A 134,259-nucleotide genomic window follows, 5' to 3' on the forward strand; every position below is an offset into this window, starting at 1 on the left:
TATTTAATGTAAGAAACATGTAATGAAAATTAAGATAAATGAAATAAATGGAACTGAAAAAAAGCAGAAAAGTTGACATTTTATTGCTGAATTAAAGTACAATAAATGAAAGGCAAAGTTCATAAAAAGTGCAAACATTAAACACAGGATAAAGTGCATTTTGCTGTTGACAGTTCCAGCATTCAGTCCCAGGCGATTGACAACTGATTGAATCGGTCTTGCTGATTGCCCAGCAAAGTGCAAAACTAATTTTCCATTCAGTGACTCCATTATAACGAGAAAAGGGGCAACCAGAGAGTCACTTGGGCACACCTTTGTGTGTGTGTGCAAACTCCAACAAAAGAATATCCCGAACAAATAGGAAAACAAACGCAGGTGAGCATCGTCAGCTCTGGTTGATTGAAATTTACTCAACAGCTGCATGTGGTTGTCTCTCTGTTGTTGTCCAAAAATGCTCAATATTTTGGGTAACCGCAAAGTTTAATTAAAAATTGTCGAAGCTGCTGCTGCTTCACGTTGTCACCTGCTCAATCGTGTTCGTGCTCTGCGGCTTGGGGGCAACACGAAAACTAAACTGGCAATTGGCAGCAATAATATGGTGCGCCATTGGGATTGGTTTCGCTGATTGGATAAGCATACCGGGCCGTGGCAAATCGCTGGGCAAATATTTGGTATGCCCGCTTGCCGTATTGCCGAATCATATCTAAATCAACTTTCACACCTCAGCTGGCAATTCAATTATTTTTTCCAATTAGCTGGCATCAGCAGGAAATGAGCAAAAGTGCGCAAAAGTGAGCGAAAGTGACCGCTGCCTCAGCCTGAAGTTCTCTCGGAGTTCTGTCCCAAGCGTAGCATACTTTTCAGGGCACTTTAAATGCGGCTCTGGCAAGAAACGCAACTTAAGCAAGCAAGTAGATCCCCTGCAGAAACGGCAAATATAATTAATTAGTCGCATCAAGCAGCAAACATTCCATGCTGGAAGCCAATAAGCCAGCCCGGCTTTAGGCCCAACACGATGTTTCCTCTGTTTCCTTTGACTCTTGACTCCGCACCCTGGACTGGGGCCATTCAAAACGTGTCGCTGACATTATGAGTGAAATATTAGCTCGTCGCCCGTTAGTCATTTCTCAGAGCATCTTTTAAAGCGTCGCATGTGCCGCTGGACGGACACTTGTGTGGGTGCGTACGAAAGTTTCGCCATTTGGCAAAAGTTTTTCTGGCACACATGCAATCAGTTTTCACTTGAGTTCGGGTCCAGGTCTGAGTCCGAGTAAATGGAAAAAGTTTGAGAGCCCGCAAAGCGTATTGATTGCCAGGAATCTAGATAGACTTCGAGACGTAGTATTAATAGAGAAGACAAGGGGGCAGCGAAGGGAGGGTGGAAGAGGGCAGCCACCTGTCGCCCTTCCTTGTAGGGTTATATGCCGCACCGTTTCAATTTAAATTCATTCGCCAGTCTAATGACTTTTAATGTTGTTTGCTTTACAGGCGAGTGCACAATTTTTGGGCCTGCTTATCAGCCATGTGCCGCCGCAGCAGGGGCACAAGCGCCGCCAGACGACAGCATTAATAACGCATTGACACAAGGGCGAAGGGAGTGGGAGTGGGAGTGGGAGTAGGAGTTGGAATTGGAGCTGCCACACCCCACAATTAATTGAGCAGCGACTCCGCTAGCATGTTGCAAGGCAACGACACCAACGATGATGGCCTCAATCAATCATTCATGGCTCATGTGCCCGCACCCCCCCATCAGAGCCCTGCCGCCGCCGCCATGCTGCAGAATGACAAATTCCTAACACATGTCGCCCATCTGCTCAACATAACGACGGAGAATCTCTCGAACTTGCTCAGCTCCGACAAGGGCAGCAATGGCAGCGGCCTCTCGGCCGACACGCCCGCGGACAATTCCCTGGCGCTGCTCACCATCCTCACCGTCTGCTATGCGCTCATCTTTGTCGCCGGAGTGCTGGGCAATCTCATCACCTGCATTGTGATCTCTCGCAACAACTTTATGCACACGGCTACGAATTTCTATTTGTTCAATTTGGCTGTGTCCGATCTGATTCTGCTGGTCTCAGGTAAGCGCTGGTCTGCCCCTTGCGCTGGTCGCTGCGTATGCGTAACATTCAATTTCTTCCCCTAGGCATTCCGCAGGAGCTGTACAATCTGTGGTACCCCGACATGTATCCCTTCACCGATGTCATGTGCATCATGGAGAGCGTGCTCTCGGAGATGGCGGCCAATGCCACGGTCCTCACCATCACCGCCTTCACCGTGGAGCGTTACATTGCCATCTGTCATCCATTTCGGTGAGTTTTGGCCATGACAATGATGGTCGGACATCAATTACAGTCCAAACAATCATACGTACACCATGCATTAAGTTTTAGTTCATTAACAAAGGGAATCTAGAACATAAAAGAGATCGATAGCCACAGACTGAATGCCATAAATACATTTGCGATAAGACAGGAATCAAAATGATAGCCATAATAACTATAATTATAATTATTTATTGTGTTCAACTGACAAGTTATGAAAGGACAATAAACGGTCTAATATTAGGTGTCATTTTGGTATAGCAAAATTAAGTAATAATATTGATAGACAGCGATTACAATTAATAAGTCTCCGTGTACTTTTCCATGGGATAGGAGAATCATTTTCAATCAGTAAGCAAAGCCACAGCTTTTCCCTAATATTTACAACAATTCATAAAGCAAAAGCTTTGTTTATTACCTACCAACATGGCTTTAACATTACTCAAAAGTTCGTGAATTATTTAGAGCTCTTTCGGCCATTCCAAAAATAAAATATGAAACCTTTTCAAGTGTCATTCGGGGGAAATGACTTGGACTTCACTTTGAAAATATAAACACGAGTACAGCGGCACTTGGGAATTTCCAGGAACATCCCCATGGCCATGAAAACGTTTCAAGGAATTCCTAAAGTTGCTGGTCAAGCGGCGGGGCAGAGACCTGCACCTTGTGTGGGTCTCGGGGCGGAGGGTTGGCTTTCAGTTGGTATCTCGGGGAGAGGCCTTTAAGTTGATGTCTTCGCCTTACCATAAACATTTACATTCAATTCGCTTTTAATATTCTTTACATTCCAATCTTTACATACACTCCATCAACATTTTGGGGCCTTGTTTTTTGCAGGCAGCACACCATGTCGAAGCTGTCGCGGGCCATTAAGTTTATATTTGCCATTTGGCTGGCGGCCTTTTTGCTGGCCCTGCCCCAGGCTATGCAATTCTCGGTGGTCTACCAGAACAATGGCTACTCCTGCACGGTGGGTTCACACACAGACAGACAGCGATGTGCGGACTCAACTGACTTTATGTTTTGGCACTCTCCCCCCACAGATGGAGAACGACTTCTATGCCCACGTGTTTGCCGTGTCCGGCTTCATCTTCTTCTGTGGACCCATGACGGCCATTTGTGTGCTCTACGTCCTCATTGGTGTGAAGCTGAAGCGGAGTCGCCTGCTGCAATCGCTGCCGAGACGCGCCTACGATGCCAATCGCGGCCTCAACGCCCAGGGACGAGTCATCAGAATGTTGGGTAGGTGAGTTGTGTGTTTGGAGGAGAGCCCGGAGACGGGAGAGCCTGTCAAAATGTTTTTATAGCATTTCCAAACGTAAATTGAAAATTTACTGTCAACATATTTGCGTTGGCGACATCAAACAGGAGCAAGTCCCACACGCCTTTGCAGCTCTTTTCATTTAGCACTTGCGATGTGTGTGTGTGCCCCTTGGTGTGGCAGCTCCTGCGGTGTCGTTAATTTTTTTGGCATGCATCCATTAAGCCGCCCATCCGCTGACTGTGCACAAATGTTGGTGGTGTTAGGTGGGCAGGTGGCACCTCAAAGTAATCAGCTGGGGGCGCACTTAAAGCGAGTCTCAAGGGTCGTCAAGTGTGGGCCAATAAATCTCGTTGGGGTGCCCTAGGCCTAGGCCTAATGGGTGTTAGTAGAGCAGCTCGCAGGCGCCTTTTTGGCAAATCAATCACGGCGGAGAGACTTTGATAAGAGTAAAAAATAAGTGCAAACAATAAGTATGTAAAAATTATTTTGTGAGCATTTTGTGGTGGATTTTAGGCAACTTTTTTTATACTTTTTGCAAGTGCAAAGTCATTTAATGCGACGCGTAGGCATAGAAAAATGTTTTTAAAATATAAAAGAGACTCATCAATATTTATTTTTAATCTAAATCTAGATTGAAGCTTAGAGATGATTATTTATTGCATTTTTCTCAGTCTCTAAATGTTTTTTAAGCTTTAATTAAATGATTTTCCAATCACTTTAAATCCCTTTGCACACCTAAAACTTGCCAGTAAACTTTTTGGCTATTTTATTTGATTCAAATGTAAAGCAGCTTTAAACAATTTTCATTGAAATCAATCGATAAACGTGCAGAAAACGCAACAGTCCAAAGGCTTTCTTTTAATTCAATTAAATTGAAATAAATTAATTGAATTACCCACCAACTGGTGGCCTTGTAGCACGTCCAGAGAAACCAATTTTGGTCACGGGTGGGTAAGAGCCTTCATTGGGTAGCCACGAAGCTTGTCTCTGGTCTACGGTAATTACTGTCATGCCAGGCAGGGATAAGTTCAAGCCAAAACTCCGAGCTGTCCCTGGCTAGAAACATTTGTTGAATGATTACCCAAAAGGGGAGGGACTTCCTTCTGCCTTCTTGTCTTTCCCGAAAGTATGTTTAACATTTCCTTATTTATATTTCTTTGCAGTAGCTGTAGCCGTCGCCTTCTTCCTCTGCTGGGCGCCCTTTCACGCGCAGCGTCTGATGGCCGTGTATGGCTTGTCGCTGATTAACATTGGGATCAGTCGGGATGCCTTCAACGATTACTTCCGCATACTTGATTACACATCCGGTGTGCTCTACTTCCTCTCCACCTGCATCAACCCGCTGCTCTACAACATTATGAGTCACAAGTTTCGTGAGGCCTTCAAGGTGAGTGCCTTCGTCCGCCTGCTGCCCCCTAGTTTCCCCTCAAATTTGTTTGGTTTAACGCAGATCACGCTGACGCGGCAGTTTGGGCTGGCCAGGAACCATCACCACCAGCAGAGCCAGCATCATCAGCACAACTACAGTGCGCTGCTGCGGCAGAACGGTTCGATGCGGCTGCAGCCGGCTGCCAGTTGCAACAACAACGCCCTGGAGCCGTACGGCTCGTACCGCGTGGTGCAGTTTCGCTGCCGTGATGCCAGCCACCAGCTGTCGCTGCAGGACAGCATACGCACCACCACCACGACGACGACTATTAACAGCAGCAGCATGGGCGGAGGCACAGCCAACGGGCCGGGCAGACGCATCCGCAAACAGGACTTCTACGGCACAGGGAGTGCCGTGCCCCACCGCATGCTGGCGGCTCAGGTCTCGCAATTGTCCTCGCTGGGCGATGCCAACTCCCTGCTGGAGTCCGATGTGGTGGATGTGGGTCGCCACTATGCTTCGGGGCGTGCCAAGCGCGCTCTGCTGGCCACCAAAAGCGGCGCCATGCTCGTGACGCCCGCGACAACGGAGCAGCCCGAGAACAGCCAGCCGGCCACACGCCTCAAGCTATCCCGTGTTATCAGTCGTCGCGATGAGGCAGTGGCAGCAGCCACAGCTGCAACAGCGCCCTACAGCAGCGGCAGCCACAGCCTGCCCGACCCGGAGACCCTGCAGGTGGGCGGCACGTTGCGCGAATCGCGAAAGTTTCCCTGGCGAAAGCGGCGACAGAAGCAGGACGATGCGCCCTCCTCCCAGTGAGCATGTCGACAGATAGCCAGGGCTATGCATAGTTTAGGCATTGTTTAGTTAGCACAATAAAACTTTCTGATCTGAGCAAACTTTCTCCGGCTCGAAATCGTGAGCTCCGGCGATTTGCATGCAAATTTCGTGTTTTTTTTTTGCCAATTGGCCATAAAAATAAAATCCACAACATGGAAGGAGACGCTGGTGACTGGCCAGACGATTTATGAGTGGGATTTATAAGCGCGGCTAATGAGGCAACAAAGTGACGTGACGAACGAAGTGGCCAGCCGCCCCGCGAGGCATCCTTCACCTCCTCCTCTACTGCAGCGTCGTAAATTAAGTGTTAAGTGTTGAGCTGCGAGTAAATAACACGCATTCAAAAACTAAATAAGAAACTGAATAAAAAACTGAATAAAAACTTGTTGCAACAGAAAAAACAACTCTTTTCTTGCCTGCACACAATGCGTGCCAAAAACATTCGCAACATTCAGCTGCAGCTTCAGTTGAGCCGCTTGAGAGGCGAAGGAAAAACAGAGGAAAACAGTAAGAAAACAGTAAGAAAAGGTAAGCAAAAGTAAGAGCCAAAGCAGTGGAGCAAATCGACTAAAGGTTACCCACTAACAGTTCGCAGGAAGCAAACCAAGAGCTACTCCACAAGCAGGCAAAATACTCTTAACTTTGATAGGAAAAAGAATTATTGATTGCCGCTCGCTTGATGCAGAAATCCCAAGCTCCTTCTGTGTATAAAAAACAACTTCCCACCTGTGTACTCCGGTTGGCCCCTGGCATTGTGCCTGGCAGGGATTGGCAGGCATTTAGCCTGCCTTGCGCCTTGACTTCTAAAGGCATTCTCGCAGCCTTCGCAACCTGCAGCCTGCAGCTGCCAGCTTTTAGCCAGCTTCAGTCTGCACTCGACCCCATTACTCAAGGAGTGGGCTTAGAGCAAAAAGTCTCTGCTGAAGTGGATGTGAGTGCAGTGTCAGGGAATGGGATTGTAAGCCAAAGTATTGGCACGTGTTGGATATGCCGGCCAAAATCAGTTCATAAATCAAGTTAAGTCTTGAACGAATGGCTGAGAATTATAGCCAGCAGACTTTTTGGGCATTAAAGAGTAAGATTTTTGGATATTTAAATGGGTACAGGATGTTCCAAAAGTGTTCCTTTGTGCATCTGTGAATAGATTTTCGAACCTGGAAGTGTGCTCCATGCTCGTCCATCAACGCAATGGAGTGCTGCTCTTTCGTCAATAAATTGTGTGGCCTGCCGCCTAGTCAATCATAATATGACACAATGAAGATATTAATCAGAGTCATAAATTTACTCCATGGTCTAGACAAGGCAGTTTAATGGCCAACAAGGCGGACAAGCACAAAGCGCCCAACGACGAAGATGAAGAGTTCTCTGTTTCCTTCAAGCAGGACTTTAATAAGCTCGGTAGTCCCTCCTCCATATTGTGCCGGTCATTACTCACAGACATTTCAGATTACTCTTCCAGTTTATGAGCGAACAAACTTTCACTTTTCCAAAGCGGCAGATTCATTTTTCCTTGTGTGGTACAACAAATAACCATGACTCAGAGTGACAGTGGCAGTGGCAGACTGTCTGTCTGTCTGTCTGTTCATAAGTCAAGTCCAAGTCCATGTCTATGTCCATGTCCATGTCCAGATTTTAAAGCCAGCGCCCACACATGCATGCCGCTCGGTCATCCCGTCTGCCTGCACCTAACGAGCCCGCAAAAGAGATTGAACATAAGCCTTCGACCTTTCCTTACCCATTGTTAGCCAAGCCAAACTCTGGCAAGCAAATTAGAAGCTGCTCTCAACTAGCTCAACTTCAATTAAAAATTTACACTGCGGTCCAACAAGAATTCTCTTCGAATTTCTCCGGCTACGAGTGTTCGATTCAAGCAGTGCAAAACGGAACCCAGTCACCCCCTGGCACTGCTTGCTGCTTCTGCAAATATTTTGATGAACTCAATTGATTCTTTTGTTGTCGTTAGCCACGAGGTCAACCCTGATTCCAAATAAATGTGTGTGTGTGTGTGTGTGTGTGTGTGTGTGTGTGTGTGTGGGAGGAGTTCTGATTTTGGGTTAGCCATTCGATTTCGGGGTACGGTGCTCCAGGGCATTTCGGCACTCGAGAGTGCACATTCATATTTTCGGAACGTATTCCGAATCCGATTTCGAATTTTAATTAAATAAAAAATGTGCATGCCACAAAGGCAACAACAATTGGCGGTAGCCCTGCGCAGTGCAAACGGTAAATATCGAAGGGGCGTAGGAGGCCAGCGGCCGTCCATGGCCACAGAACAATACTGCAAATTAAAATGAAACGTGGGCAAGGGGAGCAGAAAATGTTTAAATCCGAGCAGCAGGCAGCAGCCAACAGCTGGCACTGGCAGCCAAGCATTTGACAACAAATTAGACGGGCGGTGTCCTGCTCTGTGCTCTGTGCTCTGTGCGCTCTGCCCTCCGACCCGGTCACAGTTCAACAAACGAAAAGTGCTTGCTTTATGGCCTCGGCTTCGATGTACTCGACGACGCACTTGAGGAACGGGCTTCCCGAGCCGAAACAAAAGTCGCAATTCCCCCCCGCCACGAAAAAGCAGACAACTCGAGATTAGCTGCAGCTCCAGGACCAGGCCACAAGTCGAGAGCCAAAAATAACTCGGGAATACCAGTATTTGCCGCAATTGCAGCCAGCAAAACAATAAAGTGTCTTAGTACGGACGGTCCTTGGACATGGAGCATTGAGCATTGAGCAGCCACACAGATACCCACACACAGACTCAAAGACAGTCCCAGACTTGAGGTCTGTCTATGTTTTGTTTGCCGTTGCCCCGAGTCGCTTGCTTAAAGCGCACAACCAAACACTTTAAGGATTCGCCAGATATGTTTCCACAACTACAGTTTAATCGCATTTGCCCTTGGGTGTGTGCGAGTCCCCTGCGGTACGTGTCCGGGCTAATTTGTTTGGGATTTAGCGGCATTGTCATCGTTCTGCTGGAGTTACGGCTGACGTCAGTGGAGCCTAAACTATAGTGACGGAAAAATGTAATTGTTAAATAAACTGTTTTTAAATATTAGCAAATACCAAAGCAGATCATTCTCCAGCAGATCATTTACCAATAACATTCAATCGATTTGGGGACAGATCCAACAAAGCAAATAACAGTGATATATGTATGAGCTGTTGTACTTTTGCGTTGTTTATGTGCATGCAAGGCGTGCAAGCGAAATGTGGATAACCGTTATTTCGAACATTCTATCCCGCTCGCACTCGTAGTCGCATAACAAGCGACACCCTGCAGGTGGTGGGTCGTCGTCAGAGACAAAGCATAGGTGAAAGAAGAGAATACAAAACTCATCAAATTGGCTGTGAGAGCAAGGCAGTCTGTTGCTGTCCCGCTCCTACTCGTACTCGGGCAAAGCTGTGCAGGTAGCCGTCCGCATTCTGAGTCAAAGCATAGATGAAAAGAGAATGCAAAACACATCAAACTGGCTGCGAGAGCCCGTCGATCTGTTGCTCTGCTCTTCAGCTGCATTTGCAAGCCAGCGCACAGTGGGCTCTCCAGCCGAAATACATGGGCAAATATGCACCGAAATCACAGCTCATGTTTGCCAATGTATTGTATAGCTTCTAGATAACGTAAGTAGTACTCGTTCACTTATCCAAAGTGTGTAATATTTCCAATTCAAACACAGTTTATTTCACTATCGGATCATTATTATTACAGCCAAAAGGAGCAATTGAAAAGAAGCCAATTTGCATAGATTTCATTAAATTAGACGCCACTCGTGCAAGATAACGGCAGCTCAGCGTCTCAGCGACAGTTGAGAATTCTCCGCAAGTTGGAAACAAAAACAAAGTTTATTAATTAGCATTCGCCTGGGAACCAGACAAAGTGCGTACTTCTCCCGGACACTTTCCAACTGGCCAACAAGTCAACAAAAATGCTTTATGTAAAAGTGTTCTTGTCTGCCTATTGAATTAAATAATTGCAATGATTTTCAGTCGGAGACGCTTTTTGCAATGATTTTTCAGTCAGTGGCACTTTTTTCAATAATAATTCACTCGTTTGCCTTTTTTTTTTTTAATTTTCCAATTGCATTTCCCATTGAATTTTGGTTTTATTTATAATTGAATGAAATGAATTTAACTGCTGTCACTATAAATAGATTACTACCTCCAAAGAAACGGCAATTGGCATTTCACTAATTTAAAAATGAGCTTTGGAACTTATTTAATTAATTATTCCAATTATTGGCTATTGACCAGCAATCAGACTGTCAGCTGCAGTTAAAGAGTTTCCGGACCTTTGGTTAATATTCTACAGAAAGCCACTAAACTATTTATATATTGCAGTTTCTAATTAGTGAACAAGTTTTGGATTTGCTGGGGCATGCCACTATAATTGTCATGCATCAGGGATTTTTATTTCATCAAGCAAATGCAAAAAAAAAAAACACAAACTTTTATTTAATTAATGGGAAATGCTAAATTTCACAACAATTAATTGGCTTCAATATATGTATATTTTTGTAAGGGGATATGTATCATGGGATTAGTAGAATCGTTTAAAATTAAAACGAAATTAGTCTGGCTGCTGTATCCCCTTTTCCAATAAAAGCAAAAAAGGCAAAATTGGAGCAAACAAACATACAGCAGATACATAGATTAATGGAAAAACTTTTATTTAAATCATAAACCATGGGCTTTTTTCGTGGCCATTGACTCTAAAGTAAGAGTTCATCTTCGCATTCCACTCATTGCTTTTAATTCAATTGAATGCTTGGGCGAACCCCAAAAAGTAATATACGAAATGAGCAATAATTTCGCCAAAAAAGTAAATTTAGAATTATTTTATTTACTTTTTGTGGCTGCTAGAATTTTCAGTCAAAGTTAAACAAACAGAAACAAAAGCGCAGAGTATCCTGCACATACATATGTTAATAAAAAAGTGTGGTATTGTTCTTCTCACCATTTAACAACTCTTTTTCGTTGTACAAAAAAAATCTAGTAGCCGCGCACATGCAATGAAATTCGTGTAAAAGGCAACACCCACACTTCAATTTTCTTTGTTACTTTTCTTGGAAAAACACACACAATCCGTTTCTGTACGAATTTGCGATGCTGTTACTTTAAGTGCAGCGATAAAACAGAACTAACTTTTAGCCAAAACAAACACCAAATTTGTTTGTATTAGTTTGATAATTTATTCGAAAAGGCCTGTAAAGTGTTTGGCTTATGTTTATTACATTTGCAATGCCACATATTTGATTTATGAAATTAATTATCTCTACCACAATTTTTCGAGGACCTTTTATTGCATATCCTTTACGCAAAATGAGCTGAACCGCATTGTTGGGATACAAAATAATTACCTTTTGACTTTCCACCAAATGTAGTTGATGCTGCTCTTCTAAATAATATTTAAGCTTAGTTTATAATCAATATTTAATGAGTATTTTACATACATAGAAATCAAATTTATCATAAATTTGAGTAGGCAATTCGAAGGAAACTCTTAACTGTGCCTGGAATCTAGTTTCATCTCTAGTCTTCTCCACAAGGATTGTATACAAGTGGCTTTATCACACTCATGTAGCTAATCAATGCGGTTTTATACACTCACAGGTAATTAAGGCAGCAGGATTCTCAGAAGCAGACAAGCAGCAGCAGCAAATTCAATGGAATTTATGCCCCAAACGTCTTTCAATGACGGACAACCGGCAACGTTGCCACCAGCGCCCCAGGCGTACCACACGGAAAATGAACATGCTGAAAGACGTCCACAAATGGTATTGAAAATTCAAGATAAAATAACCCTGAGAGCTGCCTGAGCTTCAAATAAAAATAGTTGTGGCAATATTGTGGCCATAAATGTTAAATTAAATGTTTCAAATAGTTTTGGGTGCATGGAAAATAAAGGATAATTTCGCTTGATTTTAGTTAGAATTATGCAGTGGTAACATAAATAAATATTTAATGTTAAATCGTAGTTTTAAGTTAACTTTTTTAAGCACTTAAAGACAAAACTTGTATTCCCTTGTAAGGACTCCTCCCTCATCCTGTAACTATAAAGTAAATTGTTCTCCAACGATGACAACACTTATTCCAACATCCATTATGTGTGTGCTTGAGTGGTACAGTTTTTGTGGAATTTTAATGAGTTTTGTCATTGGCCCCACGCACCACCCACATGTGTGAACCACGAGCCAGAGACTCATCCTCGAGGCAGCAACTGGTGATGATTTCGAGTCACGTTCCCCTGATTCCCAGTATGAATAAATTACATTCCTTTTTGGGTGCATGCCCATGCAGGAGCCATTATCTAGGAATGATTCCATTTGCAATCGTACAACGAGCAAATTGCAGTCGAAATGAATTCAATTACATCTAAACTAAAAATTAAACTAAATGGCAAACAATTGCGACGGAGAGAAACACAAAAGGAATTTCAACTACACATTTCGGAAGGAGTTGAAGGGCTCGTTAGGAAGGAAGTGCAGTGGGACATTTGGTGGGACAAGTTGGCAACATCCGTTCCACAACAAATCACACAAAGGAGCCAAGTGGAGCCGAGCCAAGCCGCCGCACACGCGACTGGAGCACAGCTGGTGGTGCCGCCTCCATGTGGGAGTTCCTGCGAGTCTCTGGAATGGGTCATGGGAGCCTTTGTCTGGCACGTAGCTTACGGTCTGCTGGAGCAAACACGCGTCCACATGGCAGTGGCAATCTCGCTCCTCACTCGTCTCCAGCTGCTTGACATTGAGGCGATGCGTCTGTGCCGCTTTAAGCGGCATTAAATCGTTGATTTCTTACAGCCTGGCATGTGGTCCAGCCTGAACTTGCCCTAATTGAAATGGCTTACTGGGCGTTCTGTGAAGTTAAGTTTTGGTCTGTGCAGATTAGACAAACGCCTTCCAAAGACATCGGCCATTTGTTATGCTGATGAGAAAATCAGCAGCCAAGTGCAACAGCAAACACAAACACAAACAGCAAAAAGCAAACACCTAAGGTACAGGACAACAGAGGAGCGCACAAATGAGCTGCAAATCTCATCAAATGTATCACAAATTCCTGGGACACAAATCTGAGCTGACAGACAGACGGACAGACAGGAGAACCATAATATTCAGAGTGATTTTCTCACTGCTGACACAGCAGCCAGGGCCAGATATGCAAACTAGCCACAAGCCAAGAAGCTGGGGCAGCCCATACATCAAGTGACCTTTCGTCAGGACACGAATTGTCCGGGGGTACAGGCCACAAATCAAGTGCAGGCCACAAAAAATAAAGAAAGAACGAACATCAGTCTGGACACATAAATAGCACGCCCACATTTAAAACACTCAATGCATAAATCAATGCTAAATAAACAATAGGGCGAGACTCGGACTTGGACACTCGAACGGTAGCTGGGGGCTACACTTTCTCCGTTTTCACTCATTATTATGTAACATTTTGCAGTACAGGACAGGCACAGCGAAATAATAATGAGAATTTTTAAAGACAAACAGCGCTTCAGAGCGAAACAAAGGGCGAGAATACATTATAACGCGGCCAACAACAAACAAGCCAGCGAACTGAATTAAATGCGAATGAAAACAGCAATAAGTCAACAGTAAATCAATTGGAACGGCAGCACTTTAACGCGATTTCCGACTGGTTTATGCGCAGCAAAGAGGAGTCCTCACTTCAAATTTATAACTGCCATGCGATGACTGAAGCAGTGCGAGACTCTCTACTGTATATAGTCCTTCAACGACTTGTCTGTCTGTTTTCATGCAGACAGGTCTGTCAGGCAGCATTGCAGCATATGAAGCCTATATGATCGGCTTACAGCTTAATTATAAGCTCCACGGCAAGGCCGACCATCAATTAACGGTTTTACAGGACAATATTTCAGACATACTCAAATTTCATGCGAACAATGCGAATGTCAATAAGAATAATCTCAGCTAGAGTTAAAGCTGCATTTATTCTTCACCTTTTCCATGAATTTTTAAAGATTTGTATTTTGATTTTTTCATTGGAATTAATATAAACTTTTCTGGACTGTAATTGTAGGTCCCATAGAGCTTCTGAAACTGGCAAGTGCCAGCCACCGAGTTAATTGCAAGTTTCAGAGAGGCGCCTCGAGTGGAAGTGGCCACAGACCGAAACTCTGCCATCTTTAAGATACAACTTGGCGCCATTTCGCAGCCATAGAGGTGGCATGTGGCATGCTCACCAACCATTTTAACACCCAGGAAAGCGGAGAGATTTAATTGTTTCTTGGTCGGTGCTGAGCTGCCGCCGTTCGTGTGTCTTCTGTCGTCTGTTCCGGAGTGCCACTTGCCGCACACGACAGTGGCAAAGACACAGCCAGCCCCCGGGCAAACAATGCATCATTTGTGCGCTGCACAATGCATAAATTAAGCGGCTAAGTAAGCGTAACGAGACAGCGCCACGCGCTCTGCCAGGACAAAGCGAAGTGGGAAAGAGAGGGTCGCGCCCCCCCACAGGTGAATGCAGCAGATGTGCGCTGAACGTGTCGCTAGTTTCATGCTTGCCCAAATGAATCAGCTCTACGAGCAGGAGCCATGTGTATGCTCAGGAATTTAACGCTTCAGGTAACTAATGAGAGGACACCTAAATGCAATAACTTAAATGAGAGTACCACAAAGGGGATAATTATTTGATAAATAAATAATTACCAAATCTAATTGTACGCCAAATAGTCGTGTAAATTTGCAACAGGGGTCGCCCTGCAGTTACTCACGTGTTGTTGTGCACAGACGACAGTCATAAAACGTTTTTTGCTTCATTCGTTTTAGTGCGTTTTTGTATGCACAGACGACAGACACGAAGTCACAAAACGTTTCTTGCTTCTCTGCCGCTGCGGCAGCCGATCAATTGTGCATGGGCTTGTTGTTGTTGTTGTTTCTCTGCCGCTGCGGCCACTGCACTGTGCATAGACCGAAGCCACACGAAGCTTTTGCACTGTGCATAGGCTGAAGCTCTGCGTGTGCCGACTGCGCTGCCCAAAATTGTTTCCGCGGCCGATCTCTGTTTTACTTTACTTTCTTAAGCACTCGCAGGCCTCAAATGTCAATCGCTCTAATTTATGACTATCAATTATAAAACACTGTCAAACTGAATAAACTTTGTCAAGCAATATTGATGGCCCATCAGCAAGACCGCTACATAAGCGGTCACCTCCCTTCGCCTTGCGGTAGGTCGTAATTCTTACAATATTTCGGCAGAGCCTTGGGCCACAACGTTAATGGCCCCCAAAAATCTATGCCAACGCCCTTTGTCTTATCTCTAGCTAAGCAACTCCTATGGCTCCGGCTTTGGCAGCCACTCAATTTGCATAATTTTGTGTTAATTGAAAAAGTTTCGCCGGCCAGCGAATTTATTGCCCAGCAGAACCAGAACTTGAGTCAAGCTCTCTGCTAGAGGGGGGAGCTGCAAACTGCTTAAAATAAGAACTGCGAGTGATGTGATTAATAATGTAATTGAAACACTGGAGACGGGGTAAGGACGCTTGCCTATTTACGCTAAGCATGACCAGAAGGCAGCCAAGGAGACACGCGCCCACATCGAGAGTACTCGCCATCAAAGTTATGGCTCTGACTTTGCTAACAATTCGAGCAGAAGTGTCTCTCTTAGTGTGTGTGTGTGTGTGCGTTTGCGTGTGGCCACGTGTTTGGGTGGGGGGTCATGTCATGCTGTGGTTTTGTATTTCATGGCAGCAGCAGCAGCAGCCACAGAACTGAAACAGCAACAAATTGCTTACACTTACACTTTTTGGGCCGCACATTTTATTTAATTTGATGATTTCATTAAACAAATTGCCCAGCGACCGGGCTGTACTCCTCTTCTTTCAGGTTACTTCTTAATTTTAACTCTGACATCCTATATGTGTGAGCGGGTGTGTGTGTGTGTGTGTGTGTGTGTGTGTCTGCTTTGTGTGTGTTTGGGCTTGTGTTCAGTGCTGTCTGTTCCCGGAGAAGGGACCGGCTCTGACAAAGAAATAATTAAAATTAGTCAAAGCTAATGTAGGGGTCGGGCCGGCAGCAACTACAACTGATTGCAGCTAATGTCGAGTGACCTTCATCTTCATCGGGCCCGCGACTGTCTGCGCATACCAACAGGCAGAACCCACAGCCATGACTGTGCTTGTAGTTCCGCGTGGAAGAAGAAACAAAACCATTCCCCGACCCATACACTAATTCTGCCTGCCTGTGTCTTTTGCCATTTTGGCTTTTCAAGTAATCTGCTTTAATGCCTTCCATTATCATTCGCTGTGGTTTCCCTTTTGCTTCCTTCCAGCTCTCTCTCTCTCTCTCTCTGTGTGTGTGTGGGTCTAAGCGTGTGCCGTCTCTTGTTTGTTTTTGCCTTTGCTATTCTGTTTCCGTTTTGCCGACACATGAAAATTACAACACGCGACTCTCCTCCATTTCAGACAGTTCATACATTTTTCGGCCACCTGTGTGAGTGTCGTTTATGGTGTGCATACACTGAGAGAAATCACAAGTGAAACCTTAAGGAGTAGCTCGTGTCGGGCAAACACTTCCCCAACTTTTCTCTCTCTGTACGTCAAAGTACCTCCGCGAGGGCGTAACATTCTGCGGTTTGCTTTGTTTATGTTTATGTTTATGTTTGTGTGTTGATATTCGCCCACTGTCGGCTGCCCTGCCCACTCTGTATCTGAGCTGTCGCCGCCCATTGTGCAAAGGGCCTGGAAAGTGTGTGCAAATTTACTGCAGCGCCAAAGTTTTCAGCAAAATTACGGCCATAAAGTAGGTGTCGGGGCGCCAGCACCGCAGGACCGAAACACAATTAAAGGTACAAACGAGCGAGTTGCCTGTTGTTGGATACATAATTCGGGCAGCATTCTGGCCAGACCAAAATGCTTATCAAATGCAAGACTCGCTGCTCGAGTCCTTCGTGGCTCCATAAACCCTATATAAGTGGCTGCTTTATTAAGACGGCGACTCGGGACTGGGCTGTGTTTAGTATGCCACGCAGGAAGCGCACACAGCGGACACGAGCTGCCCGATAAGCCCAGCATTTGTCAAATAAAGATCAGATCGAGGCCACTACGTGACGGTAAGTACAGATTTTTGGGGGGGCAACTTTTGACAACCTTCGAGCTGTATTTAAGCTGCCATCAGGGTCAAGCTACTTATTGGCTAAAGGTTAGCTGTATTAATTAATTGATTGGGCAGACAATTGTGTAAATAAAAACTATAAGTTTAACTATTATTTTCAGCTCCAAGAATGAGCAACTTCTGGGGAGACTTGTGGTAAAAACTGCAACCAAGAAAAAGCGAAAACATTTAGAAATATTCAACTATAAAATTTATATATTTTTCTATATTTTCCCGTGCATCGGACACCGCTTAAAGCTGTCTGATGCCAATCTGTGCTAAAATGTAAATTCCAATTCCAAGGAGGCTCTCGAAATGCCCTTTGTTACAGCTGAATGGCGCGCTGCCTCGTTAGTTATCCGCTGCAACTGAGACACTGGCCACGTGTTGCTGCTTCAGATATGCACATACATATATATAGTATATATTGTGTGCCCGGGACAATGCTCAATGGTCAGGCGAGCCCTGGTCATAGCCAAGGCCACGGCCGAAGGCATCTTTATGACAGCCGGCCAAGCCATAAAAAGTGTTTCTGCAAATAAAGCAAACGACCAGACCGGACCGTACCGGACCGTACCGAAGAGCGCCGTCTAGGGAATAGAAGATTTTTATGCAATTTGCTGGTAACGAGCCATCAATATCGTATCTTTCTATGTTATCCTCGGACACTTTTATGGCCAGGAAACGTCCATGTCTGACTGTGCATATCGAAATTGGTAATTGTTGGGCCCGTCCGCGTTCGTGTTACAGCCTTGAGTTGAGTTTGGAGGCGCCCCCTAAAAGATTGTCACACCATTAGGTTGAGTTTTCAATTTGCTTTGTGATGCGTTGCGTAGGTGCGATTGGGAGCCATGGAGCACTCAGCTGAGGCTTTGAGTCCGCCCACCCAAGATCCAACCAACCGCATAATCGTGGCACAGCCAACACATTTGAGTCGCGGCTCGAATAACCAAAAAGCAACACGCGAGGCAAGGATAACACTAGAAGAGGCAGCTCAAGGCTGTGCGCCAAATGCTGTGTATACGCCGCGTAATCAATTTGAATGCCTTTGCGTTTTATCTGGCACTTCTGCGGCTCTATATCCTGGTGGCAAGTCACAATGCGTTTATTGCATCTATAAATTTGTTGGCGGCTAATGAAAGCAGCCGATTATCAACCAGAAATTGCGGCAGCATTTCCACCGCCAAACGACAGATTTAAAATAAATCCGCTTAAAACGCGCCGCATGTGAATCCCAATGCCCCGCTCTACCCGCGAATATTTTGCGCACCAGTGCCCGAGCCGGCATGCTGCGGCATTTGAGGGAAAATTATTAAATTCGTTAGCGACCATTTTGCTAAAATGTATCTTTAATTGCTTTCCCGGAAGCGGAACGAGAAGCGCCACCTAACGGGGAGGAAGCCATGTCGAAAATGCCAAAGCCAGGAGGAAAAGTTTTTGTCGGGCAGAGCGGGTTGTGGTGGTGTGGAGGGGGTGCCAAACGAGCACAAAGGACAAACCTCTAAACAGTTGACAATTTTCCTTTTTCTTTTTGCGCGGCACACGACGAAAATGTTCGTTCATATTGAATTAGTGAAAATTGCATGCATTTTCCTTGTGTTTTTCCCCATCTCGCTCCGTCGAGCCAAATTAAATTAAACTAAACCGACAAAGCCGAACAGCGCATAAAAAAAACTGCACATTGAGAGAATTTTGCGACAAATTTTTGATTGCAAATATTTGAGGAATAAAAGTTGAATTTCCAGGAAAGAGTTAAAAAATGTTTGAAACAATCAAAATATAAAATATTTACAAATCAGCAACTTTCTGCACACCAAAAAACTACAACAAAATCAACTTTTAGCTTCATGTTTATTAAATAATTTAATGTATATTTTATTTATCCTTTCTTAATGCATTTATTCACAACTAACAAAGGAAAACATGCATAACCAGCATGCAAATAATACCCGTGGCAAAGTGAAGAAGTTTAAGTGGCAGGGAAGTGGTTTGGCTTTTAGCCACTTATATATAGATTTATGCTGCTTATCTTGTCTCGGAAACAACTCGGGGAACAACTTGTCTTAGAGTTTTGACTGCCAGACATTCATGATGCCACGGGATGCTGTTGAGCTTTAAAGCCCTGGGTATCTGAAGTGTGTGCGGTAGTTAAATAAATATTACACACACGCCATGTGCGGCGTGGCAACAACAAAAAAGAGATGTGGGGACGCCACAAAAAAGATGATGGGCTGTCGATAACACAGCGGCAACGACAAAGTGGCGATGAAAATCGAAAGATATGGCGCCATATCAGCTGGCAAAGCCAAAGGAAAGGACCTTCAAAAATTGATGCCCCCTTTTTACGGTTGAGAAGGGTGAAGCTCCCCAGCTGAGAATATCGCCTGATGTCTAGGCTGAGACTGAGGCTGACGTGGTAGATGTGCTCTGCCTGGTCATTGTACTCCTCGTAATGCCGGCACCCCCAATTTCCCAGGCCGGACCCCACTAATACGACGTTATTATCATTGATGAAAGGGACGGTGGTGCCGGCGAGCCGACTTTATGTTTATGACGTTCCCTATACGAATAAATTATGGGATGTGCACAATTTTTACGCCCAGTCGCTGTTGCTATTGTCAGCAGGGTAAGCCCCCAGACATCTACATATTCCTGTACGCGTATGTGTGTCCCTGTCTCGTTTTTAGGCAGCTGCAAGCGCTCCGCCTGTGGCCTGTTCATTTCCGGCGGTGCCCGCTCTGCAACCAAAAATTGCCATAAGCCGGGGAAAGGCTCAAAGCAACATCCTTTCGTACGAGTATTTCATGTTTTGTTGCCCAGTCATTACACTCACTTCCCGCATGTTGCTGCTGATGCGACTAAGGACAAACCGGCAATTGGATTTGGCCCCCCCCCCCAACCAACCTGAAAGCTGAATACTTCTGTGCTTCCGCTGCCACAGAAAACAGACTTTCGGCAGCACACATTTTGCGATTGGTTGACACTATTGGTTGTGGTGTCCTCGCGGATAACTTCCAATAAGAAACCCTTAGCGCTCTGGTGCACAAAAGCATTTGCGTAATTAATGAATTCATCTGTGGGGTTTTGTTTAAAGGCAATATTTTCGCGTATGCCAAGCAGCAATGCAATTCCCGCTTTACGCATGGCCAAACCAGAATTCGTGGGGGGAACTTCGATACAAAATTAATGAAAACCAAATTGTGGCTCCAAGGAAGCCATTGAAGGCCACAAGTAAGTGTTCGAAAATGCTGACATTTGCGGAGTTGCTTGAATGGGCAAAGTTCCCAGGCAGCCACGAGACGATTTTGGGTGTTTCTAGAATCTCCTTAAGGAGTTTTTTTTTGCTTCCAGAACATATCGCATGACCATTTAAATGGATTGCACATTAATCAAGTTCAAAAGATTAACTCTAGCTTTACTTTTTTAGACAACAAAAATATCACATTTCCAGCGGATGGAATAACTTTTGACAATTAACAAAAGTGAAGGAACGTTTGGGGCGGCGAAACTCAATCCACTACAAAAAGTATTGCAGATAAAAATAAATCTTAGCCAGAGCGGAGTCTTTGGCATCCTTTTGTGCACACTTGAAGCGCAGTTAATCAACTTATTTTTTCTGCGTGGTTTGATAAGATTCAATTGCCTGTTTGCTGTATTGTTTTTATGGCCGGCGACGTGCTTTACCATATTGGGGCGAGGCTCGAAACTTTGCTGGCGCTGAACTTTACTTTTGGGGGGCGTTTTGACGTTGGGTCCGGCTGCTGTAAAGTCATTTATACTCGTCCTTTATTGATCGTGACCAGACATAAATTCATCATTATTCCCTCATCAATGTGAGGGGCTGGTGACGTCAACAGATGCCACCAGATAGCACAAGGACAAAAGCAATTACAACGAGCGAAAAGGAAAAGAACAGACAGCCAGACATTGACGAGAGGGCGTATGCCGATGGCTGATTGAAACTTTGTCTGCGGATCTCAGAATATACAAAAAAATGGCTTTATTAAAATTCATACAAATAATCATATCCAAATGGGGAGCATGGCGCGAACCACTTCTAGACTTTCACGCCAACCTCGCCGGGGGTAAACACCTTGACATTGCGATCGTTGACCTTGTAGAGCACCTCCTTGCGTGCCTCCTCGCACGCGTAGCTGCCCTCGTCGAGGACCCGCTCAATCAGCAGCTTGCCATCGACCTCGCGGAACACGCCGCTCTTGAGTCGCACCACCTGAATGCGCAGCTGGCCCAGCTTGGCCACATTGTTGTCAGTGGGCTGGTAGATGTCGCTGTTGCTCAGCTTCGTGATGACCGTCAGATTGTCGCGCTCCTTGGCAAGGGAGGCGAGGTCCTGGCAGAACTGCTGCACCTGCAGCTTGCTCGCACCGAGATTGAACAGGATGGACAGGTTGTCGATGAGTATGGTGTAGCTGTTGCGATTGGCATAGTTGCTCTCCACCTGGGCGCGAATGTCCTCCACCAGCTGCTCGGTGAGCGACAGCCCGTCCGGTGTGCGCAGCCACTTGCAGGCGAGTCCCTCGCTGGCCATATCGCTCAGCACATCGATCACGTTGAGCGTCTTGCCCTGGAAGATGTTCGTGTTGTAGCCCAGACGCATGCCCGCGTTGAAGTAGTGCTGGTAGTGATGCTGCAGGCAGACGAGCAGGGTGCCCGCGTTGGAGATGCGCAGCCGCTGGCCCAGGATGCAGCTGATCAGGAAGCTGCCGTCCACATTCGACTCCTCGCTGATGTGCACGAATCCCGGCAGCTTCTGCTCGTTCAGGCCGCAAGCCAACAGCACTGAGGTGGCCATCACGTTGAAAGATCTGCAATGGAGAGCGAGGGAAAGTCAATTTATGAATGCCATCAAAAGAGTTCAATTAATTAAGCGGCGGCGGCGGGTCACGTGTCTGTCTGGGCCAAGGAGGTTAAAACACTTGACCTGACCGGAGCAACAGTAATTTATTGAGCAGGATAAATAGAACAGGAGGGTAAATAGAGGAATCTACATTTTGTCACTTTATCATGGCTGTCAGCGGCACTCGTGGACAATTACTAACAGGTACAGTGGGGTGGGAAAGTATATGTCAAGCTGCAACAATAAATTATTAAGCATTTATAACAGCAATAAAAGTGAAAACGATATTGCAAAAAAGGAAGAAATGCAAAAAAAGTAAAGTCTGGCCCATGAGGGGATCGAACCCGCGACCTTCGCGTTATTAGCACGACGCTCTAACCAACTGAGCTAATGGGCCGTTGAACATGGCAGCGACAAACTCAAACAAGAAACCCAAAGCTCCTGCAAGAAAGCTTTTTGCAGTGCTTTATTCTGGATTATATTATTCCTACAGCTAAGTTGCAAACACTTTGGTCGTAGCGCCTACTAAATAAATCCCCGCCCAAAGTTCTATTTAAACAGAACTTAGCACTTGGTCAAACGTCGGCACCTACTGAGAGTGTTAATGGGACGACATGTACTGAAAACGTGCGAGGAAATATTTAAATTTGCTTTAAACAGGCACATAATAATAGCTGATGAAAATATTTGCCAATTCATTGGGGAAACAGACCTTATCTGAGTATACTTAGTAGCTCCATATCTTCGGGTATCCGAGCAAAGCAGATTGCAGGCTTAGTAGCAGATTTTGTGTGTTGGAAGCGCTGTCTGGCTGTTTACAGTGCCGTGCCAGAAAGTCGCAGGCAAACAAGAACGTTCTAATTAAACCTTGACTCCGAAATGCATTAAAAAACCAGCCATGAGTTTTGCTGCTTATGCACATACTCGAATTGCTACACTAGTGCAAACAACTGCGGTCAAAATAATAGAGCTGCAGAGCAAAATTAATGCACGATCTTTTCTCTTTTTGTAAATTTTGTAAAGGGAAATTCTCGCTTTAGCGGAAGGCAGCGCTTTATGAATGCGGCCAGGGACTTTCCGTTTCAGGTAGAAGTTCCTTGGCAAATTGAACTCCTCTAATTAATTACATTTTTCGAGCAATTGAGCTAATGTCCGTCACATGATTAATGCCCTTTACCCTGGGCGGTATTTTGGGATGGCACATGCCTGGATTTCCTCCGATGACGTAAAGCAGATGTACTCGCCACTGGGCGTGGAAAAGTTTATACATATATTTCCCCATAGCTCATGTATGACGAAGTGAGGATGTGGGTGGATTTGATAATGAATTGAATCGAACTCGAAATAATGGAACGCTCTGTTGGCACTGGAATGGCACTGGTTGGTGGCCATCAAAAAGTTTACACTTCTGAGCGCGAGGGAGGTGCAACAAATTCGTTTCCATTCTTGAGCAATTACACAGAATGTCTGTCTATATGTTTGTATTCTCTTATTGTACAATCATAATGCACGCACACACACACACACACACACACACACGAAGCTTGGAGAGCAAGCAAGCGCGCGGTAATAAAAAGCTCTCACCAGTTCTTGTTTTCTTGCCTGACGCTCCCGCGCTCTCTGTTCTCACGTTCTCACGTTCTCCACCGCTTGCTTAGCTTTCTCTCTGCCCAGTCGCCTCTATCGCGCTCACTCTCTATTTCTACGTGCCACTCTCTGTGTTGGCGTTTCCACTTCTGCTTCTGACTGGTGAACCAGCAGTCTGAAAACTAACTAACTAAGCTGATCACGATCCCGATCCCGAACCCCGATCCCAGCACACTTCCCAAGTGTCGCCCGCCATGACCGCGCTGCCACCTCGTCGTCGGGCGATAAAACCAAATCCAGAGTCGCAGCGAGAGCGCATGTGTAGGGTCTGGTCTGCTGGCAGCCGGCTGATGTGTGTGGACTCCGCTGGCGATGATCAGTACGATTTCTGTGCTCGACCGTTACGTTACGTCTACGTCCGCGCCTAGCCTCCAGCAGCAGCAGCAGCAGTCGGAGCAGTAGCAGCCCTCACCAACCCCAGAACCCAGACCCCAGACCAGTTTTCGTGGACAGCAATGACGTACTGAGGTCGTCGCTCGCTCCCTCCCTCCCGGTTCTCGCTCTCGCGCTGCGCTCTCTCTTCGGCGTGTACTCTTGTGTCGGTGTGGTGTTGCCAAAATATAAAACTTCATAAAAAAGTCTTCTTAACGGAAAGCGGCAGCAACAGCAGCAAAACCAAGAACGGCAGTGAAACACACGGCAGCATTTTTCGTTCAAGGTAAATTTCTGATCAGCTGTGACCGGGGGAGAGACCCGACAACTGCAGTCGTTTTAAAATGCAAATTTTCGCCAGTTTATTATTCAATTTAGCGCTGCGGCGAGAGTGCAGGGCAAACAGAAGGCTCGAAAAGCAACAGACAAATAGATAATCTCCCTAGGAAAATCATTGAATTATCACGCGATGCTGCGTGCCAGATTCAATGATCTAATCTAGGCTAGGCGACGCGTGCGAGGCCCCAAAATCAGCTGTTTCCAAGTGGAAGAAACTGTATCAACTGTTGAAATATTTTTGGGGGCTCGATTCGGGCAAAACAACAATTTTTATATGGCAGCGGATCATGTGATACTTGCGACTCGTTATTGATTCGACTTTGACCAGCATTCAGTTTTATATTCAGATAAAATTCAGCCAGCCAGAGACGAGAATAAACCAAAGCGCACAAAAATAACAAAACAGTTTGGCGAAAAGTCTTCTGCTGTCTGCATTCAATTTATGAAGCAATCGACGCACGTGGAGGATGTTATCCCCCGTACATAGTAATTGAATAAATAAATAGAGGGCCGGGAAAACGAACACATGCTAACAATAATGTTGCCGGCTGGGATTTCGAGCAATGGTAAACACGGTATCAATCCATAAACACGGCTACCCAACAACAAATCGAATGATAAGTGATAAGTGCAGGAAGGTCTATAAAGATTTGGTGGCCGCGGACCCGCCTCCCAGTCCCGTGTCTATTTATGGCAACCAAGCAATCGCCAGAGAGCGGTCCGCCAAAGGCAAAAATCGAACATTATGGATGGATACCACCAACTGTGGCCTCATCGATTTATTGGGCTAATTCTTTTAGAATATGTAGTCGAGTCCCTTTGAATTTGACTTTAGAATCCAAAGGTGGCATTAAGTAATTAAACGATAGAACTGCTGGTAAAATAATGCCTCGGGAGACAACGTATGAAATAATTCAAGAAAATCCACATGCCTAGGTACAAACTTGCAAAACTGAGGACCGGCACGCTTTTTGATTGCGTACATGATACTCGGATCCATTAACTATCTACTCCTTCAGCCAAATAGCATTCGAACTGGAGAAAAGTTTAGTCTAGTTTCTGTTATAACTTTACTCTGCACGTTTAGCTCTTCGCAACATTTTTCACTCTCCTATTTGCTTTAGATATTTCTGGTCGGGATTGACTCTGAGCACTAACTATACAGTTTGGTATTAGCTCTGAGCTTAGCTGTATGAGAACATGTGCTAGAAACGTGATCAGTGTGGGTCAGCCCATTATGTGTTAGGAACCGAAATCCAAACACTCTTCTACGAAGCGGGATGGAGGCAGAAATTACCAAAATCGAAATATCTTGATCACTGATAAATATATAAGTCAAACATGCACCTTGTACACATATAAAAGAATGATAAACAATGTTATCACTGTTGTTCGATCTACTCGATAACATTACAGGTATTTATGTACATGCATGTACAAATGTATGTACGTACAAAAAAGGTATGCATGAATGTACGCACATATATGTACCTACTCATAGCTACACCTTTAACGTACATAATCTGTACATAATCTTTGCACAAGTCTTTGCACGAGAGTAGCACAAACAGCATTAACAATGCGAAAAACTCTATCACTCTCTCTCCATCTCGCTCTGTTTCTCTGCGCATATGAATTCTGCTGTGGCTTTTCTTATGACCAAGGTGCCCCGTAAATAGGAGTCCCCTGTGGCACCCAATGTTAGGGCCAAGTCAGATGCAATTGCAAAAACAGCAGCGTAGACTTAAAACCGAAACTGGAGACGCTCGACCGAAAACCGTGCAGACTTTGTGGGAAAGGGCAGTGACGACCGGCAATGGCGACTTGTTGCGCAAGTTCACGGACAGCACACACTCTCAGCAGGCACTTACCAGTGGTATAGGCGGGCACGCGAAATTCGGGAAGAGTTCAAAGACTGGGAAGATGCACTTTTAGAGTTTAGTTATTTAAAAAATTGCAAAAAAAAACATGTTTATGAGCGTAGAATCCAGTGTGACCGCGGATCTATCGGTTAAATATACCGAAATGAGCGTGCTTAACCCACTTGGCCCCCTTGCAATTAAATACATGAACAAGTTGCGTAAAGCCGCGAAAAATCAAACTTTTAGTAAAATATTCTTGCAGAGGAAGTAGATCCTCTTATTTTACAACAATAATGACCACAGCATCTTTCACGTAAGATGCACTACAATTTTCTAAGTTTGATTATTTACTTAGCATTATTTCAATACCCTGCAGGTTGACAACGGATTAATCGTTTCTAATCGGAAGTCATGTTCCTCGTCTTTGATATTCGTTGAAATATTACTAGCATGCAAAGACTATCAGCCCCAAAACTATAATTTTATGAGATTGATTCATCAATATTCTACACGATTGACTAGTTTGGGACTTCCGATTTACTGAATTGTTTATAAAATAGGCTATAGAAAACGGTTAACAAAGGCCTAAGGTGTGCAGAATGTTGCCAACACTGCGGCCATGTTGCGGAACAGTGCTGTAGATTCATTAGTGCTACATGTGAACGCTGAAAATGTGCTGTTGAGTGCCAACAGTGTGCTGTTAAGTGCAAAACGGCATCCTCTTTGGCGGCAGTTTAAAGTACGCGCGCGCACAACGCGGAAGCTTAAAGCTAAGCCTTCCAGTCGGTTGCCGCTGACATCACGGGTCAGCTGTTACTGCTGAAGCCTGACTTCCAGTCAGTTCCTGCGTGTGCTTCGTGCTGTGCTCCATCATGACATAACACCCCCGCCGCTAAATATACCTAAAATGCCGTCCCGCAATAGGATATAGTCGCTCCTCATGCCATTAGGAATCGTTTTTCATAGGTAAAACGAGGCTCCAAGTGATTGGTGCGGTATTTAATGGTTGGTTCTCCATGATTGCTCCATTCCAGCTAACACTTTTGACGTCCACACTCTGACGAAATGACCACCAAACAGAAGCAGTCTCGATGGTACTTCGGGGGATTGGCCAGCGCTGGCGCTGCCTGCTGCACCCACCCACTGGACCTCATCAAGGTCACGCTGCAGACGCAACAGGGCAAGCTGTCGGTGCTGCAGCTGGTGCCCAAGATCATCAAGGAGCAGGGCGTGCTCGCCTTCTACAGCGGTCTCTCCGCCTCCATGCTGCGGCAGCTGACGTACTCCACGACGCGCTTCGGTGTGTACGAGGTGGGCAAGGAGTACATCAACACGGACACATTTGGCGGCAAGATTGCTCTGGCTGGTCTCTCAGGACTGGCTGGCGGCATTATTGGCACACCCGCGGACATGGTCAACGTGCGCATGCAGAACGATGTGAAGCTGCCAGCTGAGCAGCGAAGAAAGTGAGTGAAGCTCAAGGAGATTAACCCGAGATACTCATCTACAATTTCTGTTCCCTACAGCTACAAGAACGCCATCGATGGCCTGTTCAAGGTGTATCGGCAGGAGGGCTTTGCGCGCCTCTTCTCGGGCGCCACCACCGCCACGGGTCGCGGCATACTCATGACCATCGGCCAGATTGCGTTCTACGATCAGACGAAGGTGTACCTGCTGGCCACGCCCTACTTCCAGGACAACCTAATGACGCACTTTACCGCCTCGCTGGTGGCGGGCGCCATAGCCACCACGCTAACCCAGCCGCTGGATGTGCTGAAGACGCGCTCGATGAACGCCAAGCCGGGCGAGTACACCGGCCTCTGGGACATTGTGCGGCACACGGCCAAGCTGGGTCCCATGGGCTTCTTCAAGGGCTACATTCCGGCGTTTGTGCGTCTGGGACCGCACACGGTGATCACTTTCGTGTTCCTCGAGCAGCTGCGCCTGAACTTTGGCTATGAGAAGTCCAGCTAGCCGGGGCTGGGCCCAGCCCGAATGGTTTCCTATTAGGCAATAAGCTGGCCGGCAGGCTGTTCCCCAATCCCCCGGTCGCAAAGCCAACATTCCAGCTGCAATTACTTAAACAACTCAAACGACACTTTGCTACACACACAACACAAAAAGAATAATTTAGTTTTTAGGCGAATGTTAAACCGTTGATAGATGCTTTTATTGTTGTAGAGTTTTAGCTTATACTTCATCATTGCCGTGCTATTAGTAATTAAAATATAATTTGTTTATAAATGGGCTTCTGGCTGTTGTTGCTTTTGCTGTGTAAAGACTGTCTGTCATGCAATAATTAAAAATAAAAAAGCAAAAACCGAACTTAATTATCACTAATCTAGCGACACTACGAACAAGCTCTGCTTCCGGTACAATCCTTATAAGACCCCAGCCAGCAGGCTGGCACTGCACAGTGAAATGACTTCATCGGGGGTATCCGTACGCCAATTGCTGGCTCTGGGCCTAGTCCTGCTGGTCCTGCACGTGCAGGCCAAGCACACGCTGAAGCTGCACAGCCTGGAGAAGCTGCACGAGGATGGCGACGATCTGCAGAGCGTCCTGCGCATAGCCGAGGATGAGGAGAATCTGCTCAAAGTCAGCGGTGAGCTGAAGCAGCACGTGACCATCGACAACGAATGGCAGGTAGGGCAGTCAGCTCTTCATTATTCCCACAATCAATCCTGGCCACAACCCCTTGCAGATCCACTTTCTTATCCACCGCGCAAAAGCGCTCGACGGGGAGTTTGAAGAGTTCCTAAATCTGCCGCGCCTCGGCGTTTGCGACGCCATGAAGACCTACTACAAGGAGTTTCTGTACGAAAAGCTAAAGGAGCACTCGAATGCACCCGAGCCGAACGCCTGTCCCCTGCCGCCGGAGCACTACCACCTCAAGGACTATCCGCTGGACGTGCATCTGCTGAAGAAGCTGCTGACGCCCGGCTTCTATCGCATCGAGAGCGAGCTGCTCAAGGAGGACCACCTCAAGCTCTCCTACCGTGCCGTCATTCAAGTGGAGTGATTGGAGCTCAATTTATTATGCAAATCAATAAAGTTATTCGTGAGAACGCATCTGCTTCAAGACCTCATCGTACACGTACTTCTTGGCCTCGGTGCCCCAAATGAAATCCAAATGTGCCCACTTGGCAAAGGGCACGAGATAGTCCAGCGCCATGTTGGGCAGCTGGTCGCGCAGCTGTCGCACATCGCCCACATCGCACATCCAGTCGTTGGCGCCGTAGTACAGCATGACGGGTGCCTTGGCATTCTTTAGCTTGTAGTCGGGTGGGAAGTACGAGCCATACTCGATGGGATTGCGCACAACGCTGTAGTCGAACTTGCGGAACTTGCCCGAGTTGTGCTCCTGGCAGAAGTGCAGATTTTGATTGACGGAAGCGCCTGCGGGAGAGGTGGCCTTGATGTGCTCCAGCAGTTCCTGAAAGAAAGGGTTTAGAATTTAAAATTTAGCTGCTAAGCCACACTGGGAGAGGGAGCACGCTGGAACAAAGCCACACTGGGAGAGAGCGTGGGCAATTGAGAGTGGCACGAGCGTGTCTATGGTGTCGCACGCTTCAAAAAAGATCCAATCGCAACAATTCTATCTTATCTGATAGATAAGATCGTTGTTTATTATTCTGTGTTGTCGATTTTGCGATCATTGGCATCATTTTGGACTGACTTTTATCAGTATAAAATTACAGAAATCTACACATTAAATCAGGGAACTCTGATATCTGTTCATCTGAGATAATAACGGACAAACGGACATGCCTAAAACGTTACTAATTATCATCTCAGTTGAGTTCACTTCAGAATTTCATTTACCAACTTCACTACAGGGAAAAAATCTACTCACATAATCCAGTTGATCAGAGTCATAGCCGCCGATAAGGAAGATCTCATTGGCGCACATTTCCGCGTACGGGGACGTCGCCTGGCACATCTCAATGCCCAAATCCTGCTTGAACTTGTTGCTGGGCATAAACTCCATGGAACCGACGAGCTCCACCATGGCATTGGGCTGGCCGAGAATGGGTGCAAAGGCGCGAGTCATGGGACTCTTCATGTTGCCCATGTAAGCGGCTGGGCCCAGCAGATGGGCGGACTTGATTTTGTTGTTGTACTCGGGCTTCTCGGAGACCATCACCAGGTACACGGTGGTGCCCTGGGAGTGGCCCACATACTGCACCTGCTTCTGTCCAGTGATCGCCAGAGTGTAGTCGATCATGGCGGGCACGTCGTAGATGCCGATCTCGTTCCAGCTGAAGTTCCAGTAGAGCTGCCAGAAGGTGGGCCAGTACTTGTGCTCCTTGGAGTAGGTGTTGCCGCGCGCATTGCCCATCCAGACATCGTAGCCAGCATCGGCGAGGATGTAGGCCAGCGCCTTGCCGGGACCCATGAGCACCCAATCGGAGGAGGAGCTCAGCATGCCGTGCATCAGAAAGGCCACCGGTCGGTTGGGTGTGTTGCCCGTCTTCGGGGAGTATGGGATGCGATGCATCGTCAGGATGTAGCTGTCGCTGGTCGTCACCTTATGGCGCTCCATCGGGTAGCCATCGTCCTGAATGCGCTCGCCCTGGAATTAAAACTGAGATAGGAACTGGGCCACTCACACTTCGCTCTTTCCCTTACGCAATCGGAGATGGGCCGGCTGCCAGCCAGGACCAGCCCCAGGCCGATCAGCACTATGGATAATTGTAGGATTCCTCTCATCGCTCAACTGTGGTTGGAGCACCTTCGGCTGCCTCCTTTTATAGCATTCCGCTGAGCATTATCTGTCCAGATAGGAGTAGTTCTGGTAGCCATCAGATTTATTGTCTGCTGATATAGAGTGGAGCGCCAACTGAAGCGTGTTCGCATACGCAGTGACCCCCCCGGAATCAGTGATATATAATATGTTATGCAGAGAGATAGATTGTCTCGGGTCCTCTAATCAGTTTCTTGTTCTGATTGAAATCATTGGTTTGGTTTTCAATTTACGATCGTAGACCAGGGACCCCCCACCACCCCAAACACCTGATTTTATTATCATTTTTCAATTATTTTGATACCCTGCAGACATGAGGAGTTGAAGGGGGAGTCTTACAGTTTTCATGGCAGGATGCAACAGGTACAAACTTATGATTTTGTGATGTATTAGAAAGGGGCAAGAAATTTAGCCAAAAATTACTGTCAGATGAAAAAGTTAACTTAGGAAATATTGAGAATTAAGACAAATATTAAAGATATTTTAAATGTTTTATATTGAGTCCCATTATTCACATACTAGGCTAGAAAAGTGGCTAGTAAATGGGGTAAGATTTTCTGGCTGATGGCTGATGGCTGATTATTTATTGAAGGAAGTTTTGGTGCAATGAAAGCGGTGACAAATGTTCCTTTTAGAGTAGATCAATCTTCATAAAGGAATACGCAAAATTGTACACAGAATCCATTACAAACTATCAAAGAAATATCCCTGATTTATTGGGTAATTAAAAACAATAAGTGAAAGAATCTTGAAGAGTTTAAGGTATAATAACTCCTAAAACTCCTTCAACATTTCAAATAAAATTGTTTCCTCCAAGGTATCCTCCAGTCTAATACTCAAACCAACCCCAAATACTATTTTGACTGGCTTTTGTTTTTCTACAAAATCATTTATGCAGCGATAATTGTTATAAATAGAAAGTGCGATTACAAAAGACGACACTTTCACAGGAATTTCTGTGCGCACTTCATTAGCACCTCTGCTGATGCTGATTCAGATGAGTGGCCACATGTTGATGTAGGGCTTGAGCCACATTTTTGTGTGCATTTTTCACGGTCGTTAACTGAATCAGAGCAAATTGTTTATTGATTTCTGGCAACCACACATGATGGGGTGCATGGTGGGTGGTCTACTGTCCACGTATGCCTCGGACTGGCTGCCCATGACGACGCTCTTGACACTTGACCACAACATTCTCTCGTGTGTGGAAAGTGGACACGTCCGTACGACCACATATGACAGTCGCAGGAACATTTTTGACGCGTTTGGTGTGCAACTAGCCCAAAATTTAAACCCCGAAAATGAAGAATCAGCAAGTTTTGGTGGACTATTGGACGATGCTGAAGACCTCAGGGCTGTGCCTGCTGCTGGCATTCTGTGGCTTTGTGTTGATCAAGTAGGTGCAAGGGCTCACTGCTAAAGTCTTCTTTTAACTCCATTTCTATACCAGAATGGTGCAGACTGTGTTCTGGTTGCCGGGACACCTGAAGCAGAACCAGCAGCGTCTGGAGGAAATGGCCCAGCAGTATGCCAAGGAGCTGGGAGACGATGAACGGGCCGAGATTGAGAAGCTCTTCAACAGCAACGAACCGCTGTCGGAGGAGCGCATCAACCAGTTGCTGGACAAGCCGGAAAAGTCAGCGGAGCCCAAGAAGGAGCAATAGAACAATCGAATTTTATATTTATATTTGTATTTTAGATGTATAATCGATATTACTTGATACATTTTCTCTAGTTCTTACATGTTTTTTGCATATCGTATATGTAACACACAACAAAACAATCAATCGGTTAGCCAATCCATTAATAATGCACAAATGTTCAATTACTGCGTGGGGGAGCGGGGGGAACGTCTAATAAGTGTTATTATTGTGTCTGCTGTTTGCTCTACTGATATATGCGGACTCAGAGCCCATTCCTGCTTCATTTTCCACTAAAAACCAAAAGCGAAGATTCACCGCTCCAACCTCAATGTTCCTAACTAACTCATATCAAATATAAGCAATCAATTTCAATGCAGTAAATATTCTAAAGCTCAAACTTGGGCAAGTCTCTCGCTGCTGTGTGTGTACGTAGGAGAAAACTATATATCACGATAATCTTTTGCTATATTACATTAAAATCAACTTGGAAGTGCCAATCGATCTACACACACACACACACACAATACGTAACATAGGAGGGGGGCAATTCCGAGAGAGCGCATCTTCAATTCTGTTTGCTGTTTAGCTGTTAGCTGATGTGGATTATGCATGTTTACATTTATATAATTTGATTTGTAGATAGATAGATTTATATATTATATATTCTGATAACTTGTTGCTCTACTGGCTACTGGGAGTATGCATTGGAAGCCTGTAAAACGGATTGGCCAGATTAACGCGCGCTGCCGGCAGCAGTTCCGGATGCTCGGTCAATGTGTCCGACAAGGCGCTGAGCAGCACTCCTACAAGTTCAGAGATTCATTAATTGAACTTTGTTTTATCTGTGTCGAACACTCACTTAACACTTTCTTCTGCAAGTCGATGGGTATGACGCCTAGGTTGCCCTCGTGCTCTAGGAATTCGGTTAGCTTTTGCAGCTCCATTTGTGCCTCATCGGAGCCATGGGCCAGGGACTGGGCAAACATTACCTAAATAACAGAAGCATAATCAATGGATTGCAGTGCTATCAAGTGTGTTGTGGTACCTTTGCTAGCTTGTAGAGTATCTCCTCCAGGGAGTACTCGTTGTACAGATACTCCACAATCTTGGCACGACCCTCGTCATAGTCCGTGAGCTCTAGGAAATTAGGGGAACAATAAGTAAAGACTCATATTTCAGCTTTCTGGGTGCCCACCTTGTTGCGCCTCATTGTCCATGTCCTTTAGCTTGTTCCAGAAGTTGAAGCTATCAAAGGTTTTCACTGGCCCAGCACCTGCCAGCGGGGCATGCACATCGGGGAAGGGTTTCTCCGTAGTTGTGCTCGTGGTACTGGTAGTCGTTGTGGACGTTGTGGATGTTGTGGAGGGAACTGTGGGGATGGGAGGACTATGCCGCTTCAGCTGATTCTGGCGCACCTCTTCGGGGAAGATGCGATTGGCATACGAACGCTGCAGGAACTCAATGCCCAGACGAATGTCCTGCAAGAACTTCAGAGCATTCTCTCGAGTGATCTGCGTAGACAGAGAGAAATGATAAGCAGAAGTTTAAGCAGATACCCGACAAATACCAACCACTCTTCCGCTGACTAGTTCCTCCACGGCCTTGACCACAGCCGTCTCATCGCCCGTCCAGAATATATACTGAGCCATGTCGAAGGAGGAGTACTGACCATTGGGACTGCGCAGTAGACCCTGAACCGTCTGGAAAACAAATTCCCAAAGAGATACGATTAGCAAGAAGCGAAAGTAGGGTGAAACTTTATCAAAATGATAGCATTGAGTAGAAATTTGCGGTGAATGCTGCCAATTGTATTGCCAATCGGTCAATGGTCTGTGATCTGTGATCGAATATCGGTTCATCGTTTATCGATTTGTCATAAAAACCTTGGCCGTTATCTTCGGCGCGCTCGATCTCCGCTCCGTGGTGCGGGCCACCACATCGAAGATGATGTCCCCAATGGTCTCCTTGTTGACGTCGTGCTCGTGGCTCTGTGGTCCTTGGACCACCTTGGGTGGTGTCAGGGCGCTCAGTTCGGTTTCCGCGGCGGCTGCCTCGATATTTTCTGGCTCAGGCTCGGCTTCGGGTTTGTGTTCAGCTTCAGCTCCAGTTTCAGCCTCCGCCTCTGGTTCGGGCTGCGGTTCGGGCTGCGGTTCGGGCTGTGGTTCCTCAGGTGGTGCTGGAGTGGTCGTGGTTGTCGTTGTCGTTGTGGTTGTTGTCGAGGATGTTGGCAACACCTCCGGGTTTTGGCCGAAGGCTAGACGAGCTGCACCGTAAAATGCCTGTTGGTTTTTGGGTGGTTTCGTGGATATACACTTGGATTTTCAAAAGACACATTTGGGTGTTTACAAGGCGTAAGAGAGAGAGGAGGAGGAAGAGCCAGACTACCGACTGGGAGTAGGGCTGGGGCGCTGGGGTGCTGGGTCTGGGGCTTACCTTGGCATGCACCGTCGGCTCGACCACCGTCTTGATGGCCGTTTTCGGCTCCTCCAGCTGCGACCGTTCGCTCTCCTCCTTCGATGTGGCCGTTGTGGTTGTGGTAGAGGTACTTGTGGTGGTTGTGGTCGATATCAGCGGCGTGGCCACCTCCAGCTGTCGCTCCAGATCCGGCAGAATGTTCACGTTCGCACTTTGTTGGGGCTCGGGGGCGGCACCATCCTCAACGCTCTCCTTGGTGGTGGTGGTGCTGGTGTGGGCAGTGCCGTCGTGGTTCCGCTTGCTCACACCCATCTGCTCCTTCCGCAACTGATCCAATTCGCCGACATCGTCCTCGATTTGGGGGAAGACCGCATCGCTGCGCTTAACGGCGTGTGCTTGATGCGAGGGATCTATGGGTGGGGGAGGGAGCTTGATTAGCACAAAGTTCACGCCGGTGCCGGATCTCTATGCTCACTGTAGATGTAGGGCAGCAGGGCCGGGTAGGCCTGCGCTAGGCCAAAGCACGCCAGCAGGAAGATGGCCACCAAGTTGCTTGTAAACATGCCGCCGAGTATTCCAGATCTGAAAGTCGCATTAGACGTAATTTATTCGATTGCCAGTGAAGACTCACACTAACGGAAAGATGAAACGGCCCCAAAAAGGAAACACAAACACAAACACACACACACAAACATATGCAAATCACGCTAAAAATAACACAAGAAATCGATAAAAAAGCAAAACAAGAAAATGGCCAAAGTAAAGCAGTAAAAGAATATAAAGCAAGTAAGAGCAAAGTAAGCGGCAACTCGACTAAAAGATACTCTCTACTAGGCAGTGCCACTTGGAAATCAACAGGCGCAAGCCTGCACAATAATAACTGTAATTTGTAACTGCTTAACCGACGTGTAATCAGCAGTGGAGAAGAATATCAATAATAAGTTACTGTGTCAAGGGCTCTCCCTCCTCTTGCTACAATTGCACATCTGACGAGCGCATATGCCCATTGCTCCACAAATAACGGGTATAGAAAGAGGCGAAGCAAGGAGACGGACAACAACAAAGCCACAAACATGCCAACTTTTGCTCCCACTGCGCCATCAAATTCACACACACACAGCACACACACCAGAGAGAAAGCTTTTCTTTTGGCGTGAATTGAGTAAATTGGCCGCATAAGCGAATTATCGATGTCATTGGAGCAGCGGAACACTTAAGCACGTTTTGGAATCCCCCTTGTGGGGCGATATAAAACGGCCGCCCCAGAGACAGAGACAAGTGCTTGCAGCGCTGCTGCAATTGCACCATAAACACATACACAACACAAGCGCACACAGGCACACACAAGTACAAACAAGAACGCGCACGCTTTGGCCGCAAAGCACTTTATCGAACAAATAAGTTTGCATTCTAGAATATCTCGGAAAAGTATGCTACAAATGAGCCTTTAGTTAACAAAATTTACAAATATTTGGCAATTGGCAAAACTTTTTCAAGCCAATGGAATTTTTACCTCGCAGACTTAATAGAAAGAAAACACGTCCGTTGCGTTCGAAGGGAGAAAATGTATAAAGCCAGCAGCAGTACCGTTAGCACTGTTAGTCCGACAAGGTATAAGAAACAAGAGTGTGATGGGCCTTAGGACGCTCTCTTTAAGGGACCAAAATGTTCTCTTTCATGCTCTTTACCTAATATTCATATGTGCAAGTTATATTAAGCATGCCGCTAATTAGCCCAACCAATCATTGCTTTGGCATACCGAAAACAGTTGCACAGAATTAAAACACTGCTTAAATAGCCTTTAAGTCATAATAATATGTGTATCTGAGATAACTTGCATAGATTGAAATCAATAAATATATGTAGAACGATTAAAATGTTACAATTAGCAGCCCCAAACCTACACACAAACACTAATTTACGCTCTCCACAGCATACCCTGAAACACCTTTCGTCCACCCAGTTCACCTGCGACCAGGTGCACTTTTTGTTTTGGCTTCTTTGCGAAAGCTTTGGAAGCTTTTAAAAGAAAATTGTGCCAGACGAGGCGCTGATTCCATCTGATTGTTTGAATGCTCTTGCACAAAACAATTAAAAGAGGAAGCATTTAAAAATAAGGCGTAACAAGCATACTAAAAATATATCGAGTTCGACTACATTCCTTGCTGGTTCAAAGTAACCATTGTTTACATTATCCATTTACCAACAAGTTTTCTTAGATTTATTACATTAAGAACTCTACGAGAGGGAACATAACTAACTGCAGCCAGGGAATGGTTCCACCCGGTTCTTGCGGAGCACAAACTGTATTTTGCGGTTCATGTCTTCATTGTAGATGGCTTTGCACTTCTCAAAGTTGACACGGCGACGCACCTAAAATAGATCAATCAGAATTATCCATGGTTCGCTTGGACATGTTTGGGCGCAAGGCACTCCACCCACCTGGTAGGGCTTCTCGTAGAAACGCGTGCGGCGAAACTGGTCTAGAATCTCCTCCTTTCCCAGCACGCGATTGAGCATGCGACAGGCCTCTTCCACATTGTTATTTTGCACGAGCACTGTGCGAGCCAGGAACTGGACGTGCCTCATGGTGTCCGGATCCAAGTTTTATTTCAGTTTTCAAAGAATAAATGAAAACAAATGTTTATTAAGTAATCAGGCGGCAGTGGTTCGATGTTGCTTCGCGATAATCATCGATAGTGATTCATTTGAGCCGTGTGGGTTCAGGAACCATTTTCACTTATCGCCCAAAAGTATCGACTTATTTTTACCCTAACCTTGCGTACATTTACTTGTCTGGGCCGCCTGACCTGTTGTAAGAACCCCTTTTTCACTCCAAATTCCAGATTGGTAGAATTCATCGATAAGTCCTCGGTCACACTTTGACCGTTTAGGCGCAGAGAGTATTACCCTGACCATCAAATGAAAAATTCGAATACAAATTTGTACCAATAAAAATTAGTATGTATAATACGAAAAATGGATTCTTCAATCGGATTTAGGTATTGTTTCAGTGTTAAAAGTCTTTACAAGCTAGTAAAATCAAATAGAACATCAAAAACGTGAATGGCATTTAAGACTACAGAATATTTTGAAAATGCAATGGTATATTTTATCGATAATTCGGATTTCACACTTAGGGCTGTCAAATATTTAAAAAATATCATATCTGTGATATATTTTCCTTGCAAAAAGTATCAAAATAATATAAAAAATATATCACTGCAAACATATGAATATATTGATATTTTGGGAAAAAAAAATCACGATATAAATATTTTTATTTTAAAAAAGATATCGAAATATTGATATTTTAATATATATTTGACAACCCTAGTTTCTTTCCAAGCGTGGCGGCCATAGAAAAAGTAGTCAAAAGATAAAAATTGTTGTAAAACTGTAGTCATAGAAGAAATTATTAACAGCAAAAGTTCGTTTTGCTAGACACTCGAATACACTGCAGCGGTTGATTTCAAAGGTGAGTGGCGATGCGCCGAATAATTCCATTCGTCTGCACTGGCAGACTTCGTTTTGCATTCTCATTGTGTGTGTATTTGGTAGACTTCCCTTACCTTTCCACTTTTGTTAAGTAATCAGCGGTAATTAAATTTTCCTTTGCCAGCAAGCTGGGCTAGAAAAAACGCATTTTATACATTATTTGGTAAAATCGATTGAACTTGTTCTTTTCGTCCTCCTCTGTGCCTCGTTCGTGTTCGTGCAAATTATTCTGACGCAGCGTCTTGCGCGGCACATGTTTGTACCTAGCACACACACAAAGGCATTTTTCTTCCAATGGGTGTGCGTGTGTGTGTGCATGTACTTAACTTTATTTAGCGAAATTTTATTGGCATGGTTCTCAAAAACCAGGAAGGCCAATCAATAGAAAATCCACAAAGTAGTTTTTGCATTGCCCTTTATTCTGCTTTTCACCTTTGTCAAAGTTCTGCTGGTGATTTTTTTCTTTCTTTCATTATCGTGCTCTTCTTTGCGGTCGCCGTTCGCAACGGCGCTGTTGACCAGGGCTGCTGAACGCTGACGAAATTTTCTAGAAACTCTCGTATTTGTGTGTGTGTGTGTGTGTGCCCGTGTCAGCGTTCGTTGAGCAGAGGGGCAGGGATGTGAGGCAGCGGCGTCAGCTGCTCGTGGGTCGCTGACGGGCATATTGAAATAGAAAAACTTCTAGAAAACGTGGACTGCGTCGCATTTTTCGCGTACTACAGCTCGGCGTTGACCTTGAACCGGGCCTACCGGAAGTAGCACAACTGAAATGTAGATCAAAGCAGAATAAAAATCGCCGCCCGAGGGCGAGGGCATAGTTTAACCCCATAGTAATCACCCATTTTACCTCTGCTTCCAGCTAAACAGGTTCGATCTATTGGTACAAGATGGTCAAGGAAACTGGGTACTACGATTTGCTGGGCGTGAAGCCGAACGCAACTCCCGAAGAGCTGAAGAAGGCCTACAGGAAGCTGGCCCTCAAGTACCATCCCGACAAGAACCCCAATGAGGGAGAGAAATTCAAAGCCATCTCGCAAGCGTACGAAGTGCTGTCGGACGTGGACAAGCGTCAGGTGTACGACGATGGTGGCGAGGCGGCCATCAAGAAGGGCGGTGCCGACTCTGGCGACTTCCGTAACCCCATGGACTTCTTTGAGAAGTTCTTCGGTGCCGGATTCGGTGGTGGCGGCGGTGGTGGACGACGTCGCGAGCGACGCGGCAAGGATGTGGTGCACCAGATGTCGGTGCAGCTGGACGAGCTGTATAACGGCGCCACGCGAAAGCTGCAGCTGCAGAAGAACGTGATTTGTGACAAGTGCGAGGGCCGCGGTGGCAAGAAGGGCAGCATCGAGAAGTGCGGCAACTGCCGGGGCAATGGCGTGGAGGCGCGCGTCCAACAGATTGCACCTGGCATCATGCAACACATCGAGCAGGTGTGCCGGAAGTGCTCTGGCACCGGCGAGGTCATACAGGAGAAGGATCGCTGCAAAAACTGCACCGGCCGGAAGACGGTGCGCGAGCGCAAGGTGCTGGAGGTGCACATCGAGAAGGGAATGCGGGATGGTCAGAAGATAGTATTCACAGGCGAGGGCGATCACGAACCCGACTCACAGCCGGGCGATATCATTATACTGTTAGACGAGAAGGAGCATTCAATCTTCGCACATGCCGGCCAGGATCTTATGATGAAGATGCCGCTGCAGCTGGTGGAGGCGCTGTGCGGCTTCCAGCGCGTGGTCAAGACACTGGACGGTCGTGATCTGGTCGTGGCCACGCAGCCCGGCGAAGTCATTCGCCACGAGATGACCAAATGCATCTCGGAAGAGGGCATGCCCATCTTCAAGAACCCAATGGAGAAGGGAATGCTGATCATTCAGTTCGAGGTGATCTTCCCCGATGTGATCAACCCATCAGTGGTACCGACGCTCAAGCAATGCCTGCCACCGGCCCCAGAGGTCGACATTCCATTCGAAGCAGAGCAAACGGTTTTGGTAAGTAGATAATGCAGATAGGTTTAATCTCCGTTTGGCCATTTTGCTGATACCAATTGTTTCTTTTTTAATCATTTGCCCCCAAAACAGGAGGACTTTGATCCCAAGCAGCGCCGCCAGCAACACCAGCGCATGGCATATGACGAGGACGATGGCGGCTATCAGGATGGCCCCCGCGTCCAGCAGTGCACATCAAGCTAAGCGGTTATACATACTTACATACTTAGTAACCCCCAGAAACACCCCAAAAGCCCAATCAACCCATATGTAAACGGCGTGCAAGCGCTTTACCCCACCACCCCTAGATCCCGAACACCAACCACACTGTAACTAAAGCTTGCGATGGCCGAAGAACACCCGACACAGACCCATGTTGCATGTTGCATTGTACTACTCCACAAACACTACACTACAATACAACAATATACACAACACAACATATACGAAAAGTAAAACCAATACAGAACATAAGGTTATTTCTTCATCTGGCTCTACGAGATATGAAAAATGCTACGATAACGATATTTAGTCTAGGTCTAAATCAATGGAAACACTTATCAGATGTGCACTATGTCTATAACGCGTGGTTGTTCAAGAAAGAAAACACTAACGAGAATTATATCTTCTTCTGCATACGTTTATGTTGAGTTACCGATTGTCATCGATGAACCCGAAGAAACTGAAACTGAAACTCTGATACCGCTAACAGCAAAGCAGCCGCCACTAGAACCGTATCTAAGAAACAACGTCTAGCAACAAGTTTAAGTTATTTAATTCCAGCATAAATAAAAGCGTTAGTTTAAACGGATATAACAAATAAATAATTAATACACACAATTTCAACTCAATCCTGTGTACTCTTTTCGTTTTGCAAGTGCGCAAGTGTTATCTATCCTATCATCACTTATCGCTGCACCGTCACCCAAAATAATGATTCACACGCCCCCTAAAATCACTTATAATATGGTTTAATTATATGCGTATGAGTTGCGCACAGCAATGGAGGGGATTTAGTCTGGTTAAACATTACTCGGAGGAGTCTTTGTAGATAAGGTGGATGGGCTGTCTGTTTTCAATGACTGGGCATGTGTAGGCGCTCCCGGCATTCATTGTGCATTGAAGATGAATATTCCGCAAGTCCAAAATTCGTTTGACGGCCTGCTATTACAGTCAAAACAATTCTAATTTTGTGTCAAAAGTTTATTTACAACAAAATGGGAAGAAAGCACCACAATTACGAGCAGCTTAGCATGGAAAGGGGGAGAACTCAAGTTACTAACTAGTTCGCAAAGTTACGCAAAGCGGCTACCACGCCTGTGCCGTAGTTCAGTTTACTCTCGACTCTTTCCCAGGCCTGCTCCTGCACCTGCGAAACGGAGCGCAATGCGCGTACCAGATCGGGGGACTCTGTCAGGGCGAGGCCGTGCGAACGCAGAAATACGCTCAGGTAGGATTGGGCCAGCTCAAAGTTGAGGTTGGTGCTAAACATGAACTCGATGAGTTTGAGGAACTGCACCATGGCCAGTAGGGTGCCGCCGGCCTCCGGATGCAGCGATTTGATCTCAAAGTCGATCATCGAGGGACCCAGTTGGATTATGTGCGTCACGGCGGGATTGAAATCGCTGCTACTGGCAGTTTCCTCCAGTAGCTGGCCGAAGGTGGTCAGATTGTTGAGCGTGGAGGCTTGTAGGATGCGGGAGCTGTCTTTGTCTGAGGCCGCATTGGACACATCGAAGCGCATCTCCAGGCCAGACACGGTGGGCAGGAAGAAGGGCGCCTGTTTCGGTGCCTTCGGTGGGGCCTTGGGCTTGTTGCGCTGCTTTATAAGCTCCAAGTCCAGAAGATTTTGCCAGCGTGAGGCAGCCAGACCCGACAAAGTGATCAGCTCTGGTGACAACTGTTTTGGCGTCTCATATTGAGCATCGATCGTCTCGCCCAGTTCCTCATCATCCCCATCGATTTCCAGCTCCTTCATGCCATCCTCCAGGTCCATGGCATCGCAAATGTTTGTGGGCAGACCGACATATGGAGCTGGCTCGTGTGGGTCAATGGAACGCAAGGAAATCTGATTGAAAAGGGTCTTGTTGGCCCAAAGGTAGATGCCCAGCAGATTGACGTGAGCCGTGGCCAGAAAGTCGCCATTGGGAGACATGCTCAGCGAGACGCAAGGCCGCTCGACACGGAAGTGATCAATCATATACGAGGAGGGTATGTCCCACACCTTGATTGTGGAGTCCATGGCCGCTGTGATGAGCCAACGGCTGTCCGGACTGAAGGTGAGATCGTTCAGTTTGGCCGTGTGGCCCACAAACTTTCGCACAATCACACGAGTGTGCATGTCGATCACGTACACCTTGAAGGTCTCCAGTCCAATGGCCAGCATGGAGCTCTCTCGGTGCTGTCGCATTATCGAAATTCCATCCGCCAGACGCAGCACGGCCACAGGTTTGTCAACTGCAGAAGGAAGAGAATTTAATCAAATAATTTAAACAATTCTCGAGGGCAATTACCCTTTCCCTTGAAGGGCCAGAACTTGAGCAGTCCCTCCGAGCAGCCAGAAATCACGCACTGATTGAGATTGTCGCTGGCCAATCCTCGCACGGCCTTCGTGTGGGCCGGCGCACCGTATCTGGCGCGATGCAGTCCCGACTGAATGTTAAAACGCTCGATGTCGCCGCTGCTGTATCCAATGATCACAAAGTTGCCGCAGTGCGTCAGCACAATGCAAGTCGTTTCGCTCTCAAAGTTAACGCGGTTCTTGTTTTGGAACTGCTTCGGCACCAGGCGGTGCTCACCCATGCGGTTCTTGTCAAACGTCCAAGTGGTGGTCTGTATGATGCCTGCATGAATGGCGGCTATGTTGTCCCATTCCTTCTCGCGTGCCGTGTCCGATGTGAACTCTAGAATCGGCGGCATGCTGTACTTGTCGAACTGAAAGCGATCTGCAAAAAGGAAATTACTGTTTGAGAAACTTTTAATGCCTTCGGGCATCACTCTAACTCACTCTTATGCTTGGTGGCCTTTGGGTTGTAGGAGGCCCTGCCCATGCTCTTGTTCAGTGACTCGGAGAGTGTGGAAAAGACCCGCAAAGTGCTGTCCTCGCCGGAGGAGAGTATGGAGACGCCGGAGCTGCCATGGTAACGTATGCATAGCGGTGGCTTGGTGTGCCCCTCACGAATGCGCAACTGGCGTGCGCCACCGTCCGGCATATCAAATACAAAGAGCTTCATGGAGTTGTCCGGGGAGGTGGTGAACACGACTGGCTCGCTGGGAAAACAGATGGCCGTGGTGACCTGCTGCTCATGGGCCTGCAGCTGGCCGGCCAGCTTGCGCTCCTCCAGATTCCAGAAGGCCATGTAGCCGTTTCGGCAGGCCGACACCAGAATGGGTGGACCGTCCGTGCGGAATGCTAGACTGGTGACCACGCCCCAGTCCTGCTTGAAGGCCATAAGCACCTCGTCGAACTTCAGATTCAGCACGATGATGGCGCCATCGCCATGCCCCACAGCCACCACGTCCAATGCGGGTGCCGGCTCTATGCACGTCACGCGGCTCTCGTGGTGATTGAAGGTGCACACAATGCTGTTCTTCTTGATGTTTAGGATCTTGATCTGGCCCTGCCGCGAGCCCAGCACTATCTTGTTGATGTATGTGGGTGGATGAGCCACAGCCGTGATCTGGAACTCCTCCACCTTGAACGGCACCTCGAGGTACACATCCTCGCTGAAAATGTTCCACACTTTCAGCACATTTTCGTGGTCCACGGCAATCAGATTCGAGCCGAACGGCAGCAGAAGGTGCACATCCCGGTTGTGGCCACGATACACATGGCGTATGTGCTTGCCGGCTCGCCAGGCGTAGATGCACTTGTTGCTCGCCGTGTACGTGTGCAGCCTGTCGGTGGCCAGTGCCGTAATCTCGTCCGGGTGCAGGCCGCTCACATGCAGCAGTCGGAAGTGGCTGGCAGTGTACACCTGGAAGGAGCGCCCGATGCATGTGATCACCAGCGTGTCTCTGCGGCGCTGCACGTACCGCGTCACGGCGGGCACTTGGTTGCTCACATAGCCCAGGGCTCGGTTGCGGCGAAAGATTTTGCTGCTCTCCTTGAACACGGCCCGTGGCTCCGATTCCTTATTGTCCTCTGTCATGCTGTTTATTTGTTTTTCAGTTGTATTTTGCAGTTTTATTCGATTTTTAGCATGCCGCGGAATGTTTACATCGGAGCACGTGGAACGCAGACGGAATTATCGATAAGATATATCGCAAAACACTCAAAAATATACCAAGATATACCATACAATTTTCAAAATATACCATAAATACACCATAAATCATAATTAATTTCCCTCGACTTTGCTGTTCTATTTAATATTACCAGCTAGTTAGGATTCTTAACGCTTAAACTATAATTTTATCCAATTCATCATCCAATTATCCATAAGTCTGTCTAGTTTGTATGACCTATTTTTATTGGATTAATGGCAAATTCAGCTTCAAGCTGAAAAGGTCAACAGTAAAATTGGTATAAAACTTAAGGTTATTTGACTACAGGCTGCTTGTCAACCCGTGGTATGGGTCTTTGGATACCCTTTTTTCATTAATAAATGTTAAAAGCCCAATCTATACACTAGTTTAGTTAATTATTCTTTTCTCAGTCCGTCAGTAATGTTTTAGTAATGTCATACGACCATAGCATGCAAATAAAGAAGCGTTTCCCAGCACCTCACATTGAATGTCAGAGTGACCCTAAACACAATCGCCTCGTGGCATAAAGCTAACTGCTACGAAGGCCATGGCGGCCAAAGAAATATTAATAAAATTAAAATTATTTTGTTTCACCAAATTCATTCTTACACTTGACGCAAAATGTTGACATGTGAAATAAAAAACAGCAATAATTTAGATTTTGTTGCTTCTCTAGCACGTTAGCTTATTTATTTAACCACTTGTATTATAATAAATGGAATCTCTTGTGAACATATTTTTTTTAGGTTGCATTGTCATAATATAACATTTATACACTTATAAAGATTAACATACATATACAATATACCTTCCGGTCTCCAAGCTGTGGTTGGTGCCGTGCAGTATGGATTATTTATTTTATATTTAAATTAAAAATTACAGCTACATATGTATAGTCTTTCGCTTTCCTCGTAAATAAACATAAATAATGTGTAGTGTAATATTGAAACACGATGTAATTGCATTTGATCGGTTTTATTCATCTGTCTTTTTTTTTTTTGTGTACTGAAATTCTTACCAGCCCCTTAAAAATTTCAGTTACTTTTTTTTGCTGTTTGTTGTGATGCGCTCTAAGAGTTTTTTTCGAAGCAGATTTTGCGCGTATTTGTAGACATTTATCAAACATTTCCTATACATGTTGCGAAAAGTAGGTAAATAACACTCATATCATAGTAATTGTTGCTCCACTTTCACTTTACTTTTGTTGCTGTGTTGGTGCAGGGTGTAGGCTACAGGGTGTAGGTGACAGGGTGTAGAGTGCAGCGTGTTCGTGTTGGTGTTGGATCGGGTGTTTACTGTTACTGTTACTGTTGCTGATGATGCTTATGCTGTTGTTGTTGTTGTTGGTGCAGTACGGCCATGTGGGTTGGTTCGTGTTGTTGTCAGTGGCTTAGTTCAGCGCTGCGTCGCGATTGAACAGCTCTCCGGAGTTGGTCAGTGGATAATCCAGTTCGTTCAAACGTGCAGCCGGTCGTCGTGGGCGATTAAACTGTAAAAGGTGAGCCGAAGCCATTCGTTAGTCGTGCCGAAGCGGGGGGAAGAGCGTAACCCACACCTACCCATGACTTCATAATTTTGTAGAGCGCCTGACGTGCGGGGTAGTCATCAAAGTCGCCCTCGGGCAGTGCCTGTGCCTGTTCATTTGGCGCCAGCATCGGCAGCAAGCCATTTGGACGCACATACTCCTGCTCGGCTGCAGAGTCGCCCGCACCGGTGCCTGTGCCGCCGGAGTTCAGGGAGCGTTTGCCGTGGCCGCCATAGCACACATGGCCGTAGGCCTGGCAGCCCTCTGCAAGATCGAAAATGAATTAGCCATCAGGCAAGTGACCAAGAAATTGCAATTGCTGCTGGATGGGACGACTAATCGATTTTAGTGCACACATCCAGGGAGCCCAGACCCTCCCAATCCTGTGCTGTGGCACGACCTGTGCGTGTGCGTGAGCTCTCCCCGCACAAAGTTTGTACCATTACGAGCACATATGTGGGTCGGGTCGGGTCGGTTCGGTGGCAGATAGACTGCCTGACTGTCGCTCTCACTGCCAAAATCTTTAATCGCTTGCCAATGCTCGGGAGAGACCTTATCTTGTGATAACCATTTGACCTCCCACTGCTCGTTTCCCGCTCCCGCTCCACGCTCCCCGCTCCCCGCTCAGTCGAGCGTCTGGGAGCACAACTTTTTGACTGCCTGCCTGCCTGCTATTTTTGAATTTCCGCCCACACGGGCAGGGACACACATAAATTGTACCCTCGCTGCACTCGAGGGAGTTGTCTTTGACTGTATTTAAATGTAACTTGTTGGCTAGGGTATCTCCCGCTTCGACTTTGACTTGTCGTGCCTTAAATTCACTTTGGGAGCAGACGCACCCAAACGGCCTGCCAACTCGTAAATGCCATTTCAAAAGGCAATCAAATCGAAAAGTTTTTGGTAATTGATGCGAACTGGGATTCAGATGATCATCCAATTATGTTCGTACATAAATATACACATGTAAGGCCAGATTCTACAAACCGAATGAACGAGAATTTGCAATCAAAAGTGAACAAACAATTAAAACGGAATTGTGTCAAGTTGCTGCTTGATAATGCAATAAAAATATACGAAAATGTATTCCCAATTTATGTTAAAATTGTTATGAAATGGAATACGTTGCAGTACCCCTTCCATGGCTGTCCTTCATCTAGCATTGTGACAGTTTCCTGCTCTCAAGTGCGTTGTTCCCCCTCTAACATTCTTCTGATGGGAATGACTTCTGTAGGAGCAATGGGGCAATGGAAAATGCACAGCTTATGGCCCCCTTTTGCAGCCACTTGCCTGGCGCACCTTCACAGCCAATTGCCACTTGCCACTTGCCACTTGCTGCATTGCCGCAGCTGCATAAACAAAGACTCTGGGGGTCCATGTCAATGGCTGTCGCTGGTAGGACGCCGTTTGTTTGTCTTGCATTAAACTGCAACAATTGATGCCGGCAAGAAGGGTTCTCGGATGTCTGCTCTCTGGATATGTCACACATTTATGGCTTTGTTTTTCGCTCTTAAATTGAATGGCGATATTCATGGCATCATGCCATAACGAGGCTTTAAAGCTGAACCTAAAGGAGGAACGATACTCACTTTTCGCCTGGCTTTGTTGTGCGGCCAGGACCACGGTGCAGATGACAACCAGCAGCAGCGAAATTGTGGAATTCATGATAGCTGTAATAGATAGAAAGGGGGAAGGAGAGTTAGCGAGAGTGCTGGCACCTGTTGAGGCCTGCAAATGACAGAGCAAACGCGGCCCCGTGGGGTGTGCCACACACTAATTAGGAAATCCGAACACACGGGGAAAGGGTCAGAGTCAGAGGGAGAATCAGAATTCAGAAATCACACAAGTCAGCGGCATGGCAAATATGCATTTAGGCAGCTAATCCTGGGCCGCAAAAACTTTTTGAACTATGATTTATGTAACGCCCACACACACACACACACACACAGGCACACACACACAGGCACACACACACACACACTGTCGAAGACAACAAAGACAATTAACTTGAGGGCAAACGTGAAAGCTTCACAAAATGTTTGTTTATTACGTGCTTTGAATTCCCAGAAAGATATTCAAAGATAAAACATAAAACTCATTTCAAATGCCGTAACCTGCATGAAGATTTGCTCTCTGTGTGTGTGTCTGTGTGTGTGTGGGCCTAAAACCGAAATTAAATTTTGATTCCAGCTGATGCTCGATGGCTGCCTGATGGATTTTACAGCCCTCACACATCAATCATGTGTGCGTAATTAAGTTTATTAGGAACCGAACCTGGTCGCGTGTCGCACTCGGATGCGACTGCAGCAGTGCCCGGTCTCGAGCGGGGAACTCACTTCACTCACCTCAGCTACACGTAACTACCCTTTGTTTTTCCCTTATTAGTACCTTGTGCCAGCGCCTTGATTAAAGCCCGTTTATCAGCTCGAGTACACTTGGGTTTGAGCTTAGGTTTTTGTTTGTTCGACCGCAATCTGTAGCGCAGGTTCAAGTAGATGGGTTCTATAATCACAGACAGCGGACTGCGGCTTGGGGCGGATGTTTTGTCAGTTTCACTTGATCTCTCAGCACCGCACCATCCCAACAGCCGAATTCTTGAGCACACGATTTCACATTTTCAAGCAACCGCCGGCGACTGAAGCCGAGCGACCGGTACACCGCGATCTATATGCCACATTGGAGGCTCCCGACCCATCCCTGCCGGACTGACTGATAAGCTGCGCGATCTATCTGCCTCGTAATCTGCGCTCAATCCGTGTCACGCGTGCTGCAAGCAGCAACCAGCGAACAGCTCCCAGCTCCCAGCTCCCACCCCCACCACTACTTCTACTCGTTGGCTGCGCCCCATTAACATTTCGATTCCTGTCGTCTGTGCGGTCTATTTTGAGTGGAGGAGCTAAATTTATGGTCAGCCGATAAGTGATTATTAATATGTCGAGTGCTACTGCGGAGCACCCACGCCAGCGAAAACAATAACAGCATTTTCATTACACAAACAACATGATTACCGATGGGGTTCGACCCTGGTTTATCAATTTTCCCAGCGGCAGGCGCAGCCACAGCCGCAGCTATTTAGTCATCATAATAATGCCCTAATGAGTTGGAGTCACTAATACCCTGCCACTAATACCCATTCGTGCGGCTTCTGGGCATCGTAAATCAAACATTTTGTGGAAAAACTTTCCACAGGTGCCGCTGCTGCTGCCGCGAGCGCTGTGGCTCGATTTGGGGGTGCACCCGGCCCATTTCCAATCAACATCTGCCAATGCAAAGTTCATGAACACCCGTTCGATCGGTTTCCGTGTGAAATTTTCTAATCACCAACTGATAATCCGTAGAGAACAAAGCAAAACGTTGCAAATGCAAATGCCTAAACAGGTCAGCCTGCAAAAGCGTGCCTTTGGGCGTGGATGGGAGTTTGGGGACGGGCTAATAGCTATTGAATTTGAAGATAAAGAGATGCACCACGGGGTGTGTTAAGGGTAATTGAATAATTATAATAAATAATTATCTTTCTTTGGTCTGTCAAGCTCAAAGTTGGTGAAAGTGATGGAAAGAGGTAGAAAATGGGAGGGGCACCGGCAACACTAAGCAACAATCGGAGAAGAACTTTCAGGCTGTGGGAGAAAAGTTTTTCTTAACTAAGGAAAGTAAATATCCATGTGATATCATTTATAAATTAATCGACTTATCTACAAGCACTTTCTACACTTATTTAAACAAAATTCTTTACTTTTAGCTGACTCTCAAAAAAAAAATTTTCAAATAAATAACTGAATATTTCATTGAGTAAAGTGTGGCCACTTAATCGGTTTCAAATGGAATATAATTCATCTAGCTATTACTTTTTTTAAGAGCGTTCCACAAGGTAAAAAAAATATTGGGAGTCATACACCAAATACTTCTTTGCGCATTCAACAAATTTAATGCGAAAAAAACGTATTAATTGATTGAAAATCAGTTTAAATCAAACATAAAGCACGTGCATTAGTTGGTTGCTTCATTTTCTTAATATTAATAATGCAAATTAATGACCATTTGCATTTGAATATTCCTTTGTACCATTTTGACAAGTTTATTAATTTGAATATTTATGAATTGAATAAAGATCTAAGATGAACATGCAAATGGTGCAGACACGTAGTGCACCTAATGGAATTGCTTTCAATAATATTTACAATAAATTACCAACTTAAGTTTGTACATATTCGATCCTAATTTCATTATGCTTTGGCAAAGACATGATTATCCTTTTCACATTTATAGTTTGAGTTGTAAAATGTCTCAAATTGCAAGATGCTTCGGCATGTGTACTACGCATAACTGCTGCCGACTATAAACCAATTATAAAGCGAGAGCAAAACTCGGCGAAAGGAGAGTAAGTTCCCAAATCGAGTTAAAGTTACTCCAGAGGCCAAGTTGTTTTGGGGGAAAGAGCAACAAGTCGAGCCACTGGCTGACTGGCTGTCTGACTGCTCCTACGGCTATGCATGATTTATGCAGCTGCCACGACTGTTGACTGTTTGTTGACTTTCAGTAGGAGCGAGCAGCTGCCATCTCAACTCTGTCTTGAGCGATTTTAAGGCCCTTTGCTAGTTTCAACTTTGGGTGCGCCTGGCCCGCGGCATGAGAGTGGATGGGGTGCATTATGAAAAATAAATCAAAGCGGATAATAGACGTCGGAATAGACGCGGCTAATTTGATTCAATTAAATTGAACAAATAAACAAAAAGGCAGAGGGCACACGCCTGGCGCCTCAGGGCGCGTAGCAAATTAGTTGGCCGACAATTAAAGCAAACAAAAGTGCGAGTATCTCGGGCTGGAGTCGGACAGGCTTCGCCCATCTTCGAGTGGGCGCTACTCACCGAGTGCTTGTAATGAGTATAAAGTTGGCAAAGTGAAATAATTTCCAATAATTTTCTTTCGTTCAACACAAACTTTTTTTTTGCCACTTGTTTGCCCACAGATCAGCTTCAGTTTAACGCCGTTGGTACACCTACTTTCACTTCACTGACTTTCTCGTGCTCCTTGGGTCGGCAGGATGGTCCTCGCAGGATGGCAGGATGGCTCTTGTGTGTGTGGTGTGTGTGTGGCTCGATTGCACGCCGGAGTTCTTGTGATGCCGCCGGACGCAGTCAGCCCAGCTTTATACTTCTCGCTGTCTGCCTGTGTGCGTGTGTGCGTGGGTGCGAGCGTGTGTGTGTGCCAAAGCGTGCCAGCCAATCAGCAGCAAGCTGCGAGCCGAATGCCACACGAAGTGCTCGGCAGGCAGCGGGCGCCTAGATGTATGCAATGATATTGGAATTGGGAGCTTGGCGTTGGGTTGGGGCAGCGCGTAAATGCGTGGGAGCTGTAGTGCGGTGGTTCTTGCTGGTGTTGACTATCCTTTGAGCAACGGTCGGGGCAGGGCGGAGCAGAGGCAGACTCTGGTACTGTCCCGGGGAACGTCAAATTAGAGACGCACTCAGATTTATTTGCTCGGCAATGCCTGGGCCTCAGCACGAGCGCGTCACTCGAAAACAGATATGAATACATGAATGAATGAATCCATTTTGCACCTGCACAGCTTGCCACACGCTGACGCTGCTGACGTAGATGCCACGGAGCCGTGGGCCGAATGCACTGTGAACCTTATTACCCCCACAGATGCTGCCCCGCAGTGGAAGCCCACGTGGTGGTTTAATTAGTTTACTGCTCCACATTTGATCGGCTAACTTGAGGTGCACTTTTTCCCTTTAGCTCAGCATATTTCGGCGTAAAGGCAAGTCTCATTCTGCATATCAACAGCGGCCGCAAATTGATTTGCTAATGACTTGTTTACAACAATTAAACGACTCCGCGATAGCCTCCCACCATCCACCCCACATCTGCTGTAATCTATCCGGCGCACTCTCCTCCCTGTTGCTGCCCAGCTCCCAGCCCCAGCAGCACTACCGATTCCAGGAGCTGCCCTGCCCAGCTTATCGCCCCGCACCAAAAACAAATTACACGATAAGCAGCTGACGCTGCTCCAGCCAGAGCGATCAAAATATTTGACAACAAACATGTGAATTACGGACAGGCGGCAGCTACCACCATCAGCCTTAAGGGGCTTCCTCGACAGCTGCAATCCGGTTAAGGTGCAGCGCCACATCGCTCAACCTGCCTGCTCCCTGATTTAATCCGATTCTAAATGTATTTAAATTTACAGAGAAACACCAAGATCCATAGGGCATCATATAAATAAACATGTTGATGTAAGAGATTTGTTTTTTTCGCTCTTTGCTAAGTAGTAATAGAAACAGTTTTGCTATTTGGGGGATACCCTGAGGTAATTACGCCTCCATTACGATTATTAAATCGTATTTAGAAATGTGTAAACACCGTAATCAGATGAGAAACGAGATGCAAGATTGCGGCTTGACAGTCCAATGGGATGCAAACATGCAGCAAGCGACTTCGGTTGATCAAAGAAAGAAGTTCCCTGGCACAGAAAAGAAGTGGCAGAATGCAGCCATCAGACAGAAGGCAAAAATATACAAAATAATCATAAAAAATAATCATAACTATGATTTGGACCTTGCACTACAATCAAATATATTGATACGTCTACACAACAAAGTTGTTCCCCGAGGTTTGGTATCCAAAGCGTTTCCTGTTTTGGATAGTGTCAGGGTTACTTTCTGCCGCGTAAATGGATAGTTTTTGGATACTTTTCTAGGCCAAGGAAGCTTTTACAATAAAATATTGTATATTCTGTGGAAATGTTGAAACTATTCCAATATTCTCCACAAGCTATTCCCAGTGTAAATATTAATATCCAAGCTGCTTAAAGTTCATATTAAAACAGCACAAAATGCACAATTGTTTCTGTTTTTAACTTGTTTATTTAATTGTTACATTTAAGAGCAGTCCAGCTCTGGCAATATAAATGTGATCTCTGCTAAACATATTCGAGCTGAACGTTTGGACGGCTTGGGTGTCAATTGGCCTAAAAGCAAACCAGTAAACAGAACCAAAAAAGAGAAAAACAAATCATAATTCATGGAGATGATTCCCCTTATTGGACGGAAGTTTGGGGTGGAAGCAGTTTGAGATTCAGATGTAGATGTAGATGTAGATGCACAGTTGACAGCTTAGTAGAAGGAGCGGATAAACCAAAGACCCAGCAGGGAGCTAAGGATGGCGCTTACGCTGGCCAGGCCAGTGGGTACGGCGGCATTGTGCTGAGCGCAGATGCGGGGCTGGGGCGCAGAGACGTACTGGCAGAGGGTGCCAATGAAGTTGACCTGGGCACGATCGTTGACCTTCTTCTCGAATTGCTGCAAGACAACAGAACATACGATTAGCAAAGGAACAGCTCCAGGGGAGGGCTTCCACTCACCTCATTGAAGAGCACGCTGGGCACGCTGGTGAGGGGCTCCTTTAGCCGGCCGGTGGCTTCGCCGGCCTTACGCAGCAGCTGACTGCCCTCGGTGGTGTTGGCGCAGGTCTTGATGTTCTCCCAGTTGTTGATGTGGTTCTCGGTGGCGCAGCGCTGGCCGGGGTACACGTTGTCCGGGAAGTTCTTGCCGGCACGCATCAGGCAGTTGATAAAGTCGAGGGTGAGCGATTCGCGCGTGTACTCAATCTGGTAGGAGTTGGCCTGGATGTGCTCGATGGCGCAGGCATGCACCTTGTTGCCGTAGCACTCGTTCGGTCCATGGTGGCAGGTGAAGGTCACCTCGGAGCCCTGCGTAAAGAACTGCGGGGGCCCAAACAGACTCCGATTGTAGATGATGAGCCATTGTTCTGGATGCCACAGCACTCACCTGGGACTTGCCGAACGGCACAAATGTGAGATCCACAACATCGCGCAGCTCCCCCTTTACGGCCGGATAGAGTTGCTCCGTAATGAACTTGGCGCTGTCCGGGCACAGGGACTCGTAGTAAATGGCAATGGGCACCTGAAACGAGACACACACGCAGAATGGAAAACAGTTGTTTAGGCGGCAATTTGCATTTTTCGAGAGTGCAGCAGCCCAGTGGCCTGTGCCATGCAAATTCATTTGCAAATCAGTTGCGGGTGACTTGGCAACTGCACAATATTATTACACTCTTTGTTCGTCGAATGCTGAGGGGGGTGGACATGCTGTGACATGCCTCACTTGGCAGTTGACAATATTTCAGAGAGCTTTAACTGGCATTTGCTCGTGAGAGAGGAACAAGTATGTAGATATGTATGTATGTACATATGTTTTATGTATGTATGTACATACTTACGTTCAGTATGAATGAAGATTTGGTGTTAAAATTATCTTCTCAACACCAAAGAGCAGCTGGACAAACGCGGCAAATGGTGCCAGTCCATTATTTTAATTAACATTTATTATTAATTTTTGTATTGCAACGGAAATTTCTTTACTAGAAATTGTTCTTTAGTTTGTACATTTGTATTTATATCTATACATAGGTACGTTTGTGTGTCCAAATGTACCTAACGCTAATAGAGTGTGGATTTTAGCTGTCCGGGCTTCACCTAGTATTTATTGTACAAGTACCGTAAATATGTATGTTTGTCGACTCTCCCAATTGCCAGCATTGACGACTCATTCAATTTCGATCAGATCAAAGCAAGCAAAAGGCGCTGATCCCAGCTAATGAGGCTGCTCTCGCTCTTGGTCTTTCACTCTCTCTCTCTCTTTTGGTCTCCCTTTTCTCTGCATCAATAAAAGTACTCGCACTCCCCCCCGCCTGAGTCACAGATTTGATTCGCAAAGCAAAGCAAAGTTTCCGTTGGCTGGCACTGAATACAGTGGGCATCCGCTACAAACTATAACAATCCCCGAAACATATGTGCATGCATGTTGTGTGAATAGTTTTAAGTAAAGCAAAAACTATAACGCAAACGAATTTAAAATAAAAAGTGGTTAGAGAGCCACCAATCATGGGATCTGATTTGTAGAAAATTGCTTTAAATTTTATCCAACTACACGGAATAGTTGTTGCTGTATCTCGTGACGAAGCAGCGGCAAATGATGCGCAATTAACTTAACAATGACTTCTAAAAAATAATAAAAGTTAACCAAATGGTGTGCACACACACACTCACACACACTGAAGTATGCAAATTATTATTATTTTTTGTTGCTTTTGCTTTCCACGAACAAAGCGTCGGGTTGGAGTTGAAGCCAAAGTTATATAAATTCGCTGACACAACGCTCGCTGGAAGAACCATTCTTTTTTTTCGTTGAATCAACCACAACCGAAACAACAGCAACAGGTTGGCGGGAGGGGAGGCTTTGGAGTTGCAGTTGGTCGCCGGCGGCGCACACCGGTTCCCCGCTATGAGAAACTGGTATCGTCGCAGAAACCGGTTCGCATCACAAACAACAAACGAAAATGCCAGCAGAGCGCTGCAGAGCTGAGAGCCAACCCTCCCCTCCCCACACTTGTGTATAATGGAAATTATGTTGAATGATTTTCCACGGCAGGGCATGGTATTTTCCGACGACAGCCTACAGTTCATTCAACCCCGTGCCACTTGTTGCTGCCCCAAAAAGGGTGCAGCACCAGTCCACATACAAATAAGCACTATTTAGATTTGGTTTTATTTTTGCATTTATGCATTTCTTCACCTAAATACTCGGCCCTCGTGCTTACAGTGGCGTCTTCGGCGAGGCCCTGACACGCTTATTTGTGCTTGTGCAATCTTTATTTTTGCGCGCTGATTCGCGTGACCTCGGTCTAGGGCTTGAACACTTAAGGATGGGCCAGATGGGGCCGTAGACTCACCTTCGCAGCACTGTGGACAGCGGCGACCAGGCAGCTCAGCAGCAGGCAGGCACCAATCAATTTGTGACTCATTTCGCTTTCTATTGAATTTTTCGGACACGTAACGAGCGGCGGTTCTGTTGCGAGTGATGTCTAAGCGCGTTTTGTTTGTGCTCAAAGCTTGACGACGCTAGCTAGCCTAGCCCCAAGAGCGCGACATTTCAAGCATGCATAATTGGTAGTGCTGGGAAAAAATCGATTCAAAAATCGATTTTAATCGAAACTTTGGTTTTGGTGTAAACATCGATTCCTGTTTTGGAAATGGAAGTTTTTTGGGACCAATTGAAAGACATTTCATCACCTATTTACCACTATTTAACGCGAATTAGAGTAAAGCAAATGGGTTGGCATGGTCAAACTATGAAAGGTAAGTCCACTCCGCGAAAGCTTCCATTGGTAGCTTACTTCTCAGCTTGGCTTGACTTGAGGTTCTCACAAATATAAGCTTTTAGTGATTTCGCAGCCTGTTGGTACGTTCTCATCTTATGCTAATTATGGTTAGTGGCTCCACCTAATACTGACATACCTTGAAGCTAAGTTGCTTTTTACATGTATCGATATCGCTGGCTTGGATTAGTTAGAGATGGCCGGGAATTTGAATTGAGTTTAATTTAAATATTAAAGCCGGGTATCCAGCACCGCGGAAGCTTGATTGAAGATGAATGAACATTATAGGAACTTTCCTACATCCGGAGTAAGCTCTGCTTCCCAAAGCTTCAAACAGTCTCTTGGGTGTCTGCGGTATTTGAATTCGACACAGTCTCAATGTACAATTGTTTTCCAACTTTTTTTCACCTGGGGAAATCAATCTCATGCGGCTGCAACGTTTTCCGCGCACGCAAAACCCAAAATGTGGCTCACAATACATTGGGATATAACTTTTATAATTAATGGAATTACAAATTAACATGCACATGGTTTCAGCGTAGTATGTTGCCCACTCCATCAGTCCCGAAACCGAAATCCCTTGGCAATCAAATCCTTGCGTGCCTCCAGAATCTCAGCCTGCAGTTCCTTTGCCGCCTCGGGGCAGTCGTTGAAGGTAAAAGTACGGTACAGCACAGTCCACACGGAGTATACCTAGGGTTATTGGAAGAGATGGGTGTTACTAATGCGGCATTCTACGAAGTCCCTCAACTTACGCCAAAGAGCACCAGGAGCAGAAGCGGCAGCAGTTGAATTTGCAGCAGATATTTGCTCGTGAACTGCGTTTGCACTGTGCCCAGCACCACAGAGAGGTAGGGCACTGCAAAGAGCGTTGCGTAGAAGAGCCAGCGTTGAAGGTTCGTCATATTTAATAATAAATGCGAATTAAATAAAAAATAAATACACGTAAACACAAAACAGGTGACCGCGGACTTATCGATAGTTTATATACCGCTTGGCCCTGAGAAATATACCTTCCCATTTTCTAAATATACCATACATCTTCAATCATTTTCATCGATTTTGATATTCTGATTAAAATTACCAGCTATTTAAGACTCTCAGCACTAAAACTACAATTTTATCCGATTGACGAATCAATTTTCCACAAGATTGACTAGTTTTTCGGACTTCTTTTTATTGGATTGCTTGCAAATGAAGTTTCAAACAAAAAAAGTCTAATCCCGGTAAAACCGACTAACCATTGCGAGTGCCATAGCAGTCAGCTTTGACGCGGTAGCATGTTAAAGGCGAGATATCGCTACTTCTTATCGATACAGTTTGAAACTTTTCAAAATTAAACACTACTTGAATTAAACTGGGATGGGCGGGGTCTCCGCAGCGCCCACCGTACACGGAGTATTGGCAAGCAGGTCAGCCGTGCGACAGCCAATTATCTGAAACTCGACCTCACTCTCACGCAATGTGCCGCCCACAAAAAGTTTCGGTTCGCTGCTCAGGGCCCAAAGCTCCTCCTCGCCCTTGGAATTTCGGTTGATCTTGAGGCCAGTGACGAACTTGATCTTCTGCGGATTGTAGGCCACGACCCGCAGGTCATCCGCCGTGTAATTTGAGTGCTCCTTCCAGCTAATCAGAGCGCCCAGGCTGATGAGACTGCAGTAAAGATTTCCAGAGTTATCCATGACCTCCGATTCGCACTGGATGCCCCGTGTGCCGAGTACGCGGAACTGATCCTTGACTGCGCTTGAGTTGGCAGACTGCCAAACGGTTTCATTGTTGACCAGCGACAGGGGAATGGCAAACTCATTGAAGCCATTCAGAGTGTGGAAGTACAAAAATCGATCTGAAAAAGAACCACCAAAGAGCTGTCAAAGGGAGTTCTTGGAACATCCAAAATTCAAACCTTACCTTCCACTTCGCTGGGACTCAGGCTCACCGTGAATATGCCCGCGTGCGAGTTGCTGGAACGTGCGAGACGCTCCACAGACGACGGCTTCATCGACTCGTGCTCTATGCGCCACGACTTGCCCGTGAGTGAGTCGTAGACGATGAGGCCATAGCCCCAGGCATCGGCTATGTACGCCTTGCCACCCAGGCACTTGTTGGGCGCCCCACTCTCCGCCAGATCCACCACCAGAGCTGTGAAGATCGAGACGCGGGGCGTGTACGCATTGGGGGGCAAGGTGTGCCGCTGCACCAGCTCATCCTTGACCAAATCGAAGGTGAGTATCTGAGGGGGGCACAGCTGCAGGGAGTTCACCTGCCCCGAGTCGACCACCCAAAGGCGCCAGCATTCATCGATCTGTGGGAAAGAACGATGCTGGAGATGGAGATCTTAACTTTTCCGTTTGCACTTACAAATGTTCTGATGGCAGAGGTAATGCCGGAGCAATTATTCGGTGGTAGGTGCCACTCCGCGTTGGGGTATGCCTCCAGGCGTGGATTCTCCACCAGCTCGTTGTCACTGGCCAACACAGTGGCGAGGGTGAAGGGCGTTTCCAGGCTCAGCCGTGGAATGGTGAGAAAAGTGCGATGCCTGCCCTCATCGCCGTACTCAATGTCCACATCCACGGGCAGGAACTGATGGCTCGAACTGAGATTCGTCCACTGGTGTAGCGTGTGGAGTTGTTTCACGAACAATTGCTGGCACTGCACGGCAGAGAAAACACACAGCAGGAGCACTGCACTTTGGATCCTCGACATTGCAAGCAGTAGAGGAGCAGTGTGGAAGCAGTTGGAGAAGCAGTCGCGAAGCAGTAGGAGTAACTGTTGGAGAGCCGCGTCCAATCCCCTCAGACGATGCGTAAAGACTGACGCGCAGGTAGTTGAAGGCTCGGCAAAGGTGTTATAGCCTGCTCGTCGCTAACAGACCCTAATTGACCAAATAGGCGACGCATCGAGAGAGAGAACATAAACAAAAGGTCAGCGGCAGGTACACAAGGGTCAAGCAAACAGCATCGAATGGAAGGGAATATTTTCGAGATTTATAGACATCTTTTATGGTGGCTCACAGCAGATTGTTTACGTTTACATAGCCTAAGAGCCCACACAGCCCCGTCCCTGCAGCATGTCATCGACGTCGCAGCGCTGCACCCGATAATTGATCTCTTTGTAGTCGATGGTTCCGCCAAATACCCGCTGGAGACGATTCGAGAGCAGCCACAGCTCCTCACGGCCATCGCTGGGCCGTGTCACGATCTTCATGCCACTCACAAATTGCAAGGTCTTGGGGTTGAGTGCCAGCAGCTTGAGATTGGCCTTGGTGTAGGGTGTCTGTATGTTCCAGCCGAAGATGCCGATGGGTTCCAGGAAGCCGCAGAACCAGAAGCCACTCCGGCTCACGGCATGGGCCGCACACTGCACACCTCTTCTGCCCAGAGCGACGAACTCCTCCAGCGAAGAGCTGATGCCACGCTGCCAACGTGTGGAATTCTGCAGCACATCCAAGGGTATGGCCAGCTCCAGCTCATTGGACAGCGCATGGAAGATCAGATGGCGACGCAGGCCCAACCCATTGGGTGTCACGGCCAAGGCCAAGGCACCGTCGAGCAGCTCAAAGCTCTCCCCAGCCACTGTGTGGGTGCCAAAACGTGCATCGGGATACGTAAACTTGTTCTCCACGCGCCAGGATTTGTTGGCCTTCACATCGTACACGACAATGGCCTTGCTGGTGGGATCGGCCATGTACACAAACGCCTCCTTGCACACACCCAGCGGCGGGGGATCCTGAATGTCCGCCAAGATGGTCACGAAGCGGCTGACCTTTGCTTTGAATGTGTCCTCGGGCAGACGGTAGCGGTGTATCAGCTGATTGCTGGCCAAATCAATGACCACCACTTGGGGCGCACAATGTTGGACAAACTCAATCTCGCCGCTGTCCAGTATCCACATCTGGCCGCAGGCATCAATGTGCACGCGGTACACGGAGGTCAGTCCATTGCAGTCGCCGCCATGGCTCTTGTGCCAGTCGTAGCTGGGGTATGCCTGAATCTCGCTGCCATTCTCACGCTGCACCTGGGTGACATAGCCCAGGGAGTAGGGCACACCCTGACCGAAACGCGGCGTCGTGATGAAGTGACGCGCAGCTCCACCCTGAGCTGGAAGAGCGATTTAACTTTATTAATGTATCTTTAAGTTTATCTTTCATTGCTTACGCGGATAGTACACATCTATGTCGATGGGTATGGGACTGTCGGGATTGTAGCGCCCATTTCGCAGCACCTCCTCGCGATCCCGCTCACTGGGGAACCCGTACTGAATATTCTTCCACTCGTATACCCTCTGCAGCTCCCTGTACTGTGGATCATGCTCGAATGCTGGCTGATGTGGCTTGGGCCTGTGAGTGAAGTACTGCGCCGCGGAGAGACTTGCGAGGGCCGATAGAAGTAGAGGCAGCAAATACCTAAAAAGAGTGAGAGATATCAATATTACTCGACCTTAAATTAGGGGAAAAACACAGTCTCGTCACACCATGGAAGCTTGTTCAATTATTATTTATTCATGGGTATTGTAAACCTCCCAAAATGGAGATTTTTGTTGCTTTCTTCACCAGAAACTTGTCTTAAACTTCGCTTACATTTTGTCTTTCTTATTGGTAGTTCGAACACTCAGAGATCCTTACTCAAAGGCTACTTCCATTGAACTAATTCAGCAGTTGCCGAAAAAGCCATAAAATTGCCAAATAACAAAAACAAAAGACAGTTTTGCACAGCATACTCGTTTTCAACCTGTTTCTTAAATTTATATTTTAGCTCTTTGTTTTGTTTTTTGCTCTTCTTTCTAGAGACTCATCTTTAGTATGCCCTTTCGTGGGGGTACATCAATTGTGTTCAGAAGTTCGTCACACGCAAAGCAAAGCATTTTTTGGAGCTTGGGGAGACTCTTGACTGCGAATAGTGATCCATTTAGGGCTGCCCTGTCTACCGTTTGCTCTTTTTAAGCTGCTAAAATATATAAAATAAAAATTGCGCATAAAATTACCTTTCTGTATCAGCAAGCGTATTGAAAGCCTCGACCCATGCCGCTCTGAAATCTAGTTTGGGCTTTTAGCTGCAACCAAAACTGGAGCATTTCCGACACAAAAGTCTTGACATAATGCCATAGACAGGCAATGCACACATTTAAATCAAAGCTGTTATCAGCTTATTAGCTAACCAAACTCATAAATAACCCATTGATCATGAATAAACCATTGAATCTTTATGGTTCATGGGGCTGCGTCGATTTTGTCTGCCAGTTGTTTGGTTTCTTGCATGCAAAATACTTTGATGGAGGCGCATGCCACTCAGTAATAACCGCAAAGCAACCAAAGAGTGCAGAAATTAATCATCGTAACTAACAAAAACTTGTTCTGCTGTCGTTTCACGCCCCATTAATGTCTCAGTCGAATGCAGCAGACATGAAATGGCATCAATTAAATCGCAATTTATTGAATAAAAATAAAGGAAAAAAATAAAAATTACCGTTTGCAGAGCAGGCTAAAAACACATATATTGTTATTGGTTATGTGATGTTCACAAATTGTTGGGCAAAATTTACATACTCGTCAAATGTGCAGCAACATAAAATTTAACTGATTTGAAATCATTCAAAGTTACGATCTGTATTGGAAAGCAAGAGATTTGTGAAATGTTTTGCAACCATCGATGGTGCAGAGAAGCGATAAGATAAGACTTAAAGTGCCGAGCAGACAAGGAAACTCAAATGTTAATAATAACAAAATTAAATGTCGTACAAGTGCATGCAAATTAGATGTTAAATCTCGTTTAACGGCGCGTCATACAAACATTTTCACATTTTACAAGTGTATAATTGACTTGCAAGTGTTGCAGCTTTGCAACTCTGCTGAGTCATTCCATTAGGAATGTGCTGTCGATCAAAAAGTGCCAACATCGTCACCCTAGAATTGCCTATCCCCTCCTCCTCGTCAGACAACCGTGGTTTATCTTTATGATGTCTTTTTCGGTAAAAACTGTAAAGTTTCCATTTCCTGTGATGGAATTTTCCATGAGATAATAGCTCATCCGCTTCGACGTTGGGCTGCTCCTCCGCCGACCATTCCTGCTGTTCTGTTGGTTTGGGCATCGACACAATATCTAGCAAGGTGGAAAAGCATTTGCATGTGCCCTTCTGAGGGTAATAATTAAATTTGGAAATTAATTGAAAACTTTAAATTTGTTCTTAGTTCCGAATCGCTTTCACTAGCACTTTGCGGTTAATTAATTCACAAAATAGATACAGCTGACTGCGCAGGGTAACTGGGCATTCAATAATGAATAAATTATTGGTTTACTTTCACACGCTGACGCTTGCAGAAATATTGACCAAATATCAGAGACATTACCAACTAAAATCTCGTTTGAGTGTTTTTACCAGTTTAACTTTAGGCCAGTTTGAGCTTGAGCTTGAGAGTTGGTACTAATTTTATGAAATCTGTCACTCTTTTTGCCAGCTCCAGCTGCCTGACTGGCTAATTGTCGCTTACACTCGCGTACAACATTTTAAGAGCGCCCCCCAAAACATTAATTGCAATTCAGTGGCCGCCAGAATAATACATTTAATTGCACCAACCAACGCCTGGCAGCAACCGGTTTGCATCGTATAAAAATTAATAATAGTAATCACAAAGCGATTGTAATCGAGAAATGTTGAAAGCGGGGAGACAGGCCGTTTAATTTGGTTTCACATGGCACATTGCAGGCTGTTTGACATTTGTTTGTATTTTTATTTGATTGATGGCTGTTAAAGGAAGAGTTTTTGCTTTGAGTCAATATTTTGGAGTGTCTTTTAAAGAGATTACATAAGAGATTACATATTACATACAAATCTGCCAAATGAAAAATCTACTCATGATCGACTCCAAACGACGGAACTTACGGCAGACGACCAGCTGCACCTGCCCTGATATGGTATCCGCTAATGTGCGACGGAGCAGTCATCCGCATTTGCCATTAAACTTGTTAAACATCAAAGATAGTTTAACTGATTCAGTGATAAACGTTTGGCGCTTACATTCCCACTCTGCACAGGCAAACGCGAAAATTATTCGAATTTAAGCGTTTTTTAATTAATAAATTATAGTTGGCTTTGGTGGCCTTATTTGTCACACACTAAATGCGGAAAAAATAACTGCGAGGTGTGATGACAATTACAGCTAATGACAAAAAAATAAATGTAGCCAGGAGAATATTTAATTTTCAGTTGAATACTCAAGTGATGGAACATTGGCAGCTGATTAATTTGATTTCTTTCTGTCGGGTTTCCTAGCTCGAAAATCAGTCGAAAAATGCACCCACAGCCTAAACTAATCTGTCAATATTGTACGCTATTTACACAACTCACTGTACATACATACATACATATGTATGTATCAAATAATTCGTTTTAGCATATGCGTAAGCGCGGCAGCTGCCGTTCTTTCGTCTCTCTATCCTCCCGCCTTCTTCGTTGCTGCACTTCTCTCGCGCTCTTTTGCTTTATCTCTCACTCGTACTCGGCTTAGCAGCAGCGCGAACCGAATTGAATTTACTTGCAGGGTGACGTCTTCACCACATGGCAAGCTCTCTCTATCTCCATCCCTTTCTAGCGCTGGTCTCACTGTGCGTAGCGAGTGTGTTTATGGCCCTCCCCCACAGCGGACAACGGCACCTTGTAGGTAATTCACCTTGGCGTGAACTGTTCAAGCGCTCTCCTTCTATCGCTTCTTTCGTTTACTCTCACTTGTATTAGGCCGAAGGTAAATTCGTAAATAGTCATAAACCTTTTTTCCTCTCCCTACCTCACTTTTTAAATGCATTTCGCTCTGTTAATTTTCATTAAATTAATTTAATCTTTTGTATTTATTTATAGTTAAAAAAAACTGTATTTACACCAACACAAATCGAGCATTAATGCTGCTCCTGCTGCTGCTCCTTCTCCGCCTGCAGCTCACGCTTCCCGCGCTGATAGTAATAGCCGCTGTGGCGTGTAGTGTAGGGCGTGGGGGCAGCGACCGGGCGCGCGGGCGCCGTAGTACCGACCAGGGTGTCCAGATAGGAGCGCTGGAAGTTGTCCCTGGTGGCCTTGCTGGGCGGAAAGGCCTCCCCTTGGTTGAGCGCCGTGAACGGGTTCCGTATGCCGTACTGCACGGCGCCGGCACTCTCGAAGCGGAAGGGGGTCTTGGTGGTGAAGGGCGTGGTCAGCGCGGGGCTGCTGAAGTACGTCTGCAGGGCGTTCGAGGAGGCTTGCGTGTGGGTGTTGTACAGACCATAGTTGAGCAGACTGTTGTGCGCGGGAGCGGGGGGCAGTGGCAGGTGGTGGCCCAACAGCGAGCCAGAGGGCAGCTCCAGTCGCACAATGCGATTGTTGAACTCGTTGGCGTTGAGATTCTTCAGGAAGAAGCGATGGAACTTCGAGGAGATGGCATAGATGACGCCCGGCTCCGAGCGCGTAGTCGTGATGTCCGCCACAAACTGCAGCTGATCGCGATCGTAGGCCAGCACCGACTGCTGATTGGTCGTGGGGTTCCACGAGGCGATGGCCGTCTCGCTGAGCGGACTGAAGATCAAGCTGCTGTCGAAGGGCGAAACGGACAGGCCAATGCCCTGGGAGGACTTTTTGCCCACCAGCTTCACGTCCAGCATCTTGCCATCGGGCAGGGGTCCGGCGCGCAGCACATTCTTGTGCACTGAAAAAACGCTGTAAGGGAAAGGAATATCCACAGGATTAGAGCAAAGATTGGGTTGAGGAAGGACTGGGCCACTCACCGATCCGTGGCCAGCGGCTGGAAGTACACCACGCCCTTGCGCTCGTCAAAGGTCAAGCCCACAACGCCGTCCATCAGCACGAAGCGATCGTTGAGGATCTCGGACTGGGCAAAATCCGGATCGGGATACATGGCTGGATGGGAGACGCGCCAGGTGACATCCTTGCCACTGTCGTAGACCACAATGCCGGGCTCCACGGTGTCCGTGATGTACACAAACACATCGTCGCAGGTCTTGGCCGTCGTCTCATCGATCACCATGTTCGTGAAGAGCGACTCGCCGCGCAGCACCTCGCGGGGAAAGTCAATGCGGCGCACCACCCGATCCGTGGCCAGATCCACCACCAAGATCTTGGGTGGACAAGTCACCTCGTAGTCCTCCAGCGAGCGAGAGATGCCAGCATCCAGCAGCCACAGGCGATTGCAGGAGTCCAGCCGCAGGCGATAGACCGAGGTGAGGATGAGGTCGCTGCAATTGAAGTCGCTGCGTGCCGTGTTGGAGAAGGACCAGTCGGGGAAGGCCTGCAGCGTGGGAGAGTCACCAAACTCCGCCTTCGGCACCCAGCTCACGGTTGAGGGTACGCCCGTGAACAGCTTGGGCGTGGCCACAAAGATGCGGCTATCCGTGACGGCCAGTCCCGTGATGAGCACATTCTGTGGACTGTAAAAGTTGGCATCGCTCACCGGCGCCCCAGGCTGGAAGTTGTAGCGCAAAAGTTTCCACTGCTTGGCCACCTGCAGGCCGGGAGAACTCAGGGCCAGACTGGGCGTCCAGAGGAGCGCACAAAGTACGGCGGCAAGGATGCGTAGCATGGCAAGATGGAGCTGCAAAATAACAAAATAAATCGGAGTTTATTTGTTAGATGAAGTTGCCAGTGCCGAGCCAGAACACTTTCTGCTGCTGCTTTGCACTTTGCTGGGAGCTTATCTATCAGCGGATTTATCTATTCTATTTCCGGACTTTACAATCATCGTTGAAGGAAAACGGAATTGCGGAATATTCCCAGATTGAGAAACCACAACCCTGAATCGTGATTTAGAATGCCAATTAACTGGCGATTAACGTTTAACAATTGCAGTTCATCTGGCATTGCATTTCAGCACAAGAAATATTTATTCTTTATAGACAATCTGCATACAATGGCCCGCCAGATATTTTATATTGTTCTCAGACAAAAGCATAAAACCAAAGCCAGAGCCAGAGCCAAACTGCTAACCGGTAACTGGCAGCTGTCTGCCCTTTCTAAACTAAATCTATAACCTATAGACACTCGGTATGGGTTTGCTACATATTGCAGACTTTAAATGTGCCAATTCCGGTGTGCAGACAGCCGATTGACTCCACCGGTTATTGTATGCAAATGGGATGGAGCAGCGATGGACAGCTGCTCGGTGTCAGTGAGCAGCAATTGCAGACTCCATCTGCCAGCTACATCTGTTTGCTGTCCGTCTGTTTCTACTTCGATTTCACACGCCAGTCACGCTCTCCGTGCCATTGCGAGAGTCGTCGATTCCCATGCGTTTTTTAATTGCTGCCGCAAGACGAGCAGCAAGACAAGCCACCTGACTACACGGAGGCTGCGCATTTGAATGTTTCTGGGCAATTTGTCTGTGACAGGCATACACTGGATTTATTTAGTGTCCGTTGGCCAACTCCCAGACTCGTTTTTGGCGCCGCCACAGAAAGTGGCCTGCAACTTTCTTCGACGCGTGCCGCAACTTGTCTCGAGCCGTTAAAGATAATTGAATTTTCGTAGCTGATGAGTTGTATAAAAAAACAGAAAAAAAGAGTGAACAATTCAAGGCTGATGCCGGCTCACGCATGAAATAGATTTATTTTTTTGCTTATGCAACAATTGTGCAACGCCAAGCGGAAACCGTGACAATTTCCCAAATTTGGACTCAGAAAAGAAAACTTTGCACATGGAAATCACTTATGAAAAATACTCGTATTGGACCCGACAAGCAGCGGAACAAAACCATTTCACAAAGCCACTTTACAGCGCTCGCCCCGATCTTTACTTGTCGCTTATTATATTTTTTAGTGCTCGCATTTTGTTTGATAGTCAGCCATAAATGTTGTTGTTGTTGTTGGCTTGATGATGCCTGTTGGCAGGCCAGTGAATTTCGTTTAATTTAGCTATTAAAGTGCGCTGTCTAGTTCCGCCGAAAGTGAGTAAAGTTAATGGCTTGGACGCACGAAAGCGATTGCTGAGGAAAATTAATAAGAAATTTCCTATGAATAACCTCTAAAACAGAAGCCAAACATGAGTTTTGTTCGGCACATTTCAGCGGCTATAACGAGCTTCAAACACGAGTGTGTTGAGAAAAGAAATGCATGCATTTTTGAACGTTTTTGAACCAGTTACTAATAGATCCCTCGGAGACAATTAAACTGACAAAAATCTGTTGCAAGCAGCAGTCGGCGCTTGCTGTGGCTAATTAAGTGCACTTCGCGGCAGAATCGAGACAAGAAATCGAGGACAGGCCGGGCCAATCCGTGGCATGCTGTTGTGTTGCCTTATCCGCATATCTGTTTTGCACCTTTTTTACCGTGCACATTCTCACGCGTTTCACAATGTACTGAGAGGCCCCCGTGCCTGAGGCCGTGCCGGCTAAAAAGCCTTAATTGCCGCCACCTCAAGTGAGTTGTGTGTTGTGTACAAAGAGATACTTTGATTGCATTTGTATTTATCCATATATTCAATGCTCTCATTAGGCAATAATAAACTGGCAGGGCCGAGCAGCAGAGCAGCAGAGCGGAAGCTGCGAAGGTGAATTAACACCTGCTCGCAAATTGCGAATCAGTTTTGCCCAAAAGAAAAGGTCGCCTGTCGCAGCTTCCTTCTGTCCAAACATACATTGTATCTAAGCGTTGTACGTGTATATCCATATAAACCGACCCAGCTGCTACACTTTTGGCTGCGATCGATTTCTAATTGGCAGTCGAAAAATGCGTTTTCTCAAGCCAAACCTAATTAAGACAGTTCCGTTCGACGTTCTCCGTTTTCCGCTTTCCGTTCGCCGACTAGGCCAAGTCTTCTTTTGGACACACATCCGATCCGGACCGATCCGACCATTGGCCAATAATATCAGAATTTGAGTGGCGCAATCGAGGTCTGCCCTTGGCTATCCATTGGCCAATTGGCGTTGCATGCCTTTCGTTATGGTATCGGTGAGAGTGTGGCATTGTTGTGGCACCGAAGAGCTAACTAAATGTCTAGCAATTTGCACTATAAAATCGTTTCGATAACCGCACTTCGCGACGTGCAACGTTTGCCGTTTGCCGTTTCAGTTGCAGTTGCAGTTCGTTGCCCAAGTCTTTTGTTTCCATCTGGCATTTGTTGCTTACTTTTGAGACACTTTCGGTTAGATTGGGGGTCTGCCTGCCTGCTTGTTGTTGTTGTTTCTTTCGATTTGATCGCCGCGACACGTCTGAGCGCTGCGGTTGCCGTTTTGCGACTGCGCCCCGCCTGCCAGGCGCACCGAATTTTATAAGAGTGTCTCTAAATCATACAAGAAGTCGGTCTCCGGCTTCGGCTGATGCTTTGAACTATAAAACTGAATTGTATCTCTTATATTCAAAGGGGGGACACACACACCAAATGCTCATACGCTCCGTTGCACGGCGTGAAAATTGTTTGTGGCTGGCGGCACTTCTTCCGCACATTTGCATTATGATTTGTCTGTTCGTGATTGTTTTTTTTTTTTGTTGCTGCAGCAACTAGTTTTGTGTGGCAGAGTGAGGTAATTTAGTTGTTAGTAGATCCAATTAACCAATTGCTGAACTCGTTGCAAGTTCATTATCGCCATCAGCGAGGAACAATGCGAGAACGCATTAAATATTTGATTAACAGCGAGAAACAAGGCGAGAATAAATAAAATATTTGATTGTATTTTTACCGAATTTCGGGCGGTGTTTACGAGTAAAGTTTTGTCAATGAAGCGAGCGAGAGAGTGAGAGAGAGAGAGAGAGTACATTGTACTGTTTCAGGGCAGTGCAGTGGCAGGGCAGGGCGGCAAAGCTGTTCATGGTGGCAGTGCAGTGCAAGAGGGCAATGCAGGGCAGAGCAGAGCAGAGCAAAGCAGTGCAGGGAGCAGAGCAATGTGGCAGAGCAGTGCAGTGCAGTACGGGACGGTGTTCTGCCGAAAGTTATAAATTAAATGTTCTCGAACGACAATCAAAATACCGCAACCAGTTCCAAAGCAAAGCAAAAGGCCTGCTGCTAATTTTAATTGAAGATTTATATTATTACATTTGATGTTTGTTAAATGGCTAATTATATATTTATTTGTATTCCTGTATCCTGGCATCCAGTTGATAAGTGATTGCCGTATCAAAAGGATAAGATTTATGTGACGCCACTGGCCTTTCACAAACAAAATCAAAATGCCAATCAGTGTGTTGGTTCCATTTTTGCTTAAATAAAGAATGCAGCGAGTGGCTAGTTAAATAACTTTGGACATAGCCCCCATGTACATCGGACCAAAAGCATTTTCGTTGAGCAAGGCAAGCCAGGCCTTAACGTTGTCCTCTTGCTGTTGATTCAATTTAGTTCAATTAAATATGTGGACTTGTTGCGGTTTCCCTTTTTATTTTGAATCTCAAAACTGGCGCAGGACAGGTGATCCAAATGCGAGTTAGCTAACTGGAACTGTCTGTGTGTGTCGTAAGAGCACATGGCGGGGGACCATTTCGAACAGGTGAAAGCCCTGCCAGCAACTTGTTTGCTCTCCGATTGAAAATGGAAAGCCCGATGCGGATTTAAGTTCAGTTTCTGCTCCGGACTCTTGAAAGGTTCTCTCTGCAACGAATTTTCAGTGGCGCAGTGGCCCAAATACGAGACGTGGAAAAGCGCCGCTAAAAGGGGTTTTATGCAAAAAGGTGAAGTCGAAAACTGGTTTTGGCCAGCCAGAATTAGCCAAGTTAACATTAACTAACTGTATTGCCTGCGCGGCATTTGTTTGCATTGTGACACACGGCATTGTTTACTTCATATAAAAATATCCGCAGCTTGCATACGGAATTGGGTAGCGAGTGATCGGGGGAGCAGCCCTCTCCCTCGCCAGCATCATCCGATAATTGCTAGGGGAGTCCGGTACTCCCAGCCAAGCCCCAGCCCCCAGTACATTCACTTTTGTTTTGATTCTCTTTGGCATTTTGTTGTTTAGCTTTTTGGGAGAGTAAGTATCCCCCTCCACCGCTTAATGCCAAGTTACGATCTAAATATATAATTTGTGTACCGGTTCTAAGCACAGTTCAAGGCTGTGGCCAGTGCCAGTTCCATGTGAAATGATTAGCCAGCGAGTGACATAACGCCATGTAATCGCGTATCGTATCGCCTTGGTGTCCGTGTCGCACTTGACCATTACGACATGCGAGACAAGCGGAAACGTAGGTGGCATGCCCCCAAGGGCATCGCTGCCTCGCTTCACAGTTATTAGAGCTATCAAAGCTGGCATCACATTTCCTTTCACAACAACGCCCTGGACCGCGGCTCGTTTCGAAAGTACTCAATGAATGTGGCTCTCGCTGCTCCATATGATTCGTTGACGATGAACACTCGAAGATTAATGGCCAACAATTGAATCTCAGCTCTAGCCAAAGTATCTCCTCTCATTGCTGACATTACGAAATGAACTTTAAATATGTTTCGGCTTGAGGTTGTGTTTTTTTTTCGTCTCGCAAGCATTCTCCACATGCCTCGTCATCGTCAGTGTCCAATTGCTTCATTTTGTGCATTCTGTGCGCACAAATGTGGATTCAATTAAATCAGTCCTAAGCCGAAGCCGAGTGCTGTTGTCGCTGCTGAAGCCTGTTGACAGTTTCATTACCAGCTTTGGCAAGGTCTTGATGAATTTGGCAAATATTTCAAGCATTTCAACCGGTACCTTAGGTAGGTGTTAACCATTCTAAGTGTCTGTGTTTCGGGCTGGCCGAAAAAATATCAATCAACTAATATCAACGATCTATGCTGGGCTCTAAAGCGCTTTTAATGGGCCTCCTTAAGTGGTCGAGTTTGATTTCTATAAATGCAGACCATTAAACCAATTAAGGCTGTGTGGCTGAAGGCTCCACCTCCGCAGAAGGTGTGCCAACAGCCGGTTTCCCACCACAAGCAACCATCAGATCGGACACCAAGACAGCCTCGGCAACAATGGCCAAAAACATTAGCCGCCGCCTTGTGGCGCATACTTTCATTTTCTAGCCGATTGCGGATACCCATTGGCAGCACCAGTATCACGTACCCTCCAGATTATCGCCACAGTCCAAGTATCAGTATCCTCCAACGCTAGCAGCAGCGAAATCCAGCCACGGCTGCGGTTTGCTTCAGTTATTATTCGACTCAATAAATCAATCTACTTACAAGTCGGAGAACACGTAGCCATTACAGTAGCTCCACTAGAGTTACCCATATACCCCATATACATACATTGTACATTTTACTTCTATTCTCTAGACGAAGGTCAGCACTGTGCCGAAAGTCCCTCGGTCCGACCCCCACTCCTCGGGCCATGAAAGCGAACTAACGGAGTGGGCCCGGGGCGGGGTGGCGTGCAGCGGAGCGGACTTGCATTGGACATGCATGTTTGGCTTTGTCTTTGCACGTCAAGCTAATAAATTGCTTCGAAATTCATGGATATGGCATATCGAAACGCGATATACCTTTTTTTTCAACTGAGTCACAGCAGAGATTTTGAGCAGACAAAAAATATAACGAAATAATTGATAGGTTAACTAGGGGCGTGACTAGACTTGGGGTTTAATTCAATTTTTGGCAAATAAAAATATAGAAATATTCATGGGATAATTGTGGGTACATTTTAGAACATTATTTATTGTTCTGGGGCGACTACAGTTACATTAACATTAACATTAACGAAGGAATTGTGACTGAATGTTTACTGTATCCAAAAATATATATCATTATGTATTCATGTATAATTCATGAGAATTCCTCTGTCTAACTTGACCACAACAACATGTGCTTGAAGTGCATAAAAACTAATTAATTGTCTATATTTTGAGAAAGTCCAAAAATCATTAACAAATGCGAGAATTCGCATGCTTATTGTCTGCAGGCATACGAGTATTTCAACAAATTAACATACCGACTAAGCAAGTGCTTTTTTGAAATAAAATATTTAAGAATAGAAGGCAGCAAGTGGCGACAAAAACAATGAGCAATTTATATGACTCGATTGGCTAACTTAAGTATTTAAAATACTTAACATATTCCACATACATATGTATGTACATATGTATTTGGTAGCGATCGCGATCACGCAATGCAAACCGGGCTTAACTTTTACGAGCATTCGTTTAATTGTTTGATTGGAAAATTCATCAATGAAAAGTACATAGTATGCAATCGGATCTTGATTGAACAATATGCGACAAGCTAATAAAAAAAGCAACTTAATTGTTTTGCATTTCTCACTCGTTGATTAATGTTAATGCTGCATTTACGGTTTGTCGGAATGGCAAGATACTGTGACAGCTTTGGTGCGTATTATTTATGGCCAGTCTCCCAATGCGTTTTGTATGTAAATTGTCAGATTTACGATGATGTAAGATTGCAAAAAAATAAAAGTGCGTTTATGATGTATGTTATAGTCGCACTAACAATAATATATACCAAAAAAATTTGAAGCAATTTGCTAGATTGAATATCTGCAGACACACAACCTGGGGCGACTGCCTTTTTGTATTTCTACAACTCCGAGCGAACGCGAGCACACACACGTTCGATTCACACACGTTCCGCACACACACGTTCGATTCAATTTGATTTTTGCTTTTTGCTTTCTATTCGATGCAACATTATTTATGACTCCAAAATGTCAGCCCAGGCTTCGTCCGACGTTCGCGTGGCTTTAACTTTAATGTCAACTAGAAAAAGTCTGCGGCCATGGGAATGAATGGCAACCATTGGACTGGCGTTGAGTTGAGACACTGTTGGGGGTAACACTCAGTATCTACAGATGAAAAAAGTTGGACGATATTTAAGAATAAAACTTTACAAGAAAATGTTCATTGACACTCTTGATCAGATGCTCTTTTATGTTATTTTGTTGAGTTTTAAATGTTTTTTTAGTGGTACCTTTGCTCTCGTATTTCACTTGATATTGAAGAGTTTTGTAAGCATCCTAAAATTGGAATAACACAACCAAAGGGCGAATTCGCTTCAATGCGATTTCCAAACACAACAGCAGAACGCAAAGCAAGAACGACGAAGAGCGAATTCAGATGAGAGCGAAGGGCGAATTCAGTCGAGAGCAAAAAGAGCGGATCGGCGAGAGAGTTGCCGAGGGAGCTTTCAGTCCCAGCCTGCGACTTCAATGCTTGTATCATTAGCTTTGTGTTTCCATTACTTATTAAGAATAAGCCCCAACACGCATATGTACATACATATGCACCTATAATATTTCTTTAGCAACGCGTTGCCTTCACTGTACCAGTTACATATTTTATCAGTTAGCTTGCAAGAACACCTCGCATTTTTTCAAAGTGTAAGCAGAGCTGCATGTTTGGTGCAGATCAAAGATAAAGCCAGGCTGTCGCAGTTCCCGTGGCGCGTCAAATCCTATGACGGGCAGTAAAAGGCGCGACGCACCGGTAACTATAACTGTAACAGTAAATGTAACGGTAACGGGCACTGAACAAACACAAACAAGCCAAGCAGAATGGGAGAATGGGACTCTGTTTGTTGCCGAATCAAAGATTGAAAATTAACATAATTGGAGTTTAATGACAGAGAGACGGGCGTTCGGCTCCCTCGAGACATGCGGCTGCGTTGCGTTGGGCGTGTAGAGGGGGGCGTGGCTGCTTAGTTGTCTCTGTGGCGAGTCCGCACAGTTATCTGTGGCATGTTCGCACCAAAGTTACACTTTTTAGGCCGCTCCTTTTGGGCGGCAACTTTGCTGCTGCACTTCTTGCAGCTGGCTTCAGGGGCTGATGGATTCGGGTTGAATCTGATGGCGGTGAACAATGAGGATCGGTCGGAGGGCGCCTGCATCCTGGCACTGCTCAGGAAGTACTTTGACTCTGGCGACAGTCTGTCCGGCTCGGTGCTGTGCATCAGCCGCAACTATCAGCTGCACAACGTCCAGGAGCGGCTGCTCCGTGGCATGAATTTGTATGAGGGTTATCCCTGGACACTGCTGGTCACGAATCCCAGGGAGGAGTCCTCTCTATCCGGTGAGTTCGTGATGCACGAGAAGCCGCAATGCTATTTCCTGATGGTAGGGAATCTCGAGGACGAGGACCTGGACGAGGTGTTCGACCACTGGAAGGGCATGCTGAACTGGAACCCACTCGCGCAGTTTGTGGTCTACCTGGCCGCCGTGGAGGAGACGGACGAGGAGATGACCGACCTGATGGTGGAGCTGCTGCTCACCTTCATGAACAAGAAGATCTTCAATGTGAACGTGATTGGGCAGAGCGAGGAGAACGAGTTCTACTACGGCAAGAGCGTCTTTCCCTATCATCCGGACAACAATTGCGGCAATCGGGTGATAGCCGTGGAGCTGCTCGATGCCTGCGACTATCCGAGTGAGAATGGGGGCGACACGGACTATGAGTATGAGGAGGAAGATGATAGTGAAGGCGAAAACGAAGGGGATTTCGAGGAAGCTGATGAAAATGGGGGAGAAGATGAGGCCTCTGACGATGAAGTTGGAGGGGATGAAGTTGCTGAGGATGAAGATAGAGAGGATGAAGCTGGAGAGGCTGAAGATGGAGAGGCTGAAGATGGAGAGGCTGAAGATGGAGAGGCCGAAGAAAAAGAAGCTAATAATGATGAAGATGATGAAAAAGTTGGAGATGCTGAAGAAAATGCAGTTAAAAATGATGAAGAGAACACAGATAATGAAATGGAATACGAAGGAAACGATTTCTACTTGGAATCTAAGAATAACTTGGTTGACAATAAAGCTCTGCTGATGAGAATGTACGAGTATGCCGATCAATCCACGGAGAAAGAACATCCAAAGGTGCCTGCTGAGTCCTCAGAGAACAGCAATGATCAGTCCACTGAGGTGCAATCCGAACAGAGCAGCAAGGAGGATCAAGCTGAACGATCGACGGAGGGGGACAAGGAATTCGAATACGAACAGTCAGCGGAGAATAAAAAGGAAGCGGAGACTGGAACCGAAGAAGAGATTGGAAACGGAGAGGAAAGTGGAGCGGATGCAGAGAGTGGAAACGAAGCGAAGAGTGGTACCGAAGCGGAGAATAACAAGCATTCAACTGACAGTGGAGAACGGCAGAGCTCTGCCAATGCCACAGCCAAAGTAAAGGCCGTCATCGAGGAGTTTTATCGCGCAAAGTTTGAGGATAAGTTTCCAAGCGATCTGAGTGGATGTCCCCTAACCGCAGCCTTTCGTCCCTGGGAGCCGTACATCTTTCGCAGCGGAGAGGAGCCTGTGGAGGACTACTACTACGGTGCGCAGGGCGAAGGGGATTACAATGAGACATCCAGCTATGGGGATCCGGGAGAGGAAAGCTATGCGGATGCAGAGGACGCGGACACCAGCGGCATCCTCGAGGCAGATGCCGGCCAGGATGGGACCATGGCCAAGCTCAGCGGCATTGAGTACCAGATGGTGCAGACCATTGCGGAGCGTCTGAATGTGAACATCGATATGCAGGCGGAGAATAGCAATTTGTATCATTTGTTTCAGCAGCTAATCGATGGGTGAGTGGAGACAGAACCCGTTTTAACCCCCTCCTAACTGCACTTTCCTTCCAGCGAAATCGAAATGATTGTGGGTGGCATCGATGAGGACCCAAGCATTAGCCAGTTTGTGTCCAGTTCGATTCCCTACCACCAGGACGACCTCACGTGGTGCGTGGCACGGGCCAAGCGGAAGCACGGCTTCTTCAACTTTGTGGCCACCTTCAACGCGGACACGGGCTTCCTGCTGCTGCTCTTCATTGTCACCTGCTCCCTGGTGGTGCTGATGGCGCAACGGCTCACAGGCTTCCGCTTGCGGAATCTCAACAATTACTTTGCCATTTGCCTGCGAATGTTGGGCATACTCTTGACGCAGGCCATGCCCGCGCAGTCGCTGTCGTTGGTGCTGCGGCAGCTCTTTGCGCTCTCCTTTCTGATGGGCTTCTTCTTCAGCAACACCTACCAGAGTTTTCTCATAAGCACGCTCACCACGCCGCGAAGTTCGCATCAGATTGAGTCCCTGGAGGAGATCTACAGCCATCGCATGATCATCATGGGCAGCTCAGAGAATGTTCGACACTTGAACAAGGAAGGAGAGGTGATTCCCATGGGTATTAGATGTAGATCCTCCTTAACTTCCTTTCCTTTTTCCCTTGCAGATCTTTAAGTACATTCGGGAAAAGTTCCAAATGTGCTACAACATCGTGGACTGCCTCAATGATGCTGCAAACAACGAGCATATCGCAGTGGCCGTCTCCCGTCAGCACTCCTTCTACAATCCACGCATCCCGCGCGATCGTCTCTTCTGCTTCGATCGCAGGGAGTCGCTCTACGTGTATCTGGTCACCATGCTGCTGCCCAAGAAGTATCATTTGCTGCACCAGATCAACCCGATCATTCAGCACATTATCGAGTCGGGCCACATGCAAAAGTGGGCACGCGATCTGGACATGAAGCGCATGATCCACGAGGAGATCAATCGCGTGCGCGAGGATCCCTTCAAGGCGCTGACTCTGGCTCAGTTCCACGGGGCGTTTGCCTTCTCCAGTGGCCTGCTGTTGATCTCCTTTGGTGTCTTTCTGATCGAGTGGGCATATGTGAAGTGGTTTTATGCCAGAGCTCGGAGCTGAATCTACGGAACCCATTGAACATCACAGAACGGAGGGATAGGGCACTTGCTCATGAGTGGCTTTCCCAATAATAGCAACAATTCTTTTTAGCACCATAATTGGTCATAAATATCTGCACAGAACTATGGCCGACCATCAGTGACGCCCCAGCATATAATTAAATTAATTAATTAATTGCAAAAAATCTAAACATTAAAATCGTAGAGCTCCGGCCCAAAAGAAATGCATAAATATGTTTATGTATCTATATATTAATATTTTCTTGGCACATTATTCGATTTAAAAATACGAAAAAATTGCAATACAGCGTGGAATGCACGGCTGCCGTACCCGTAGCTGTTGCTGTTGCTTTTCCCGTTGCGGCTGCTTGTCAAGAAAGCGGCGGACGGACAGGCGCGCGCGCCGCCAACGTCAAGCTGTCGTCGGCATTCGCCTCCGTCCAAGTGGCGCATCCTTAAAAGGTGGTGGGTCTATGTACAGTCAGCCAGCCAGTCAGCCAGCCAGCCTGCTGGTGCTTTTCATACATTTTTATAAATAATATTTCTAGGCAGCGCACATTTGTTGCAATATTTTCAAATTGGCAGCTTTGTTGTTGCTGCTGCTGCTGCTGCTGGCCAACACAATTCAATCAGCTGCTAGCCAGCCAATGTGGGCCGAAGCAAATACGAATACAGCCAAGAGATAACATAGCTACGAATGTTTCTACATACATGGGTATGTATACATATACATACATACATATGTAGATATACAATGAACGCTTCTTCTGAGCAAACAATCGTTGTGGCTGGTTGAATGAAAGACACGTTAATGGTACTCAACAAGGCGTTGTAAATATGTAGATGACACCCAGCTGATAAGATGAATCAGCGACTGAATGAAAATAAAATATGAGCACATACGGATGGGCATTACGGACTTTGTAGGTAGTTGAAGAGGAAACCCGGGAAATGATTGTTTTGGGCAGCGGGAAGAGATTTCATAGGCTTACAATAAATAATAATTAATAAATAAATAATAAATAAACTTAAATAATTCGAAATTTTATTGTTAGGGACTTGGGAATTATCTTAGCAAATTAATGTAAGTCTTTAAGCATTTGAACTTTCATTTGGACTATCATTTATTACAGCAAAATTAGAAGGGCTTACGTTTGAAGTTCTTTAAAAACCAAATGTGAGCAATGACCATAACCCATGAATATTCAATAAAATATAGAAAATGCTTGCCAAAACCAATTAGTTCCAATTAGACCACACATAATGAAGAGTTACAAAGATGATTTTTCAAAATATTTATAAATATTTAATAACATAAATACAAAACAATTTGCACAAATTTAAAAATGTCCTAGATTATATCTTAATATTAGGGTATTAAAATGTCAGCACAACTGTGCAGACTATTCCCTCACCTGCGATAACTGGCCAATCGCATACTTATCTATATTTATATTTATAAAATATATAATTCTGCTCAGTTCTGCGCTTTAAATAGAATTCCATACTCTAGATATTTGGTCTGCGCGTAAGCGTCCAAGAATCTCATGCAAAAACGTGAGAGCGCACGATTTGTGTTTTCATTTGCCTTCTTTTTCTTTCATTTCATTTCATTGCTTTTCCGATTTCCATTTCACACAGCTTTCCCACCCACACACACGCACGCATTCTGAGAGAATTGGGTAAACAACAAACGAATGTTTGGTTGACTTTGTTTTATTTTCATGTACATATTTTTGATGTGTAGTTTCCCACCCTAAGTATCTACCAAATAAGTCAATAAAAGATTTGATCATTGACTGAATGAATTTTGAATAAGGTCTCTAATGATTAATGGGTGAGGGATTGCCAGAAGGAATATTAATTGCAAAATATGTTTGGCAGCATATTTAATTGATTTCAGTATTGGCGTAGACAAACTTGCAGCAAAATCTATAAATGCATCGCGCGCTCTATTAACAATTTCCGCGATCCCACCCACACCCAGTGCCACAAATTACGGCTGCGAGTCTACTTAATTCACAGAGATTTTTGGTTTTGGTTTTGGTTTTGGTTTGTGTTTTGAGATTCCTTCTACATTTTTATTTTTTCTAATTACGAGTGCGTTCTCATCGCCGAGAGATTTCCATCGCAACCATGTATGGATTGGACGGACCAACGTGCAAATGTTGATTAAAAATTAGACAAAACAAAAACGAACACAGATACACAGATCACAGCCACAGAGATCCACTCTCGGAAAGATACACAGATACCGAAACGATCTATGAGCGAATGCCCACGCCTACGATGCTGGGGGATGCTGTTGCTCCGGATCCGGAGGATCTGCCGCTGTGTGTGTGTGCAGCCGATGGATGTTGTGTCTATCTGTGGGTGTGCGCGGCTGTCTCTGCCCCTTCGGAATTATGAACGAAGCGAACCGAAATCCAAAAACAAACCAACGAAAACAAATTATTTTTAAAGAAATTCAACATTTTCGTCCCCTCCCCAAATGTGCATCCATGCCATGTGTTGCATGTGTCTGAGAGAACACATGTGTGTGTGTGCTTGCGTGTGGAATATCTGCTCGAGTGAGGGTCGCTCGTCGAATGGTATAAATATTAGCGCATCTCGGTCCAGCGGCCACTCGCAGTTCTACAGCGAAAGTGTTGATTTAGATTTTCTAGTTGTCTTTTTTCCTGTTTAACGGTCAGTATACCACAGACTTTTCAATCAGATCACACATTTTACACATCACACATCTCAACCGGACAACATACACACAGAAATTCACAAAAAACCCAAACCCAAACCCAAAGTGTGTCTTCTCCTGGCGTTTATTAACGGTCTTCTCTGTGTCGTGTGCTCTTTCTTCTGCAGTTAAAACAAATCTAAGCCAAGATGTGTGACGATGAGGTTGCCGCATTGGTCGTTGACAACGGATCTGGTATGTGCAAGGCTGGCTTTGCCGGAGACGATGCGCCCCGCGCTGTGTTCCCCTCGATTGTGGGACGTCCGCGCCATCAGGGCGTGATGGTGGGCATGGGACAGAAGGACTCGTATGTGGGCGATGAGGCGCAGTCGAAGAGAGGTATCCTCACCCTGAAGTACCCCATCGAGCATGGCATCATCACCAACTGGGACGATATGGAGAAGATCTGGCATCACACTTTCTACAATGAGCTGCGCGTCGCACCCGAGGAGCACCCCGTGCTGCTGACCGAGGCCCCGCTGAACCCCAAGGCCAATCGCGAGAAGATGACCCAGATCATGTTTGAGACCTTCAACGCACCCGCCATGTATGTCGCCATCCAGGCTGTGCTCTCCCTGTACGCCTCCGGTCGTACCACTGGTATCGTCCTGGACTCTGGCGATGGTGTCTCCCACACCGTGCCCATCTATGAGGGTTATGCTCTGCCACACGCCATCCTCCGTCTGGATCTGGCTGGTCGCGATCTCACCGACTACCTGATGAAGATCCTCACCGAGCGCGGCTACTCGTTCACCACCACCGCTGAGCGCGAAATTGTGCGCGACATCAAGGAGAAGCTGTGCTACGTTGCCCTGGACTTTGAGCAGGAGATGGCCACCGCTGCCGCCTCCACATCGCTGGAGAAGTCGTACGAGCTGCCCGACGGACAGGTCATCACCATCGGAAACGAGCGCTTCCGCTGCCCCGAGTCCCTGTTCCAGCCTTCCTTCCTGGGCATGGAGTCGTGCGGCATCCACGAGACCGTCTACAATTCCATCATGAAGTGCGACGTGGATATCCGCAAGGATCTGTACGCCAACATTGTCATGTCCGGCGGCACCACCATGTATCCCGGTATTGCTGATCGCATGCAGAAGGAGATCACCGCCCTCGCGCCCTCAACCATCAAGATCAAGATCATTGCCCCACCAGAGCGTAAATACTCCGTCTGGATCGGTGGCTCCATTCTGGCCTCCCTGTCCACCTTCCAGCAGATGTGGATCTCCAAGCAGGAGTACGATGAGTCCGGCCCAGGCATCGTCCACCGCAAGTGCTTCTAAGCAGCAGCAGCAGCAGCAGCAGCATCCAACACCACCACACCACAACACCACACACCAACACGAACACACACAACAAATACAGCAAAAAACGAGAGGAGGATGGCGTCGGTTTGGCGGCGCCTAGGACTCGAGGATGATTAATTTTAAGTCGCACCTCTTGCTGCCCCCGCGGACAACCAAAGAACAACAAATTGAAACCAGCATGATAATGTATTATACTTATATTAATATTTATTGGAAGTGTCGCACCAGTCGATGAGGAGAAGAAGATTTCAGGAGAATCAAGAATGCAAAATTTACAGTCTAAACAAAATAAATTATACAAGTAGAACTCCACTTAAAAATTAAATCTAATGAAACTATAATATTAAAAACAACATTATCTTTCATTGAATGCACACGAGCAGACAGAAGTTTCTGTATCAACATATATTTTTAGCAACACATCGGATGGCGTCGCGCACAGGAAATTACGAAATTTTGCACGCCCACTGCATAGCCCACGTACCAGTGGCTATGTAAGGGAAGATATGTACAGGCCTCCTCTATGTATGTACAGCTGGAGGGGGGCAGAGTTGCTAAAGGTGCATATCCACATTTGCATGGCATAGGTATAATCTCTATAGAGACGCGCGCTCTTCGCTCTTCCAGTCCATTTTGGCTCATCCGCAGGAGCTGCTGCCCCCTCGTCGTCGTTGGGCTAAAAATAGGGCCACAGCAGCATGCCAGAGCATCAACAAATGTGTTCTCTAAAACGATATTCATACGTACGCCAAAGATTTCTCTTTTGGAATCAGGCATCAGGGCAACAGTGAGGCTGAAGGCGACCGCCGGCTGTCTTTTAATTGCAGTGCCACGACCTCGGGGGCTGCGAAAATATCTTGGAATTTCAAGTACATGTGTGTGACTGGAATGGGTTGGTGATGGTGATGCTATGGCCTCCGCTGTGTCTCCGCTGCTGCTCTGTACTTGAAGCTAGCAGCTGGGCCTCCTTCTGGCTTCCAGGAATGGGCTGCCTAAATCGAAAATAGATGAGAAAAACACACAACTCGTCGTTGGGGGGAATAAATGCTGCAGCGTCGCTGGTCCCATGTGTGTGTGTAAATGTTTAATGCATAAATGCACTTTTATTGAATATTTTTATACATTTAAATGCTTCAACATCCTCATCACTCTGTATGCTTAGACAAATACTAATTCGGAGTACACTGGCACTTGTACTTCACATTTCGATGGATAATAATTGGTTAACACCCGGCGGGTAGCACATTTTAAAATTTTCATCTCAATTCGGTTTTGTATACAATTTCAGTCAATATTTTGTAGTTACAATTTAGATACGGATCGGATTCGTTGTTCTTGTTGGTCGTTTAGTTGGAATACTGCATTGAGGGGGGAATGCTCACATTTCTTAGCTACTATATTAAGCAGAAGGCCTTCATCACTTTTGTTTTTGTTTTTGTTGGTTTCAAATCCAGTCTATACACTTATAGTTAGCAAATGAATACATTTTGAATTGTTAACTTTATTTTAAGTACACTGTTTTTAGCACATCTCGTTCCCGTGTTCGTTCAAATGTAAACGAATATAATGTATATGTATATGTATATGTATATAAATATGTTTTGTAGGTATGTTTATGTATATAGATCGTTAAGGCACATTTATGGACAGTTTACATTTTGATTGGACCTGCTCTCTCATTGTCGTTTATGTCGCTTTTGTTGCTTTCTTGCCACTCTCTCATGGAATGCTTAAAACTTGTCTAGCGTTTGTCTATATTAAAAATATACGAGAGTACATTTACGTCTGCCTAGAATTTGCGTAGCTAAAATATGTATATGTATAGGTAGATGTATATAAATAAGAACATTTAGGCTTACATTTGTAAAAGATTAAGGGCTAAACAATAATTACAACTGCGTTGTTATAACGGACTTTCGTATTATGGTCGGCTCGCGTCCCTTGGGGGCCGACACAACCTCCGAAGAGACCAGCCAGGGTGAGACCATATCGTTGCTGTTGCTATTGCTGGACGGAATGCGGCTGCTCTCCGGGTAATTGCTCTTGCTTTTCTGTGGAAGATCAACCGTTTTCAAGAGTGTTAAAAGCTGTTAATGGGGAGTTCAACGAACTAGCGCTAAGAGTTAGAGTTGCGTGCAGTTTGAAAGAAATGAAAACTAAATGTTAATCGTTGTTCTAGGCCAGTTAATAGACAGACAGTGAAAGCGTAGACAGAACTTGCTCAATGGTCAAACCTTTTCACTCTGCGGCGCATCTACTTCGCTGTGATTCTGGTTCTGATTCGGTTTCGGCTTCTGGCCCGTCGTCTTCTGCGCCTCCAGACGCTCCTGCTCACTGAGCGTGGAGAAGAGCAATGTGCCGGCGCTGGGCGTGGCATTTGCCGCAGGCTTTGCACCAGTTTCGGTTGCGTTGTTGCCACTGCCAGTGCTGCTGCTGCCGTTACTGCTGGCGGCGGCATTGTTGTTTATGATGTTGTTAATGAATATTTCATTAATGAGTATTTCGGCAGCTGAGGCATTGCTCAACGCGGGCGCAGCGACGCTCGGGGCCGGCTCTGTGCCACTGCTGTTGGCAGCCACCACACTGATGCTGGCCGTGGGGCTGCTGGGCGTACTGATGGTAGTCACACTGGTGGCGCTGCTGCTGTTGTTGTTGTTGTTGAGTATGGCTGGCAGCGATGACGGTGGGGTCAGTGGCGCAGTAAAGCCAGAGACGAATGTGGCGTTGCTGAAGGGTGGATTACCATTGGTGGTGCCCGAGGCGGTGCCCGTGCCTGTTGCCGGTTTCTGTTCCGGTATGCTGAGCGTCAGCTTATCGCCTCCCTGCTCGGGTTTGCGCGTTTACCGAGAGTTTACACACACACACACATACACATAATAAACATAAAGTGCGGACCAACAAATGAAAATGAAAATAAAACATACAGAAAGCATGAAACGGGTGCAATGTGTGGAGCAAACTGGTTCGTTGGCCACTCACCACTGATATGTAGGTGGCGTTCAGGGAATCCGGTCCATCGCTGCTGTGTGCATGATTGCTGCCGCTGTTGTTGCTGCTGATGCTTGTGTGCATAACGGAGTGGGCAGCAGCGGAGCTGGCGGCAGGCACAAACATCTGATTGGTCAGCTTCGCATTGCCACCGGCACCCAGTTCCTCCTCAACACGAGCTGCAATGTCAAGGAAGTTCCATTAATCTCCACTCTGAGTATCCCCTTGGTAGCCGGCTTACCCTTTAGTATATTGCACTTGATGTTGCCGGGCGGCAGCGAGGTGGAGCCCACATTGGCCAGCTTCACTTGGTTGTTGGGCTTCTCGTTGGCATTCGAGAGGCGCTTCAGTGTCTCCGTATTGTGGTCCATGTCGAAGGTTTTGTTGATGGTTACTCTGAGGAATAGATGGAGATTCGCTGGTTAATATATCTATGCTGGACTCGTGGCTCGTGGGTATTTACGCTACCTGATACTGTTAGCATCGTTAATGGCTTCGTTTGCTAGCACTGATGGGGATGGATCTTTCACAATGGACTTAAGCAATGAGTCTAGCTCTCTGTCTTTATCCGACAAGCCGCTCTTAACACTGCACAATGAACCATAAGCACAGGACACAACATAGACAGGTGAGAGACAGGCGGCAAAACACACACAAACAGGCAATATTAGTCAGGATGTAAAAGCGATAAATGCACATCGATCGTAGCTGAAACTGCGCCGCTTACCTGAGCTGGCCGGAGCTAATGGATGCCTTGCCAAAGCTGCCATGATGCGAGGCTGCACTCCTGAATGGATTGGTCTCATCAAAGTTCTTCGTTGCATTCGGGGAATACGGCGGCGTGTACTCTGGCTCCAATCTGCAAGAAGCAAGACACGATTTAAGGTACATTTATAAAGCACATTTCCTCCTTTTTGCATACTTCACAGTCAAGCCAGCGGCCTTGCCAATGGATCCAATCTTGCTGTACGCCGGATCATCGTTGCTAAAGTTGGACTTCAGGGAGTTGCGACCCAGGGAGGCGCACGCGGCCCCCGCGTGTGTGGAGGAACTGATGGAAGCACTGCAGGCAGCATCGGGCTCAATGATGGCAGAGTTCTGTATGACAGTGAGCACAGAGGGCGAGGGCGTGACAGTGACGAACTGATCCGTGGAAATGAGCGAATCAAAGACATCGCTGTTGTTGTCGTTGCACTGCGCGGGCGCAGCAACTGGAGTCAATGGAACTGGAGTCTGGCTGGCGTGTGAGGCAGCCGCAGCAGCGGCCGCGGCTGCAGCAGCTCGAGCATTGACCGAGGCCACGGCCGAAGCGGCCGACTCCTGGGACGCCTTTTGGCGCTCTCGCAGCAGATGCGACTGTCGGCTGGCAAAACGTTGCGAAGGCCGACGCTCGAACTGCACCGTGCGGCGTGCGCGGCTCTGCTGTGTGGTTTGGAACTCGGTGCGGCCGGAGTAGCGGAATCTCGAGCCCATGCGGAAGAAGTTTTGGCGTGCCGAGGGACCTTTCACAGGCGCCCGCAGCCGGAAGAAGGTGTGATGCTCCACGGCGCACTTCCACAGATGCTTGCAGGCCTTCTCGTTGTACAATCGGAAGACGAAGGTGTGCTCCTGCTCGCGTCCGTCGTCGTCATCCTCGATGACGATCAGCGTCAGCTTCTTCTTTTTGAAATCCAACTTGCTGATCTTTGGCCAGAAGAACAGACCTATCTTCTGGTCTCGCTCGAACACCAGGATGCCAGTGGGCGTGAGTCCCAGGTGATACTCGCATCCGTCTTTGCCCAGCACGGTGTGCATGTCCACGCCGTACATGTCCAGCCACTTGGCCTTGTTGAGGAACGCCGTCTCTGCCTGGGCAGGCGTCAGGCCGCGGCATGTCTTGTACTCCTCCAGAATGGATATTTCCAGATCCTCCGTTTGCTCCGGCACAAAACGGAACTCCGAGACGGTGGCCGCCGAGTGTTCCTGATCGTCGTAGTCGCCCAACTCAGCTGTGGGTGGAAAGTAAATTAGTAAAAGGAAATTATTCAAAGAGGATTCAACCCACATTGCAAGGCCAGAGCACAGAGCTCGGTGGACTTGTCGTCCGGGCAGTCGAGGCGTCCCTCCAGCAGGTCTTGCTTCAATTGCAGGAAGAACAGATAGCGCGTGAGCTCCTCGCGCAGCGTATTCGGCTCCGAAGAGTAGAACTTCACCTTCAGGCGGAATGTGTAAGGTGGTCCAACTGTGAGGAAATCATTTTGCATTAGTTGCGGCCACTTTGAGAGGTCTGAACTCTGTCCAAGTACTCACTTTTGACCTGCTTCTTGATGGGCTTGGTGGGGTCCAGCCAGTGCTTGACATGATTGGCGTCCATGAACTGCAGGCCAAAGTAATCCTTCTCGATGATGTCCAGCGCATAGAAGACCTGCTCGTAGAGGAAGCTGCCCAACGCCTTTTTCTGCAAATTCCAAGTGCAAAGTTGCGAAAATTAGTGCCCATCGCGATGCCGGGTATCTGTAAATCAAGCTGGCCCTGAACTAATCACGTTCGCTTAGCGGGGTTCAACAATGCGAAGATCAGCTAGCCGCCGCCGCCAGTGGCGGTGGTTTCGTTTATCGTTTATTTCACATTCAGGCAGCCAGCGACAATACACGCGCAGGCTCATCGCAGTGTCTGTGTGACAGTCCCACACATCAGCAATTAACCTTTGAGTGGGGTTTTTGCTTGACTTGACTTGATTCAACTCGAAACGTACTCCCCAAACAATAATTTATGTCAACTTTCATATGGCATAGTCCCCCGGTGGGCTATTACTTAACAAACAAACAGAGTGTAATTCTATACTTACCGATAATTCGATGGAAAGGTCAGTATTGTCCAGCAGTATGACGCGGCAGTCTATTTTGTTCTTGTTCACGACGATGCGCTGCGGCTTAATCTGGGAGCCGCTGGCCACGACGGCCCCGCCACCGCCCATGCCGCCGCCGCCGACGCCACCGCGAGGGCTGCTGGCATTATCCGCGTAGTTGTTGCGCACCTTGCGACGGCTCAGAAAACGCAACATTTTCGTTTTAGGTTTTGTTTGCTTTACTCGGTGGCCGCTACTTGTTGTTGTTGTTGTTGTTGGGTCGGGGTGGGTCGCCTATTGTTGGATGCGACTGTGGCCAGGGCTGTGACTGCGACTCTGCGGCTCTGTTGCCAAGGCAGCGTATTGCACCGATAATTCACCTGTGTGCTCACCTCTTGGTCGTCGTCTGGGAAACAGCGCAGACATCAAGACCCAGCACGCACACTGCCACACCGAACACCACTAATACCTGTGCACACTCGCGAGCGCTGCAACTTGTTCTTGTCCATACACCGCGCACATACACACACACACGGCTCACACATATAAGCGGGCACGCGACGCCCCCGTTTACTTGGCCTCCGCCAGCGAATCGGGTTGAGGACTGGGCGCTCCTGTGGCCGCGGCGGCGGCTATGTCTCTCCCCAAATCACAGTTAGTTGCTGCAGCCCGTCAGCCACTAAGTCCACTTTTGCACACAAAAAACTAGCCCCAAACACGTTCGCGTTCCCGTTTCCGTTCGCAGAGCCGAGAGACGCGTGATTTCTGGAACATTAAATGCACAGCTCTGGTGGTTTTTCACTTGGGATTATGTTATGGCCTTCGTTGTGGGTTCGCTTTTCAGATTAAATTTGTTGTTTTCTTGTTTTCTTTTAATTCTACTTGTGTTTAGATTTTACCGATTACCGTAATATACCAAGCAAAGAGTGTGACTATCGGAAACATCGATAAGCTATACCGATAGACACTCGGATTATACCAAATATACCAATTAACTTTCAAAATATACTGTAAATATACCGTAGTCTTAAATCATATTCCTCGACTTTGATGTTCTATTTAATATTACCAGCTGGTTAGTATTCTCAGCGATTAAACTATAATTTTATCAGAATCAACCATCCATATTCCACAACATTGATTGATTTGTATGACTACAATTTGTATAATTGATTGCAAAATAAGGTTAAAACTAAAAATGTCTACCAAAATAAATTACATTAAAAGGTTACGTGGGTGGGAATGGAGTTTTACATCATTTGACCATTTGTTGCTGGCCAACCGATAGTATGGGCACTTGTGTACCCTATTTTCTTTTAATATTGAATCAATTTTCTACAAGATTTATTTCTGTTAATGATATTCTTTTGGTGGGACTATTAGTAGCAAAGGGTATCTAACCTTTTTCTGGCTATCTGGCATCCCCGCCATGTAAATATTACATACATTCAAATTACATGGCTGAAAATTTCTTTAAATACTAAATGGTATTTCAAAAATATCACAAAATGGCGCGAGAATATTCTTGAATTAAACTTAAGGTTTATGGAAATTAATAAAAGCTTGAATTACCAACGGAAGCAATTTTTTATTTTTCCCAAATTCAAATTCCTTCTTACAATTTCTTCTACAGGAATGCCGTGGGGAAAACTTCCCCTTTCTGCTGCTCCAACTTGTTGCCATTTTCGGCTCCCGTTACACAATTCTTTGAGGGAAGCATTTCGCTCTCTCTCTTTCGTCTCGCAGGAAACTACAAAACAGAAAAGAACCCACGATAACTGTAAAATAGGAAACACACGAGGGTTTTTTTTGTAGTGGCAGCCGGGCATTTGTAAAATCCTTTTTATGGGCCATTTATTCCTTTATTTGTTAGTGGATTTAAGGCTGTAACTGTAACCGACGTTCCCGCTCTCGTGTCCGCTCTCGAGTCCCGCTCTCGCTGTCCACCCCTGCCCGCCCTGTCCACGGACAGACGAAAAGCGCCCCATTGGTGGTCGTATTTCGAGTTTAAAGGTAAATGGGAGATTTATCGCCAACGATTTCCTTCGCTCTGTGCTCAGTTCTGTTCTCCTCTCTTCTGTGGCTGCGTGTGTGTGTGTGTGTGGAGTGTCTTAGCTGTGGGCTCTGTGTTTATATCGGGGTTTTAGTGGGCCCTCGAGATGTTTTGGGGCAGGGGCCGTGGGTCGCGGGTCCCACAACATTCGCAAAATGTTGGGAGCCATTCAGGCCCAATCGCATGATTCATTTTCGCTTATTGGCCATTAATTTTCACTCGATTCTGATTGAGCTCGCGATACGCGAATGCATTTACATTTTTATTGAATGCATTAGCAAGAGAGCGAGCGAGAGAGCGGGATCGATCCCGGTCTATAATTACACAAATGACCGTTATAACAAGGCGCATGATTAATTACTGGCTAATACTGAAACCCGATCTGTGGTGGCAGAATCAAACCAGAACAGACGCAAACCAGACCAAAGTAGCCTCAGCAGTTGGGGCATCCGTGGCAGCATCGCATTCATCCATAATAACAAGACAGGCGACGATGCAGCACAGTCTTAGCGGGCAGCTGAAGGCAACTTGAGCAGCAGCAGCAGGCGTTAGGCGGCAGGCGGCAGGCGACTGCTCCATAATTATGACAGGCACCGCCGCAGGGGGTGAGGCAACAATTAACAAATGGCTTCGTTGCCAATGCCATTGACCAAAATAGACATGTTGGCAAAGGGTTAGAGCCAGCCAGCCAACAGAGCACACACATTTGGCATGCGTGGAGCCTAGAGATGGTCGCTGGCCTTGGGTTCATAAGTGGGATAGGGATGAAGAGAGATGATTTACGGGGTTATATACGATATTATGTCATTATGTCGGGTAGCTGTATGATCAGCAGCAAAAGACAGCCATTGGTATTGCTTAGGATTTGGAGTTTTCTTGATTAGTCATCTAAAACTTGAGCCAATTCGAAGAGCTTTACTTTGCCGCTTCCATAGTTATCTTCGAAAAACTACTGTCAAACTTAGTCTGAATGGAACGACTCTATAATGTACGAGTACATCCGGAGGTAAGTCTGTTTATGCTATAATTGTACGATCAAGTAACCGAAACAGGGGATTGCTCCTCTGCGATCCCAAGCAGCTTTACGACGGAAGTGCAGCGCTCACAGCCTAACATAAAGCCTGTTCGAAAGAGATACAAATTGTACGTACAAGATAGATGGATAGACAGAGATATGACGATCTCATAGCTAGAGATTATTGCTCACAGACTGAACGTTTGCATAGAACTTCAAGTTATTTAACTTCACTTCTAGCTGCCGCGAAGTGTATGCCACGAAATGGAGTTGTATCGCTGCTTCTGCACATCTCTAATGTAAATATGCATAAATATGTATGTACATGCATAAGTACATATGTACATATATGTACCCACTGTACATATGTATATAAATGTATTTGCATTGTCTTAACGATAATGGCAAGTCGTGGTCATGTAATACGAGGAGCAGGGCACACATATTGCCTCTCCGTGTGTGTGTATTTTGGGTGGGCGGAGTGTGGATTTGTGGTGGGGGGTTGATGGGGTGGCTGGTGCTGGGCACAAAGGTAAACTATTATATTTATACGGATGGATGGTGCTCACGGTGCTCCGCCACTGGCTGAGCACTTATCTGCAGTTGAGTGGGAAATAAATTCCTTTTAATTAAAACCGCAGCAGAGCTCGTGATTTAAATTGCTCACGGCTCAGGCGGCAGGCAGCAGGCGGCAGTGCAAATTTATTGGCGTTCATCCATAAATCAGCGGCATCGGCGACGCTCCAAAGCCCTGTCCCAGGCACTGTCCTCCTGTTCGAGATTTGCCCCGAACTTCGAACAGTCAAAAGGTGAATTCATTTTAATTAAATAGAAAAATGTTTTGTTGCTTACTTATTTGATGGCCGCCGCACAGCAAACAAACTCTAGAAAAAGCCAAAGAACGAGTCGCAGAAGGAGTCGGAGATGCAGACAGAGGAGCAGCGGGGCAGCAACAGCAATCGAAGGAGTGAAATTCATAGTAAGGAATTCGAAGTTTTTGTCAGTAATTGGCTACTTAAGTTGCTTCGATTGGGGACCAAAGAGGCAGCTGGAGTATCGCCAGTGCCAGGATGAGTACAATAAAAAACATCCTCGTGTTGTAAAATTTTATGTGTGATTGTGTGTCGCTTTACGATATCCTCGCAGCCAGCCTCTCTGCTGCCCTCCCGCCCAGTCGAGGGCTCGTTACTGGCGGACAAACGGACAGACAGGCGGACACACAGACAGACACAACCAGAGCAGAGCAGAGCACAGCAAATGGGGGCCAACGTGTGGCGTGGCACACACACACACACACACAATATTTGTTGTCTCAGCGAATTCCGGGGGCAAGCAACGATGCGATGGGATTGCCCGTTACCTGCTCCACCTACGCCCTGGGGGAGTATTTCACGGCTATTTGGCAAGTCAACAGCTTGTTTTATTTCGGGCATGTAATTTTCGTTGAGTATTTTTATGACGACAAAATCCAGCGACAAAATCAATTTGGAAATCAATGTTGCGATAGTGGCGCCAACGCCCCACACAGACAGACACAGAGAGAGAGAGAGAGTCCTGCCACAGAGCAGAAGGATAGCAATTAGAATGCCATTACGAGGCGTGAGAGAGCGCAGAAAAATTACGCACAATTTATTTTATTTTATATTCAATTTAAAAAAAGTGTCAGCTGGCCCTTGCCCTGCTCAAAAACCATATGAAACGCGTAACAAAAAAAAGGAAAGTTATTTATGCCCCGCGGTGGCCGCTTTGTTGCAGCGCGTTGTCCAGGCAAAGCTGCTGCCCCGCTGGCCACCAGAGGCCGAAAAGCTAGAGGCCTTTTTTTTTATTTTGCGTAACTCTTTTGCCGGTCAGGTCGAAAAGTTTCGCGCAGCATTGCAACAATTAAAAGTGGCACAAGGGTCATTCGAACAATTGCCCATTGTTGTTGTTCGCTGGAACAGTAACAGGGAGGGGGCTGGGGGGAACTTAATTTATGCCACTAATTACTTTAAGAGCTTTGTTGCCGCTGCAATCCTCCTGCAGATTGCGATGTCTTGTATAAGATTTTCCAGGCCATTATGTGTGTGCGGCACCCCCAAAAAGGTTCCTCCACCCAGAGAAAGGCCATGAAAGGAGAGTGGGAAGTGGGCAGAGGATGGGGGAGGACTGTCACTGAAGGAGCAAGTTTCGTTCTTGTAGTCAAATAATATGCAAATTAGAATTATATTCAAACAGTTTTCAGTTTTTTCTGTGCCACTAGGTAAATGAAACTAAACCAAAAACTTTTTACAACATCTTTCGTTTTGCTTCACTGTCTGCGGCTTTGCTGCTTCAAATGACTTTTACCGAGTTTTGCCTGAGTCCAGCGCCCAAAAAAAGGCAAGGAAATTCGAGAGGTTTCTCAGGCTATTTACACCCAAGGGGTCGGCTGGCAGCTGGGCCAATATGCGACCCGGCAGAAAGGACATCCAACCCCTGGGTTGGCTTTCAGCAACAATAAAACTTCAAGCCATAAAACTATAAGCGAAAGTTGCAACAACTTTAAATTGTAGTTTATATTATTGATGTGGCAAGAGCGAGAGGGAGAGAGAGAGAGACAGACCTTGACATGTGATTTGCCATAATTATGGAAAGAGCTTAGACCCAGGGGTTACGGCAGCCGCTTCGGTTCATCCGGTTCGCCCGGGGCCACATAAATCTCACCTCGAGTAGGAGGACACACACTCTGCTACACGCACTCGGTGTGTGGCAAGTGGCAAGTGTGTGGAGAAGCTCATCATCAATGTGCAATATTTTGCTTATCATGCACTTTTTTTTGTTTTTTGCCGGGGCAGCAGGACACACACACACACACACACACACACACACATCTAACGAGTGGCTCGAGCAAAAGTGCTTCAAGGAAAAAGTGGTCCATTGAGCATCACAATTTGCTGATTGCTGGAATTTTGCGATAGGAAATGAAAACCGAAACCGAAACTCATTTAAATCAATATTTTGTTGGGGCACGTATGCAGCCACAGTCCCTGCCAGCAGTTGTCCTCGAAGATGCCTCGAACGGGGGGGGAACTCGCCTCGACTCAGCACAATTGTCAGACTTGGCCTAGGCGTTGTCTTTCTGGCCACATGACCACCGCAAAAACCCCAACCAGATGACGCCTGCATGCAAATGTTCCCCGAAACATTGTCCTGTCCGGCCCTGCCCCCACACACGCAATTATATTTGCCTTAGGTCGGCATTAGTTCAGTCCAAAACTAAACTGAAGGATGAATGGTGTGTTGGCAATGGGCCACTGAGGATGAGGTTCTGCTTCCAAGAGTCATTTCCGCTTCCGTTACATGGCGACAGGCGGCAGGCGACAGAGTCGAATGTTTTTCATATGCTTGATGTGTGCGGTTTGTGTGGTGATTGTTGCGACAACCATTTGATCGAAATGGGATTGTCGAGAGTTTCCTGCGCACCCAACGGACCACACAGAAGGAACACTGGAACGCGATTCTCCCCCTCTTTGCTCCTCTATTTCTCAGTCAATTATTTGGGGCAAATATTTGCTTCTGACTTGACATATTTCTCTACTTGGCGTCGAGTGCTCCAGAGATAAGCACTTGACAACTTCGGTTTCGATGATGCTGTTTTTGCCAAAGTAAATAGTCAAAAAATATAAAACTTCATAAATGGATGGATGGCTAGATGGCTGGAGCGATGGCCGGGCAGAACTGAAGCTCGAAAATGCACTTTAAAGTCACTCAAAGTGCGTGCAGATTCTCCATGAAGTAGGCAATGATTTGAGCTAGGAAATGTGCGAATTTTACACAATAGTTCAGGTGCGTTTTAAAGGAGAATTAAGCACTTTTAAACCTCTTTTATTTGGTAAGATTTCGCTGCGTAAAGTGCAACTTTTGATGACAACAACTAGTCGAGAATTTGCTTTTAGCCACTGTTATCCACTCCACAAAAATCAGGCAAGAATGATCTCTCTTATGTACATTCCTCAGAGCTTTAAGGAGCATATATCTTATGCCAAAAAGTCTGTAAATATCTCTGCCAAAACTCATCAACATCTTCCTCCATTCATGGACTTCCCTTTTTAAGTTGTCTCATGACAGATAAAACTTTAAAAATCTTCTGTAAGTCCACAACCAATTAAAAGCCTTGCATATCTACATTATGGTAAATAAAATAACTATAAATCATTTATCTGCTCTGCCCTGCTCGGCTTTGCTGTTCCAATTTGAAATTTGCAGCTGCTGCTGCTGCTGCTCCTTTGCTTTGTTTCTCATCAAAGACTTTCATTTGGGTCTTTCTTTTGTGGGTGGCTTTCATTACAACTTTTAGCAGGACTCCTCGGGTGAATGCCCCCACAAGGAACATTTTCAAAGTTGCTTTTTTTTCCTGGCAACTGTGCTGCTTCGCTTTTGAGGGACACACAGAGGGGGAGAGTGGGAGAGGGAGTGTGGGAGAGGGAGTTGTGGGGTGGTGGGTGAATGCTTCTAACGACTGATATCTTGTGCATTCAAACTCGGTTACTACGCACTTATCTCATCTCTGGGACTGTGACTGTGACTGTTACTCTGCATAGAATTTTGACAGACAATTAGCAGCAGAGCGATGGCAACGTTGCCAGCTCCGTCTTTGACTCTTCACACAGAGTCCTCTCTCCTGTCTCTCTCCTTTCTCTTCTCTCTCTCTCTCTCTCTCTCTCTCTGCACTCTGCAGCACTCCTCTGGCTTGCCGTTGCCTTTGTGCCCTGCTCGACACTTTTATGGTTGGGTTTTTCTTTTGCTTTTGCTTTTTTATTGTGCTACGCATTTTCTATGACATTTTTGACGCTTACGATTCCCGAGCACTGTCTTAATTGCTGCTTTATGACGTGTGCTCTCAAATGACACGCAGCATTGCCAGCACCGATTATGATTTAGCTCAAAAGACTGGAGCAGGCGCCATAAAGATTAAACGGCAGTGTAGTAACAAAAGATTGTTGCTTTTTGGCACCCGTCAGTCAGTCATTGGGTCATAAAATTCTACCCCTCCTCCTCCTACTACCCATCTGCCAGGCAACTCTGTTCACATATCAAGTGTGAAGTTCTTTAAATATTTGCCAGGCCCTATAAAATATTTACAATGTCTGCCATGTGTGGCAATTGTCATGCCGTAAATGGGTTATAACTCAGATGTGCTACAACTAGACACTGAAGACATTAAACAAGACTCTCTTCGGGTGGTGTTTAGAGCCAAAGAAATCACCAATAAATTTACTTCATTTTTACAGTGAGAGGTGTAAGTTATAGGCATGAAATAATTGCTACAACTTGCAGCAAAGTTATGCGAATTTGACATTAAAAATCAGCTAAATTCTTGCTCAAAATAAACCAAATTTCTACATATTTAAATCATAAAAATCTTATATTTTTGTCCCCCCTGAATTACTTTCCATTTTATTCAATTTATTAACTTGGTTGGCGCCGATGATGGATGGCTTGGAATCTGCGATCTGAGTCTCTTTTCCACTGGGAAATATTCCATAGTATCCACAGCAAATGAATGACTTGGCCAAGGTCACCAGCTTGGGCTGGTTCCAGTCAATTACCCGTGTAACATGCAGCTAAATCAGCGGCAAAGGCCAACAAAACAATCTCCTGGGCTTAGCCCATGCCTCACCTGAGCACCACAGAACCTCAGAGCCCCGCTCTTTGCGCTGATAAATTTATAGAAACAATTTATATTTGCGTAACTCACACATGTGCATGTGCGGAGCGTTTTGGAATCGCATAAAAGAGACGTCGTATATTCCAAATTTGCATTTCAACATAAAAATTATTTGAGAAGATTTTAATGACAAATTATGGGCGCGTAAATTATGGTAGCTCCACCCACCCAGATTGCACCTTCCAGCAAGCAGCAACCACCTTCCACCTTGCGACTTCTATTTATATTTATATCGTAAAGGCGCTCCACCCACGCAACGCCAGCGGCAAAGGAGTCCAAACCCAACCCCCACCCACGCTCGCCCAAAAATGGCAATAAAAATATTTCGCTACAGATCTTATTCAGCTTTATTTCGCCATTTTTATTTGTTTTCGTGCTGGAGTTATGTACGGTCCCCCCTGCCCACTCCTGGCTTTGTTATATTTGCTTTTTCTTTGCGTTTTTTTCATACATTTTACACAGCGTCGCTGGCGAAACCTCTTTATGTGTATGTTTTGTATCTTTACGCTTGCCTGGCACTTATCCTGCTGCGTCTCTCTCTCTCTCTGTCTTTGTGTTTCTACAGCAGGAAGCCAGGCCAGGCCAGGCCGGGCCGGGCCGTGTGCTCACCTTGCGATTTGTTTTTAAAAGCCGCTCAGCTGTGGCTCAGGCAACTTCTCTGTTTGTTACCTTTGTTAAAACAATAAAATTATTATTATTGCTCCACATGTTGGAATTCGAGGACTTAAAATGTTGTTTCGCCCTGCAAGAAAACCCATCCTCCCCCCCCTGCCAGCCCCTTTGGCATCTGATACTCTTATAATCATCGTCCATCATTTCTGTGGGAGCCGCCGCTCTGGGAATTTGTCATGCAATTTTCATTTCTTTGTTGTGTTTCTTGTGTCTCTTTTGACTCTTTTTGTTCCTTCTCGTTTTGTGCCATTCAGCAGCAATTTTATGTCATTTGTTGATTGTGTAAATTTCGCGTTTAGCAGGCTGTCATGCCCTGCCCTGGACCCTGAACCCAGGAAACCCTGGACTAAGGCTAAGGCTAAGGCTGCGGCTCTCGCATTTGAAAGGTGCTAAAGGATTTTATGTTCAGCTTATTTGCGTTTTTAGTAGCCCAAAAAAAAAGAGGCAGTCAGGCAGCTACTTATGGTCGCTCCTCTACTCCGCTTTTGGCTACATAAAAAATGATTTACTATATGGCGGGGTCCTCCCTTTATGACAAGTCGTAAATTGCATTTTATGTCGCATCTTCGCTTGGCTTTTTGTCTTGGTGGGGCTTTCCTTTTCGTTTTTTTTTTGGATTCATTCCCCGGTATATTTGTTAATTAAGATTGAGAACGATGTGCGGCACACACACACACACACACACACACACACACACACACACTGACACACAGAAATGGCCAATTATGCAACGTGTTTGCAGCTGCAACGCTGCATCTGTGCTTGCTGCATTTGCATCTCTGCAACTGCAAAGTCTGACTAATCCAGCAACGACCTTTCCCCCCCTCACTCCATGTTTTGCTTATTTTAATTAGACTCTGGCTCAGGCTCTGGGTGGGACTGGGACTGGGACTGGTGCTGGGTGCCGGCATTTGGGCACAAAAGGTAAGCGCAAATGTGTGCTGCCATCCGCTGCGGAAATAGCAGCTCCTTGAGGGCTCCTCCCACTCACCACACACCGCACACCACCCGCTGGGCGCACATTCATCTTGGCTCTGCTCAGCCAGCTACTTGGCTGTGAATGCAGCAGGCAAGCATTTGCTGTATCTGCGCATTTGTATCTGTATCTCTGTAACTGGGCTTCTTCGAGTAGGCCGCGTGTGTTCTTTGTCGTCGCCTGCTTATGGAAAAAGTCAGCTAGAACTGCCTTTGCCAAGACGGGCCAAGACGGGCCAAGACAAACCCAGCCAAGAGATTTCGAAACGTGTCACAAGTGCAGTCTGCACCTTTTTGAAGTTATGTTTAGAAGCCACGCCAGTGCGCCGCCTAATGAGTGGAATTAGAATTCAACATATGGCAAAAAAGTCACGTTTTGTGAAATTAATGATTTGGGGCTGTCCTCATTGCCTCTGACACACGACACACGACACTTGAGGCTTGGATCTCGGCTTCACAGACACTTGCGATGCACTCAAGCAGCGCCTTCATGTCACATTCCATCACAGGGGGGACTCTTTTGTAGCCACAAGAAAACTCAATCATTGACCGAACTGAAATCTCCATTGAGCTACAATTTATTGAATGAGCAGCGTTGAAATCAAAGCCCAAAATTAGATCACATTAGGCCCTAATTTGGCATCAAAAACCAAACACAACCGAAAACAGCTCGCTGGCGATGTCAAAACTTGTCCCATTCATAACAATGGGATCCATAAATTTATAATCTGCCTACTCTCTGCTCTGCTCTGCTCCGAAGTCTCTAATGATGAAGTGCGATCATAAATATTAATGCCGCAGGCCAAAGGGAAACCTGATTTGATGTAATCTCACTCGGGACTATAGAGACATTTGCGTGTATGAAATTGTCACCGTGATTAATCGATGATCATTGAATATATATACGAATTTATAGCATGGAAAATATTTTAATAATATTTTAATAAATAAAAAGTATCGCAGCAAAGATTCGGCAATAATTTTCGAAGCTAAAAGCTACTCTTGGAACTTCTTGCTTATCTTTTTGTAAGATTTGTTCGCATATTTTTACATAAATTAGGGAATTATGTGTTTTATCTAATTATCCATCTGCCATCTGCTGGTTCTGCTGCGCACAAAATTATGGCCACAGTCTAGTGGCTTTATCCATGACAAGTCTGTCCGCCACTTAAGATCGCTGAGAGATTATGAAAGCCAGCTCAACCGCTTTTCGTGTAAATAAACTCGTAAGTTTGAGCATATTATAGATGGAATATGGCAAGCAAAGTCTTTAAAGCGTTTTAAATATTTTTCAACATTTATTTTAGTATAATAAAATGAGTACCAAGGGATAACAAGCCGAAGCCAGGAAGAAATGCAACAGACTGGAAAGAAAACATTTAGGAATAATACATTTCAGATTAATATTCGATGAAACTTGGAGCTAAACAGAGTTAATGTGTTAATGTGTTTTAGTGTTCGAATTTTAAAAGGAGAATGGAAATTTGAAGTTCTTATAAATAGCAATTTGAACGCTTAACAACCCACCATCTACCCGTACAAATTCTTTGACTTGGATGGCTATTTGCACTCATCTGCAGTTCTGTGGATGCCATCACCACGAGTATCCACAGCTCGATGACTGCATGCGAGATCGGCTGAAACTTTAGTGTACACTTTGGCCCTCCCAATCAAAACGTAATAAATAGTGTGTTTCTTCTGATTAGAACATGCTCTCGGCACCAATCTATCTAATAGATACACATGCTCGGTGTGTGGCTGAATAACACGCAAGCTGCCAAGCAGACAAGGGGGGTGGTGTGGAGAGTGCGGGGCTGAATGAAGAAATATGAGTATGCAAATAAGCTTAAAGCGCACAATCGCAATCAAAAAACGACAGCAGCAGCAGCAGCAGCAACAATAACTAGCGTCGTAGCGGTAAAGTGTTTAGACACGCAATGTCAATAAAGTATCTTATCTGGGGGAACATACCATGCGTTGAGCCGAGCGATGGATAACTCGGATACGGGATACGGGATACGGGATACGAGCGGCGTGCCTCGCTCATATAAGGCACGACACCGCCGCTGTTGTTCTTTTCACTCTTTCTCTTTTTCTACCATTCCATAATGCGTGCCTACGAATTTTGATGATACACATGTATCTGTGGCTGTGGCCGCACGGGTCGAGAACAGAACAAAAAAAAACTTAAACAATGTCAAAGGGTTCGGTTGCTGGTTTCTGTGGGTTGTCGGCATCGGCTCTTGGACTGGCTGTGGCTGTGGCTCCAGCTCTTGGACTGGCTGTGGCTGTGGCTCCAGCTCTTCCCCTGGCTCGTGCCTGCCCTGTTCTTGAGTGCCGCCACTCAGTCTCCCTGGCTGTGTGTGTGTGTGTGTGTGTGCGTGTGTATCTTTTTTGTGTTCGCAAATGATCTTTGCATGTTTGAAATACATTTTAGCATGCAAGGCGTGGCAAGTGCGTAACGGACAGGCAGACAAGCCAACAGACAGGCAGAGCGGAGCGACAGACAGAGCATCGACATCGAGTCGAAAAATTGCAAATTGAAATGTTACAGTTAAGCACGTATTAAGCACGGAGCCAGAGGCTTGTCCAGGTTTAGTTTTTGATGGCATGTGTGCAGCGATAAGTCGATGCGATATATGGATTTGTCAGCTATCCACAACAAACCCAAAGCCAAAGCCAAGGCAGCCCATCCTGCAGGGCTCAAACTAGCTCCAAAACAACATTTTTAATAAACGTTAATGAGCCGCGGCAAGAAATAATACACGGAAAGCCGAAGCTTAGATACACTCAAAGATAAGTGTACAAAAATGCATTTGTTTTATGTACAGGATGATGTTAATTCCAGAACATAATAGTGAAGGATTACAGGCAGGATTAAGCCTAAGCCACACAGCGCTGTTTCTGTTGCATAAAAAACTAAAATATAAACAACTAGAAATAGGAGTTTATAAGTGCCATGGATTGCTCCACGATAAATACTCGCAGTACCCACAATAAATATACATTTCCATCGCGTTTCCATACAAATTGACGTGGCAGAGATTTATGAATTAGTTGTCCTCCTACAGAGCAGCACAACAAAGGGCAGAGCGAGTGTCTCTTCCATTGATATGTTAATTTTAATGGCCAAATAATCGCATGTATCGCCCAATGTAAAAAGCTCAATAAATTGATTAGATTCTTGGCTTTTATTAGGAAGTTGTCATTAAGTCATCAGCGCTTGGTGATCGTTGTAGCTGCGACTAATTTGGTTGCTGCCATCAATTGTTGCCTTCGACAAGCAATTCGTTAAAGACCCATCCACAAACACGCCAAAAGCGAAGCCTAAGCTGAAGCTGAAGCTGAAGCTGGGAGCCTGGCATCATACTCGTATGTAAATTGGACAGAGACACAGTCCGGGTCTGAGGTTTTGTTATAATAAATGTTCGGCCAGGGAGAAACACATGTAAGGCAACGTAGAAATGAGATTTTAAACGTTTAAGAGGAACTTTATGCATGCTGCTGCTGCTGGCCACAGTTTTGCATAGATAGATTCCAAGGAGGGGGACGGACTGGGACTGGGACTGGGACCACTATTATTGTACGTTGATGATGGGCACTGAGACAGAGAGAGAGAGAGAGAGAGAGATCCCCGTGATGAATGCTCCGCAAATGCAAATGCAAATGGGAATGGCTACAATACACAATGGACTTGGAATTTCCCAGAAATTGGTGCACATCTCTCGAGCGCTGGCAGCACACGCGATCGCACCGTTTCGTGTTTCCATTAAGGCACACTCACACACACACACACACACACACAGATGCACAGCTGCAGCGCGCGCTCTATGCGGTTTTTGTTTACGCGGTGAAGATACAAATCTTTTGCTATTTTTACACTGCAGCCCGCATAACTTTACCAAATTCTAAACATTCAGCGAGTCTACGTGTATTTCTTCCTAATTTGCTCGTTGCTCTTCTTTTTATTGAGCAGCCAGCAGTCCGGGAATATTTATTGATGATATGACCACACCCATACCTATTTTATGTGGTAGCCACCATTCCTGGTACTACTGCAGGCAGTTGCAGCTCTGCTGCTGGTGCCAGAAATAAACCACAAATCCCTAGTGCTAAGTCCAAAATAAAAGCCAAGTCAGTGGGGAAGTGGCTACCAGGGGTATTGGGATTTGGCTGCGAGGAGTGGGTGTGAGTGCACTGCCATCTCACTTGAGAATTCTCACACCTCATCCCTGTCAGACTGGGGGTTTCTTTATGTTTTTCGTGGAGTTTGGAGCTGCAGCTGCAGCTGGAGCTGGGGCTGAGGTGGGGCTGGTGGGGTGGCGCATCCACGTGCCGTGCTTTTGATCTGCTTAGCATTTCGTGGCACAGCAGAAAGTCGTAACTATTGACAAGATCTGGAGCAGCGAGCACACACACACGCCAGGAGCCCAAAATCGATGAATTCTTCGATTCCGTTCAGATCGGAATTGAGAGAGGGAGAGAGTCGGAGAGTCGACTGCAGCACAGCACTCGTCTTGTATTTGTTTGCATTAATTTGTATATGTTACTTTAACGATTTAATGCGCAGCATGGCACCGACCCGACGCGGATCGAATGGGGAATCGAATCAGTCGCCCCCAACCCACTCCCAGGTGATTGCACTCTCCGCCGCGGATGGATACGTTTGGGTGGCCATGCCGCAGTCATATCTCACAGCTTCGATCTACAAAAGTCGCTTCGGTGGGGCGCAAATTGCTCCCGTGTTCGCTCGTTCCTTTACTACTTCCTTTTCCCTATTCAATTGTGTGGATATTACGCATCAATCACTTGATAAAGAACAACAGTGCCGCCGCCACAGCTCACATGATGAATAACATCTGGCCAGAATCAGAATGAAGGCCCCAATGTTTTGCGCCAAATAAAAGATTCGAGGGGGAGTGCGGGGAGAGAGTGTATGGAAAATCCACTTGAAATGCTGCGCCAACTTATGGACTTGACTCGTCACAGAATAAACATATTGATTGATAAGTGAATATAATTCGTGGAAGCCGCCCAATGGATGTTTGCTTTAATTAATTTTGAATTGGCAAATGAAGGAATTATCTTGAATAACATATCCGCTGGGCAAACACACACCACACACAGCCTGCGCACATCCTACTTGAATTTTCTTTCATAAATAAATTATTTTCTTTGCTTTATTTTAAGGTGAAATATTGAAAATGTAAATAAAAGTAAAATTGAATCAAATCTCGTACGCTGTTACACTCTTACATATGTATGTACATACATCTGTATGTATGTACATATTTACTGTATGTTTACGGTAGTTCATGGCTACAATTATCTACTGTAGCTAACCGTTCTACATGTTTTATGTGGATAGTCTGACAAGTAATCGTGTCTAGCCGTAGTTTTCGTAACAGCTGGCACTTTTATTACTCTGTACATATTTACATAAATGTATGTACATATGTATCTACATATTTATGTATGTTCTTGTCCTATTAGTTGCGTTAGTTAGTGTCAATTATTTACCGTTCCATCAGCGTTGTCATAAAATCACATCAAATGCCACCTGGGCAGGGTTCACATTTCTCGTTTAGGCAACCTTTAAATCTATGTTAATGCGAATCTGTAATATTATTCATTTTTGTCAGTCCAATCACAATATCTATTCGCATATTTCGATTATATTTTTGTTTGCATATTTAATCAATTTTATTTTCCATCTCTCTTAGCTCCATTTTCTCTTGCTTTTGCTATTTATTTCTCCCATCGAATTTGTTATAATTTGCAGCAACAATTAGTTATCGGGTAAGCAGAGTGTTACTGTCGAGTAATCGTGTCTAGCTCTAATTACTTTTACAGCGACAACTTTTATCGCCCGTCGCTGTGAATATCTCTCCAGTTTGATGCGAAATCTTCACGCATAAATGACCGGGGGAGGAGGTGGTGGGAGCCGGGTGGGTGGTTGGTTGGTTGGAAATTTGTCAGTTTGCTTTTTGTTTGGCTTTAAAGATTTGCCTTAGTCCGGCCTACAGCTTACGGTATGCCCTCTCTGCCGTTCCATTCGAATATCGTGTGCCAAGTTTCGTTTCGTTTCTCGCTCTCTTCGGAGGCGCCTCTCTCTCTCTTGGTCTCTTTTGGTCGCGCGCGCTCGCTCTCTTCGTCTTCTTTGCTTGGTGTTTGCGGAGTTCGAATTTCGAAATGAAATCAAAGCAGACAACGCAACGACTACAACTCTGGGCATTCTTCGGTCGAAGCTATAACGGTACACAAGTTGCTGTCGGAAAACGGAACAAAACGCGAGCGTCCCAAGTGGAAATGTAGCCCAATCCGTTCGTTCGCTTCGGGGTATCCATCTAAAGCGGCCCTCGCACGTACAAACACACACACCACACACACACACGCAGAGGAGCCGCGCTGTGTCTTCGTATCAGTGAGTAAAGCGCCTGCACAGGTGTTGGTGTTGCTGCTGCTGGCTGGCATTGTATTCGGATATGTACAGGATTTGCTGAAGTGCTTAACGAAACCATCGAGAGTGATAAATGCAAAATGATTCATTAATACCAAGCGTGTCCAATGACCAAAGTGTATCTCACTGAAATCGGGCAATCCCCCACTCAGCCTCCTATTCGTACTCGCAGCCCGCAACTCGCACTCGTAATTCGTACTTGTAGTGTGTGTGACTCGTACTCTCGGAACTCGTTCGGTTTGCCGGTATTTTCGCAGCATCGAAACGCTAACGGAAATCAAAACCAAAAAGTGGAAGCCGCAATTTGATTGCATTTTACCTGAGGATTACCCCACGAAAACCAAAAAAGAAAACTCGAATAAATTCTGTGAAAAATCCCACAACTAACGGAAACAGTAGCGGCTGACTTTGAAAATTGCTTTAATTCCCCCCATTGGCCCTGTACCAACACTCGAAACCAATCCGCTACACTCCACATCAGTCCACTCCACTCCGCTCTCCACTCTCCACTTGCCACTCCACCCCGCTCTTCTCCTCTCTTCCCTCTCCTCTTCACTCGACAATCTGCCTCCACTCGACAGGCTCATTGCTCGGTTTGTGGTGCCGCTGTCGCTGTCGCTCTCGCAGGCGCTGGCTGCCGTGCCCCGACTTCGTCGATAATTGGAATTTACGACTGTGGCATAAAAAAAGGAGAACACAGGCACAAGGATATGGCACAGGCACGGGGCACGGACTACATTTACCGTCTGTTCCCACACAAGCCTCGTTGTTGTTGTTTTTGGTGACTCCGACTCGTCCTCACTGTCTTCCTCCTGCTCCTACCTATCTACCCAAGCACTCTTCTAAGTAGAAGCAGGCGCTTCCCCAATCCCAATCCAAGTCAGCCCTTCGATAGTGCCGTGTAAATATTTTTGTGTCCTCGCTCGGAGTGTGGCACTCCGTGTGGTGTGCGGTGCGGTGCTGTGCGGTTCAATTGGCCGCCTGTCACCGGCAGGCGCGCTGATTTGTTATGGTAATAGTTGTCAAAATGAGAGAGAGATTCGAGAGATCTTTAGTGGCACTTGATTACACTTGGCAACATGACAAATGTATTGTGCGGGGATAGTGTGCGCTTAACGAAATCGAAACTGAGCTGCAGACAGGCGGACAGAGAGACGGACAGACGGACAGACTGGAGAGGTGTGAACGTAAATCCGAACCAATTAAGAGTGCAATCAAAGTGTGGATAGGGAGGAAGGACGGTGTCCGAGTGCTTGTTGGCTCGTTAAGAAGTGGCCATGCAGTTGGCTCGTTCCATTGAAACATCTATCTCTGGTTTCATCGCAGCTAAAGCTACAGCCAAAGTGGAGACGGCGTGTCTGGCCCTCATTAGACGAAGACTGGCTGACTGGCCCAATCGAAATCGGAATAAAATAAAACCAAACCAAACAGAAACAGAAAAAAGATAAAGAAAAAGAGAATAAAATAAAACCAGTGGATCCATTAAGGCAGAACAAGATGGAATATTGAATGGAATCATTTTGCTATATGCACATACATTAGCAGGTGAGTTATCTGGCCGCCTATTTCCACCGAAATTTATGCCCATGCATATCTGCATAATCGCAAATTAAGCTACATAATTAATAAGCCAAAAGGTAACCCAAACCACAATCACAGACACAGACACAAGCCCAACCTCGACAGCCTGTCACTGGGCGTTGATGTAGCACTTTGGGGAGCTATCTGCTGGTGGGGAAGGCTTTTTATAAGTCATACTACTCCCATGCAGCTGAACGTGCCACTGCGTTCCGAAAAGTATCGATGTCTGTAATCTTAATTAGCAACAAACACCACAGCAACCGGCAACAGGCAACAGGCAGGCGGGCAGGCGACAGGCAGTCAGGCAGTAACCTGCCCAGCGCCAGGCACTCGATCTTGGGGCTTGTGGCACCCAAAAACATCTTTTAGCATTTTAAGCATGGCGTACACTTTTCAGTGTTTTTTCTCAGTTTTTTCCTACCCCTCCCCATCCTCAGAGTGTTTCTCAACATTACACTGAAAGCCGAAACCGGTTTCGGTTGATTTCTTGTCATATTTTGTATAGAAGCTAAAGGTGTTTTGTACAAATGGGCAGCAAAACCAAACAAAACTAAAGTCCGCAGCTCGCTCATAACCGGCTGCCCATCAAAGAGTTATTTATACCCATTAATACCTGAAGCACTCCTTGGGGAAGCAGACACGAGACAAACTCTGAGGTTAGTTGGGTGAGTAGTTCTGGGTGGGGATGGGGATGGGGTGGGCATGGTGTGAGTGCCTCATGCAAATATCTTTGATCTCCTTTCGGGCTGAAAAATTCGCACCTTCATGTGAGAACAAAGCCCCCATGGGGCCAACTCGGATGAGTGCATAAGAAATCAAGTTTACGGCTTCTTGGAATGGGTGTCGTCCGGTGGTACGAGTACGAGGAGCATTCACTTTAATTGCTTCCATTAGAAAACGCTTAGCATACCGCCGACAGGGGAGGGAGGGAAATTAAATTACAAATTTTGCAAGTGTGAATTTAAATTCCATTTAAGCCATTTGAGGCCTCAGGTTTACCAGGGTTTTTATATGCGCTCTGCGACACCTTCAATCAGTCGAACAATCGAACAGAATCGCTTTCTTTGCTTTACATTTTGGCTCTTTGTGCTGGAAGCTGGAACTATCGTTATTTGTAAAGTAAAATGAAAATAAATAATTAATAAATCAACGCATCTATTGTTTGTTCACTGTCGCAATAAAAATAGATAAAAACTAATGAATTTTAAATGAGCAGGAATTCAAGTTCATTGAGATAAACCGGTTTGCAGTTGGCTTTGCTTTGGGTGTGCGCTTTTCCAGCATTCGATACATTCGTTTGGCTTGGCTTGGAGTGACCAACAAATTTGGAACTGACCAACAGTCGAACAGTCGAACACGCAAGGCCCACAAATGCCCTTTCGAATACAACAAAAATCTTGTTTGAACTATGAACTTATGCGCTTTGTAGACATTTTAGTTAGTTGACTTTGGTTTAGGCGTAAATATTGTGATGGGAGGAAACTTTTGTGGAGGATGTTTCGGCAACGAGCATATTACATTTATGAATATTTCTCTTTGATCTAAAAAGTTATATAAAATCAAAGAAAGCTTTGAGCATTATTTAGAATATAAAAATGCAGAATAGAAGGGATATCTGTGGGGAATGGCATTCAATTGATTGAAATTATCCAAGACTAAGAAAAGTTGTTTGCTTCCAACTAGATGTATCGTATCAAAGTTAAGATATTTTTTGTATCTAAATATAAACATCAAATATACTCGAAGTATTCCCTATCTAATAATGAACATTTTGCACTTTTATAAACACATTTTGGCCACAATTTAGTTAACTTTATCAAGCTAAAAGTTCACTGTAAAAACCTCAACCGTATCAAAGTTAAGATATTTTTTGTATCTAAATATAAACATCAAATATACTCGAAGTATTCCCTATCTAATAATGAACATTTTGCACATCAAAGTTAAGATATTTTTTGTATCTAAATATAAACATCAAATATACTCGAAGTATTCCCTATCTAATAATGAACATTTTGCACTTTTATAAACACATTTTGGCCACAATTTAGTTAACTTTATCAAGCTAAAAGTTCACTGTAAAAACCTCAGCTAGATTCAAAACTTCATGACAAAGTAGCACCACCCTTGGCAAGGGTATCTATCATAAGTGGAAAAGCCCAGCCCAATGCCCAATGTTTCCCTCTCAGCATCTGTAGCCGTGGACCAGTCCAAGTGTTTTGTCTATCAACATTCATAGTCAAATTGTGGACGGCATATTTACGAGCAGCATTTATTGGCGCTGTTGTTGTCTTGCTTGTCTTTTTGTGTCTGTTTTTTTTTGTTTTGTTGGGTTGGGGGGGATATGGAATATCGTAATAATTAATTAAGTTATAACATTAAAAGGCCATAAAGGGGCATTATGGCCATAACTTTGAGTGGACGCATGAGCATGAGCTATGCCCAATGCTCTGGAATCTCAGATATTCGTTGCGAATTGACACGGACACGGACCGGACCGGACCGGACCGGGCCGTACCCATAACTCTTTTCTCTTTTGTTATCAGGGCCAGATCTGGGCAGTAGAAGCATTTGGGATGCTGCTGGGTGCCACCCGGCCATATGCTGATGCGACAGACAGACAGCCTTTTACACCCAGAGGCAGCCAGCTTCTGCCACTGACAGATTCCGGCCATCATCATCATCATCTTTTACGACTGTGACTGACCGGACCAGGCCAATCATGGTTACTTTCCTAACCATAACCTGCCCAACACACTCGTACTCTACATTCTTAGCTCTCTCCCAGTCTCTTTGTCTCTATCTGTGCAAATGATGTTGTCAGTTTTGAGTTTTATCTTCGTTTCGTTTTTGGTTTTTGGGTGCCAAATAAATGACTTCACATTTTTTAGAATATTACGTTGATGGCCAGAGATTGAGCGCACCTTCGACTCACTTCGAGCACTACTAAAAGCCATTGATGAGATGACCGAGAGTGCGTCATGGAGTACCGACCCGTCCATGAGCTCAGAACCCCATTCTTTGGCTGCTTAGAAATATGAATATATTTAGAAGATGGCATTTGCCGAGATTCCTGCAAATAAAACTGTTAGCATCACTTATTTGGCCATTGAAACAGCTCATAATACGCGCAAAAAGCGTGTGGGAAGTGTTGATCCGATAGGCCGGGCATTGTTCTCGAGAAATCTCTTTGATTTATTGGCAAAATGAGTGGAATTGACAGCGGTTATTAATTGTGGCCACGCACACAATGGACAAGCTGTGGAACAACGTACAACAATCACATATTTAAATGAATGCCCTTGGTGCTGGGCCAAATGAAGTTTGACTGAGCATTTTGGGAGTTCTGGTGGGGGGGACAATGCCCCTCCCTGGGGGTCGTGTTCTTATGCCTCGCCGAGATAATTAGTCCTCAATGGCATGAAATTTGCCCAAGCGCCTCAAGGTATGCCACACAATCGAGATGCTACAGTGGATTAGAAGTGTTTGCGGCCCTATCTCAACGGATTTTCCATGACACGACACAGTTGTCTCTCCGCTGAAGTGAGAATTAAAGACCTCAATTGGACAGTTTATTGCATAAACAGCATAAATATTATATAATATTGTAAAGCTAACAACAAAAATGTGCCAAAAAAACTCCATTTTTGCCTTTTTGAATGAAGCGTAGACATAAATATTTCAAATGTTTGTCTGCACAAATATTTGAATTGGATTACATTTGATTGTAGTTGGATGTTCTCTGCATTTTATAATAAATTCAGAAATTCATATCCTTGTCCCAGTTTGTAGTTTATTAGATCCGTTTGTGTGCCAGAGAGAGAGGAGAAATTATTCGTTGCCCGAGGAACAGGCAGGCAGGGAAACATTTTAGTTAAATAAAAGGAAAAGTAAAAGGACAAATAAAATGGTAGAGATAAACTCGGATAATATTTCCCCTCATATTTGCTTCTGAATGGGAACTTCACTTCCTATCCACTAATGAATTGAATTATTGCATTGTGCAGCCAAAGGACAACCCAATCAGCCTCGTCTCATCCTCCACCACTGGCGGCTGGTCGTGCTGGTGCACGGGGCGGCCATCTCGACTCTGGGCAACATGGATGAAAATGCGATAAGCACTTGATAAATATGTGCAGAGACAGAGACAGACACAGAGACAGAGACGAGCGACAACTTTCAGTAAACAAGAAGAGTGAAGCGCCGCATCATATCATGCATCCCGAGGCAACGATCGATATAATGTGCCAGCAGCTCAAGGAGCCACAATCGTATCCACAGTCACAGCCACAGCCACATACCGAGTCACAGCCACAGCCCCACAGCCGCTGGCGGCGACTGAAGCTGCATTATTCGCTCCCCTGGAGCCTTGGCATTGGCACGGGCATGGGCCCGTTGCTGCTCCTGCTGTTGCTCCTGCTGGCCATGCTGGAGACATGCCAAGTGCGTGGCTCCTACCTCGAGCCCGATGAACTCATCCAGGAGCTGGATCGACCGGTGCCGCTGACATCGGTGCAGGGTGTGCTGGGCCGTCAGGCCATGCTGCCGTGCGACATCTCGCCGCTGGAACGCGACGATGCCGTGTACATGGTGCTCTGGTTTCGCGAGGGTGATGGCGAACCCATCTACAAGTGAGTGAAGGCGGGAGCCCAGGAGGCTTGAGTTGAAGCCTCTCCGAGGGACTAACCATATTTCATTGCAGCTTCGATGTGAGGGGGCGGCAGTTTGGGCAGGCGAGACTCTGGTCCTCGCCGATGGCCTTTGGGACACGCGCCCACTTCAGCAGCACCACCCATCCCGCCCAGCTCAAAATAGACAACATACGCATCGAGGACGAGGGCGTCTACCGGTGCCGAGTCGATTTTCGCAATTCGCCCACGAGAAATCTGAAGATAAATCTAACTGTCATCGTGCCCCCAGACAGACCCATCATCTATGGCCAGAACAGGCATGAGAAGGCCAGCAATGTGGAGTCCTTCAATGAGGGCAACGATATTGTTCTCTCCTGCGAAGTCTCAGGCGGTAAGGTTACCCATCCCATTCCGCCCCTGTCTTCCAAGGTTCTTATTTTTCTGCTGCTTGTGTCTCCAGGTCGACCGCGTCCCAATGTCACCTGGTACTTGGACAACACGGCCATCGATGAGTCCTTCGAGCAGCGACCCGATGGCAAGACCATCAACCACCTGTCCTACCCCAACGTGGGCCGCCAGCATCTCAACTCACGGCTCGTGTGCGTGGCCAGCAATACGAATCTGACGCCACCCAACAACAAGGTCGTCATTCTGGATGTGAATCGTAAGTGGAAGTTGCCACCACAAGCATGAGCCCTGTAAATATTTCAATTTCGTTAACAGTAAAACCGATGGCCGTGCACATACTCACGAAAGATCGCTTCGTCTCGGCCGATCGCACCTACGACATTGAGTGCAAGAGTTCGGGCTCCAAGCCGCCCGCTCTCATAACGTGGTGGAAGGGCAGCAAGCAGCTCAAGAAGCTGACGAAGAACGTAAGTGCCAGTTCCATTTCGTTCCAGCTGCACGCCACTCCACTCCACTCCACTCCATTCCGTTCTGTTTCGCTTTGGTTTCGGTTTGGTTTTGGTTCGATTAGGGTTAAGTTAAGCGGAGCTGAACTCATTTCGAATGCACAAAGTCTCGGAGCTCATTAATTAAACACAAATTAATATTGTACATACATACATACAACACTATGTACATATGTATTTGTGTTTATGTATTTATGTATGAGTGGAAGTGGAAGTGGAATGTGCGTTTGCTTATAATTGCCACAATTTTCGTTTTCATTTTCGCTTATGTCTTGGCATTGCTTGGCCTTGGCTCTGCTTTCATTTTCCTTTTCTTTCATTTTCTTTTCTGTTCGTTTCCTTTTGCTTTTCCGTTTCATTATTCATTTCCTAATGGACTCTGTTTGCGTTTTCTTTTTTTTAGTTTAATGAACCCGATAATCAATCTCTAAGTATACTGACGTTTACGCCCGGACGCGACGACGATGGCAAATATTTAACATGTCGGGCAGAAAATCAATTCATCGACGGCAGCGCCATTGAGGACAAATGGCGCCTCATTGTCCACTGTAAGTGTGCGAAAGGAGAGACAAAGAGAGAGAGAGAGAGAATAAGGAGCGGGTGAAATTTAATTGGGAAAACATATCTCTGTCCTCCACACAGTTCAACCCACAACAACGCTGAAGATTGGCTCATCCCTGAACCCGGACGACATCAAAGAGGGCGATGACGCGTACTTCGAGTGCGTCGTTCAGTCGAATCCCAAGCCATACAAGATGTCCTGGTTCCACAACGTAAGCGAAAACTTAATATTTATCCCTTCGATGAGCTCGGCACTCACCTCTGCAACCTCTGTGCCATGTATCTAGGGCAAGGAGCTGCAGCACAACATCTCCGCCGGCGTCATCCTCTCGGATCAGTCGCTGGTGCTGCAGAGCGTCTCACGTGCATCGGCCGGTGACTACACATGCCTCGCCGTCAACTCGGAGGGCAAAGGCCCAAGTAATCCGGTCACATTGCGCATACGCTGTAAGTAAACGTTAGCCAAATCCCGACCGTCTCGGCCCCAGCCACAATCACCATTCCCTGCCGCCCACCCCCCCACAAAGTCACCAGAGTTTGGCTTTGAACTAACGTCTATGTAATTTCCAATTTAATCCTTCAGTTTGAATGGCTCTTAATGCATTTAGAGTGTGGGGGGTTTCTGCTCTCTGTTCTGTTCTGTTCTGGCCCACAGCCAAAAACAAAGGCCCAGTAGGTGTGTCAGCCACACCATGCCATGCCATGCCATGCCCAGGACCCACTTTCATGCCCTTTCCCTCAGCTCACGTTAATGACCAAGATTATGGCGCAATGAATGCATTGCCTTGGCACTGGCACTGGCACTGGCACTGGCCCCAAATGATATTCCAAATGACCAGAAGAGGCGGCAGCGGCTGCGGCGGCAGCAGGAGCTTAGACAGGCGGCAGGGATTGCATTGGCCAAAATGTTGGGAGCCAAATTCGAAATTAATTCAAGCCAGTTTAAAGACCAAGAGTGTTGGCTGGGGCCGCACGAACGCCCGCCTGCATATTGAGATTCATTCTGGGGGCCCCTCCTAATGGGGCATTAAATATTTCAATGAGTGTTCGTAATTATTTATTCGCCATCGCCAGACGCACCCATCTGTGCCACCGAGCACGAGGAGCTGCTGGGCGCCTTGAAGCACGAGACACTGCCACTCAAGTGCGAAGTGGACGCCTCACCGCCGGCCGACTCCTTCCACTGGACCTTCAACTCGTCGGGGGAGCAAACCGAGCTGCCCGCCCGCCTGCACTCCACTGAGGTAAGCCACGCACTTGATAGAGTTGTTAGCGGTCGTCACTCCACATTGCCATCGATATGCTTCCCTCTCATTGCAGACGGGCATGTCGCGTCTGAACTACACGCCCAGCACCGATCTGGACTATGGCACAATATCCTGCTGGGGCAAGAACTCCATTGGCATGCAGAAGAGTCCCTGCGTCTTTCAGATTGTGGCAGCGGGTAAGCACAGCGCCGGCTGGGTCCTCGATTATTCAAGCTCAACTTTTGTAACTCTCTCTCTGCAGGTCGGCCCTTTCCGCTGCAAAACTGTTCGGTGACCAATCAGTCGGTGGACTCGCTGCAAGTGGACTGCATTGAGGGCTTCGATGGTGGCCTGCCTCAAGGTTTCATGCTGGAGCTGGTCGAGTTGAACACCCTGCGATTGGCCAGGAATATCACCGTTTCGGTGGGTTACGCTTTGAATAATTTATTAACGAAAAGAGATCAATATTCCTCTTCGATTCCCTACAGCACACTCCCGTCACCTTTATCATTGATAATCTGGATCAGGCTGCCACCTACCGCATGGTGATATTCGCTGTCAATGCCAAGGGCCGCTCCGAGCCCACCATCATCGATGACATCAACTTCAAGGGGGTGGCCAAGTTCACGGGTGAGTCGAGACTCCCTCCAGTTATGCTTGAAACTTAAATTTGCTTTTTTGCAGGTGCCTCGACGGGTCTCTCCATGCCGCTGTCGCCGTTCCTTGCGGGTCTAACCCTCTTCTGTGGCCTCCTCTTTGCCATCTTCTGCATCATGCTGGCTGCCATCTACCGGAGGTTCTCGAATCGGTGCGTTTTGCCGGCGGCTAATGGCTAATCGTTGTGTGGCTTTGGGCACTAATGACCTCATTTAAATCTGCAGGCGCACGGATAACAACCTGAAGGTTGCGAAGCACACGCAGCTGAGCATACCGGCGGACTGCCAGCTGGATCCGCTGCATCCGGGCGCGCACGGCGGCCAGCCGGAGCAGGGGAACCACCAGCCGCACCACAGCCTGCTGCCCCTTAATTGTGATAATCGCAATGCGGTCGATTGCGCCAACCTGGGCGAGGTGAGTGTCGGCGTCGGCATCGGTGTCGGCATGGACGGGGTCAAAGGGAGCTCGCCCATGGGTCTGGCATCCCTCGGCAGCGAAACGTTGCGTTCCACGGCACGCACACGGCACAGCCCGCTGGCCGATTCGTTGGATATCGATGATACGGATCCAGATGTTATACCAAATCAGTATGGTAAGTGGCAGTCCACGCAGTCCGTGCTGTTCCTTCATTGAACTTCCATTTGTTGCTTAGAAAAACGTCCACTGAAGAGTCTGGTGTCGCCGCCGGGCTTTGCCAGCCCCTCGACACGGCTCATGCAGCGCGACTACGTGCGCGAGACGGAGCTGGTGAAGGGCAGCTGCGAGACAGTGGGCGCTGCGGAGGGACTGTCCAGCATTGGCCTGATGAGCAGTTCCGGCAACGAGGTGCTGCACTATACCTTTCGGCCCAGCAAGCAAATTGTGAGTATGCCGCTGGCATAGGGGTGTTGGGTCCTTCCTTCATGGTGTCATCTGTGGTTTTCCCTTTCTCTCTCTCTCTCTCTCCTTACCTTTTCGCTTTCGCCGGCACAGAGCTATGCCACGCTCAATAGGAAGGGCATAACCACCTGTAGTCCGACGCTGGGTACGCAGAATTACAGCGTGAGCACATCGACGCCCTCATCCTCATACCATCTAACACCGCAGCCCATGGAGGTTAGTTTGCTCAGTCCGAATCATCCGTCGGTGACGTCCTCGCTGAGTGAATATCGTTTTCGAACCGGTCCCGAGATAGTCACCACTTCCAATCGCATACAGGAAAGTTGTATATAAACTTAACACACACACACACACAGACACAGATACACACACAATGCATCTATACATACATCAAAATGCTACATACCATAGTCGTATATACAAATACTTACTTCTGAGTGTACAAAAACAAAAGCAAAAGCAAAAGCAAAATGCATAATTATCGTGAGCAAAACGTGAAACTGTATTAAAACAATTTGATATCGTAAACGTAACGTAACGAATAACGTATCCTAGCAGCTAGACGTATTTATTCGCATGGTTTGAGGAAAGACTTCTCCTAGCACGTAAGCATCTTTGTGTAACTTAACGCATTCATCATCGAATCAATGCCAAAAGTGTACAGACGAGTACACTCACTCGTTTTTCCTTTGTAAATAATCGTTGTCATCTATCTATCTGTTGTTGTATCTATTTATACGTACCGAAAACCTAAAGCTAAAACTTCAAACTGCAACGGCAACCGAAAACATTCTGGAACGAAACTACTTCCAAAGAACATATCGTTTAACGTTTTGATCCCATTCATATCCCCTATATCTACCGACATGAGGTTCCAACTTAACATATCGCCAGAACATCCTAAAAAAGAACTGCGCCTCCCGCCTAACATTTTGCTTGAACCAAGGCTAAAAGCTAACCCGCTTTCCCCAGGGTCGCGGTAAATGTTGTGCGCAAAATCCCCGAAAATGCAAACTAATTTACGCCATAAAAAGTACATAAATAAAAGCATATATATGTAAAACTTGTATCCATTTAATCTGAACAGGGCCTGCACTCCTCTTCCAGACCCGGCAGAGTTCTGCGGGAGTCGCATTTGTGAGAATATCATGTCCATATCCTCCTATGAAAGTATTACCTATTGATTTTCAATTTCTGATTAACTTGAAGTGTGTTTAAGTGTAGCCAGCTACCACATAAAACTTGTATTTATCTAGGCCTAAGTAGCCCTAAGTGTCGGACTAAGTGCAATGTACATAAAAATATGATTAATCGTACATACACCAACATATACCGATAGTAAATAGAACCCATGCTAGAGCTCGCTTGTCAAGGACGCACGGAAGAACTGAACAAAGTCACAAAACAGAAAAGAAAAGAAATGAACAAGGAACTTCTACTTGAAATGAACACGATAATTGTACATACATAGTTCATAATTAATTGTGAGGGAAATATGTGGTTCGCTTCGATGTATTTATGTTTGTTTGTTGCCCCAACCCAACCCCAACCCAACCCAACCCAGCCCCCAGCTAGGAAGTAAATTAAGCATTTATAATATAGAACAATTGCAAAGGCCAAGCTCCGAGGTGGGATTTGTATTTATCCAACACTTTCTCGACACCTCTTCAGCTTGTACATCCATCCTGTGCGTAATGTTTGAGAGTTTCTGCCAAGAAAGTGTCACACCGAAGCTCGAAGCGGAGAGACAGACACACAAAACCCAACACACAAAAAGATGCAAAGATTAGTATAATTTGTCGAAAGATAGTTTTTGTAACTATACGTATTAGGAGAAATATATTAAAAATACAAATTAAATTATAACTAAATGGAAGAATCACACTGCGCTTTTACTTATTCTATTGTTGGGTTCAGTGCCGCTTTAATAAGCACTTGGGCAGCAGGAGGTATTGCGGACACGAACCTAACTCCTGCGGCACTAGTACTTAGAAAAGCAAACAGCCAAAAAAAAAAAAGAAACAGCAGCAACCGAAATGGTAAGTACTCAAATAATACTCACCCTTGACCCCCGCCATGAACTCTGATCTCTTCTCTTCTCTGCAATGATAAATCAAATACTTTCTTCGTTTCGTTTGGAGTGACATCACAGTTTGACAGCTTGAAGCATCCATCCAGCCGTTCTGTAATGTATTCTGAACTTATGCACTTTATCGTTTAGTGTTTTTGTTTCGAGTTATTAATATCTATAAACGATACTTAACCTTCTGTGGCAGCTGTGTCATCCATCTGTATACAATCTCCTACAAATAGTACAATTCTTTCTACCCTCCCCCAAAAATAGAAACTGCCCCTCCATTCGGACTTCGTTTGCCTGTCTACATGTGTAGATGTTTGTATCATTGCAAGTCATATGTGGATGGATGGCATATTGCTATGGCTAGTAACCTCTTGCACATAATACATAAGTTTATTAAATTTAAATTGGCTTAATTGACCCTCATTCGTTTTCCGTTGCCCGTTTGCCCGTTGCCCGTATTCGCCGACAGCGTTCAAATTTACTTCGTGACAGACGACAACGACCACGTCGCTGCCTCTACATAGCTCTGACTCTGGCTCTGGCTGGCCCTGCTCTGTGCTGTGCTGTGCTGTGTCTGTGTATTGTTGCCTTCATTGCTGGAGCATTCAAAGTCAATTGAATTTAAACGAATAAAAATACACACAATGCGAATGTGTGTGTGGCAGCCACAGTCTTATTGTCGGTTATGAGTGCAGCCTACAACAGCGTCAAGTACTTGTCAAAAAAAAGGCAGAAAATGCCACAACAAACACGAGTATGAGGCACAAACTCTCTGGCATGTGCAACAATTTGTCGGCACAAGATGCGCCGCAAACAAAAGTACAATAAACAGCTGCCTGAATGCATTCATCAGCTAAATTAGAATATACATAGATTAATCAGAGCACAATACAAACACCAAGTTAAGTGAATCCAGGCAGTCGGCAGGCAATTGTCATTCTCAGAAAATCTGATGCACTTCCTGAGTGCCATTAACTGCAACTTTTGTTGCTAAATTCAACCACAGATCCACTCACTGATTTATTCTAAACACTCCAGAGCCCGTCTCTATTTTAAGCTGCATTAATTGAGAGCCACATTTGAATGCCTAATGTGTGCATTATTCAGTGTCTATTAATGCAAATTTATAAATTAAGAAGTTTTGCCTGCACAATAAGAATGAGAGCCTTAGAGCTGCCATCAATTACAGCTTCATAAACATATTTTATGGTTATTTGGCTCTTTTGAAGTCTGTCTCCTTGCTTGAATGGACAAATTTAAATTGTATTTCATATTTAAATTATATTCAATTACCCAAGCTGAGGCAACAAATGCTGTGTGTGTGTGTGTGTGTGTGTGTTTGCGACACTTTTTAAGACACTGACTGAGCTCCAATTGCTTAAGCTTCCCCGCTGCACAGCACAGACAATGCATTTATATTGTACTTACGGAATAACATTAAGTTAATGAACAATTCCAGCGCGGAGATAACATAAATTTCGCATTTCATATCATACATACTTATTTTTGCATTCCGCAGAAATCGCAGAATCGGAGAGCGTTGAGCGAGTGGGAGAGTGGGAGAGACTATTCGTGTGTAGAGTCATCCAATCCATAGCTTGTACAGCTCGACGACCAAAACGTTGATTGTGATTATCGCCGCCTGCCTGCGAAGGGTCTTAACCCCGCTCGGAGAATTGACCAGCGCCATATGTACATATACATATTTACATACATATTTACATACATTTATACATAATTATAATTTTGATTTATTTTTACTTTTACTTAAATGTTCTTTCAGTGGCAAAAGTGTTTTATGTTATTAGTTTTCTTTTCGTTTTTGGTTTTCCGCGTCCCATGCACAAACCGGAGATCCGAGTTCTAGGGGATTCGAAAGTTTTGTGATGTGCCGCGTCTGAGCGCGTAGAACTTTTCCGCTCGAGGGCGATTCCACAACTGATTTGTGCACTGATCGCGTGGACAGTCGTTGGATTTTTGAAAATAACCATCAATTCATTGCCGAGCGGCTCGCGCGTCCGATCTGCTGCTCTCTCTCTTTGTATGGGTGTGGTGTGTGTCGACACGCCGCCCTCATATGCCTACTCTCGATTGAGAGTGTGCTGTGCTGTGGTGTGGTGTGGTGTGTGTGGTGTGTGATGTACACATACATCAACATCAACATCAATTCTGCTACAATTCCGATCAGCGGACTCGGCGGACCCTGCTCCCCGCACAGTCCTAGTTTGCCGTTGATTATTGACTAAGCCGGGCGGCAACTGTCCCGCATTTTCTTGCAATTGAAATACGTAGAGGCAGCACTCCAAATAGCAGCCTCCCCCTCCCACTCCCTACCGCTCATGTGGGATTATTTTATCACACTCTCGTTACAATTTTCCTCCTTCATCTTCTGCCAGTTTTCAATCTTAAATCAGCATCGCCGACGGCTTTTCACACAAACAGATTGTCCAGGCCCATAACAGATTAGGCTGGTCCCAAGTATGCGCCGTCGGGGGTGGGTTTCCCTCCCTACTAAACACTTAATATGGTCAAACGATGGTCACCGAGCGACGCGGGGAGTGCACAGGGGGAACGACTCTCTCGGAATATATCCATGTGCTGCATCAGATTGAGTTTTTGTCCAATTTGGAGATTCAAGATCCGAGATCATGCGGTTGCATGGAGGCTTGGGGGGTGGCCGGGCAATAAATCTCACACGTCTTAGTGCTGGTTGGAAGACCAGAAGAACTATTTAATCTCTAAAACAGACCATTTCGTTATGGTTTTAAGAGTTTAAATGTAAATGAAGCATTCGAAATTTCAGGCACTTACAAATTTTTGTATGTTTTTCCGTTGCTTATTTATAAACATAAATATAAACGAGAATTTGTTAAAATTTCTGGAACAAAAATATAACCTGTGCTTGTTCGTTTATAAAATTATGGAATTATCTATAATCTTAGGTTTCTGAAGGTGTCTAAACCCTAGAAGATCAAACGTTCAGGGCATTACAGTCTTATAGGACAATCTGTTTGTATGAAAAGCCATCAGCAATGCCATAAAATCAACGATTTGGATTGCATAAAATATACCTAAATAATATCTTTAACTGCATTTCTTATAAATGCTTAAAATGAAACACATCAAATTACTTATTTATGTTTCTAAAACAACAGAAAAAAGTATTAATTCTCATTGAATTTCCTGACAAATAAATCTTATACACAAGTGCAATGTTGGCTCCAGATTACTCCAAAGAAATGTTAAAAAAAAGTAAGTCAATGGCATTGTCATTGTTTATTAAATAACATAAATACATACTCATGTATTTCGGTTACTTTATGACACAGTTCTCCGGCTCTCTGCTGTCTTTAGCACTAGAAGATATTTATAAGTAAATGTCCCGCATTGTGTTGATTGAATCTTGTATGATTGGAGAGGAGGAGCCACTACTAAACTTATGATTATAGAATCAACGAATACCATTTCTCACGAGCACACACAGATTCGGATTCGTGTTCGGTTTGTGTGTATTCACTTAGTCGAGTGAGGAATTTCAATTAATTCAATTGAGAGCGACTGGCCAAGTACGAGTAGGCAGCAGTGGGCTGGGCGGGCCACGCTGTCACTGTGGATCGTCAGCAGCAATAATTTGGTCGCCAACTCATCTCCAGCTCTAGTGAGAATTCAAGATACTGCTGTGCTCGTAGTCATATATGCAGCTTCCTTATTACTGGGGGCATACATCATCTAATAGGCCGCTGTGTGTGTGTGTGTGTGTGGGTCCCGTGGAGCACGTATGTAATTCCGAATAAAGCGAGACTCGGAACAAGTCAACTTAAATAGCTCTACGGCTGGGCTGGCCTGTTGGCAGCTCTATCCGCAAAAAGACCCATAAAAAAGGGATGAGAGCGTAACCCTTTCTCTGTCTGGATGGGGTAATATGGAAGCTGAGAGCCCACACTCAACTGGGTACATCGATTTTGGCACACATTGTTGTCTGGCCAGGGGTTTGGATGGTGTGGGGGCAGCCGCTTGAAAAGATTAAGGTGAAATCCACAAATTTGGCGCAAATGAATTTTCTTTTTATGTTTTTTACACATCTTAAATTTTTTATTATTATGCCACATCCTTTGTTGTACGTTTTCGATCCTCATTCTATTACACTTTGCTTCGGTTTCGCTCCGAGAACATTTCCATTCCCATTCCCCCACTCCATCGCTTTTGCTGCGAATTGGAGAAATTTGCGTGCGTGTTTTGAATGAGAATTTGTTGCATATTTGCCTGCCTGCCTGGTTGGGTTGCCTTTCGCCTTTTTACTTTTCTGTGTTGGCCAAATGGAAAAAAATAGACGTGGCAGGAGGAGGAGCAGTGGCAGAGCTACAATCGAAGTTGGGCTCGGAGTCTGTTCTGTTCTGTTCTGTTCTGTCTGCTGTTGTACAATATATAAACATTTATCCCCCACACACACACACACACACACACACACACACACACACACACACACACACACACACACAACATACATAAAAAAGTAGCAAAAATTCCCCTGTTGCGTATGAATTTTTTGGCTTCTTCGCTGAAGTAGAAAGCATTTTCGCTCTGGGTAAATGTGATTTATATTGATTGTAATCGTGGGAGTGGGGTTGTTCCGGGGCATCCTAACTACAATATCAGTGAGCAACCCGACAAACAGCGACTCAAGGAATAAAGACAAAATATACATATAAATATATGTATGTATGTATGTACATATATCCCTCTCAATTTGTACACACAATCTATTCAGCAGTTATCCGCCAAGCAGGAGTTGCTGCTGCTGCTTCCCCTTTTTGCATATTTTGCGTTGCGAATAGATCCTGCTGCAGATGCAGGCGCACACGCGGGCACGGAGTGCCCACACAGCAGCCGAGCAGCCAGCAGGCAACCGCCAGCAGCAGCCTTGGCTGGCCGTGCCACTTACAGTTGACATCAAGACAACGGCGACGGCAGCGACGAGGTGTGCGGGTAGCAGCGGCAGTGGCAGCGGCAGCGGCAGCCCATGCATAGCATTCCATACCGTAGCAGACCTCCGGCTACCATTAGCATTAGCACGTTTTGTGTGCACATTAGAGATGCCCTCATCTGGCCACATACATACACATGCACATAGGTAGGTGGGTACGACGGCTGGCCATGTCTGAGTGGCGTTTGGCTCGGGGCTGCCACAAAATTTGACTTTTGTGTGTGACGTATCGCTGGGTTGGCGCGCAGTCAGGCACCAGTCAGGCACTTCCCATTTCCAGTGGCAGTGCCAATGTCAGGCCGGGGCTCGTGTCAAGGACTTGCAAGTCCTTTTTAATTTTAATTAGGTTGTAACACGTCGCTACGTGCTATAATTCGAATGTATGGCTATCCAGGAGGAAAGGACCCAGCGCTTTGACAAACCGTCTGCCTAATTGTCTGCAACGAGACACAACCGAGATCCAGCCAAGAGCAAGACCGAGACCAAGGACTACCCAGCTCCAACTCCAACGCCCACACCCCCACGCCCAGTCACCAGTGTGCACACGCCCGCCCATAAATCAATCCCCCAAAACATCTCCAGCGCCAGCGCCATCGCCATCGCCGCCCAACATGTTCGAGCATTGAGCAATTTGTCAATTTTTAGGTGCTCCGTTTTTTCGGCTGTCCCGTGATTAACATAAACCGCAATTTTCATTGCCGAGACAAAACGGGGGGCTGGAAACTTTCTTAATAATGTGGCCCCAAGCCGACCCACACACACGCACACACGCACAGCACACACACACAGGCATACGTTCACCTGTCTAGGAGCCACACTCGAAGCGAGACGCTGTTGCTGGTTGCAAAATTTATTGCCAGCAAAATAAATACGCAAAAGATGACATATGATTTGACCCGAAAGATAAAACTGTCTGAAAACAAATATTTCCGCTTAGACTCCATCCGTTATGTGAGACCGGGCAGGGGCGGGGCGTGCAGGGGCAGGACACGAGAGGGCAGAGAGCAGATAGGATATGGCTGGAGCTGGTGCTGGAGCTGGTGCTGGAACGATTGTAGAGGAAATGGTCATGTTTATTTAAGGTTCTGGTTTGCTCCTTCATTATTAAGGACATCATTCAACTAGTTGAATTGGACCTTTTGCTCGAGTCTTTGCCCTCGCCCACAGCTCTCAGCTCCTTGCCTTCGCCAGGCTGTCTGTCAGGCCATTCTTTTTGGCCGTAATTTGTACACGCATATGGATGTATATTTGTATGGTTAAATGTGACTCCACCTACACCACCCTCCACCCACGGCTGCGGTGGCAGCGAGCTGAGCTACTTATGCAAATAAACATAAGGCTACATACATACGTACATAAATATGTACATAAATATGTACAGCCTGTTGGGCGTTACTTGGAGTGGGTTCTGGAGTGTGGAATGAGCTCTAGACTTTGACATGTTATGAGCGGCTTTGCCGTGCTCAGTTGCGGCCTACGGATATACGATATTGTTAATTAATTTACGCTTTTATTGGTAGCCCTTGCCCTTGTCCTTGCTGTGGCCCTTTAGTCAGCAGTTTCTAGCTGTGAGCCTGTCCCCGGGCCTGCACCCACATCAACATGAAATCGTGTCATGGGTCAGTGTAAGGAAAAACTAAATCAAAAGCTCGTTAACACATTGCTGTTACACAGGATTTTGTGCGTACTGGAATTGGAGGCGACTGAGTTGGGGTAAGGTTACAACAACTGGGCGCAGGGGCCTGCAACACGGCTCCAAACATGCCTAACAAATGTTTGGCACTGTCAAGGACGAGACACTCCAGCAATCGTATTGAGTACGGAGAACTGTATCAATGTACTAAAGGGCTTTGCAATCCCATCAAATATCCCATGGAAATCCCAACAATTCTTGCTGCAATTTTGACTTTAGCCTCTTAATGAAAAGGGAAACTCAGGACTGGTCTTGCTGTGGCAAAAACAAAGTGGCAAAAAAGAGAGAAGCAAAGTAAAAGTCAAGAAAAAGTGTCGGAAAGAGGGAAAGTGCCTAATGCTGGCAACATTCGAAGCAAATGCTCTTAACTCCACTTAACAGAGTGCTGGAATATTTGATTTTATAATTTTTATGGACTCAATCTGCCTGATCCGATAACTGCATATGGATAAACATTATTAATGCAAAAGGAAAGCACACATGCTTGTGGTGTTTGTGCAGAATTAAGAGTCGTTGCCAATGCTCCAAGATGTGCTCCTTTTTGTTGTTGCTTAAAATAAATGGCCAATTGGTCAGCTATTTTTAACGCACAGAATGAGAATGATAATCACGGAAATCCGTATCGATTTGCATACAAAAATTCTTCTTTAACGCATAGGAAGCACCAACCGCATCGGATTACTACAGAAAAGCTGATTGAAACCCCGAAAAAAACATTGTATCTGCCGAAAATAAATAAATAATTGCAGAAAAGTGTTCCTTTTCAGAACTTGTACTAATACTTGATGGAGCTTACAATCAGAATAAGTGGCAGCTAATAAAATTAACTGGAAAATAAATGTTTATTGAAGATTTGATAAAGGCAAGGCAAAGTCCATTGCAATCACAATCTTTAGCCAGCTTGTACTTGCATTTAGTTTGCCCAATTAATTAGTTATTAATTAGCTGGATTCCCTCACTTGCAGCGGTTTTTACATGCACACAGTGGCGCCCCTAGGTGTCCAGATGGCGCCACCGCACTGCGCCATCTGCCGTGACATGACAGAACCAATATTTGGCTCAATTATGTGGCAGCGCCAGGGTTTGGCGCGTGTTTTACATTTGAAAATGTAGCTACAAATTCTTATAAGATTTCTTTAATATTTTCACCTAATGCTGGCAATATTTGCGTTGTATTAAATCATCGCTTTTTGTTCATTTTTCTAGATAATTTAAGATATGCAGAGAGCTTATTTTCTATTGAAATATTAGAATGTCTTCTTTTTGTGTCTTTTCTGTACCCAAAATGCAAATTTAGGTCAGACACACTTGCTTTAATGCTATCGAAAGGGAAGGGAAACGAGTGGGATGACTCTTACTTCTTAGACCATAAACTTAAAAAATAGATTGAAAGATACCCAACAATAAACTTATTTATAGCTCTTTAAACTCTCATATCAAAAATAAATGCCACAAGAAAATATACATCGACATTTAAAAAATACAAATGAATATTGTATATTTATTTTTTTCGATTATAAAAGTGAGTTCCAATCATCTAGCAATTGGCAGACAATTATTTGGAATAAATTGGAGTAGAGAGGCTTCTGCAGCTTCTCGACACCACTGCAATATTGTGTACCACAAACTCTTACGCAATTACTTAGATTCAACAAAGTGCGCCCATGATGTTCTCTTAGTGGCAGAATTATGCCCCAACCGAAGATGAGGTGTACACGATTATGCGGCCTTAATTGGGAGACGCTCTCACTTAACAAAGTGTGAATGATGGCGTCGGAAAATCACTGACAATTATTCTGTTACATCCCTGATTGGCTGCTAACAAGATTCACAACGTGCAGTGCATTCAGCTTTGGCCCCATCTCCTTTCATAATATTTAATATCATATTTCTCATGCCTCGCCAGGTCTCAGGGCAATATATTTTGCAATTTTCTGCACAACACCTCGGGTTACCCATCCGACATACTTATGGCATGGCCAATACATATTCATTTGCCAATCGATTTGTGCGCCAATATTTTACGCCAATTTGCTGCCCAAGCCAGCCGGGGTCCAGTCGTAGGTCCCAGTGTCAGGCCAGACTCTGTCCAGTTTTGTTCTGTGAAACTGGTGGGGGGCAGCGGGGGGAAGGTGACTGGTAGGCTGGTAGGCTCGTAGGCTGGTTTGGCTGCTGGTTCCTGTTTCGTTTCGTTTCTGCATGGGCACATTTTTCAGCTAGTTCTTCTAATCAATTGCCCCAACTCGACGTCGATTACTGCAAGCGGTTGCTGGCGGGTCCATGTAGCCACGTCCCCTATGCCCTCCTGGCCTCGCCCCTAACCTGCACCGGAATGCAATGTCCGCTGTCCGCTGTCCGTTGTCTCTCTGTGTGTGTGTGTGTGTGTGCGTGGAGCGCACTTTCGGCATTTGTTGCCAATGCTTGGACTGGCTGGCTCTGTCCCAGCATTGACCATTTGCCCAGCGGGATAGGCTTGCAGGCGCGTGTCAGCGGCAGTCGTAAATGATGTCCACAGATATCTCTGGGTGGGTTGGAGGGCGTTGCCCATGACAGAGTGCCCCCCGACCGGCAACCGGCAACCGGCGACTGGCGACTGCCTGCTGCGTTTTGATTTCGAGTTATTGCAGCAGCAGCAGCAGCAGCAGCAACCAACAAGCTGCATTTATGGCTTGTAATCTGAATCTCAGCTGGTCAAAAAAAAAGAACGGAGAAAAAATTAAATTTGCACAGAGAACAAGTTTAAGTGGTGAGGGAGGGGGGAGCTCTAGGGCTGCCCTAAACGTCCCTCCCCGCTGCCCCCCTCTGGGCTATTTGGCAGAACTTGTTTTGCCGTGCAGCAGAAATAATAAACAAAACAAAGAAGAAGAAAAAACAAAACTGTTGCACATTACGAGAAAAGGCAGCAAAACAAAGTGCAGCAGGGGAAGGGTAGCTGGGTTGTAGAAGAAAATCTGCTGGCTGGAAGCTGCCCGAAAAGCGAGAAACTAAAAACGAGCAAAACACAAAATTGCGAAGCAGCAGAAGAAAAATTGCAAACAAATTTACTGCCAATTTGCTGCTCATTTCGTTTAGAAGGTGACACGGGCCACTCGCAGCAGCAGGGGGTGGGGATGGGGGGTTACATGTGGGCTGTGGCGGCTGCAGCGGGGGCGTGGCTGGGGGCGTGCTTCGTGGTCGTGGTCTTGTGTGCACTTTGCGCGTATGTGTTTCGCATTTTTACACTTAATTGCTCCGCTTTGCTGCAAATTGAACGGACCATGTTGAGGGCGTGCACCGGAGGGGTGTGGCACACAGCCACGGACCCAGTCGCAAAAAGCGCAACTGCAACTGCAACAACTTTTTGGGCAGCAGCAGCACATGGGGGAAAAGCAAGGCAGAGCCAGGGCTTATAAATTTGTGCAGCACACACACACACACACACACACACACACACACATACACTCAACCAAACACTTAAACACACACACACGCACGTGCATACAGCCATACACATATGTTCCGCACGGTAAATGCTCGTTCGATAGCTGAGTTTTTGGGGAGTTTTTGGGGAGTTTTCGGTTAGTTTTCGATAACGTTTAAAATGCCAATAGACCCCGGCGCGAAAAACCTTTGAACAAACAAGCAGGCAGCAGGCAGGCGGGCGGGCAGCAGCCCCCAACGAACAAACAAACAAAACTATTTTTGTGCCGCGATAATCGCCGTCAATTGCAGTGCAGCAGTTGCCGCCCCGCCCCGCACCGCCCAGAACCGATCCGACCCCAGCCATTGCAGTGGCAGGCTCCATCTCCGCTGCAGAATTGCGCAATTTGCGGCAAGTTGTGTAAAGCATAATTTTTCGGCAATTTATTGCGTGTTTGTATGGGCGAGGCAGAGTCAGAGGTAGAGGTAGACCCATCACTCATCATCTGGCAACATCCAACACACATCGAGGGAGCGCCATTGGGCGGCACACGGACAGATCCTTTTCATTCAAATTTATGCGCTAAAACTTCCGTTCATTTGCAACGAAAAAAGAAGAAAGAGAAAGAAATGAACGCCAAAGAGAGATGGATGAAGGCAGTAAGAAATGGCTGGGTTATTCATTTAAATTATAAATGCATTCGGAATGTTTAATTTTTGAATGGTGTGTGGCCAAAGGCAGAGCCAAGGAGCGGCCGCAGCAGGGACCTGCACTCCTTTTTCTACTTACAAAGGCAGCACATTCGATTCGCATTAATCTTCATTTGTTTTAGAATAGACTGGCGCTGCTGGTCTGTTTCTGTGACTGCTGCTGCTGCTGCTGCTGCTCCTGAGACTACAGCTACTGCTGAGACTCTCCTCCTGCTGCTCCTGCTCCTACTCCTCTTCTGCTCACTGCTGAAAAAGGACAAATACAAATCTAAGGCACAAATGTCTGCGGAATCGATGGACGACGACAGGAGCAGGAGAACGGGCAGAACGGGCAGAGAGCAGCGTCGAGAGCTGCTGCAAAAGAAAACGCAACGAACAGAAAGCCATAGGTCATAAATTAGATTTTCCATTAAGCATATAAAAGCACCTTTTGGTTATCCTCAAATGCGTTGCCTCGCCTTGCCCCCTGCCAACCCTCCCATTGCTTGCCGATAAAAGGGCGAAATCCAACTTTGCTGCAAAATCGAAGAAAAGCATTGAATAAACGAATGAGCTGGCATGCGACAAGCGGCAGCAGGCAGGCAGGCGGCAGGCGGCAGGCGGCAGGCAGCGGGGCGGGGCGGGCAGGCAGCCTAAGATTGTCCGCAGGAGGTACGGCAACCGAAGCTGAGACAGGGAGCTGTTGCCCGTTGCCAGAGCAGTGGCATCCTGTGTGCAGCTGAAGCTGAAGCTGAAGCTGAAGCTACAGCGGCAACGGCAACGGCAGCCATATTGAATGGATTTGCACAAACGTGCAGAAAAACTTTTTGCTGACACAAAGGATGCAAAAAGGTGCAAGAAGCACTGTCGTTGCCCCCCTGCTCCCCCCTCCCTTCCCTTTTGCAACTTTTCCCCAGGGCAACTTTGGACAAAGTAAATTTAATGCAATATTTTTACATACACATTGAAAGGGCAGCGAGCAGCGGGCAGCGGGCACGAAACTTGAGGCAACTTCTTGGCCATAAAGGCGCTTTCATTTTCGCACTCTTCGTGGGGAGAGAGAGTTATTGGTGCGAATTAGTTTAATCAGTGCTGCTCGGGTTCTGTCCATTGAAGTGCCGTTAATGTAATGGTCTCCCTTTTTTTTTTCGGTTTGGGCAGGCCATAAAAAGTCATATAAACATTTCAATTAACGAGGCGACCACGTCTCGAACGTCTCACAGCCCACATCCCACGTGCACGAGGAGCTCTAGCCTACCTGACAGGCATCGACGAATGAGCCATGGATTTGATAAATTGAAGGCAATCGCCAGGCACAGCAGCAGGGACAGGACCAGGACAAGGCACGGGCCCAACCATCAGAGCAGTTAGTGAGCCAATGCCAGAACCCATCCACATCCGCATTCCCATCCACATCCACATCCATCCTGCCCCCGGAGGCAGTAAGCAGGCAAGAGCTAGTCCAGTTTCGTTTCAATTCATGCCATTGCCTGGCTAATTTAGTGAGGAAATGGACACGGCCACGGGGGCAGACGGAGGGACAGCCAAGGATGGGCCATTGGTCGTCGGGCGACGACACAAAAGTGTCGTATTCAAGGTCATAAAACGTGCGTCATGACCGGTAATCAAAGCATGAAATTAATTTCCAATTGATTTTGGCCCCCATCGCTGCCTGTCGTCGTCACCGTCACCGCCACCGTCTCCTTCGTCCTGTTGGTTGCTCTGCCAATCGCTGCAGGAAGTTGACCAACGGAAGTGCGAAACGATAAACAGCAACGATTGGGGCGAAGGAAACGTTCCCCAACTGGCGACTGGCAATGTCGACCCTGAGCACCCGACACATACTTCAGCAACTGAAGCAGCAGCAGCCACAGCTGGTCCCGGCAGTGGGGACAGCCACGGGTTTGGGGCATTAAACGATCAAGCATTTAATGACACCCGGTCAGCCATTGATTTGCCAAATACATGCGAAAACGTTGCCCAATCCCCACAAAGGGGGGACGGACGCTGTCCCTGGCAACCGGGGGGAGGGGAGAATCGGAGTAGCAGCAGGAGTTGGAGCCAGGAACCAGTGGTGATGACTTGGACTCCGTTTGAGTCAACACAGCCGCAGGGATTGTCAATACCGAGCAGAGCCGGTCAGGCATGGCACATAGTTCACACAGGCGAGAGGGTTGGAAGAGGAAGTTTTGGGTGACTTTTGACAGAATTTATATACAAATTGAAGTAATTTTTATATGAAGCATTTATTGAGATTTAGTTATGAAAATGTTCGAAATTATTATTGTTTAAATTATGTACACAAATTTTAAGATTTATTGGCAGTAAATTAATTTTTATCTAGGAATTTTTCATATTTTTTAAGACTTACTTCAATCTTGTTCAAGGTATTTATGGTATGACTGCACTTTACATTTCAAGTTGAAATTTAACAAACAAGAAACTATCCTACAAATAAAATGAGCCATAGAAACATCACCCATTTCCTTTACTCCTATTGCCTGGCGCACACAACTTGTTAGGCAGCCCTCGTGGTGCCGTAAAACTGCCAGCAAGCAGCGGGCAGCGCAGGGGGCTGGCATTTTTTGGGGTGGTGGTGTGTGGCGCCATGACCATCAATATGAACGGAATGCCAGGCCAGATGGCCAGCTGTCCAGACTCTGTTTCTGCCTCGCTGCCAGCCTCTGCCTCTCTGACTGGCTCTGCCCCTGTCTCTGTCGCTGCCTCTCTGTGTGGCCTAGACCGCAAAGCACAAACAACTGAAGCGGGGCATTTAATGTCGCTCTGGCTGTCAGCGCCAAAATCGAATAACCAAAAACAGCAAACGCAAAAGGAAAGCCCAAAAAGAAAACCAAACCAAAAAGAGGGAGAGAGCAACACAAAAAAAATAGTAGCCAAAATCGAGGCAGAAGAAATGGCAGGCAAAACGAAAGCGAATGTCTGACAAAAAATATGCACAGCATCCTTGACGTTTGTTCGCTCGTTGACGCCCAAGCTGCTGCTGCTGCTGCTGTCCTCCCATGCTGCTGTCCTCCCTCTTTGCCTGGAGCCTACCCCTGGGGTTGGCTGTAACATTGGGGATCCCAGGCAACAGATCCGCCAGCTAGCTGCTGACGGGCCCGACGACCATGGTCGAGATGTGTTCATGTCTAATGTCGAAATGGTTAGTTTCACTTTTTGCGTCAGAAATCGTAAAATTGGATATAAAATTTTACGAGCGTGTGGCTGTGGCTGGGCCTCGTCTCGAGTGTTCTCTGTGGGCTCTTCTAACCATTTTGCCCCCCGCTAAAGCTGGTATTGGAGTTGGAGTTGGAGTTGGCATTGGAGCTGGCGTTGGCGTTGACGTTGGCCATTGGTCGTTCTGCTCAGGCAGCCACGCTCCCCACACGCTTTTCGCACAAATTTGTCCTGGCAAATGGCCGCCTGTTTCTGGTCACGGTCCAACATTTTGATGGCAGCTGAAGTGGCAGCAGCCAAGACGACACAAAACGAGGCAGGCGACGACGGCGTCATTTTGTTTTGTGGCAATAAATCATTTATGCAAGTTGCTCTGGCTGTTTTGCGTGGCAAATAAAAATTTAACCGAAATTTGTTTAGCAATTTTGTCGTGTTCAAAAATTTAAGAGCCACTTGCCGGACTTGACTCCCTGTCTTGCCTCTCTGCACTGGTCCCAGGGTGCCTGTTTGCTTGTTTGTCTTTTCTGTGCGAACTTTTGAATTGTTGCATTTAATGCTGTAAGGCTTATAATATGCAATAATCTCGAACAAGCAGACACCCACACACCCAGGGAGGGGAGAGTGGAGAGTGTAGATCCCCTGGGGGTTAAGGAAGCGTGTGCCAGCAGCCAGCAGCCAGCAGACCAGCACACATACATATGTCCATATGTATATTCATGAGCAATATATTTTATAAGCATCATTGTGCATATTGGATAAAAAATAAGCTTGAAATACAAAAATATTCCAAGCCAGCAAGTAAAAGCAATCAGACGCCTAGCCAGACCAGACCAGACCAGACCAGAGACGAGTTCTTTCGTCTCGTCCCACGATTTCCTCTAGCAGCAAACTTTCCCATTGCGGCAAATGCTCGGCAGAGCCTCAAACATCCTTTCTCCGAGCAGCGCCCAATATTCAAGGAGAGCCCAGAGCAGGCAGCCAGGCAGGCAGGATGTGTGCCAGGCCTGGAATGTGTTTGTAAGTCTATTGTAACAGCAATATAAGTGCTAGGATGTGAGGAGCAGACTATGAGCAGCAGCACCCAGCAGCAGCAGCAACAAAATATTTACAAAATTGTAATGGAATATCAACAGATCATAAAATCATGCACATTTTATTTGTCGTAGTCGTAAAATGTGAAAAAAACGAAGCACACACTCTCCGAGCACAGCAATCCTGCCCTGGGAATGGATAAAGTATATTGAAAATAAAATGAAAATATTTTATATGTGCATTACAATGGCAGCGTGTGGCAATATTCCGAAGTACAAGTACAAGTAGGAGTGGGAGTAGCAGTAGCAGTACGATAGATGGATAGAAAATTGTGGCATTTATTAAATGGCTTTGGCTTTGGCTTTGGCTTTATCCTTTTCATATTTCTACTCGGCTTATTTCATTTGACTACCGCAAGGCCAACTACTTAGCCAGCGGAAGGCAGCCTGCTGGCCAGACCCACACCAGACCCCTGCCAATTACTTGATTGGGTGTTGGCATTGGCTTTCAATTGAATTAAGTAAAAGTGCAATGCAATGCAGCAAAACATAATCAAATGCAACCAAAAACAGCGCCCCAGCTCCCCGCCAACACAATGACAAGTGCAGGGGAAAGCGACTTTAACAAGTGTCGCCCTCTCGAAACTCGAAACTTTTTAGCTAATTTTCGATTTGAGCAAAGAATTTTTAAGCATCAGCCATGCGCCAGCTCGAGGCCGAGCTGCCTGGACAGCATCAAAATCACTTGGGTGCTCCGCTGTTAACGAGAAAATGTCTGGCAAACACTTAAACTTTTACGATGGGATGCAGCACAGTCATCGTGGGTCGGAACAGCGCACTGTGGAGCAGGCAGGCAACATTTTACACATTTTTTGGGTGCAAAGAAAGCTGGAGCGACAGGTGTAATTTTGATTTCAAATTTAATTTATTTATTGGATTTAACTGTCAGCTAAGTCTCATTCCCTTATCATTTTGCTGTCTGCACACTTTCAAGAATTTTCCTAATAACCCAAAAATATCAAAAACACTGAAAACTAAGCACAAGTTTATAGTTTGATCTCATAAGAGGTATAGAAGTATTTTTAGTGTTTTTTATCGCTTCAAATGCTTGCTGAATGCTCATCCCTTTACAATTTTTCTGTCTGCACGCTCTCAAAAATTGTACTTACACTCCAAGAAACATCCACAAATCTGTAAACTAATCTCTCAGCAGACCTGCACATGTAAATTATACTTTATACAACAGATTCGAAACGTGTTTAAGGTTTGATTGATTGACTGATTGCCTGGCACAAAGAGTTTCGCTTGCACTCAGTCGGCATTTTGACAGTCACGCTGTGACGCGAAAACTAATCCATCGAAACGATAATCTATCCACATTCAATGACAATCGATTCGCTTACTCAATGCAGAACGCATGGGGAAATCAGTTAATTGGGAAAATGTGTAACCCAACTGGCGCTCAAAGAGCGGCAAGGCAAATGGGAAATGCAAAAATTGGTTTCATATAAATTACTGCCCCACTTTTTTTTCGACACATGGGAGAGAGCACTCAACAGTGGTGCAAAAGGTAAACAAAATCCTTGCTGGATGGGTAAAGTAAATCCCATGTGTATGGTTTATAATTACACAAAGTTTGATGGACAAAGTGGATGATTCCACATATTTCTGTTTGAGATTATCTGTTCCACGGTGCGCTTATCTTTCGTTTGACTTGCCTGCCGCTGGGCTCTCTCATTGAAGTTGTCCCAAAGCAACTCCCCGCCCACTCCCCCCCACTGCAATACTCTCTAATGTAAACGCTTTTCGAAATAAAACAGTTGACTGAGGGCAACGGCAAACAGGGCAAACAGTATCTACATCAGTTAACTGCTTAAAAGCATTTAAAGCCAAAATCCCAAAACCCAAAACCCAAACTATAAAATGAATGCTAATTATTGGCAGTACGATTCTAGTGTTAAAGGATAGGGACTATTTTTAGGCCATTGTTGTAGCTGACAATTTCACTTTACTGTCCCGCTTTTACGGGGCCAAGGCAAAAAGGAAAACTGTGCGGAAAGTGGAACCAAAAACAAAAAAATAACACTGACACCGAACAAGTGCCGAGGAACATAACAGAACCTACGAAATTGAACACGGCTGGCACTAAAAATAACCATCCAAGCAACTAACCAGAGAAGCAACGAACCAGCACCGGCACCGGGTACGACGGTCAAACATCGGGCGGTAACTCGCCAGCTAAAGAAGCGATAAAAAGAAGATAAAACGCCCCAAAAAGGAGCCAAGAGAGTGGAGGGACAAAACGCTGCACCCTGTCCTCGGCTGTCGGTTGTCGGTTGTCCGTTGGCCGATACTGTAGTTATGGCCACAACGCAACTGAAGTAAATAGTCTTGTTTTATGGTTTATTTAAAAGTCAGCCGCTTCCAGGGTGGCCTGCCAGCCAGCAAGCAAAGCGATAAACAAGCAACTCACAGGACGGACACTGGCTCCGACTCGGACTCGGGCTCCGTTTGACAATTGAACACCAGGATGGCAGGCAGGCAGTCAGGCAGGTTTGACCTAAAAGTTTCACCTGCCGAATGCTTGTCTGCCCCAATGAACATGACAGAACCCCTCCCCCTCACAGCCCCACCACAGCACGAAAAGCCAAAAATTCATTTGGCGAAATTACAAATTACGGCACTTGCAGGCAGTGGCACTATCGTCAGGTCAGGACAGAGTGGGGAAAGGGCTGCGGGACATGGATTGAAGCTGAAGCTGGAACGCACTGAATCCGAGAGCCGGCCCAAGCAACTATTAACTCAACAAGCATAAAACGAAGCAGCCAGCCAGGCAGCCAGAGAGCCGACCCAAGTCGAGAAGGATTCTCCGGCTCAGTTCTGATTGCGGTGGTCCAATGAGGCTGGTCTAAGGTCACAGAATCAGCCGGCAAATAAGCCGACAGTGGAGTGAGATAACGTTGACGTGCAGCAGCAAAATGACAGACGCCAGGGAGATGAGAACCAGGGGGGTGGAGCAGCGATGTCCAGGGAGATGAGCACTGGGTGGCACAGGAATGTCGAGGGCTGCAGGCTGGAACGGGTATGTCGAGAGCTGGAGGCAGGAGCAGGCACGTCGAGAGCTGGAGGCTGGAGCAGGCATGTCATGGGCTGCCGGCTGGAGAGTCTGAAGCTTGGGCCCCAATGCCAGGGTTATTACATTTGCATGTACCGTAACCCACTCCATCAAAGTATCCCAACAAGTCAGGCAGGC

At 46.1% G+C, this 134,259-nt stretch overlaps 20 protein-coding genes, 1 long non-coding RNA gene and 1 other non-coding gene across 35 annotated transcripts; 9 read left to right on the plus strand and 13 right to left on the minus strand.

Moving 5' to 3' along the window:
* The first annotated feature begins 1,494 nt into the window (after positions 1–1,494).
* On the plus strand, positions 1,495–6,179 carry LOC117897819 (pyrokinin-1 receptor). Of its 3 annotated transcripts, XM_034806870.1 has the most exons (6): positions 1,495–2,078; positions 2,144–2,309; positions 3,159–3,291; positions 3,365–3,563; positions 4,749–4,972; positions 5,036–6,179. In XM_034806870.1, the coding sequence occupies exons 1-6, from the start codon at positions 1,676–1,678 to the stop codon at positions 5,771–5,773; spliced, it is 1,863 nt and encodes a 620-aa protein (XP_034662761.1). In that variant the 5' UTR covers positions 1,495–1,675; the 3' UTR covers positions 5,774–6,179. The 3 variants fall into 3 exon arrangements, with proteins under 3 accessions (XP_034662761.1, XP_034662763.1, XP_034662762.1); XM_034806872.1 differs by lacking the exon at positions 5,036–6,179 and having other exon boundaries at positions 3,365–3,567; positions 4,749–4,951; XM_034806871.1 differs by lacking the exons at positions 1,495–2,078; positions 2,144–2,309; positions 3,159–3,291 and having other exon boundaries at positions 3,392–3,567.
* Positions 6,180–20,877: 14,698 nt separating this feature from the next.
* On the minus strand, positions 20,878–26,145 carry LOC117896828. 4 transcript variants are annotated; one of them, XM_034805338.1, is made up of 2 exons: positions 25,990–26,145; positions 20,878–21,728 (listed from the first exon to the last, which is right to left on the minus strand). In XM_034805338.1, the coding sequence occupies exon 2, from the start codon at positions 21,713–21,715 to the stop codon at positions 20,960–20,962; it is 756 nt and encodes a 251-aa protein (XP_034661229.1). In that variant the 5' UTR covers positions 21,716–21,728; positions 25,990–26,145; the 3' UTR covers positions 20,878–20,959. The 4 variants fall into 4 exon arrangements, with proteins under 4 accessions (XP_034661229.1, XP_034661232.1, XP_034661230.1 ...); XM_034805341.1 differs by lacking the exon at positions 25,990–26,145 and adding an exon at positions 23,454–23,492; XM_034805339.1 differs by lacking the exon at positions 25,990–26,145 and adding an exon at positions 23,345–23,470.
* Positions 22,084–22,157, minus strand: Trnai-aau. Its single transcript has one exon. It is a non-coding gene; the product is annotated as a tRNA-Ile (tRNA).
* LOC117896827 (mitochondrial dicarboxylate carrier) lies at positions 23,749–28,224 on the plus strand. Of its 2 annotated transcripts, none has more exons than XM_034805336.1 (3): positions 23,749–24,065; positions 27,015–27,446; positions 27,507–28,224. In XM_034805336.1, exons 2-3 carry the CDS (start codon positions 27,046–27,048, stop codon positions 27,952–27,954), a joined length of 849 nt encoding a protein of 282 aa, XP_034661227.1. In that variant the 5' UTR covers positions 23,749–24,065; positions 27,015–27,045; the 3' UTR covers positions 27,955–28,224. The 2 variants fall into 2 exon arrangements, with proteins under 2 accessions (XP_034661227.1, XP_034661228.1); XM_034805337.1 differs by lacking the exon at positions 23,749–24,065 and adding an exon at positions 26,789–26,946.
* Positions 28,225–28,384: 160 nt separating this feature from the next.
* LOC117896829 lies at positions 28,385–29,052 on the plus strand. The gene is made up of 2 exons (XM_034805342.1): positions 28,385–28,626; positions 28,685–29,052. Exons 1-2 carry the CDS (start codon positions 28,402–28,404, stop codon positions 29,000–29,002), a joined length of 543 nt encoding a protein of 180 aa, XP_034661233.1. The 5' UTR covers positions 28,385–28,401; the 3' UTR covers positions 29,003–29,052.
* LOC117896826 (lipase 3) lies at positions 28,995–30,712 on the minus strand. Its single transcript, XM_034805334.1, has 3 exons — positions 30,613–30,712; positions 29,837–30,556; positions 28,995–29,416 (listed from the first exon to the last, which is right to left on the minus strand). Exons 1-3 carry the CDS (start codon positions 30,691–30,693, stop codon positions 29,036–29,038), a joined length of 1,182 nt encoding a protein of 393 aa, XP_034661225.1. The 5' UTR covers positions 30,694–30,712; the 3' UTR covers positions 28,995–29,035.
* Positions 30,713–31,925: 1,213 nt separating this feature from the next.
* LOC117899120 lies at positions 31,926–32,420 on the plus strand. Its single transcript, XM_034808913.1, has 2 exons — positions 31,926–32,123; positions 32,178–32,420. Exons 1-2 carry the CDS (start codon positions 32,029–32,031, stop codon positions 32,389–32,391), a joined length of 309 nt encoding a protein of 102 aa, XP_034664804.1. The 5' UTR covers positions 31,926–32,028; the 3' UTR covers positions 32,392–32,420.
* Positions 32,421–32,443: 23 nt separating this feature from the next.
* Positions 32,444–36,404, minus strand: LOC117899115 (mucin-5AC). 3 transcript variants are annotated; one of them, XM_034808903.1, is made up of 9 exons: positions 36,299–36,404; positions 35,261–35,367; positions 34,804–35,195; positions 34,254–34,682; positions 33,942–34,070; positions 33,566–33,881; positions 33,416–33,507; positions 33,230–33,359; positions 32,444–33,173 (listed from the first exon to the last, which is right to left on the minus strand). In XM_034808903.1, exons 2-9 carry the CDS (start codon positions 35,346–35,348, stop codon positions 33,052–33,054), a joined length of 1,698 nt encoding a protein of 565 aa, XP_034664794.1. In that variant the 5' UTR covers positions 35,349–35,367; positions 36,299–36,404; the 3' UTR covers positions 32,444–33,051. The 3 variants fall into 3 exon arrangements, with proteins under 3 accessions (XP_034664794.1, XP_034664795.1, XP_034664796.1); XM_034808904.1 differs by having other exon boundaries at positions 34,254–34,649; positions 36,299–36,403; XM_034808905.1 differs by lacking the exon at positions 34,254–34,682 and having other exon boundaries at positions 36,299–36,403.
* Positions 36,405–36,983: 579 nt separating this feature from the next.
* Positions 36,984–37,453, minus strand: LOC117899122 (28S ribosomal protein S21, mitochondrial). The gene is made up of 2 exons (XM_034808915.1): positions 37,228–37,453; positions 36,984–37,158 (listed from the first exon to the last, which is right to left on the minus strand). The coding sequence occupies exons 1-2, from the start codon at positions 37,372–37,374 to the stop codon at positions 37,042–37,044; spliced, it is 264 nt and encodes an 87-aa protein (XP_034664806.1). The 5' UTR covers positions 37,375–37,453; the 3' UTR covers positions 36,984–37,041.
* Positions 37,454–38,108: 655 nt separating this feature from the next.
* LOC117899117 (dnaJ homolog subfamily A member 4) lies at positions 38,109–41,111 on the plus strand. Its single transcript, XM_034808906.1, has 3 exons — positions 38,109–38,263; positions 39,143–40,274; positions 40,365–41,111. The coding sequence occupies exons 2-3, from the start codon at positions 39,171–39,173 to the stop codon at positions 40,473–40,475; spliced, it is 1,215 nt and encodes a 404-aa protein (XP_034664797.1). The 5' UTR covers positions 38,109–38,263; positions 39,143–39,170; the 3' UTR covers positions 40,476–41,111.
* A 346-nt stretch (positions 41,112–41,457) lies between these two features.
* LOC117899114 (WD repeat-containing protein 36) lies at positions 41,458–44,512 on the minus strand. Its single transcript, XM_034808902.1, has 3 exons — positions 43,279–44,512; positions 42,785–43,216; positions 41,458–42,728 (listed from the first exon to the last, which is right to left on the minus strand). Exons 1-3 carry the CDS (start codon positions 44,420–44,422, stop codon positions 41,554–41,556), a joined length of 2,751 nt encoding a protein of 916 aa, XP_034664793.1. The 5' UTR covers positions 44,423–44,512; the 3' UTR covers positions 41,458–41,553.
* Positions 44,513–45,478: 966 nt separating this feature from the next.
* On the minus strand, positions 45,479–51,138 carry LOC117899119 (neuropeptide CCHamide-2). 4 transcript variants are annotated; one of them, XM_034808911.1, is made up of 4 exons: positions 51,042–51,138; positions 47,631–47,711; positions 46,079–46,308; positions 45,479–46,008 (listed from the first exon to the last, which is right to left on the minus strand). In XM_034808911.1, exons 2-4 carry the CDS (start codon positions 47,704–47,706, stop codon positions 45,910–45,912), a joined length of 405 nt encoding a protein of 134 aa, XP_034664802.1. In that variant the 5' UTR covers positions 47,707–47,711; positions 51,042–51,138; the 3' UTR covers positions 45,479–45,909. The 4 variants fall into 4 exon arrangements, with proteins under 4 accessions (XP_034664802.1, XP_034664800.1, XP_034664799.1 ...); XM_034808909.1 differs by lacking the exon at positions 51,042–51,138 and adding an exon at positions 50,907–51,035; XM_034808908.1 differs by lacking the exon at positions 51,042–51,138 and adding an exon at positions 48,387–48,683.
* A 1,746-nt stretch (positions 51,139–52,884) lies between these two features.
* On the minus strand, positions 52,885–55,955 carry LOC117899118 (GILT-like protein 1). Its single transcript, XM_034808907.1, has 4 exons — positions 55,795–55,955; positions 53,832–53,966; positions 53,405–53,764; positions 52,885–53,342 (listed from the first exon to the last, which is right to left on the minus strand). Exons 1-4 carry the CDS (start codon positions 55,864–55,866, stop codon positions 53,157–53,159), a joined length of 753 nt encoding a protein of 250 aa, XP_034664798.1. The 5' UTR covers positions 55,867–55,955; the 3' UTR covers positions 52,885–53,156.
* Positions 55,956–56,696: 741 nt separating this feature from the next.
* Positions 56,697–57,166, minus strand: LOC117899121 (dolichol-phosphate mannosyltransferase subunit 3). The gene is made up of 2 exons (XM_034808914.1): positions 56,976–57,166; positions 56,697–56,913 (listed from the first exon to the last, which is right to left on the minus strand). Exons 1-2 carry the CDS (start codon positions 57,123–57,125, stop codon positions 56,779–56,781), a joined length of 285 nt encoding a protein of 94 aa, XP_034664805.1. The 5' UTR covers positions 57,126–57,166; the 3' UTR covers positions 56,697–56,778.
* Positions 57,167–57,390: 224 nt separating this feature from the next.
* On the minus strand, positions 57,391–59,045 carry LOC117896510 (protein yellow). The gene is made up of 3 exons (XM_034804864.1): positions 58,579–59,045; positions 58,129–58,522; positions 57,391–58,063 (listed from the first exon to the last, which is right to left on the minus strand). The coding sequence occupies exons 1-3, from the start codon at positions 58,921–58,923 to the stop codon at positions 57,573–57,575; spliced, it is 1,230 nt and encodes a 409-aa protein (XP_034660755.1). The 5' UTR covers positions 58,924–59,045; the 3' UTR covers positions 57,391–57,572.
* A 144-nt stretch (positions 59,046–59,189) lies between these two features.
* LOC117896677 (protein yellow) lies at positions 59,190–60,831 on the minus strand. The gene is made up of 3 exons (XM_034805122.1): positions 60,797–60,831; positions 60,375–60,622; positions 59,190–60,317 (listed from the first exon to the last, which is right to left on the minus strand). Coding segments are annotated over exons 1-3 (1,311 nt in total). The 5' UTR covers positions 60,799–60,831; the 3' UTR covers positions 59,190–59,256.
* A 3,270-nt stretch (positions 60,832–64,101) lies between these two features.
* On the minus strand, positions 64,102–68,452 carry LOC117897925 (major royal jelly protein 1). The gene is made up of 3 exons (XM_034807008.1): positions 68,316–68,452; positions 64,965–65,788; positions 64,102–64,896 (listed from the first exon to the last, which is right to left on the minus strand). The coding sequence occupies exons 2-3, from the start codon at positions 65,774–65,776 to the stop codon at positions 64,107–64,109; spliced, it is 1,602 nt and encodes a 533-aa protein (XP_034662899.1). The 5' UTR covers positions 65,777–65,788; positions 68,316–68,452; the 3' UTR covers positions 64,102–64,106.
* Positions 68,453–73,834: 5,382 nt separating this feature from the next.
* LOC117899003 lies at positions 73,835–76,772 on the plus strand. The gene is made up of 4 exons (XM_034808750.1): positions 73,835–74,782; positions 75,266–75,663; positions 75,718–76,240; positions 76,302–76,772. Exons 1-4 carry the CDS (start codon positions 73,835–73,837, stop codon positions 76,770–76,772), a joined length of 2,340 nt encoding a protein of 779 aa, XP_034664641.1.
* A 2,531-nt stretch (positions 76,773–79,303) lies between these two features.
* LOC117899529 (actin-87E) lies at positions 79,304–81,131 on the plus strand. The gene is made up of 2 exons (XM_034809597.1): positions 79,304–79,459; positions 79,631–81,131. The coding sequence occupies exon 2, from the start codon at positions 79,652–79,654 to the stop codon at positions 80,780–80,782; it is 1,131 nt and encodes a 376-aa protein (XP_034665488.1). The 5' UTR covers positions 79,304–79,459; positions 79,631–79,651; the 3' UTR covers positions 80,783–81,131.
* Positions 81,132–82,227: 1,096 nt separating this feature from the next.
* LOC117899528 (band 4.1-like protein 5) lies at positions 82,228–87,548 on the minus strand. Of its 3 annotated transcripts, XM_034809594.1 has the most exons (10): positions 86,622–87,547; positions 86,084–86,231; positions 85,839–86,015; positions 84,717–85,782; positions 84,522–84,653; positions 84,263–84,382; positions 84,036–84,190; positions 83,786–83,973; positions 83,041–83,628; positions 82,228–82,857 (listed from the first exon to the last, which is right to left on the minus strand). In XM_034809594.1, the coding sequence occupies exons 1-10, from the start codon at positions 86,835–86,837 to the stop codon at positions 82,696–82,698; spliced, it is 2,952 nt and encodes a 983-aa protein (XP_034665485.1). In that variant the 5' UTR covers positions 86,838–87,547; the 3' UTR covers positions 82,228–82,695. The 3 variants fall into 3 exon arrangements, with proteins under 3 accessions (XP_034665485.1, XP_034665486.1, XP_034665487.1); XM_034809595.1 differs by lacking the exon at positions 84,263–84,382 and having other exon boundaries at positions 86,622–87,548; XM_034809596.1 differs by lacking the exon at positions 83,041–83,628 and having other exon boundaries at positions 86,622–87,546.
* A 15,719-nt stretch (positions 87,549–103,267) lies between these two features.
* On the plus strand, positions 103,268–109,343 carry LOC117897391. Its single transcript, XR_004649089.1, has 3 exons — positions 103,268–103,446; positions 104,809–105,027; positions 109,071–109,343. It is a non-coding gene; the product is annotated as an uncharacterized LOC117897391 (long non-coding RNA).
* Positions 109,344–109,378: 35 nt separating this feature from the next.
* Positions 109,379–115,828, plus strand: LOC117897390 (protein turtle homolog A). Its single transcript, XM_034806202.1, has 15 exons — positions 109,379–109,694; positions 109,766–110,085; positions 110,155–110,358; positions 110,418–110,569; positions 111,012–111,156; positions 111,251–111,381; positions 111,457–111,616; positions 112,244–112,413; positions 112,490–112,613; positions 112,679–112,839; positions 112,905–113,046; positions 113,101–113,224; positions 113,298–113,665; positions 113,726–113,934; positions 114,046–115,828. The coding sequence occupies exons 1-15, from the start codon at positions 109,450–109,452 to the stop codon at positions 114,283–114,285; spliced, it is 2,895 nt and encodes a 964-aa protein (XP_034662093.1). The 5' UTR covers positions 109,379–109,449; the 3' UTR covers positions 114,286–115,828.
* The last annotated feature ends 18,431 nt before the right edge of the window (positions 115,829–134,259 follow it).

The sequence above is a fragment of the Drosophila subobscura genome, chromosome O (assembly GCF_008121235.1).
Source record: "Drosophila subobscura isolate 14011-0131.10 chromosome O, UCBerk_Dsub_1.0, whole genome shotgun sequence".
Lineage (NCBI taxonomy): Eukaryota > Metazoa > Arthropoda > Insecta > Diptera > Drosophilidae > Drosophila > Drosophila subobscura.

What these genes read in the sequence shown, in the direction of transcription:
- LOC117896827 (XM_034805336.1), top strand. Translation starts at nt 27,046, where the DNA reads ATGACCACCAAACAGAAGCAGTCTCGATGGTACTTCGGGGGATTGGCC. An exon ending in CCAGCTGAGCAGCGAAGAAA is followed by an intron (nt 27,447 to 27,506) that starts GTGAGTGAAGCT and finishes TGTTCCCTACAG; the next exon opens with CTACAAGAACGCCATCGATG.
- LOC117899114 (XM_034808902.1), bottom strand. Translation starts at nt 44,422, where the DNA reads ATGACAGAGGACAATAAGGAATCGGAGCCACGGGCCGTGTTCAAGGAG. An exon ending in AAAGGCCACCAAGCATAAGA is followed by an intron (nt 43,217 to 43,278) that starts GTGAGTTAGAGT and finishes TCCTTTTTGCAG; the next exon opens with ATCGCTTTCAGTTCGACAAG. An exon ending in CTGGCCCTTCAAGGGAAAGG is followed by an intron (nt 42,729 to 42,784) that starts GTAATTGCCCTC and finishes TTCCTTCTGCAG; the next exon opens with TTGACAAACCTGTGGCCGTG.
- LOC117897390 (XM_034806202.1), top strand. Translation starts at nt 109,450, where the DNA reads ATGGGCCCGTTGCTGCTCCTGCTGTTGCTCCTGCTGGCCATGCTGGAG. An exon ending in ATGGCGCCTCATTGTCCACT is followed by an intron (nt 111,157 to 111,250) that starts GTAAGTGTGCGA and finishes TCCTCCACACAG; the next exon opens with TTCAACCCACAACAACGCTG. An exon ending in CTTTCAGATTGTGGCAGCGG is followed by an intron (nt 112,614 to 112,678) that starts GTAAGCACAGCG and finishes CTCTCTCTGCAG; the next exon opens with GTCGGCCCTTTCCGCTGCAA.
- LOC117899117 (XM_034808906.1), top strand. Translation starts at nt 39,171, where the DNA reads ATGGTCAAGGAAACTGGGTACTACGATTTGCTGGGCGTGAAGCCGAAC. An exon ending in AAGCAGAGCAAACGGTTTTG is followed by an intron (nt 40,275 to 40,364) that starts GTAAGTAGATAA and finishes CCCCCAAAACAG; the next exon opens with GAGGACTTTGATCCCAAGCA.
- LOC117896677 (XM_034805122.1), bottom strand. An exon ending in CATAGATGTGTACTATCCGC is followed by an intron (nt 60,318 to 60,374) that starts GTAAGCAATGAA and finishes TCGCTCTTCCAG; the next exon opens with CTCAGGGTGGAGCTGCGCGT.
- LOC117899003 (XM_034808750.1), top strand. Translation starts at nt 73,835, where the DNA reads ATGTTCGCACCAAAGTTACACTTTTTAGGCCGCTCCTTTTGGGCGGCA. An exon ending in ATGATGAAGATGATGAAAAA is followed by an intron (nt 74,783 to 75,265) that starts GTTGGAGATGCT and finishes GCCAAAGTAAAG; the next exon opens with GCCGTCATCGAGGAGTTTTA. An exon ending in TTTCAGCAGCTAATCGATGG is followed by an intron (nt 75,664 to 75,717) that starts GTGAGTGGAGAC and finishes CTTTCCTTCCAG; the next exon opens with CGAAATCGAAATGATTGTGG.
- LOC117899118 (XM_034808907.1), bottom strand. Translation starts at nt 55,866, where the DNA reads ATGAGTCACAAATTGATTGGTGCCTGCCTGCTGCTGAGCTGCCTGGTC. An exon ending in CTGTCCACAGTGCTGCGAAG is followed by an intron (nt 53,967 to 55,794) that starts GTGAGTCTACGG and finishes GTCTCGTTTCAG; the next exon opens with GTGCCCATTGCCATTTACTA. An exon ending in TGCCGTTCGGCAAGTCCCAG is followed by an intron (nt 53,765 to 53,831) that starts GTGAGTGCTGTG and finishes GGGCCCCCGCAG; the next exon opens with TTCTTTACGCAGGGCTCCGA.
- LOC117899119 (XM_034808911.1), bottom strand. Translation starts at nt 47,706, where the DNA reads ATGAATTCCACAATTTCGCTGCTGCTGGTTGTCATCTGCACCGTGGTC. An exon ending in ACAACAAAGCCAGGCGAAAA is followed by an intron (nt 46,309 to 47,630) that starts GTGAGTATCGTT and finishes TCGATCTTGCAG; the next exon opens with AGGGCTGCCAGGCCTACGGC. An exon ending in ACAAAATTATGAAGTCATGG is followed by an intron (nt 46,009 to 46,078) that starts GTAGGTGTGGGT and finishes CACCTTTTACAG; the next exon opens with TTTAATCGCCCACGACGACC.
- LOC117897819 (XM_034806870.1), top strand. Translation starts at nt 1,676, where the DNA reads ATGTTGCAAGGCAACGACACCAACGATGATGGCCTCAATCAATCATTC. An exon ending in ACAATGGCTACTCCTGCACG is followed by an intron (nt 3,292 to 3,364) that starts GTGGGTTCACAC and finishes CTCCCCCCACAG; the next exon opens with ATGGAGAACGACTTCTATGC. An exon ending in ACGAGTCATCAGAATGTTGG is followed by an intron (nt 3,564 to 4,748) that starts GTAGGTGAGTTG and finishes ATTTCTTTGCAG; the next exon opens with TAGCTGTAGCCGTCGCCTTC.
- LOC117896828 (XM_034805338.1), bottom strand. Translation starts at nt 21,715, where the DNA reads ATGGCCACCTCAGTGCTGTTGGCTTGCGGCCTGAACGAGCAGAAGCTG.
- LOC117899528 (XM_034809594.1), bottom strand. Translation starts at nt 86,837, where the DNA reads ATGTTGCGTTTTCTGAGCCGTCGCAAGGTGCGCAACAACTACGCGGAT. An exon ending in CAAGTGCAATATACTAAAGG is followed by an intron (nt 83,974 to 84,035) that starts GTAAGCCGGCTA and finishes TTGACATTGCAG; the next exon opens with CTCGTGTTGAGGAGGAACTG. An exon ending in ACGCCACCTACATATCAGTG is followed by an intron (nt 83,629 to 83,785) that starts GTGAGTGGCCAA and finishes AAACCCGAGCAG; the next exon opens with GGAGGCGATAAGCTGACGCT.
- LOC117896826 (XM_034805334.1), bottom strand. Translation starts at nt 30,693, where the DNA reads ATGAGAGGAATCCTACAATTATCCATAGTGCTGATCGGCCTGGGGCTG. An exon ending in GCCGGCCCATCTCCGATTGC is followed by an intron (nt 30,557 to 30,612) that starts GTAAGGGAAAGA and finishes TTTTAATTCCAG; the next exon opens with GGCGAGCGCATTCAGGACGA. An exon ending in ACTCTGATCAACTGGATTAT is followed by an intron (nt 29,417 to 29,836) that starts GTGAGTAGATTT and finishes CCTTTCTTTCAG; the next exon opens with GAACTGCTGGAGCACATCAA.
- LOC117899121 (XM_034808914.1), bottom strand. Translation starts at nt 57,125, where the DNA reads ATGACGAACCTTCAACGCTGGCTCTTCTACGCAACGCTCTTTGCAGTG. An exon ending in TGCTCCTGGTGCTCTTTGGC is followed by an intron (nt 56,914 to 56,975) that starts GTAAGTTGAGGG and finishes CAATAACCCTAG; the next exon opens with GTATACTCCGTGTGGACTGT.
- LOC117899122 (XM_034808915.1), bottom strand. Translation starts at nt 37,374, where the DNA reads ATGAGGCACGTCCAGTTCCTGGCTCGCACAGTGCTCGTGCAAAATAAC. An exon ending in TCTACGAGAAGCCCTACCAG is followed by an intron (nt 37,159 to 37,227) that starts GTGGGTGGAGTG and finishes GATCTATTTTAG; the next exon opens with GTGCGTCGCCGTGTCAACTT.
- LOC117899115 (XM_034808903.1), bottom strand. Translation starts at nt 35,348, where the DNA reads ATGTTTACAAGCAACTTGGTGGCCATCTTCCTGCTGGCGTGCTTTGGC. An exon ending in CCTGCTGCCCTACATCTACA is followed by an intron (nt 35,196 to 35,260) that starts GTGAGCATAGAG and finishes CCCCACCCATAG; the next exon opens with ATCCCTCGCATCAAGCACAC. An exon ending in AACTAGTCAGCGGAAGAGTG is followed by an intron (nt 33,882 to 33,941) that starts GTTGGTATTTGT and finishes CTGTCTACGCAG; the next exon opens with ATCACTCGAGAGAATGCTCT.
- LOC117899529 (XM_034809597.1), top strand. Translation starts at nt 79,652, where the DNA reads ATGTGTGACGATGAGGTTGCCGCATTGGTCGTTGACAACGGATCTGGT.
- LOC117899120 (XM_034808913.1), top strand. Translation starts at nt 32,029, where the DNA reads ATGAAGAATCAGCAAGTTTTGGTGGACTATTGGACGATGCTGAAGACC. An exon ending in TGTGGCTTTGTGTTGATCAA is followed by an intron (nt 32,124 to 32,177) that starts GTAGGTGCAAGG and finishes TTTCTATACCAG; the next exon opens with AATGGTGCAGACTGTGTTCT.
- LOC117896510 (XM_034804864.1), bottom strand. Translation starts at nt 58,923, where the DNA reads ATGTCGAGGATCCAAAGTGCAGTGCTCCTGCTGTGTGTTTTCTCTGCC. An exon ending in CCTCTGCCATCAGAACATTT is followed by an intron (nt 58,523 to 58,578) that starts GTAAGTGCAAAC and finishes TCTTTCCCACAG; the next exon opens with ATCGATGAATGCTGGCGCCT. An exon ending in GAGTCCCAGCGAAGTGGAAG is followed by an intron (nt 58,064 to 58,128) that starts GTAAGGTTTGAA and finishes GTTCTTTTTCAG; the next exon opens with ATCGATTTTTGTACTTCCAC.
- LOC117896829 (XM_034805342.1), top strand. Translation starts at nt 28,402, where the DNA reads ATGACTTCATCGGGGGTATCCGTACGCCAATTGCTGGCTCTGGGCCTA. An exon ending in CCATCGACAACGAATGGCAG is followed by an intron (nt 28,627 to 28,684) that starts GTAGGGCAGTCA and finishes AACCCCTTGCAG; the next exon opens with ATCCACTTTCTTATCCACCG.
- LOC117897925 (XM_034807008.1), bottom strand. Translation starts at nt 65,776, where the DNA reads ATGCTACGCATCCTTGCCGCCGTACTTTGTGCGCTCCTCTGGACGCCC. An exon ending in CAGCCGCTGGCCACGGATCG is followed by an intron (nt 64,897 to 64,964) that starts GTGAGTGGCCCA and finishes TTTCCCTTACAG; the next exon opens with CGTTTTTTCAGTGCACAAGA.